This window comes from Poecile atricapillus, chromosome 16 (assembly GCF_030490865.1).
Source record: "Poecile atricapillus isolate bPoeAtr1 chromosome 16, bPoeAtr1.hap1, whole genome shotgun sequence".
Lineage (NCBI taxonomy): Eukaryota > Metazoa > Chordata > Aves > Passeriformes > Paridae > Poecile > Poecile atricapillus.
Genome location: NC_081264.1, coordinates 12020118 through 12140446, shown reverse-complemented (window position 1 = coordinate 12140446; position 120329 = coordinate 12020118). Strand labels below are relative to the sequence as shown.

Sequence of the window (120329 nt, the reverse complement as noted above, 5' to 3'; positions counted from 1 at the left end):
CTGACTGCAGCTCCTGCATGTCCTGACTGCAGCTCCAGCATGTCCTGACTGCAGCTCCAGCATGTCCTGACTGCAGCTCCTGCATGTCCTGACTGCAGCTCCTGCATGTCCTGACTGCAGCTCCTGCATGTCCTGGCTGCAGCTCCCGCACTCCTGAGCCCAGCCAAGGCAGATCTGCCCCTTCCCAGTGCCCAGCCCTGGGGAGCTCACGGTGCCTCTCCCGGCACAGCTGGGATGGGGACGCTGCTCCTGCTCTCGAAATGAAGGAAGAGGCTCCATTTCATCACCCCCTGAGCCCAAAGCTCGGCAGCCTCGCTGGTGTTTGCTCCACTCCAGCACTGAGGAGCACCCAGGGAAGCAGGAAACATCCCAAAGTCCCGATGTGGACACAGCCCCAGTGCCCTCATCCACATGAGGAGTGCGAGCTCAGCACACACACAACCCTCTGCCCTGCTGCGACCTCGCTCAATTAATCCCATTAATTAGCAGGGAGAAGATCCAGAGGAGCAGGCTGCAGAGGAGCTGTGGCTGTGAGCCAGGTGAGAGCAGAACCCCGGCTCATGCAGGTGCTGCAAACCCTCCCCAGCAGCAGCCTCGGCACAGAGGGAGAAGCAGGAACGTGGGGGAGGACTCGGGAAAAGAACTGGCGTGGGCACCACAAACTCTGCTCCCTGCAGCAGGGAGATGAAGGAGGAACAAAGCTGTTCCCAGATAATGAGGCGAGAGAAGGGAGAACAATGACACGGGAGCGCTCCCTGCTCAGAGCATTGCAGGAGTCACAGGGCTGGAGCAACCCCCCGAAGTCATTCCTGCCACAGAAACCATTATTTATTTGTCAGGTTTCAGCTGAACTCTTGTCCAAACCGTGCATCCATGACACTTCCTGCTCTTCCAGGAATGGAGGGAGGGAGCTGGCTTCCCAGAAGGGCAGAGAAATAGAAGACCAAAGCTTTATGAAAGATCAAATTTATTGGTCAGACAGAATGCCTTTTTGCCCTTTGCACTTTTTGTGTATCCATCACATGGAAAAAAAGGTAATTAAAAACCTAAAATGTGAAATTTTGGTGTATGGGTGATGGGAAACCTCCCCCCCAAGGCAAAGGAGGAAAAGCAGTGAAATGCAGCTCTGGGCAGGGCTCAGTGACCGCACAGGGCTGCAGTGCCAGCCCAGCCCCTCTCCTGCAGGTTTGGGCACATTCCTGCAGCTCTCCCCAGGACTTTACACTGATTCCATTCACCCAGGAAAAAAGATGTAGGTTAAAACTTAACCTCACTTTAAACAGAACTGACACAGCTTTGGTTTGCACCAGTAAGTTTACATGGGCAAATCACAATAAAATCATTTTAAATCAGTAAAAAGATCCATGCAGGACTGGAGCTCTTGCTCCCCAAACTGGTTTTACCTGTCAGAGCTTCAGGTAAAGCCTCACTCCTCCTTCCCACCTGAACAGCACCTCCTGCCCTTCACCTGGTGCTTCCCCACAGCTTTGGGGCTCAATACCCACTGTGGCCACGTCACCCCTTCTGTTCCATCATCAATTCCCAGCCTGGAAGCAAGAGCAGCACTGAAAACCCTGCAGGTGCTGTGGAAGGACATGATCCAGCCAAGAACACACCTGACAACCTGAGCCAGCCCTTTGATCCAGTCAACAGGGGTCAGCTCACCCTAAAAGGCTCAGGAACAGAATTCCACAAACAGATGTACAAGTACAATTAGAAAACATTTAATCCAGGATTTAAAATAATTAAAAAAATAATTTGATCTAAAATAATTGTGATGTGTGTGTGGCCTGCTGAGTTCCCAAGCATCCAGCCTGGCCTAGGGAACCTTCCCCTCCCTCTCTCCATCCCAATCCCTCTCCCAGCCACCATAACCTTTTGTGCATGGTCCTGCTGTCCTGTTCCCAGCCACATTCCAATGCACTCCAAGGAAAACAAGAAGGAGCAGCTCAATAACAGGACAGACATTTCAAACACGTGGCTCAGCACATGATTTTTCCAAGTCCTTGGTGATTTTTTTCCCTCTTGGGGTAGGGAAGAACTCCTCAGAGAGCTCCCAGCCTCCTGCCCCTTCAATCTCCCACTGAAGGGAGACTCCTTCCTGACCAAGATGGGACCTGCAGCATCTTTCCCACAAGCAGCAGGAATATTTTTATTTACCCTGCAGCTGTCCCTGTCCCTCCTCAGCCTCTCCACTCCAGCAGGCTGCACCTCTGGACACATCCAGAGCGCCACACTCCAGCGGGGTGCTCGGGGGGCAGCCCCGCCCTGTTTGGGTTCACATCCCCAGGGCTTTCTGCAGCTTTTGGCTGCTTGTCCCACATGGATTTTCCTTTGCCTGTGGCCCTGGCTGGCCCCAGAAGCCGAGGAGTGCCCTAGATGCTGTCGTAGGGCACTGCCAGGCCGATGTTGTAGTTGTAACCCGTCACCTCGTCGTAGGAGGAGCGGCAGATGGGGAGGACGCTGTCCACAGCCAGCTGGTCCACAGAGAACTCGTAGGAATAAATCACCCCTCGGTACCTGTGTGGAAAACAACCAGGACACACCACTTCACCCCAGTGGGAAAGCAAACAGAGGTAGAAATCACTACAAAAATCATCTGAACTGAAGAAAGCGATGCTGCAGGAGCTGGATAAAAACCCCCATCCCTTCTGCGGGAGGCTGAGCACTTTGAACAGGGAAAGCTCCCTCCTGCCTCCTCCCAGGGACCCAGCAAGCTGGGAAGGGCTGGTGAATCATTCCCTCCAGCCCTGCAGAGACGTGACTGTCATCTGCTGAAACGTCTCCAGGCTCTCCAGCACGGGGGAAGATAAATACATTGGTATTTGATAGTTCAATTAGCACTAACAGCCATTTGAGATGCAAATACCAAAACCTGCAGCTTAAATGCCAGTAGTTTTCCTTTAGGAGGAGACAGCATTACTAATATTTCTAGCATGGAGAGGGTTGCATTCCCTGCCTGGCTTCAGTGGACTTCATGTTCCCCTGCTGAGAAAAAAAAAAAAGCTTTTTTTTTTTGCACTCAAGCCAATTCATTGCTTGTTTTATAAACCTTACCCTTTTTTTTTTTTTTTTTTTTTTTTTTTGCTGCTATACCCTCTCTGTAAGTGCTCTGGGTGATGACTCAGGTGCTCAGGGTGCTATTTAAAAACGAAACAGATTGCTGAGGGCTGGTTTCTCACTTTCGGTGCAAGCTGGGGTCGTCCTCGCTGATGCTGGAGCCTCGGGGGTTCTTCTCCTCGGGGATGTTGGCAGTGATCAGGCTGTGGGAATTGAACCACACGTGGCGGACTGGATGTCTGCAAAACAACCCAGAGCACGGGGTGAGGGCCCACCTGCACTGGGCTCCCCAAAATCCGAAGGAATTTCGGGGAGGAAGGAATGGCTCTGGATCAAACACGGAGCGATGGAAATCAGCGCCCTCCCCGCGGCCAGAGGCTGCGAACCTGCACTTGTGGAGCACATCCCACATCTTCTATCCCCATCTAGCGGGCTCTTCCCAGAACACACGGGGAGCCCAGAAAACACTGCTGGAGAGCCGGGAGAGCTGCGAGGGATGGATGTGGGCTGGGCTGGGCCGGGCCGGGCTGGGCTGGGCTGGGCTGGGCTGACTGCCCTAAGGACTGCAGCACTCCCCTAACGAAGGGAAGGACACCCCACACACCCAGCTGGTTTAGAAATGCACACTAAGCTGAGAACCATGGAATGGGAAGGGACCCTCAGGGATCATTGATCCAGCCCCAGGCCCTGCCCAGACCCCCCAACAACCCCACCCTGGGCATCCCTGGCAGCGCTGTCCAAACGCTCCTGGAGCTCTGGCAGCCTCGGGGCCGTGCCCATTCCCTGGGGAGCCTGGGCAGTGCCAGCACCTCTGGGGGAAGAACCTTTCCCTGCTCTGCAGCCTGAGCCTGCCCTGGCCCAGCTCCAGCCCTTCCCTGGTCCTGTCCCTGTCCCAGAGCTGAGATCGGAGCTGTCCCTGGGGAGGAGCTGCAGCCCCTGAGGAGTCTCCCCTCAGTCCCCTCTGCTCCAGCTGAACATTCCAAGTGTCCTCAGCCCCTCCAGACCCTTCCCCATCCTCCTGCCCCTCCTTTGGATGCTCAAGTCAGGTGTTCATTCCTTTCCCTCTGGTGAACAGCTGATCCCAAACCCCAGGAAAAAGCAGTGTCTGTTCCAGCAGGAGTCACTTCCCTCCTCAGATGAGGATGGCTCATCCCCACAGCCCACACGTGTCTCCTGCCACCTCCCTCAGCTCCTGCTCCTGTTCTCCACAGATGGCACAGGGCCAAAGGCAGGGATAACAGCACACACCGTATCTAGGAAAGCCTTTTGATTGAAGTGATCCCTTCTGATTACTCTATAGATTAAACACTGTTCTCTACATGTTTAATCTAATGGTTTCACTTGGAGTGCATCCCCGAGCTCTGCCCTGCCCTGCCTGCCCTCCTCCTGCAGCAGCACTAATGAGCATGCCAAGGAGACAATCAATGGAATATTGTCCTTAATGCATCAGCCACATCACAACAGGCTTTATCATTCCCAGGGTCAACACAGAAAGTGATACCTGCTATTAATCAATGACAGCTCCAGCTTGAACTTCCCTGGCTGTAAATACCTCATCTAGCTCGTCTTTGGGGAAGATGCATTAAAAACAATAATAATAAAAAAAAAAGAAATCAGGATTTATCTGTTCATTTTATGGGTATCACTCAGACTTACAAGGGGCTAAATTCTCGAGTCTTTATCCAGACAAAGCCTGTGCTTTGATCAGGAAATCTTCATTTAGCTGTACAAAGGGTCAGCTCCAGGATGCCAATCTCTGTTTGTACTTTCAGTACTGTGCTCCTCGTGCTCAGTACAAACTGACATTTCAGTATTTAAATGGGTTTAAATGCTTTGATCCTCACCATGAAGGGAACATGTGGAAACTCAGGGATTGTGATGGATACACTGGATGGAGACAACCAGAACCAGTCACTCTCCACACAGCCAGTCCAGCACTTTGAACCCAAGAATCCACAAATAAAGAGGTTGGGAATGGGGCAGGGAGAAATCACTGAACTTCATGGAAAATCCAGGGGGAACAACTTTCCCTGCTCCCCAACATTGACTGAAACACTCAGCTAAGGAGCAAAAAGGCCATGACAGCTGAAGAAACACATGAGAAACCTGAGAAACACACAGAGCTGCAGCTGGGGAGGCACCCTGTCCCCAAAGCACAGAAACTCCCCAAAAACCCTCTCACTCCCACACCTCCTTGCAGCCCTGCCATCCCCCAGGGCCCAGGCTCCCCCAGGCTGAGTTACCTGGCGTGCATCTCCCAGAGTTTGGTGCCCATTCGCTGGTCCCAGACGCACAGCAGCCCCTCCTCCCCTCCGCTCACCACCTTCCACTCGTCCATCTGCACGGCCGACACTCCCAGCTGGTGCCCGTACACGGAGCACACGGCCTCGCCGCGCCGCAGGTCAAACACCCTCACCCTGGGGGAAAAACAGGGAGAAACAGCTCTGCCTGGGCCTCCTGACAGCCTGACCACTTTGGGGTTATGGAAACACATCTGGGACATGGCTGGAGAATCAGTGAGGCCCACCCGCCTCACCAGTGGATTTTCACTCTGATTTTTGCTAGCAAAGATCTTTTTCAGGCAGATTTCTCCCCCCATACAGCATCTGAGTCTTTACAGGTTCTAGGATCTAAACAGGGCTCTGGAGTCCAGCACAGGAGGGACCTGGAGCTGCTGGAGCCAGTCCAGAGGAGGCCATGGAGCTGCTCCAAGGGCTGGAGCCAGGCTGGGAGAGCTGGGGGTGCTCACCTGGAGAGGAGAAGCTCCAGGGACACCTCAGAGCCCCTTGCAGGGCCTAAAGGGGCTCCAGGAGAGCTGGAGAGGGACTGGGGACAAGGGATGGAGGGACAGGACACAGGGAATGGCTCCCACTGCCAGAGGGCAGGGATGGATGGGATATTGGGCAGGATTTGTTCCCTCGCAGGGTGGGGAGAGGCTGGGATGGAATTCCCAGAGCAGCTGGGGCTGCTCCTGGATCCCTGGAAATGTCCAAAGCCAGGCTGGATGGGGTTTGGAGCAGCCTGGGACAGTGGGAGGTGTCCCTGCCGTGGCAGGGGTGGAATGGGATGGGCTTTAAGGTCCCTCCCAAACCATTCCATGACTCTATGAGTCCATGATATAAAATACAACTGAAATTTGGAGAAACCTCCTCTCCCAAATCATCAGCAATGCCATGAGATATAAAACACCTGTTTTGGGCACGCTGTTAACACATCCCACCCCCTGGTACATGCCCACATCCACATGGACAAGGGGTGATATTACCAGAATCAAGGAAAGGATTATTATTGCAAAGATTTCAGAGGAGATTAAATGTGCAGCAATTCAAAAAGGACAAGGAATTATAGGTTTATACCCTTGACTTAATTACCATTATTCAAAGCAAGCACCCTGCAACCAGGATCTGCTTTGACTTCAAAAATGCAGTTTTTAGGTACATCTGATTCTTGGACATTACTGACCACCCAGACAAAGCATTTTGAAGAGAAATAAATTGAAGACTCAGCCAGAACCACAGAAAAAGACCTTAGGATTCCAAGCACTGCTACAAGGTCACAGTACCAGTTAGAGCTAATGGTGTTAAGTTTTAAACCCAGATCCTGTCACAAAGGAGTGTGGGGTTTGATCCTTATTTATCAAGATTAAGAGATAAAGCAAAGTACACAAATAAATAAAAAATGCAGCAAGTGAAAACAGAAGGAAAAGGGAAACACTGATCTCAGGTTTGAGAAGCCAGAGTTCCTCCCAGCTGATGGCTATCAGGAATGAACCCATCAGGTACACATTAATTCCTGAAAAAGCCAAAACACACTTGTTCCAACACATTAACTGTACTTCATTCCACACCCCTGCTATGATCCTAATGGTGCTGCAAGTCCTTCCCTTCTCCAGCAGAGACTGCATCATATGATTTCACAAATCACACATTTCAGGGACTGGGAGACAAGGCAGCAGGGCAGCCCAGAGCTCCAGCAGAGCAGCTCCCGTGTGACAAGGAGGCAAACACGCAGCCCATCCCACAGGACAAGCATTTCTGCTTCCCCCAGCCCCAGCAGAGGAGCTCTGGCTGCAGCCTGGGGCTGTGCCTGGGGAGAGGATGGGCTGCTTGGAAGGGCTCACTCCTGGAGCTCTCCCCATTGTCCAAGCAAAGCTGCTCCTGTTTGGAAAGCACAGCTGGAAGCTGAGAGTTGTGGTATCATCCCATGGGGAAGCACCCAGCTCTCAGGCAGGGGTCCCTGCTGGAACACCCCTGGCTGCTCAGATGTGCCTTCAGGAAAAAAAGGAGCAGCCTTTTGCCAATCCCCCGTGATGCTGCAACACAGACCTGGCCCAGCACGTCCTGCCTGGACAGCTGGGCTCAGTGGGAGCACTTGGGGCTCATCCCAGCTCCAGGGAGGCTCCAGGCTTGGACCCTCCTGTCAGACTGGGAGTGAGCTGCCTGGCCTTCAGGAGAGCACGGAGCACGTTTGGATCCACACCTTTCTGGGTCTGCCATATGTTTGCTTTCCCAACACTCCTCCCCACCAAGGAAAAGCAGGATCAGCACACGCTCCCTGCTAGGAGGCCTCTTGCCAGAGCAAAGCACAGCTCAGGAATCAAATCAATCAGCAGTGCTTCAGCAGGAATTTCAGATGGGAAGACAGATTTTACAGGTCCTACCAAAAACAATTCACCAGTGTTACTTTTCAAAATCATGGTTTTGAGTAAAAGAAGGGCAGATTCAAGTGGAACTGGGAAATTGATGTATTTAATTCAAGTAGTAACTGGCCAGCAGCAGCCTGAGCTCCCATGGCAAGGTCCCTGTTTAATAAACTCACTCCATAATATGGCCATGGGGATTCCAGTCTCGTTCCACCTGTGGATGCCCAGCACCTTCCTGCAGCATCACAGGAGGATCTGACCTCTGAGATACTCTGCTCCTGCCTCCTGGATGCCAAACTTATCTCCCCAGCTATTAATCCTTAACTCCTTGCTGCTCTGGTGGCATCCAACCCCTTGAACTCAGTCAGTGCTAAAGCTGAAAACCCCGAAAGCTTTCTGGAGGGGAAGGGCACAGACATCTACTCTGCCATAAAAGGGGAGGGAAATCAACTCCAGCTCCTCTCCCGTCATCGTGCAGGAGATCAAAACTGGAGGCAGCTTTACTGGGGTGCTTTGGAAAATCAATTATCTGCTTTCAGAGGAAAAAAACCTCCCAGGGATTCAATTCCACTTGTCAAACTTCAGCTATTTCCTTTATCCTCCTTGCTGAGAAAGTGTGAGGCTTGCTCGCACTCCCTATTTTCCAGGAAGGAAAAAAAAAATAGAAAAAAAAGCTGTTTGACAAAATAATCATTTTTGCAAGCTGCTGCACTGGCGGGACAGAGGTCTGGGATTTGGCAGAGGGAAGTGCCCGCCTTCCAATCTGATCCCAGCACCAGAGCAGAGCACCACCACCTGCAGCCTGGTGCCCAGTGTGGAAAGGAGGAGGGAAGGAAGCAGGAGCCATTAGAGACTGGCTCCTGGCCATCCCACATCTCCTTTGGTGCACTGGATCAGACCCCACAAACGACTCGCCAAATAAAGGAAATCTAAAAATTGGACTCAAAGGGTCTTTTTAAGCATTTTAATCCTTTCGCACTGCCTGTTCCCAGCGCGGCCATTCCTGGCAGCAGACGTTGAGCTGGGAAAATCCTACTCCCCAAGCCAAGGAGTTAAAGAGAAAGCTGCTAATCAGCTAAATAGAAGCTGGAATCTGTTCATATGAAAGTCTCTTTTTTCCTCTGTCACCTGAGGGACATCACAGTGTTCCGAAATACACTCTTGACATCATTTGGCAGCCGGGCCCATCTCATCCTCCATGATTCATCCCTTAGGTTATTTTTTTAATATCAGAAAGTGAGCTTTTAAATGCCAAACTCATTTTGCGGGTGGCGGTGGGGAAGTGGAAGATATTCCAAGTGGTCTCGCTGGGCTGTGCACCAACTGCGTCCACCAAATGGCTCCAAAAGCTCCTCTTCCCATGGAGCCTCCCAGACAAAGCACACTGACAGCCACATCCAACTATTACCTAATAGTTTGTTCCTCAACTTGATGGAAACACGAGAGGAGAAACCAGTTCCAGCAGGGCCAGATGTAGGACAGGAAGGTGGAGAAGGGAGGTTGGAGATGGGCTCTGGGGAGCACCTACCTTCTGTCCCTGTTGCCTGCCACCAGCATGCTGGGGGGGCTGCTGTGGAGGTTGACACATGAGAAGTCACCTATGGAGCTGCCCACCTTGGTCACACACTGGTTTGTTTCCAGGTTGTACAGGAGGATCTGGCAGAGAGAGAATAAAACATCACATCAATTCAGCAGGAGCACCACGACAAGGTTTTGCTGCAGCACGGAGCTGTGACCACCAGAGGTGTTCTGCAGGACTTGTTGCTTGGTGTGTAAAACAGAACCAAGAGACAGATTTACCCCATGAGGAAAGGCAATGACACCCTGAGAAATAAGGAATTCAGGTTTCCCAGTGGGGTCCAGCAAGAAGCAGGGATGCACCACCAGAATGGCTGGGTACAGCTCTCAGGCAAACCACAGGTGAAATCTTTAGGGGTACAGGAAAAGCAAAGAGTTTCCTCATCAATTTTTGACTTTTGAGAGAGCAGTGAAAGCAAACAGCAGCAGCCCTGAGGAGGATGGGACAGATGGCCAGTGAGAGGACGTGCAGCAGGAACTGCAGGGCAGAGCTGACCACAGCCCTGCTGAGAGCCTGGGTGCCCTCACACACACACACACAGAAATGTCACATCTGAAGTGGCAGCTCAGATGGGAAAGGCAGAAAAACAACTCTGATTTTAGGCAGCATCTGAGATGATTCAACCAGAGCCTGGATGAGAAGCACGAGTTGTTCCCCATCCGTTCCCACTCCTCTCCTCCATCAGTTTAATCACGTTTGCTGTCCTTCCTGTGGGGCCAGATCAGATCTGTCTATTTGGGCCTTTCAATTTAGGAGAACAAATATTTTTAGAAACAGAAAAATGCACTGGTCAAAGCCCAGTGGAGCTCAGTGCTGCACCTGGCCTTATATAACTTCATAAACATGATTAAATTTCATGGTGATGCTCGTTTAAATGAAAAGAAACCTTGTGACCATGAAAAGAGCTAATGGTATTTAAAACATCAGAAAAACCCCACAGCTTCCATGGCAACATCAGCACGGCCATGTCAATGTCACATCCATATTCTTTACTTCTAATTTGCTGATTACAGCCACGTGCAGCTCAGTAAATATTGCACTATCTGGATGTATTATTTCAACATTTGCCAGAACACTGATGCTGCCTGGCCTTTTATTTCCTATCTGTGCCATTTCAGAGATCTGAAAGGCGAATTAAGAGAGCAGGAAAAGATCATTTTGTGATGGAGGCCCCTGGGCAACCAAAGTGAAGCTTTAAAGATCTCGAGGAACAGGGCAAAGAGAGGCAGAGAATTTGCAGTTTTCCTCCACCTGCCATTCTCCCAGGTAATGACCAGGCAAATTCAGACATATTTCAGCTTCCTATTGGGATCAACACATCCACATCCAACTTCCTTAGGTGTTCCTAAGATTTATAATCTCCCAGGTAGTTCTTTGTGAAGCTGTCTCAAAAAACATGGCATTTTTCATCCTCAAGACCCAAAAAACCAAAGCAAGGATGACTTTCATTGGAAAACATAGGACATAAAAGTTAAATTTAAATAAAAATGAATTTGAACTTCCACCCCAAGGAAAAAGCTGCTACAAACTGCATGGAAATGTTAGTGTTTGAGGTAAAAACCAGTTTACAGCCTGTTCTCACTTCAGCCCAGTTCCCAACAGCTCAGTAACCAAACCCACAGATAATGATGTTCTGGCAAAGGCACCTCCAAGGGTTTTCAGTGCAAAGGAAATTAATATCTGTGCCTGGCAACCCAAACTTCTCCTTGGAAAGTTTGGAACAAAAGACAAAGTCAATAAACTGCTGAATTCAGCTTAAGAACAAGGACTGACGGGGTCAGGAGCGATGTATTCCAGCTCCCAGTTGAGCCTTTCCCAGCTGGATGTTAAAACTCCAGAGGGGAGAGGGCCAAAAGCTTCTTTCTTAAAAGTCCCCTGGGGCTGTTATTTGCAGTGAACATCCATAAACTATTAATTTATCTAAATGACCAGAGCTCCCATCTCTGCTATAAACATAGGATGCATATTTGAACATCCAGCATGGTCATGAAAGGCTGGAATGAAAAATTACTTCCATGCAGCACCGAAATATTCCCATGTAACATTTTCCATCTTAACATTTTCTCCTGCCTGCAGCCCTGTGGCAAAGCTCACAGGTAACAGCAGCTGGAAAAATGACTTATTTCTTCTCCCATAACTTGTAGGTGGCCACCAATTTAAAGTGTTTGCATCCCAGAATCTGCAAAAAAAGTAAAGGCTCGTACCCACAAAAATGGAAGAAAAGCTTTTTATCATCTTCTACCCCCTTCAAGTCCTCTTCTCCTCATGCCTGTCTCTATTCTTTTAAAGATTGTTTAGTTTAACCATCAATAACAAGACTGGTGGTTAAAATAAAATTTATTTTATCATGCACAAATGTCTTTCTAACCAATTAGCCCCATCACTGGAGTAGTCTCTTTGTGATTTTCAGTATCCAGGTTTTGCCCATCTCGAAATTCAACCCGTCTTGAGCAGTTTTATGACCTGCAAATGAATTTCAAACCCTTATCCTGACCAATTGATAAGTAAAAGAAGCTAAAAGCACTCAGAATACTTAAGTCTGAATAATAATTTCCTGGAGACAGGGATTTAAAAGCACACTGATGACAATTCTGAAGTTGCTGGAACACCTCTGATGAGCTCTGCTGTAATATCCCAAGGCAAGAAGGATTTTCCTTACAAAGGCCAGGGAGAGAGAATGGAAATACCTGGTCAATAGGGACTTGAAATAAGGGCCTGAGTGTTAAAGGGCAGATAAAGCAAAAGATCTCTGGGAGGTTTATAATCCTATAATGCACACTGCAAAGGGATTACCCTTTTAAAGGTATTTATAATCCTATAATGGACACCCAAGCCCAGTGACCTAATAGATACCGAACTGAGGGAAGTGAACCAAGAGCATTTGGGTGTGAAATGAAGAACCCTGGGATAACACTAACGAGCAGCCCTGGCCCCACTGGGACCTCAGGGAGGAAAAGCATTAAAGACCCCGTGCAGCCAGCACCGGGATCCAACGCCCCAAATAAAAAGTGTCACCTATTAACATTGGCCAAATGAAAAGTCCAAGTTGTTGGCCAAGAGCCAGGCAATCTCCCTGAATGCTTAATAATTCAACAAGCCAGGAATAGGCAGAGCACCTCCAGCATTCTGTTTAGTTAAAGACCACAGAGATTAGCAAACACATTATCCATCTCCGAGGCGATCCTTTCCCTGTTACAAGTCCCTTAACGACCTTTACCATCCCTCCCTCTCTCTCTCTCTCTTTTAATAAGGCTGAGCAAATGGGACTTCATTTCAGCCCACTGCCACAGACTGGGGGTATTAATTATTCAAGCTCATAGTCTCCCCTTTGTTAAGGCAGTGCATTAGACTAATTCCCCTCTTTACTGGGTGACTTGGGCACGGCTCAGGCTGTGGCTGCTCCTCCGGGAGGGATGCGCCGCGAACCTGCAAATTCATGAGCGCAGGCACGGGAAAAAAGGCAAAGTTACTGCTCTGCATGGAACTGCAGAGCGGTGGGGACAGGGAACTCTCTTTAAATGCTGTCCAAGAACTCGTGAAAGATGCCTGAAATTAATTCCCAAAGAATTAAAGGCTCTGGAGCCAGAAGAGCTGAGCTGTGAGCTTTGTTACATCTCGCAGCTAAGTGAGGTCAAGCGTGGTCGATGCACTCTGCTTGAGACACTTCCAAGAAAAACCAAGGAACTGAAGGAAATGCTGCTGATGGAACTCTTCCATGCGTGGCCAAAACCCCAGCAGGTGTTTTGGGATGCTGTGTTGTTGGAGATGTCTTTTTTGGACGGAACATTAAAACAACAAATCCCTGAGCACTTGTTATCAAAGAGCCTGTGGTACTTTCAACAAGAGCTGGGGTGTCCATCCCACTGTCCTGGATGGCAGCCAGCACACGCCTGCTCTGGGGAAGAGCTGCTCTCCCTCTTCCCTTCCCAGCCCATTCCTGCCTCCTGTCCCCAGGAGCAGCGTGGGGCACGTGGAGACAGAGCCTCAGAACTGGGTGAAACCCCTCTGTGTGTGGGGTTTGATGCAGATGCAGGAGGGAGGATGATAAATAACAGCAAAAATCACATTGTAAAACCACACTCAAACCCTACATCCTTCTCCTCACTGAACAACACACAGGATCCATTACAGAACTGCTTTTTCAGAAAGAACCGTCCAGGATTGAGGTTTCTGTCGTTTTAAGTAAAATAAAACCACCCTGAATTGCTCAGAGTGCCAAGGATCAAGCAGCAAGCCTGAGAACTGAATTTACATTTATTTTCAGATTATGTTTCTCCCCTTTGCTTCTGTCCAGCTCTCTGCCAATTGGAAAAAAACCTTGCCTGAATACACACAAATATTGCCAACGAAAAAGGGGGTTGTGAAATTCCAAGTCCACCGTAAATAAAAAGGGATCTGGTTTCAGCTCAGGTCAAACCCATCCAATCCAGAGGGTACCTACAAAAACAGGAAAATCCATTTGTAGGGAAACTCATCAAATTAAAGACAACATATGGTACACACTGCCACAAGTTTGGATTTTAGTACTAAAGTGATGTGGCAAACAAGAATATTTTTAAAGTTTACAAGCCCCAGGGGCACAGTTTCCCAGTGCAAATGTATTGGATTGCCTACTGTAAATATGGCACACAACACTGCAACAACAACAAAAACAATTTGACTGTTAACAAATGCAAGGTCAGCACGCTGATACTTATGCACACAGATAAAGTGTTCTGGCTCCATAAATTTCAAGATGAGCTAAGATTTAAAAGGAGCAGCTGAGGGAGACAGACAGACAATCAGAGAGGAAGAAAAAGAGTAAATCAAACACAAAACAGCCAGTTAAAATAAATAAATAAATAAAAAAGCAGTTAATATCCATGAATAATGGATGTTTGATTTAAAAGCAGTTTACTCCAATATGATGTAATTTTTGACAATCAGCCAGAGAGACTATTTTTCAAGTTCTTGCCAGATAGAAGTCATTGTGGGGAGCTGGGAAGACGAGTGCTCCTCTGAGCATGTGGAAAATTGACTTTCATGCCATCCTAAAGGTGACTTTTCCTGGCAGACGCATGCGCCGGGCGACGCCTGAAAACCCGAAACCAGCGGAGCCCGCGGAGCTCCCAGCAAATCCAGCAGGAAAAGCAGCTCCCTGCTCCTCCCCATCCAACACCTGCTGCACACACAGAGCTAAAGACAAGTGGAGTTTGCTTTTCCCTTTGAAGTTTCTCTGTGCCTGGAGTTGCAGAGTGGCTTCAGGCTGGTGGCAAGAAGGGGAGCCAAGCGTTGTGCTGGCGCTGCCAACGCACCTGCAGCCCTGGGCACTGCCAGCCCCCGGGGCTCTGCCAGCCTGGGATGGGCTGGGATGTGGGCAGATGTCTGCTAGGACCTGCAATGGGGTCACCAGGCTCCTTTGACTCGTGGCTGAAGCCTGAGAGCTGCAGGGCCCGTGGGGAGGATGCTGTGTTTACCCACCGAACCACCCACACACTCAACAAACCCCTCCAGCCCAGGTTTTCCCTAAGCTGAGGGAAACCTTCTCCCATTGAAAAGGAGGCAAGGTGAACCTTAAAATCTGAATTAAATCCCTTGGTTTCATCACCTGTAATATTCATGGGGTATTTTCCAAACATGAGGTACCCACATAAGTCACCGTGCCAATTTTGAGGCGCACACACTACAGCAGAAACAGGGGGGAAAAAGCAGAATATCCTTAATGTCAGCCAATAGAAAGGGATTGATTGATTGATTGATTATTTAGTCTTTTATTTATTTCAACTTGCAAAACTATTCCTGGTCATTTAGAGCATTTGAGCAATAAATCATGTAATATTTAGACAAAGGAAAGTTCTGGACTCTCTGCTGGTCTCTTTTTCTTGTAGTGGCCAACACAGTTCAGTTCCTCAGAGAGCTCTGCCTCTCTGATGTGGCACCGAAGAGTTTATAAAGAAAAAGGTACTTAAAACACCTTTCAACACCTCCAGAGATCTGCTAACACCCTGCAGTCCTGCAGCTCCTCAAAGAGAGACATTTGGACAAGTCCCCTCTGCTCTGTCACCAGCAAGCCCTGCCCTTCTACTGCTATGAAAACAAGAGTTCATAAAGATAAATTTGTTGAAAATTGGGCTCTTTACAAGGGCCATAGAGGCCAAGAGAAGTGGAAAACCTCACACCTTTTAAGCAAGAAAAACTAAGATTAAAAAAATGTAAGTCTTTAGAGCTCCGTGAGAACTGGAGACATTTGACCCCAGAAAATACAATGCAGCTTCTCAGTGAGAAGGATTTTAGTTAAAATAAGGTGTAAAAGCTCACATAAAGCACCCAAGACCTAAATATATCTTCCAAAAATGACTGTAAAATATGCAACTCAATTTAAAGGATTATTTACTGTTGTCCAGAGAAGCTGTGGCTGCCCCTGGATCCCTGGAAGTGTCCAAGGCCAGGCTGGATGGGGTTTGGAGCAGCCTGGGATGGTGGAAGGAGCCCCTGCCCATGGCAGGGGTGGCACTGGATGTGTTTTAAGGTCCCTTCCGACACAAACCACTCTGGGATTCTGTGATTTAAAATTTGTTTTCACTCACTATCAGTTCACAACAGCAATTAATTCCACTGGATACACCCACATTTCCAAGTAGCTGAAGAATTCCATGGAAACACGAAATCCAGGAGCAAACCCAGGCAGTGTTTCCATGGCTGCTGAGAGGAGCCAGGTAAGGTTGAACACCTTTTCTCAAGTACAAGCCAATCAGCAGCTCCAAAGAGCTGCAAAAGCAGCAGCATTAACGAGCAGCACCCAAGAGAGCTGATCTCAGCACATCCAGCCTTCTGCCTCTGAGCTGGAAGCTGTAAAATCATCCCTTCCCTCCTCTCTTCCCCATCCACCACTCCTGGAATCGGGTTCACGTTTGTGCACAAAGCAACCAAACCCACAACTGAACTGTGCCTGACAAGATCTGTAATAAAAATTCTCTCATGCATGCTGTATGAAGCTGCTTTGGTAGAAAAACCCCCAAATCCTCCTTTGTTCATTATTTCATATCCCCAAGAACTGCTGAATATGTTAAAAACTTTGAACAGATTTTGAAATACAGGAGAAAGCTGTGTTTTAGGATTTTCCCCCTCATCTCAGGAGAATAAACACTTCTAAATTTCATAGAAATAATCTGCAAAGCTCACCTGAGCTACAGCAGGAGACCAGACTTACCTGACAGCAGATTCAGGGAAGGTTTTAAAGGCACCAGCTACGAGAAAAGCTCCAGCCAGATCCAGATTGCATCAGAAACCAGATGAAGTCAAGCCTAACATTTATCCTGCTGCCTCCCTACGAGTTTTAGATCCTGACATGAAGAGGACCAAAGGCAATCTGTGGATTTTATCTCCCCCATGGTGTTCAAACCCAAAATTCCCACAGGTGAATGCCCAGCCTTGGTGGTGCTGCAGCAGCTCTGTGATCACGGGGCTCCCTGACACGGGGGATGTGTCACTGGCCTGACATCATCCCTCAGGGAATGTCCTCTGCATGCCCTGGGAATGAGGATTTCCCCCCTGGGTCATTATCTGGGCTATTTAATTAGCCCCAGACAAGACTAGATGTGAACACAGATCTCAGAATTTGGACTTTACGGGATTTCACGTTGAGTTAGCAGAGCTGAAACAACAAAATCTTTCCTAGCTTTACTTCAAAAAAAGAGTTCCAGGAGCACTAAAGCAAAAGAACTTTCAAGATACAGCTTCATATTTGGGTTGTCTGGTGCTACTGAAGTACAAGCTGAACTTCTCAGGGATGAACCATTTCTGTTCTCCCCTCCCTCCTGCACGGGTGTCTCTCATCTGACAGGAGCCAAGTCTAGGCCACGGATTTGATGTTTTCTTCCTCTCCAACATAAAAGTTCCCACAAAATTTATGCCTCAGATCTCAGCTCTGCTGTCAAACGTGGCTAAAATTAGAAAATTATTTTAAAAAAAAAGAAAGAGAGAGAGAGGGAGGAAAAAGATGGTTTCCCTAAGTGTTTTCATCAGGAAGCAGGTTACTAGGCAGGGATTGCGAGAAGGAAAATAATAACCCAGAGGAAAACAAAGAAAACCCCAAACTGGGGAGAAACACAGGCAGCAGCCAAGGGGGCTGGAATCCTCCAGGATTCCATTTCCAGGCTGGAGAGCTCTCCCAAAGACAGATTGTCACCGTGTGCCCAGCGTAATCAGCCGCTGCAAAGTCCCTTCACGTCTGCGCGAGGCCGGTAATTATCATAATAGACATTAGTAATTAATTTCCGGCGTGATGTCAGCTGGAGCAGCAGTGCCAAGGCAGTGTCCTTGTCACACCCCCCGGCTGTCTGGGCCCATCTCCCTGATTAGGATGCACCAGGCTTAACACAATCTGCCAGGGAGCTCAGGACTAAATTAGGAAAGATGTCCGGCTTTGCTGAGAGGCATTTGGGGCCTGGGGAGGTTTCTCTGTTCTTCATGAGGCACAAAAGTGATCACTGGGGTACTGCCCCCAAATGAGGCAATTTTACCCCCTGACCTGCCACCTCTGGAGGGAAAGGAGCTGGATTAGGACAGCAAAGGAATTCATAAAGACAGCACAGCTTGCAGCATCTCAGCCCTCGAGGTATTTATGGTGAATGGGGATTTTAAGGGGAATGAGATGCAGCTGGACATGTTTATTCCTTACAAACCAAGTTCCACATAAAGCTTTCCCATACCAGTCACCTGCCAAGGAAAATCCTGCATTTTTACACTACAGACCAAACCTCCTGGGTGCTCCACTCCTGTTCCCTTCTCTGGCTGCCTGAAGCACCCTCCTTCCCTCACTGCTGACAGCCTCAAGTGTAACACAAAAATGGGAGGAAATCAGGGAGTGGAAAAGGGAGGCAAGATACAGGAAAAGGACAGGAATTCTTCCCAAGGCATCTGGAAACACCAGAATCTCTTTACAGTTTGGCCAAATTCTCAAGAGCCCAGCACAAAAAGCCCCCCCTCCTAAGGGTGTTCATTTGCCTGACACTGCTCAGGATGCCTCACCAGAAAGGCTGAGGGATGCTTTGGGATTTGGGGCTGTTTACTGGGGTTTTTAGGTGGGTTTTTTGAGGTGAGTTCTCCCTGATGCCATTGATACAGCATAAACTGAGGAGCAGAGGTTGTAAAGTGAACTCAGCTGGCTGAACAATAATCCCTCCCTTCAGCCCACAGAAGAACACAATGCAGCATCAGATTATTGCATTGAATTGTCTTCTCTCTACTGCCAAAACTGGAGAGCAGGGAAGGAAGTCCTCAGCACAAACTCTTTTTTTTTCCCTTAATTACAAAGGTATGAAAACCTTCTCAGAAAATAATTACAATACCTGGTTGGGCTCATTCAATAACCAGCCAAAGCTTTTGATGCCAAAAGCTGCTTCGTGAGCAGCCACATCGAGGCAGGTGATGGGCTGACCATAGACAGAGTGGAGAATTTTGCCAGGATCTTCTGCTTTCAGGAGATAGACAATGTCCTCTGCAGCTGCCACTGCCACTGGGCTCCCCGTGACATCTGGAACCAGATTAAGGAAGTTGACCTAAAAAGAGCAGACTTTTTATTTTATTTTTTTATTTTAATTTATTCTAATACAGTCAAAAATTCTTTTGCATCACTAGTGCCACGTGCTGAACTGAACAAACTCGTGTGTGTCCTGAATCATCCCAGTTATGGACTAATTCCACACAAAGATGAAGTATCAAGCTTATTTCTGAACTGCAAGACTGATTTAGCTTTGGAGGGGGGATTAATCAGGGGTGGTTTAAATCACTTCACACCCTTTGACTGCACAGCTTCCTCCTACAGGAGAGAGGCTGCAAGACTCAATTATTCCTACACACTTCCTTCCCCTATCAAACAAATGCTGATACTCTGAGACAAAATAAAACTTCAGAGAATGACTTTTAATTACAACTCTCAAAACTTCAGTGACAGAAGGTGCAACCTAAAGAAGCTGCACGAGTAGTTACAGCTTCACAAGTGACACTATTAGGCTGCCTGCAATATCCTGCCTCAGAATTAATCAGATAGTGTGGATCTGGAATGAGACCTGGAGTTTCAGCTCCAATTCTACGCGAGAAAACTGATTTACAAAATGAGCCAACTTAGTTTACTGTTGACAAAAAAAAAAAAAATAAAAATTAAAGCCAGCCAAGCTCCTGCACCATATGGACTTGTGTTCATTTTCACTCCTAGTTTAAGCCAGCAGTTCACCCTTGCTCCTCAGGGATGGAAGACTCATCCCTTAACCAGCTCCAAAGTCAGAGCCTGGAGCTGGTAACGCCCTGATCTAGCTCAGGCTGTAAGACTTTCATAAGAACCATCTTAACCCTACCACAAATAACTAGTGGATCAGGAGCTCCTGGAACGAAGCAGAGCAGCCTGGAGACTCACCAATTTCTGGATTTCAAAGGTTGCTGGGGTTTGCCAGAATCCTTTGTCGTCGGGGCTCTCCACCCTGACCTGGAAGCCGGAGGCGGTGGCCAGCGCGGGGCCGGCCGGGGCCAGCGCCAAGGCCTGGATGCGCTGGTTGTGCTGGAAGTGATGGATGGGCTCCTGCCCCAGCAGCAGGCTCCACACACTCACACTGCCTGCACATGGAAAATGGCACTGGGGGTTAGCTCAGCGTCTACACAGCTTCCAGAGAGCTTCAACAGCTGCAAAGCAATCCTTTGGGACAAAGGAATAAACAGGGAAGAGACGAGGGCAGGACACCTGAACTGCAGGATGGCTCCTCTGACCACAGCACAGGCTCACAGGAAAGTTTATGTGCTCTGGCCTGAAGCTGGAGGAGGGGATGTATAGAGGGATATAGGAAGGGATTCCTCCCTGGGAGGGTGGGCAGGCACAGGGTGCACACAGCAGCTGTGGCTGCCCCTGGATCCCTGGAAGTGTCCAAGGCCAGGCTGGAGCAGCCTGGGACAGTGGAAGGTGTCCCTGCCATGGCACGGGTGGCACTGGATGAGCTTTAAGGTCCCTTCCAACCCAAACCCATCTGTGATTCTGTGATTCCAGCCTCTATTGCTCTCTACCTAATTCCTAATTTCTGACTTTCCAATAGGATTAGCAGCCACCTTCAGGAAGACCCTTTGACTTTTCTCACATTTCCATGTTTGGAGATCAGATATAAACAGACACCTGAAATTTTGTTCTGTTATAGAGAGGCTCTCAATTACCACAAAACCAGTGAGGAAAAAGCCACATTCCAATTTTAAGTCACTTTGCTGCATGATTCACAGAATCACAGAATATCCTGAGCTGGAAGGGACCCACAGGATCATCCAGTCCCACTCCTGCCCTACCCAGACCCCCAACAACCCCACCCTGTCCATCCCTGGCAGCGCTGTCCAAACGCTCCTGAAGCTCTGGCAGCCTCGGGGCCATGCCCATTCCCTGGGGAGCCTGGGCAGTGCCAGCACCTCTGGGGAGGAACCTTGCCCTGATCTGCACCTAAACCTCCCAAAACATCTCCATTCCCTGGGTCCTGTCCCTGGTCACCACAGAGAAAAGCTAAAGAATACAAATCCTAAGGAATAAAGGAGTGTAAGTCAAAAGAAAACATATTTGTAATTGCATTTTTGCCAGCCTGGCTCCCCAGTTCTCTATTTAAAAGCATCATAATCTGAGTAAGAGCAACCTGAGGCAATCAGGAGGGAACAGAAGGGAATTGGAGCCTTCTGGGCCACCTTTGCACTGAATTAAGGAGAAGCGATCTTCCAACGTGACAGGCAGGGCTGGAGAAGCCTCCCTTCCAGTGGAGCACGTTAATGATGAAATGATTAATGGCAGCTCTTCCTTCAGAAGGAGACATAAAAGCCCTGACAGACAGCTGTGGATGGGCACCACTGCCAGTTTGCAAACACTCCTCCCCAGTCCCAGAGGAGGTGAAGCAAGAGTGTGGTAATGAAACTGCACATAGTGAAATGGTAGCTAAATGAGTTTAAATTGATTTATGGTAGCTTTTGTAAAGATTATTTGGTATCTGGAAAGTGCTACCAATGTGAAATAATGCAGATAATCCTTAAGATCCCTGTCTAATGGCACTCCCACTGAATATTTATATTCCTCACCATGGGAATGAGCACCATAATGGGGACCATTTTTGTTTTATTAGGGATGAATATTTAAATTAATCTGCTATTTGCCTAAACAATTAGCCGCCTCTGTTTGTTTACACAAAGCCAAAACTGCAATTAGGCTTCCATCAAAAAGATAAGTCCCGACTAAAACTGTCCCGACGGAGTCGTAAGGGCTCAGAGCAGAACTTCCCAAAATTACTTCTTAGCATAATGGTAATTATGTTAATTGCTTGAAAGGTAAATAACTGCTGAACTGGGTTTGCAAAACAGACTGGTTGCACACAGCTTAAAAGCAGTTAACAAACCCAAGTGGGCAGCACAGGCTGCATCCCCTGCACGCCAGGGCTGAGCTCAGCCACCTCCTCCCCAAAGCAAAGGATGGGGAACTCTCATCTCCAGGAGAGATGTTTGAGCCAGTCCAAAAAAACCCCATCAGTGATAAAGTGATATCAGATAAAAGGAGTTAGAACTGGTCTGTGTCAGACCATGGGTTTGGCTGCCAGGCTCCTCCAAGCAGGAGGATTTTCAATTTTTATTCAGCAGAAAATTTATCCCAATTAAAGACCAGGTTCATGATGGGGAAAAGGGAGGGTGATTTGATTTCAGTGAAGCCTTTTGTTTACACATCTCTGTGATGAACATTCCACTGGGTTTAACCGTGTCTAAATGGATGAAAGTTCTGGAAAATAAAACAAAAATATTCTGACCACAGAAGGAGCAAACTGGGAAACCCAGAGCACAGGGTTCTGCCCTCTGATTTTGGCCAACAAGTCACTACTTATTATTATTATTATTATTATTATTATTATTATTATTATTATTATTATTATTATTATTATTATTATTATTATTATTACTGCATCTCAAACATAGCAAAATCTGTCCAAAATAAAGTATTTTAACCAGCCAAACACAGAGTGTGCAACATGTGATACATGATATGGGCAATACATTCCTGATAATCTAAAAAATAAAGTGACTTGTAAGGTCACAAATTCACATGTGATGAAGGAGCACAAAGAGTAACAAGGAGAGTTCAAAGAATATCCTGAGTTGGAAGGGACCCACAAGGATCAGGACAGAAGGAAAACAGAAAAAGCAAACACTCCACTGGATTTATAAATAGGTAAAGCTGCTATGAGGGTTAAAAGCGCTGCTCAGAATATTCTGCATTTCACTGCAGAAACAACAAAAGGTATTTATGGGTGTGCAAGTCCTTAAAGCAGTCAATCATGTTTGGGTAAGAGCAAAAAATCCCACACCATTCCAGTTCAGGTTATTAGTGTGGCACTGAAAAAAAAAACCAGGCTAAGATTTAGCAGTGCAGATGAGATCACTGCTCTCCACAGTCTGTCTTCCTGCCTCCAGCACTGCCCAGCACCTCATTCCCACAGCAATTCCTCTGCTGAGGTGAAGTTAAGGTTGCAGCCATACGTTATCTTTTCTGTTTTTTTTAATACTGAAATCTTATAAGTGTTAGAAGGTCATTAAATCAAAATTCTAAGCGGCGCTGTCAGGGAACGCTAAAATCTGCACTGTGATTGTGATTATTCCAACTGAACTCTAACAATAACTCCCCAAAATTATTTAGAATTAGAGCAAGCTGGAAAGCCATCGTGGCTCGAGAAAAGAAGTGCAAGAAGCTGCTGGTGTAATTCATGGTGTGATATTCGACATGACAATCACTGCACAGGCCTTGTTTATCCCTCTGCCCCAGATTTGACAAAAAATTCAACTTCCAACCCATGAATTTCTGAGCTGTGGCCTGATGAAAGGTGCATTTATTGCCATTCACTGCAGGCTGGAAATACTTGGATAAAGCATTGAGGCTGCTGTGCCTCAGTGATGATCCTGACTGAACTCCAGATTTTGGGAGCATCACCAGCTCTTGCTGTGTCAAAGGTGGGAGGCTGGAGGCTCCTGTCTCCATCAGCAGTGCTGGCAGCACAAAAGACATCCTGCAAAAGCAGCTGTTACATCTGTTTCCACACAGGTTTTTCTCTGCTATTACAGGCAATGCATTTGCTACAAAATTAAACAAACCCAAGTAACTCTTTCCCTTTAAAATCCCCTAATCCTCCGACAGGGCAAGGCAGCGCAAACAGAGCAAACAGTGTTAAATCTCATTTGTAAATATTATCCTGGCTGTGTCTGGCAGTGTCACACAGCCTGTCTGAGCCCCTCCTGAGCTGGGCACAGCACAGGGCACTGCCCACCTGAGCTGCCTGCTCAGGAAGGTTGGGATGGGAGGGCTGGATCTGGCTGTGGAAGATCCCAGCTCAGATCCTAAAGACCCATTGCATCAGCTCTTCCACGTTAAAATCAGCATTTCCTGTCAGCTGGTGGCTGCTGCCAGCTTTAGAAGAGATCTAAAGCAATTTACATGTGTATTATCTGAAAAAAAATAAATTTAAAACCCCAGAATTTTGTCTGTGCTGGAGCAGGGAATCCAAATGTGCTCATGGTTTACATGCTCGTTCACTTCAGCTTCTAAACACAACAGGGAAGGCCAGAAGGTGCTAAATTCACATCATCTCCATCATGTTTGTCCTGTTTCAGAGTTCTGGTCTTGCCACCTTGATTTAAACAAAATGAAACTCTTTTTACCTTTTGAAAACCCTTGGGCTTGATGATCCTTGTGGGTCCCTTCCAGCTCAGGTTATTCTGTGATTCTGTGGCTTCTCACAGGTGGCTTTTTTTTTTAACTCCGAAGTGGGGACATTAATTTCAGCTATATCCCATCTCTAGGAAGTACAAGCAGTATAACAAAAGCATGGGTGGAAGCAAGCACCAGTCTGGAGTATCAAACCTTGTTGCTGTGAATTTTGAGATTTTCCCTAAAACATTTCTAGTTGGAGGAGCCAATCTAACCTTAGCAGATACTTTAAGTTCATTAACCAATATTTTACATTTAATTTTCACTTCCAGCAGGTCCTGAGGGTACAAAGAGTGAGAGATCAGATCTCAGTGACAAGAGCCTTGCTCTCACACTACCATTTCCACACCAGTTCCCACCAAATGTTCCCAGATTTTACCTCCACCACCCTTCTTCCAGGGATTTCCACACACCACCATCCCTGGACAGTCCCTCAGAGAGGGCACAGACCCTGTTTCATTCCCAGTGTGGGGAATGGGATGACTGGGATGGGAAATCACACTCCACTCACCCAAACCAAGGGATCTGCACCCACAGCCACCAATGGCAATAAACATCCCAGCCCCTGCCCCTGCAGTTTTCTTCTAACATTTTTTCCTCCACTCCAGCCTGCCTGGAATGCTCCTGCTCTCCTGCAGCACACCCTGGCACCCAGGGAAACCCATCACTCTGCAAAGAGGGTACAGAAGGGGACAACACCCCCAGAAATGACAAAATTCCAAAAAGCAGCACTGCCAGAATTCCCCTCCTGGAGCCTGCAGCAGGCAGGAGCACCTCTGATCCCTGCAGCAAGCACCCTCCTGTGCTGCATGGAGCGGCTCTGCAGCTTGTGGAGGGTCTGCAGCTCCTCACAGGGGGTCTCAGGGGGTACAAGCAGGGCAGCAGGGCCGCGTTCCCCGCCGTGCCTGCACCAGGGTGGCCGTGGCATTTAATGCACAGCAGGAAAAAGTTCTGTTCTCCTGTTGCTGCACATTGTTTGCCAGTCAAACCATGCAACTCCAGAGCGCAGGGGGGAGAGGGATGGCTGAAGTAGACTGCTGTTTCCCAAAAGCTGTGGCTCCCAGCCAAAGGCAGGCAAGCATGGAGCAGATGGAGTCCTGGCAAGGCCTCTCCTGTCCCTGCATTAGCAGCATCTGCTCATTACCCAGAACCCTCGCCTGCTTTATCTAATGCTCCAGGAAAAGCATTTTGATTTGATTCATTTCAGTTCGGTAACGTGCAACACAATTAGTGGTAAAATCAAACTGGAGCACTGCCAGTGCTGACAATAGGAAACAAGGCAGAAGAAATATGAGGCCAGTGGGTTGGAATTCAAAAATCACAACTGTGGCTCGAGTTGCCAAGTCCCGTTGCCCCAGGTGTACATCCAGTGCCCCCACTGAGCGCTGGCACGGGCACAGGGAACTTCATTTGCTCCCCATCCATTTCTTCTCTCCCTCCTCTCCCTCTCCCTGCAGCCGTTTCTCCGAGGCCGTTGGGAATGTTCACCGGGAGCCACAGTCCCATTTCCCTTCGGGGCCACCGTGGAGTCACAACCCACGTGGGGCACCCAGGAGGACAAACCTCTGTCCTTGCTCTGCCTCCTGTGCCTGGGGAAGGGAGCTGGGGAGCAGAGCAGGGCAGGCTGTGCCTGTCAGCCCTTCCCTGGGATGGGGAGCCAAGGCCAGCGCTGCGGGAGCCCTGCGGGACCGGGAGCCAGGGATGGTATCGGGACGAGCCAGGGATTCGCCAGGGAAGTCTAGACTGCCTGACAGCACCACCTCCAACACGAGCAGATGGTTTCTCTGGGTTAGTCAAACTTACAAACAAAGAGGGAAGGGAGCTGGAAAAGTACAACAAAGAACAATCAAACACATTATCTTCAAAGCCGTCCGCTCCCTCCCCAAAATTTAAAATAACTCTCTCCACCAAACTGTAAATATGTGCTTTCGGCTTGCAGTTAGTAAACACTGCTAAAATGGGTCTTTTTATTTCCCTATTCCCATAGAAACTAATCTATTCTGACCAAGGCTTCTCAAATCAGAGTAACTGCCATATCACAGAGCCTATTAAAATTTCTATCCGAAAGAATAAAAGACGCCGAGCTTTATGCAAACTAGTTCAGTCACAGCACTGACAGCAAGGGATATGACAGGCAAAAAAACCCAGACAAATTATTAGATTAGTCAGTGGGAAACTAGAAAACAAACAAAAGACCCTCTGCTAGTCATTGTTTGGCACACTGGAAAAAAAGCCAGCACTTAAACCTGTGTTATAATTTCCTATGACTCGAGTAAATAATATTAATAACACCAGATTTGCTGTTGTCAGAAAATGTTGAAAATGTTGCCTATTAACAATTTTTACCCACAGAAAACCATCCTGGCATGATCCAAGCAAGAAAAACAGCTAAGGATGTTGAGAATCTTCAAACACGTAAAGCATTTAATTTACTTTCAAAATAAAAGTATGGATTAGGGATTTGGTTTGGATTATCCATCTTCTGTTTTGTTTTTACCTGCAGAAACACCAGGATCAAAGGCTGTATGTGTATGAAACTCTCTAAACTTACAAATATTCTTTATTTGTACCCAAGGAGACATTTTAAGTATCAAATTATACATTTTAAAGAAAGATGATAGGAGTTGAGTTCTGTTTGAGCCCCTCAGTTTAGGATCCCAGTTGGTCAGCACTATCCAAACCTGACTTTTTTAATTGCTATTCCCACATCCAGAAGATGCTGGTCTCTGGCTCTTGTTGTCCATTATAGAAACCCTCTAAGGATATTTAAAACAATGCACACAACCAGGATTTTATGAGGGTTTCACTAAATATAAGGTCAAAGCTCTCATTTCTTTAAATCCAAGTATATAATAACAACCCAGCACTGCAAACCAACACTTCAGTGCATCCACACACCACGCCAAGAGCGAGAGGGACGGGGATTAATCAGACATCCAAGTTTACCACCATCCCCATAACAAAGCTCCACAGCAGCCCAAGGGAGTTTTGGCCAGAGGAGAAGGCTGGTGGAAGAATATTTAATATTTTTATGGCAAAACAAGTTATTTGCTTAAGATAGCTTGGCTGGACTACAGCCTGGCACTCAAGCTTTGTGCAGCAGCTCCAGTAGGAATTAAAGCTCAGTTTTAATGGGTGCTATGTTCCAATGCCTCCTAATGCATTTAGGGTTATTGGCCAACTTTCTCACATAAAAGCAAGTGTGTGGATACACAGGATTACAGACACACAAAAAGCTGAGCACAGCTGCTTCATTTTTGTAAAGCCTTTTTTTTTTTTTTTTTTGGTCCTGTTGTTGTTGTTTTAATAGGGAGGAGAGTTGTGGTTGCTCACCGTCCTCGTAGGCTGCCACGGCCAGGGAGTTGTTTATCCTCACAAAGGAGACGTGTGGCGGGGCTCCAGCCCCTGCAGGAGCTGCCACTGCTGCCAGCACGGGGGCTGTGTAATCCCAGGTGCGTGTGTCCCACAGCCTCACCTCCCCAGAGCTGTACCTGCAAAGCAAAACCAGTGCTCACCCCACAGCACCTGCCAGGAGGTGCCTGCAGCACAGGGATGTTGGTGTCAGAGGCACTGAGAGCGTGCCCTCATCTCTCTGATGCTTAACTCTGACATCCAAGGAAGCACTGAATTTCATATAACACCGTGAAAACAACTGTTAAATAGAAAAACTTAGAGTGTGAGTATGTAAGTTAGAGAATTTTTTTAAGTCACTAGGTGAAAAAGTTAAAGGTTTAAACTAGTTTAGGAAACAAGATGAGATGGAGGATTTAAGGTGTTGTCTCTTGTTATAAATGCATATCATATTATTGGCTTTTTGCAAGTATTATAATGAATATGTATAAGGTTAGAAAATTTAGCTGTATTAATATAGTTTTCTTTATTTCTGTTATTGATGAAACTTAGAAATAGTGGTATAATACATATATGTTAAGCTATGGCATAGTATTAAAATAAAAACTACTTTTGTTTGTATAACCCAAAGACTGAAAAAGATAGCTGGAGACCCTTTTTTTCATTTGTAAACTATCTTATCCAGATGAGGACAGCAGTGACCAGAACTCTGGGGGAGGAATTTATTGCATTTCTGGTATCAGAGAATGTAAATCTCGATAGGTATAAGAAGATTGATCTATTGGGAAAGGGGCAAGAGAAAACTAAACAGAAGAACACCAAAGATCCTAAGAAGAGTGTCTGAATATGTGTGAGAATTTATGGATATGTAGTAGGGTTCTGTTTTTAAGGGACAATCCTTTGTTAGTAAGGGGTGCTCTCTTGGCTGAATGCAGAGACACCCGGCCATATCTGTATACTTTACTTTATTTTTAGCTCCTAATAGTCTTTTTATTAAACCTTTAAATTCTATAAGAGAAATATGTGAACCTCATTTTTCACATCTCTCCTTCTTCATCTTCATCTTCTACGGGTTTTTGGGTAGTAGTAAGTGATTGAATAGAGAATGCTGCAGTGCAGCTCACAGGTGTTGTTGTAATAATTTACTTGGCATTTGTTAATTGGGTAAATGAACATATGAAAGACCTTGAAGAAGTTCTTTGTTAGCCATTTTGCACCTTTCTATCTCAGTGCATGCAGCTCCTTGTACTCTGTACATGTGTAATACAGGTAAGAGAAGAATAAACAACCAAGTCCAAACAAGAGAAAACTGCTTCCCTCTCATCAATCTCAGTCCAAGGGGGAAAAGAACCCAGCCACAAGTGTCCCTTCAGGACACAAGGATGGGTTCAAACAGCTCCCAAACTGATCCTCCCCCAGTCCTCTGTGCACAAAACCATCAGCTTTGCCCATTTTAGTCCCATTTATTGAACGTGGCAGTAAAGTCTACCAAGGCAGGCAGGTAAATTGGAATTGGAGCTCCAAGGAGCAGCGTGGGGAGCAGGAGCAGGGCAGGGATTTTTCCCCTGCACCGATGAGGCTGCACCTCAAGTGCTGTGTCCAGCCCCAGCCCCTCGGTTTAGGAAGGACACAGAGGGCAACAAGGCTGGTGAGGGCCTTGGAACACCATTTCCTGTCAGGAACAACTGAGGGGGCTGGGGTTGTTTAGCCTGGAGAAAAGAAGGGTCAGGGGGGCCCTTATCACGCTCTACCACTCCCTGAGAGGAAGATGTAGCCAGGGAGAGTCGGTCTCTTCTCCCAGACAACAACTGACAGAATGAGAGGACACAGCCTCAAGCTGCACCAGGAGAAGTTTAGGTTAAACATCAGAAAAAAAATCTTCACTGCAAGAGTGACTGGGCACTGGAATTGTCTGCCCAGGGAGGTGGTGCAGTCACCATCCCTGGAAATGTTTTTAAAAGTCTGGATGTGGCACTCAGTGCCATGGTTTAGTTGATGAGGAGCTGTTGGGTCACAGGTTGGACTTGATGTACCCAAAGGTCTTTTCCAACCCAGTTCATTCTGTGACTCTGTGACCCACACAACAGAACACCACTATCACTGTTCACTTTGCAATTAACACACAAGGAGCACCAGGCTCAACAGGAAATCAAGAAAAAGCCTAAATTGCATCATGGCAGAACTTCCAACTGGTTCTTTTCAGTCTTCCAAGACTGGTGGCTGTGCTAAACCAGAGCAGTTATCTATGTCCATACACCCACCCAACCCACTGCTCTTTACAGGAAGAAATTTCTTTTTAAAGAAGAAATTTCTTGATGTCTCATCAACAGATCAATTTACCTACATCTCTGAAGACTAATTAGTTAATTCAACTAAGTGTTGTCTTTAGAATTAAGGCAGTGGTTCCTCTTCTGCAGCAGGCTCACTGAAATATCACAAAAACAGCAGTTCAACATCAGCTTGTCAATGAGGAAATAAAGAAACAGAACTAAACTATTCAGATGATATTGAATATGTTGAATGAAAGAAAGAAGGTTGTTACACAGCAAACAATGGATAAACTGCTCTGGGCCATCTATGCCCACACAAGAGACTATTAAAGGAAAAAAAAAAAAAAATCACAGAAAAAGCAAAGAAGCTTCTACAGCTGGTCAAAGACCACAGCTCAATAATTATTAAGGCCAGTTTTGACAAAGCTGTGATAATTAACATTGTCAGATGTCTTCCTCTGGCATAGCTGACACTTGGATTCTTTTGGAAAATCCAAGGTGCTCCCTGCTCTGTCACCTTTGTTGTTACATCCTGATTTTTGGGGGGAAAGTATTATGGAAGAGTGATTCTTACAAGCCTCAGAGGTCTGGTGGTTGGGAATCTGGCTGTGCTGTGCTTACCAGGAAAAAATACAGTTAATGACACGGAAAAAGAAGGAAAGGAAGGTTTAGGAGATGTGGGAGCTGCACTCAGGTTTCCCAGTTCTCTGGGCAGTGCCATGCCCAGGGCTCCTGGTACTGCCAGCAGATCACTCCCAACATCTCCTGGTGAAAAGGCTCCAATTTAGAGAAGGAATTAAAGTGCCCAGGGGGGTGGTGAAAGCTGTCAGGCAGAGAGAGATGCACATTAATTCCCTGCACTGATCAGGAAGAGAGGGAACCGTGCCCTGGTCACCTGCCTCCTCTGCTGTGCCCTACAGGGGAGCACCCAGGGAAATGAGAGAACAGGGTGGGACACTTCTCCCTTTCCCTCCCTCTGCAAACCAGGCCCAAACCTCCTCTGAATCCTGCTTTCATTCCCAATTTACAGCAGCACAATTTAAGAAGAACAGACCAAGAAAGAAACTTCCCCAAAGCAAAACGTTTCACGTCAGACTGGACACAGAGCGCGGATCAGATCACAACAAATCTCTTCAGTTTGCAAAACTGCAAAGGGCTCGTTTTGCTTCAAAATCTGGAGATAAACCACAACAGGACAGGTGATTGCACAGATCTGCTGCACAGAGACACACAATGTTTTGGAAGCATTTTAATTTTGAGCTGATTTTTGTTTTCTTATGTTAGGGTTGGTTGGGGTCGTGTTTTTGAGCTTCTCCTGACTGCCAAGAGCAGCAGATTCCTCCCAAGGGAAGCCAAAATTCTCTTGTCACTGAAAAGTGAGTTTCAGGGGAGACATAAAACACTGGTAGACTGGACAGAACTCAGTGACAGAATATTTGTTTTCATCTCTAAATAAACAAGGAAGAACAGCATCTCCTCCTAGCGTAACTCTCACATAGTCCAGGCTGGAGATGGAAAAAGAAAGACTGAGAGATGCAGAAAATGGCAGGAGAAGAGGAGAGAGCCAGGGCTGGGTAACTCTCAGGGCACACTGCATCTGGCTTCCCTACACAGCCTGGAACATAAGGGATCCACCAAAAATAACAATACAGCAACTGCAATCCTGGAATTAGAGATCCAACATCACAGGACCACAGTAAATCCTTAAATTAATTTTATCTCAGAATTAAATCAAGTCAAAATTTAGTTTGAACCGTTCTTTGTTGCTCTTATCCCTCCTGCCACGATTCTCAGCATTCCCATCCTTCCCAGTGCAGTCCCACACAGCAAAGCTGAAGGACTGGGAGAGATGTTCCACAAGACTGTGGTGGGAACATGAGTGAAGCTCCAGATCTGGGCAGGGAACCAGCCTGGGGAAGTGGGAGATATAAACCAGCCCCTCCACTGCCCATTTCCAGTGTGCACTGGGCCTGCACCAGCACTGAACTGGAAGAATTTCAAACACAGATGAATCCAATTCAGAAGGAAAAAAAAAAAATAATAAATTTAATGCTGTTGTAAAGAGCACCACACTTTCAATTTGTAACCACAACAAAAGGCTTTTAAACTATTAAAGCACTGCCTTGCTGTAAAAAAAATCAAAAGGCTGCTTTATTACAGATAATTGGCAAATCGGCCCTATCAATAGAGATGGCTGGAGAGAGGAACACACTGCACTATTTCTAGATAATTTCAATATTTCTATTCATTTCTCACCACAACTTTTACATCTTGCCCTGAAAATTTCATTTGGATCACTCAATGAAATAACCCCAGATGCAAGTCCTGCCTGAGAACAAGCCCAGCACTTCAAACCCACTCAGTTACTGATTTTTCTACCAAGATGGCACTGAAATGCCCACATAGATTTCTGCTGGAGTGAAAAAACACCCAAACCTACTCAGAACTCCCTTCCTGTTTAATAGGACAATGATCACATCCTATTTGCTCTGACACCAAGAGCATTCAGCTGCTGCTGTTTTCCCCTGATGGGTGCCATGAGCTGATTGTTGCAGTGGCAGGTAAATAAATACTCCAACACCTGACACCACTTGCACTGAGCAGACCCAACAACCCAACCCCAAACCATAAAATAACCCACATTAGAGACCACATCTGCTTCATTTCATTTAGAAAGGCTGTACAAAGTCTTGCCCTCCTGAGCACAACAAGAAGCCTGTTGTTCACAAGGCCGATTCCCCCCTCTCCTGATACCCCTTCCCTGATTCCTTCCATCCACACCACACTCTCTCTACTCACAAACACATTTTTCCTTCTCTGATGTTCAACAGAGCCTCTCTACCCAAATAACTCAGCTTCTTTGATGGACCCACATTCCACTTTGCCCTTGTTCTTTGGAATATTTCAGTATAGACACATGAGAGGCAGCAGCAGAAGAGACAAGCTGTATTTTTCTAAATATACATCTCAACAAGCCCATTCTGTAATTCCAGTCAGATATGGATCTGGCTGTAAAAATTAACCTGGAGATTCAGCTTAAGCTTTACAGAGATGCATCAAAACCTTGCTGAAATGAAGCAACAATAGGAGGAATGCAAATGGCATAGAAAAACTGGGAAAAATTAAATTAATGTGCAATAAAAATGCCTACTCACTAACCAAAAGCATTGTGACTACTTTTTACTGGCAGTAATGCCCTAATGAGATGAACATTTTGCTTGTGCCCTCTCAGATGAGTGAAAGCAGAAGGAGCTGGGGTTAAAAGCTGCTGCTGCTGCTGCCCCACGATGAATGTCTGGGAAGCAGGTGGTGGAGTGCAGAGCACATGTGGGAGGAAGCAGAGCTGGAGGCTGGGCACAGTTCTAATGAAGTGGTGCTGAAGAGGCAGACGATTTCATAAGGAGAAAAACATCAGGAAACTGGTCAAAACACAGAATCTCATCTGAAAAAGCTCCACTGTGCTGGATAGCAATAGCCAGAACAAATTTGGGGAAGAGGAGGAGGGGGAGGCTGATCTCTCTCCAGAGCCCCAGATGTCTTTATGGTTGCCTAATGACAATTATACTCAACCAATTAAGACACTGCTATCACAGTTGCATTGTTAGTAAGCCTTTGGCCCTGAGTGTTGATGGCTGTCTAATTAGTGTTTGTGCAAAGTACAACTGCAACTAATATATAAACTGACAAATACACAAAAGAAAAACTGTTAACAGGAATATTTTCCAAACAGTTGAGACTCTGCTCATTCAGTCCATGGCAGCAGCAAAGACAAACTGCTTTCCACCATGGCTGGGGTACTGCTGGCACTGCAGAATTTCACTTCAAACCACAGGGTCAACAAGAGCCTTGCTGGGTTTCTGTTCAGACAGGATGCTGGTGCCACTCACTTGTGGTGCTGCCTCAAGCACACCCCTCCAGGGCAAGGCTTGCCACACCAAATCAGGCTGGTCACCAAAGACTTCTGATAAAACACACCAGAAAACAGTTTACATTTTCCATTATTTTCTCTAAAGAGTCTGTAGCAAGGAAAAGGAAGGAGAAAGAACCCCCTTTGTTTCACAGTCAGGTCTGATTTCCAGAAGGCAAAGTCTGTTCCGTTTCCAGATACCTGCGGTGATCAACAAACCAAAAAAAAAGAAAAACCCCCAACAACTTTGTTTCAGGCAGTCAGTGACCATCTGTTAATACTCAAAAGATTATGAAGTCCTTACAATGTCAGTGCATTTTATTGAAGTCACTAGGAATTTTGCTGCAGTAACAGTCTCTGTTTAAATGGATGCCTGTTGATAAGCAAGTAAAATAATGAGTATTTTGCATTGTCTTGCTCCAACAAGCACCTCAGAGCTTTCATCCTTATTCCACCAAAAGAAACTCTCCAGTCCTTCATGTGTTTAATTAAGGTATCAGCCAGTGTCCCCCTCAGCAGGCTCAAGAATAAGGCCCAATTAAAGATGCAAACCCAAGCCCCAACGCCTTCAAGTTGGTTCAAATTGCTCCTGAGCTTCATCTTCTCTCCAAGGCTCACGTGAGACAGTGCTAACTCAATGTCCCATTTCAAAACACCTCTTCATCAGAACCACGCTGGGAGACACCTCAATCACAATTAAAAATCCTGCAATTAAAGGCATTCTAGCACCTTCTTTGTACTCCTCTGAAGTGAGGCATGAATGATGGACTGGGGTGAGGTGCCTCAAAGACTGGGAGAGGTCAAAGTTCCCAATTCTCCCTCCATTCTCATTCCTAGGTATTTGGATGATTTTGCCAACTCTAACCAACAGGTAGCTTGGCTGAGGGATTCCTTAAGGAAAGGATTCAGGAAAAACTAATGGTAGCAGGAAAGAGCTACTTCACATGGCAGAAAGGAATATAAATAGAACACAATGGCCAAAAATAAAACACAAATGGAACAGGGAAGAGAAGATTTTCTATTACATAGCAGAAAGCTACACCATAAAACACAAGGGAAAACAGATGGGGGTAAACCAAAACCAGAGTCTGAAACAATCCTAATGCTGGTAGAAGAATGTAGAGCAGAAAATTAATCTCCCTGATTTCATCCAAATGTTCTTTTGGGCTGCTTTATATATATGAGTCCAGCTATGAAAAATGTGACTAATGTGTCCCAAAATGGATCTGGAAGCACTTTTAGATTTAGCCATGTAGGAAATCCATTCTGAGCATCCTCATGATCAGTTCCCAAACTCTTCTGCTGGAAACCAGACTTCCCAATCTACCAACCCACGTCCATCTGTGGACCCCTCACAGAAATGGAGCTGCTGAGAGCTTCTACCTTCATTTTTAGGGCTTTATTTAGGAAATCATCCCTCGAGAAAGTGGGTTAAGCTGCTGGAGTGTGTAGCTCTGCAGCTTAGCACTGTTATCTGTAACAAAATTAACATTTCACCATCCTCACTGCTTCTGCCTCACCTTCTATATTAAGTGCATGCAAATGTCATAGCAAGGGAATAGAAACAAGCCAAAGGGTTGTACTGTAAGGAAAACATTTTAATGAACATTTATAAAAGCAGCAATTAGAAAAAGCCAAATTGTTTCTAGTAATTTGATTTTTAAGGCAAAAAAACCTCCCATCCTTTAGCTCAAGGTTCCAGTGCCTTGCATCAGCTCAGGCCCATTAATTAAAGCAGCTGCTCTATCAAGGAAACAAACTACTGTGGGTAGAGGAGAATAAAAAATCTCTTTTCCATAAGAATTCCGGAGGAATTATGATGCAATTTGGGAAGGCTCTGCTCTATCAGCCCTATTATGTCACAAAGGACAAACCACAGATAAACAGTGGCTCCAGTTGCAGACAGAGGGGAGAAAACACCACTGGAGGATGCTGGAAATTGATCTGTTTGCTCTCTGGAAGGAACACAAACTGCAACACGCTGCAAGCAGCAGAGAGGAGAGGCATCAGCTCAACTCCAGGCACTGATGGTGAGCAGCCCAAAGAGCAAAAATGAAATCTTCAAGAAGTTTAGTAGAAAGAAGGATGGGTTTGTCTGGCCTTGGTAGAAAACCAGGATTTATAAACTCAAAATGACTGCCTGTGCTTGAGAACACTGAAGGCATCACTGAGCACACCCCTGCAGCTGCAAAACCCACAGGTAAAGCAAGAGCTCCAGGGCCAGGCAGGCTGCAAAAGCAGCTTCCACAAAGACTCAGATCAGGCTTCTAGTCTTGGTTTCACCTGAAAGGCTTTTTTCAGGAGCTGACAGAAAAGCCAACTTGGCTGTCACTAACACAACCTTACCTAAGCCCCGTGGTCATCTGTCACCCGACCCCTCTGAACTCATGATGTCATTCTGGTGTTCAGCCTCCTCAGGGTGAAAAGAGGAGCCCTGACACTGCTCCTTAACAATGATGAGAATGAGTGAAGAGAGCACAAAAGGTTTGGGGAAGGTTGAAGAAAAAAGCAATTATTTTTACCTTCTGCTGTTTGACATCTTGGCTCAAAGTCACCGGGAGGGGCAGGAGAAACCTATGAAAGTTGTGCCATCATCCATGTGAAATTTAGGCAATTAAACAAGGCAGGGGTTTATCCAGGCTGTTGGAAGTGTTCAGTTTGTTAACTTTGATTCATTTTCATTACTAATTAATACTTTGGTTTCCTCAGGTCTGCACAGTGAATTAAGATGCAAGAGCTAATAATAAATACCTTGAGAATAACCCACAAGCCCTATAGCAAAAAAATCCAAATTAGATGAGAGCTGACATGAAGTTTTAAGAAGTGCAGGAAAGCTTTTCCAAGCCTTTCGGGCTAGTTTCACACATCATTATGAAACTAAAGAGAGTGGCAAACCCTAAAAAGTCATTTGCAGGTCACCTTTGAGCAGAGTGGAGTGGGAGGTGATGGAAGAGAACAAAGAAGCAGCTACTTGTGTGTAGATGTTGCTCAAAACGACTTAAACTGAAAGGCCCAAATTGTTTGTGAGTTCCCCCACAAGACTCAGCAGAATGAAGACAACTCTATAAAAGCATTTCAGCATTTAGGATGTCAGCATGAGAAACAAATGTCCAGATTCCCCTAATGAACCACACAGGATATTCAGGAAGTTCTTCCTTTGCTTCTCATTGCCTTTATCAAGCATCACTGGGGGAAACACCACCAGTGCTCCACCCTGAAAAGGGAGGAAATGTGAAACTGTTGGTTTATCAAAGCAATCAGCAGATGAATATCACCAGCCCTAACTCCTTAAATCTCAAGGAAAGCTGCCAGTACTTAGTGGGGAAGGAGGAAAACATCTGAAATTAAAATTTCAAGAGAACCCAGGGCTGATTTCCCAGTCTGTAAGGGGTGCAGGGACTCCTCAGAGCATCTGCTAAATCGGTTTGTGGCCAAGCTCTTCACTAACAGGCCACCACTCAGTCATGGAAAACTGAAGAAGGAAGGAAAAGATGATACTTTATAGTTCTGGGTCTTGGGAAGGGTGGTGTGACTCTGGGCCTCCTCTGTTTATTTTCAGAACCACCAGCAGCAGCAGCAGTGAAGCCACAGTGCTTTTCCAGCAAGCATTAAAAAATGAACACATCCAAGCCCACTTGGTGTGGTTTCAGGGGTGAGCCTGAGGTGAGGTGGGCACCACCAGCACAAGGCAAGTTCACCACAGGGCTCAAGAACAGCCACAGGTGAGTATTTCAGAGCCAGTCAGGCAGCAACAGCCCCACAACGTGCCATGGGCATGTCACACCACGGGATCCTCTGGAGTGACAAGGTCAAACAAGGACCAGATGCATGTTCTGAGATCACTCTGGCCAGGAGGACACAACTTCTGACCATGCTGCCAAAAAAAAAAAAACAAAGTAGCAAGAAAGTAGCAATTTTACTGTCTGAACATGCATTTGCTTAAATAAAAACCCAGATAAATCCAGATTTTAGTATGAGAAAGTGAAGCAATCCAGGCATTCTGCACAGTAAATGACAGCATTAGTGAGCCAGCCTCATCACCAGTAGGAATTTCTAAAAGCCAAGCAAGCAGCTACATAATTGCTTTAAGTAAGCTCTGACTTAGGGCTGAAACTCCATTTGAGTGGAGGATGAGGGGGAGAACATCATCCCTCTAGAGAAGATCCTTCGAGACGTGTAACTGTAGAAAGGCTGGCGAATACAACATTGATTGGGAGTGAGGTAACCACAAACACCACTGGCTCAAATGAAAAGGGATTCAGGGGCTGACCCAGAAAACAAGCCTCGTAACCACCGGGATGAAATTTTAATGACAAACACAAGAAGCTCTGCGTGCAGGCCAGATTGAATTATCTGATGTCAGGCAGCACAAAGGGGAGCTGCTCGCAGCCACCTTCAGCTCCCAGCTCAGGTTGCACTTAATCAATCCTTGATATTCTGCCATCTCCTGGCTTCAGCCTGGGCAGCAGCGTGGGGAAAGTGGAGAGTGCATGGAACAGGGGCACTTCTCTGTGTAGTGTACCTTTGCTTCCTTCACAGATTAATAAAGAGTTGCTCCTGAACCAAACTGTGCCTCTATAAATCACATCTGCAGCTGCTGGCTTAAGTCGCTCTGCCCACAACCTGTATAAATTCCCTTTCAGGAAGATTAAAAAGCTCTACAGCAACTAAACTAAAAATGATCCTTTGCAGCAGATGAAGCAGGACAGTGAGGGTGACAAGATCACACCTAGCACAGCACAGGTTCAAATCAATCAGTGATTCCAGGCTTGCTCTGAGATTCCCAAACACACCAACCCCAGCACTCCTGCTCTCTCCAACCAAAACTCCCCTCAGAACTTAATCTGGCTGCTGCCAAAAAGAGAATTAAAGATTCAGCAACAAAAGGATTGCCAAGGAGAATCTCCATCTTTAATGGATCAGGGAGAAACAGTGACAAAAGATGAGGAAAAGGCTGACGGAATTGTCCTCAGGGTACCCAGGCTGGAAAACAGGGACAGGGAGCAGAATGAAGCCCCCGTGATCCAAGGAGAAAAGGTTGGCATCCTGCTGCAGCACTTGGGACACACAATTCCATGGGGTGGGATGGGATCCACCCCAGGGTGCTGAGGGAGCAGGGCAGAGCTCACCCAGACACTTCCCAACCCTTCCCAGCAGGGAGGTCCTGGACCCTCCTTACCCAGAGACTGAAGCCAGCTATTGTGATTCCCATCTAAGAGCTGGGCTGGATGGAAGATCCAGGGAAATGCTGGGCTGGATGGAAGATCCAGGGAAATGCTGGGCTGGAAGGAAGATCCAGGGAAATGCTGGGCTGGATGGAAGATCCAGGGAAATGCTGGCCTGGATGGAAGATCCAGGGAAATGCTGGGCTGGAAGGAAGATCCAGGGAAATGCTGGGCTGGAAGGAAGATCCAGGGAAATGCTGGGCTGGATGGAAGATCCAGGGAAATGCTGGGCTGGATGGAAGATCCAGGGAAATGAAATGCTGGGCTGGAAGGAAGATCCAGGGAAATGCTGGGCTGGATGGAAGATCCAGGGAAATGAAATGCTGGGCTGGAAGGAAGATCCAGGGAAATGCTGGGCTGGATGGAAGATCCAGGGAAATGCTGGCCTGTCAGCCTGGCCTCAGTGCCAGGCAAAATTCTGGAACAGAACATCCCAAAGGCAAAGTGCTGTGTCCTACCCTGCCACCACCACCCCAGGGAACGCTGAAGGCCTGGGGAGGAGTGGCTGCACAAGGTGGACAAGGCTCTGGGGGTGCTGGTGACAGCAGCTGCTCACCAGCCCAGGTGTGCCCAGGTGTGCCAGAAGGCCAAGGGCACCTGGGCTGTCCCAGGGCAAAGCACCAGGCACTCCTGGGGCACCTCCAATCCTCTGTCCAGCTCTGCAGCTTGAGGGGCTGGAGCATCAGGAGTGGCTGAGGGAATTCTGATCAAAGAACCTGCTAAAAACTGAGCAGCCCTGAGCATCCAGTGCAGCAACCTGAGACAGAAGAAAGGTGATGTCCCACGGGATAGAAAAACCTTGGGAAATGCCTCACAGTTCTGGATGAGCAGCACCAGGCTTTGCAAACTCACACACCAGCTTAGCTCAGATGCACAGGTCCCTCTGTAATCACTGATTATTCCCCTGCAAAGCTGAGCACACAAGTGTTTGTGAAATGGGAGAGAGAATCATTAAATGTAACAGATAATTGATATTTATATTGAGAGGAGAATTGACTTTGTAAACCTCAGCTATTAAATTACTTCTTCTGTACTGAAAGAATGCAACAGTTTGCTATTGATCACCAGATTCATTACACTTTTATGACAAATTTGAAAGCACAATGCCATTAAGTACAATTTTATAACCTGGGAGAGACAGGGAAGGGTTATGGTTGGATTTAAAAAATAAAAACACAGCAAACAACAAAACCCCAACAAATTCCTTGATATCCTAAATACTTACCAAATGCACATAAAGTACTTCCCTGCACAATTTGCTGATGCCCTTGGAAGTTTTACTTAAAACTTGAAATCTCCCTTGTTTGATATTTACCATTTACCAAATTAAGAGACAAAGCAGAGTGAAGGACAAGCAGTAAGCAGCAAAGGACATAACATAATTTTTGTGTTCTAATACTCTATAAACTTTTCCTTTACTAACCAGATAAATTCAAACAGCTGAATTCTAATTTCCTCATGTTGTTTTATCAAATACATGCTGACAACTTCATAATGAGGTAATTTATTTTTCAGAGGAATGACTGGAAAGCCACTTAAGTGAACATCACTTTTTCTAAAGGATACACACATGTAGATTTCCCTCAGTGGTCTCTTACCTGCTCACCTATTTTCAAGAACCTGAAATATTTAATTGTACCACACCCCTGATGTAAATTCACCAAGAGAATCAGGAGATACTGGAGGAACTGGAGAACCAACATGAAAAGAGTGTGTGCAACTGTCAGAACCCAACTTCTGTAACACACCAAGCCAAAATATGGACTATTTGAGTTTAATATGCAGGATTCATAACCTTTGTTTATTAACACTTCAAAAATGTAGTTTAATCTGCATAACTCCTATCTACTGCATGTTTGGATATAAATACAATGGAGAAAATGAAGGAAAAGAAGAGCTGGAGGTTTTGGCAGCAGCATGGAGACAACTGGGCTTGCTGTCTGATAGTTTAGAGTCCTGCTCTCAGTTGTCCAAGAGCATTCAAAAGCACTTCCATGAAATTAAGAGTTTTCCAGGCATCTTTCTGATAACCAGTCTGTGAATTTTAAAGCACTTTAAAAGCAGTTTTCTCTAATCCCACACCATTAACATGCAGTGCCACCATAAAACATTGAACTCTGGTATGTCAAGGACAATGTCCCAGCTCCCCAGAATATCATCATTTTATTTAGTCATGTGATTACTAATTACTGAACCTGTGTAATCCAAACAGAACACTGAATCACTGTAACTTCTTCTAAAAATTTCTGAGGCTCTTAAAACTGTATTTAAGAGCATAAACCACGTGAATAGCTAACATTAAACCAAGGTCCAGAAAACTTCTCTATCAGGGAAAGAGAACTTTATCTATTCTGAGTGGGTAATTTTCCTCCCAGGTTGTCTTTTAAGAATGCAGAAAAGTAACAGTCCTTCTAAAGTTATTTTTGTGCCATGACAAGATATCCTTGTGATTAAGAGATTCTTATGGAAAAAAACATTGAAAAGGAGATTTTTTTTTTCAGTAGATGTGTAAAATGTTTAATGCATTCTGGGTGCTTCCACAGCAAAACAACAGATGGAGTTCATCAGAAAGCACCTGAGTTTTTACAGGAACTACTCGTACATTAGATAACTTTTGAATAGTTCCATAAAAATTTTCCATAAAAAATCTGCTGAGGTAAATTGTAGATAAACATCCTTATCAACCACTTAAGGACAGCCTGCCTCAGGAGCTGCAGGTGAATCCATTCTCATGCTTCAAACAGCTGTTGCTTTTGCATTTATTAAAAGAAGCACCTGAGATTTTTAAAGGTGAAGGTGGAGTGAGCCTTATACAGACTGGTAAAGATGGAGTGGGCATTACACAGCCTGGTAGAGGTGGAGTGAGTATTACACAGCCTGGTAAGGATGGAGCAAGCTTTACATGCTGCTGTGTTCACACTCTGGTGAAGATAAAATGAGCAGTACACACTAGAGAAGATGGAGGGGGCATTACACACCCTGTAAAAGGTGCAGTGGGCATTACACACCCTACAGAAGATGGAGTGGGCATTACACACCCTGTGAAAGATGGAGTGGGCATTACACACCCTATAAAGATGGAATGGACATTACACAACCTACAGAAGATGGAGTGGGCACTACACTCCCTGTGAAAGATGGATTGGTCACTACACACCCTATAAAGGTGCAGTGGTCACTACACACCCTATAAAGGTGCAGTGGGCACTACACACCCTATAAAGGTGCAGTGGACATTACACACCCAATAAAGGTGCAGTGGGCACTGCACTCTCTGTGAAAGGTGGGCTGGGCACTACAGACTGTGTTGCAGGGGCAGTGGGCACTGCCCAGCCCGGTGCTCACCCAGCCATGACCACCCCGTCGCAGCAGTGGACGTCGCACAGGACCCGGCCGGGCTCGTAGCGCAGCTGGCTCACGGCACCCACGCGGTTCTGCAGAGAGGACACAGGGGTTGGTGTTCCCATTCCTTCAGCCACCAAAATCTGCTGCTGGGAAACTCCCAGCTTTGCTACTGCTGCTGAGAGAAGACACATCCAGCCCAAAAACCTCCCAGCAGCTTTCAGCTGGAAAAGAGGAGCTGCAAAACACAACACCACCTCCCCTCTCCCCCTTGCTCAAAGCAGGTTCCCATTTTTCCCCAGCACCTGGATCCCTCTAAAGAAATTCCCTCTCACCTTCCAGTTGGTTTTCAGCATGTGCTCCCTGGCTCTGCAGTTTTTGAGGGCGAGCTTCCAGCAGGAATGGTCGGAGATGCTCCTGTCCAACAGGTATCCCTCCTCCTGGCACAGCCGGTACCACAACACTTCATCTTCTGCAAGGATTTTCCACGTCCTGCTGACCTGGAAATCAATGTTTATATATGGATCTCTCATAAATGAATAAGGAAAAATTAAATTTAATATGAAATACTAAGTAGTACCTGAAATCAAAACATAGAAATTAATACAGGCCTGTACTAAGATGAAAGTCTTACTTAAATATATTTGTTAACTCTTTATACACCTGAGTATAAACCCCAGGCCTTTAACAAAAGGCTTGTTTTCTGTGGGTTCTTCAGGAAATAACTGAATTTATACTCCACTAAAACTCCACATAACGTGGACACACTGTCAACCTGAAATATCAGTGACTGGAAAATTTTGACAGGAAAAGCAGCAAGAAAACAATTAAGAGAGAATTGTGAGCTTAGAGCAAAAATATGAATTTATTTTCATATTTGTAGCTAAGAAACCCTCTCAGATCACAGCACCATATCTCCGAAGTCCCACTGACAATGCCTGATTAGGGGTATGACATCAGTGATTTATAACCTATTGTATTACAGTATGCATAAATAGGAATGAATTATTAAGTTTTTCAAGCAGCCTCAAGTTGCTGCCCATTACAGAGAGAACAACTTCATCACAATCAATTGTGGGCTCAGAATTAAAGATTCAAGAGGTAAGAGCCAACTTAAGTAGCTTTTTTTTCCCCTCTGTAATTCTTAATTTAAAAAAACAGATGTAACCAATGAAAGCCACGACTGGTGAAAGCAGCAATCAATTGTGCTCTGTTTCTAAAAAGATTAAAAGAACTTTCTGAGACTGACATAATTTTCACTAAGTTACAATTAAGCATCTAATGTTCATTTCAGTCCCCAGATTATGCCAAGAATCCAAGCCTCCCATGGACACAAACTCTCCCAGGACCACCTCTTTATCTTTATTTGCCATTTTTTCCATAGTCACACACTCAAAAAATGTTTAATATGATGAAAGAAGGGGTGATCTGAGTAACCTGCAAGTGTTTTTAAGATTTGAGACCTACAGAGAAGAGCAGTGCTCAAACAGGAATATCCAAATGCAGCAAAATGAATGTTCTTAATCACCCAGAGAACTCAATAATCCCCTTCCATTCTCTGACAAAGGAAACAACCTGCACAGGGCAAGAACAATGCCCTGAAATGACAGAACCAGCACTGAGGCTTCTCCAGCAACACACATCACCCCAGAATCAAAGTGCTGAGTGCTCCTGTCCCTAGAGGGACACACTCAGCAACTTCAAAAGCACCAAAAAGAGGCAATCCCAAATCCAAACTATCAGGAATTTGCTCTCAATTTGATTTGAAAGTAGGATAAATATCTGTGTGATTGCTCCAAAAATACAAAAAAAAAAACCCAACCCCAAAGCAGCTTTGTGCTGACACACCAAAAGAGCAGCTGTGGTGCAGGAGTGCAGCTCCCCAGGCAGAACCTCTGCCCCCTCCCCAAACAGCAGCACATTTTCCTGACAGGGACAGGCTGAGCACACGCACAGGGAAGCACAGCCAAACCAGGCCAGCTTTTGCCTTGCTTTCCAAAAGAAAAATCAAAAATAAACACACACCTTTCAGTCTGCCAAAACAGACAATATTGCACAGACCTTTCAAGTTTCAAGGTCTTAAAAGCATTTTATAAAGACAGTAAAACAAAAGAAAAGTGGGGGGAGCTACATAAAATTTCAACTGCCTTTTCAACTTTCAGGGGGAATAAAGATCCTATCCTCTCCTGATTTTTTTTCAATCAAATTACAGCAAACCCTGCTGCTTTACAAGCCTGAATTTCCAAAGAGTCCCTAACCCAGCCTTTTCTTACAGCCCCAAACTCGCATGCCAATCCCTTGTAAAACCCCACTGAGCGAGGCTCAGCTGCACGAAATCACTAATAAAGAGTCTCAAGCATTTCACTTTACAGCACCACTGTGAGCTGCAGCATTAAAACCAGCCATTGGCTTCAAGTCAGCTTTATTAGATCTACTTGACTTGGAGTTTCAGGTGAGGCCCCAAAAGCCAGGGCATTATGGCTTTATTTACATGCACCCAAATGCTGGGTGCTGGAGAGGAGCTGAGATGTGCAAAGCTCTTGTTAAAACTGTTTCCAAACCTAAACTGCACAAAAACTCCTGCAAGGATCAATGACAACATCTTACAGACTTGTTTATAGATTTGGAGTCCTGAATTTAATTTTGTCTTCAGTGTTCCTATTATCTTTTTACAACTGTTCTCAGCAAAGAAAGTTTGGGTTCCCCTGAGCTCCACACAGGGACAGTTTTATATTTTATAGTTCAGCAAGTAATAATGTTCTGAAGGACTTCAAAGGCTTTTGCTGACATAGGCTTTGCTATTTGGTTTTGCCTCTGGGGGATATTTTTTCCCCTAAAAAACCCCACCTCTTCCATCAAATCCAAAATTTCTTCTAATCCCATCTAAATCAACTGGCTCAAATCCTAATGAAGGTTTATTCATCCCTCTGCATCTGATAATGGTTTTTATTTCACTAGGTTTATTTTCTTCCCCAGACACACAAAGGCAGAGTCAAGGCTCATTTGCTGAGACCAGGGGCCTCAATTAGAACTAGCTGGACTTTGAGCTCAGTACAAAAAATAGTGCCAAGTGTTTAATCCAAAGCCATTCTGATGGAAGCTGCTCATCTTTTCTGTTCACAGCCCTGAGCACAAAATGGTTTGGGCTGGAAGGGACCTGAAAGACCACCCAGTGCCACCCCTGCCATGGCAGGGACACTTTCCACTGTTCCAGGCTGCTCCAACCTGGCTGGAACACTTCCAGGGATCCAGGGACAGCTACAGCTGCTCTGGGAATTCCATCCCAGCCCCTGCCCACCCAGCCAGGGAGCAATTTCTTCCCAATATCCCATCCATCCCTGCCCTCTGGCAGTGGGAAATCATTCCCTGTGTCCTGTCCCTCCATCCCTTGTCCCCAGTCCCTCTCCAGCTCTCCTGGAGTCCCTTTAGGCCCTGGAAGGGGCTCCGAGGTGTCCCTGGAGCCTTCTCCTCTCCAGGTGTGCACCCCCAGCCCTCCCAGCCTGGCTCCAGAGCAGAGGGGCTCCAGCCCTTGGAGCAGCTCCTCCTCTGCTCTCACTCCAGCTGCTCCAGGTCCTTCTCATGTTGGGCACCTCCCAGCCAGGGGCAGCTCTGCAGGTGGGGTCTCACCTGAGTGGGGCAGAGGGAAAGAATCCCCCCTCCCTTCCTGCTGCCCCTGCTGGGGGCTCAGCCCAGGGCAGGGATATCCTTATCCATCCATTTCTCTGCTCTCTCTGGGAATCACAAGGAGGATGGATGATGGTTTTTGCCCATAAACAACCTTGATGCAAAACCATGCTCAAAAAACCACATTCAATTTTCTTTTTGTAAATGTATAAACACTAAAGCCTCAACAGCTTGACAATCCCAGCAGCCCTGGAGGCAAGCAGCTGAAATTCTTGATTTATGCACGACAATTCATCCCTAAATTCCTAGAAACAGTCTCCCTTGCCCTAGATACATACACAATTCCTGTGTTGGTAAACACTTCTAAACCTTCTCTAAGATGAAAACCTAACAGGTCAAGGGAATTTCCCACTGATCTGTTCAGAAACAAAACTGTCAGTGCTGCTGAATTCAAACACATCCCCTCATCACCAAGCTGAACAATAAAGGCCAGGTCCCCAGGCCATGGTAAAATTAATGTATCTACAGTATCAGCCCCTGATCACACAAGGACATTTCAGTTTGTCACATTTGTGGTGTCCCAAGGGATTGTTTCTCCTTTCCTTGAACATCCTGACCAGGGGGAAGGAGTGACTGCTACCAAACCTGCTCACAGTCACAGGAGAGCCACTCATGGTACAGATATTTCTGCCAGTGGTCAGAACACCATCAAAAAGCACTCAGAGGGCAAAATTCTGCATTACTCTGGCCTGCTCTGTGCTACATGAAGCCCTGGATAGTTTTTTCCTTGAATTCCAAATGTGGGATATCAACAGGGACCAGTCTGGAGGATGCTACTGAATGTTACCCCACTACTGCAGCTCCAGCAGAGCTCAGGCACTGAGGACAGTTATTTACAGGCTTTTGTGTTTCCAGAGCCACACAGACAGGTTGTGGTTTACAGTTCTAATTCCAAAAATCAAAGAAAAGCTGTGGGGGAGCGAAGGAAAGGGAAATATCAAGGTGAAATTGAAGTTCTCCAGACAGTCTGTGGTGTGATTAAATCTCAGAGAGGCTCTGCAGTCAGGCTCCTTTCCTGTTAGCTGGTTACCAATTTGGCATAAAGAACTAAGCAAACAGGTTTTCTCCAAAGGCACTCACATGGATCATGATGCCAATTCCACCAACTGGCCCAATTTCACTGAAATCCCAAGGCACCTTAATAAAAAAAATCCTTTCTGGGATAATACCATAAAGCAGCAGGGTTTTCCACGGAACAGAAGAGGGCTCCCCCCCTTCAAAAACAAAACCACCAAGAGAAAAATGAAAATGCTATTTATTTTTATGGCTCTGCTTTTTATTTGAACACTTAAAAAGAAGCCAGCTCTGCACTGGATATTCATCTGATTGGGAAAGCCCTGTAAAACACTGGGCACTTGCTCAGCTACCTGTCAGCTGCCACAAAGGAACAGTGACTTGGGAAGAGGAGAATAAGAAATGTGGAAAATTGTCTGTGTTAAAATACATCTTATGAGAACAGGTTCGAGCTGAAAATCAAAGTGAAGGGGAGAGAAATCCGGTGCAGCCCCACAGCAGCCAATCCTTGCACTATGCCATGAGGTAAACTGATCATGCCTAAGGAGGGGGGGAAAAGAGAGTCAAAGAATAACCTTAAACTAATCCACTTCAAAAATGCAACCCTGTTCCATGCCATGGGCTGTGGCCTTTACTGATGGCATATCTCTACCCCAAGGGACAGAAACCTGAGCATATCTGAAAGCTTCCCAGTCCTGGACAGCATCAAGAAATAATCCTAGAGAATTCTCCCCTCTGCAAGAGCAGCCCTGCAGGAGGAATTAATTTTCTTTAAACAGTCCCTGCTCCTAAAAGGCATTAGCAAGTCAAAGATTCAAGCAATAACCACTTGTAGCTATTTAACACTACAACAAGCTCATACTGAACATTAAAAGCCCAATTTCCTTTCAAAGCCTGGGCCATTTGCAGAATATTTGAGTTTAGTTTACCACCCTCAGCAGACTCTGTCTGTCACTTCTCAGTTTTCACACATTAACATTTTTCTCTTGCACTCAAACCATGCCCTAGACCGTTTGTAACACAAAGAATAGTTTTGGTTGGATTTTTGTGAAGTTGCAAGAGGTGCTTTGTATATAAGAGTTAATGAACACCAGCCTGGAACCCTGAATAGTGGCCATAGGAGAAGCTGGAATTATATCCACAATATTCTGCTTGATTTCACAGGGTAATCAGCACTTGCCAATTAAGTTTGAAGAATCATTCAGGGAGGAGGTTCATCATTCAGTGTGTGAAGAAAGGAAATAAAGAAGCCCAACAGTGTGGGCTGAACAACCCTAAGCAGAATGAGGTGAAAGTGAGGTGAGAGTTAGTAAAGTTCTGGAAGAGACAGGCAGTTTACAACTACACTTAAGTTATGGACCATGCCTGAGTACACCCTGCTGACAGCATCATCTGAAAGTATCAGAAAAAAAAAAAATATAAACCCCCTGCAGGGCTGGGGGGAGCAAATCAGGGTCATTTCAGAATTTAGCCTCACATGGAAATACTCCAGACAAAAAGATACTACTCCAAGGTCTGTGGTTCAATCTCAGGCTGGAAAGTGGGAGGGGCAGCTCTTGCTTAGCACTGCCAAGTGCCAAGTTCTAAACACTGCAATACACTCACCTGAATCAAAAATGCTTCTAAAAACATTCAAAATATCTTGATCAAAATATCTTTGCACTATTTCTTTTCAATTTTAAAGCTTTGCTGCTGCCCAAAGCACAGATGTTTCATTTATCTCTGCTCAAGTAAATCCAGCTCATGTACCATTACATTTTCAATACTCAGCTTTGGAACTGTCTCCTGTAAGTGAAAGCACAAAAAGCTGAGTTCCCTGGGCTACCACTCACTTCCCTTCATTGAGTTGCCTGTTTTTTCACTATTTCTGCCAGTTTTAAGTGGTATCAGAGCAGCAAACTGCCAGCAGCACCTACCTGAGCACACCTTCCCAGCTCAGCCTTGCCCAGGTACCGGAATATCTTCAGTGCCAGCTCATAAGGCAGCTGCACATCGAAAAAAGGAACCTCATTGATTTCATTCTGGAAAGGAAAAAGGAGAAGATCATTTGTGAGGCTGGTTTAACACACAGTTTGACAGCAGGAGAAGCTGCCATGGTATGGAGAAGGAACGGTGTGTCCTCAGTGCCATCACATGAAAACATCAGGAGTTCTTCTGCCTCTCCCCCCTTTCACGGCCCTTCAAAGGGCAGAGAAAGGCAAGACACAAGCTCTAGAAAAACAGTTTAGCTAAAGTGCCAAAAAGACCCAATAAATAAGCACTTTGAAGACATATGCCCATTATTAATTTCACTTGCAAAGTTTCAATCCCATATGATGGAAAAATGAACAAATATTTTAAATAAAACTTAATGGAGATATGATGATGGTTTCTTTCATTACTAACACAAAAATGTCTTTTTAATATGAAATGTTCCTCCTTTAAGTGATTAAGCATCTCAAACAAAAATTTGAAGCCAAATCCATCAATTTAAGCTAACAGCTAAATGCAGCACACAGATTTTCCCTAGATGTATTTTGTTTGGTTAATTACATAATTATTACATCTTCTTTCTGCAGTTATCACAACAAGGTTTATTTTCTCTCTTATCCTGAATGGATACCCAAAATTTTTATACTCTATAATAGAGACAGAGCTAAATCTGCTGATTCTGACCATTTCTATGTCACCAGTTTTGCTCTCCCATATTTTCTCTGGCTTCTGTCCCCTGCCAAGTGCTCCTGGTCATTGTCTATCAATCCTCAAGCAGAAAATCAGCTGCCCAGTTAAAACCCATCTCCACTGTTTGCCTTCAGAAGCTCGGGCATCCCAAAGCAGGATCATTTCCTGTCTCTTGGCACTTCCCTAACCCCGGCACCTTGGTTTCTTCATAGGTCTCTCCTACAACTACTCCTTCTCACTCAAATCTGGGCTATTTCCAGTACCAAAGAAGAATAAAAGGGATATCCTGGGTTTATTTAAAGCAGAGTTACTCAGGGAAATCACAATATAACGTGATGGTGTGGTTTTTAAAGCAAAAGACATTCTACACTAGGGAGTGTTTAGACAACACAAATACAGGCAGTGGAATCAATCAGGTCTTTTTAGCAACAAAACATCACTTTACACACATTGGAACCTCCCACTTGTTCTAAAGTTACTTACAGCAGGACCTGCAGCTAAGCTTGCTGCTCCCCTCCCTCCTCATCCACAATTTCCCTGCCCAAACAGCTCCTTCTCCCTGCCCTGTGCTGGGGCCGCTGGCTCCGCTCCCTGCTGCGCATCCGCAGGATCTGTTTTGCTTTCTTGTGCTGCAAATCCCATCCATCTCCAACAGGGACAGCAAAGGAAAACACAAAGGGAACCTCTCCACGGCCACATGCAGGCAGGCTCCGAGCTGGCCAGATGTGATCCCGCTCGGCTCCAGCAGCCACAGAACCGCTCTGGAGCCACAGGCTGCGCAAACAAATCAGAGGAGCCACTGGGCAAGGATTGTTAGCTCCAGGCTCAGGAGCTCAGGCACGGCACCACCATGGATGTGCTCCTTCCAAATTGGACTTGACTCGTGTCCAAGCAGCAGATCCTGGGCTGGCTGGATGCACAGAGGTCTCCCTGCAAGGACACAGCAGTGCTGACACAACGCTCAACACCAACGGTGCTCTCAAGGAAAGGAGGGGAAAAGAGCAAAAAACAGCTACACAGGCTTTTTATAAACTGAGCTGGAAGAGGATTTATACCCTGCTTCAAATAAAACCCTGAAGTGCCTTTTTTTCCTACTTTGGTGCTGCAAAGGGGTCCAAGTTTAAATGAGGAGTAGCTGCAGAAGAGACCTACAAAGAAACAAAGGAATGGGGGTTAGGAAAGTGCCAAGAGGCAGGGGATGATCCTGATTTGGGATCTGCCTGAGGTTCTCAAGGCACAGCACAAACTTGTACTGATTCCATGCTAATGCAATCCCAACATTAGGGGCAGACCCCACACCCCAAAAATTCCTACAGCTTGTCCTCAGCACAAGGAAGCGGGGATGTTAAGTCAGCACCAGTCTGTCTAAAAGTCTACTGGAATGAGTCCAAAACTCAAATATAACCAGCCCCTCTGAGACAGATTCGGGCTCCTGTGTGCTAATGGAGCACTAATTCTGTAAATGGATTAATTTGTGCCTTGCAGACAGAAATTTAATCTGTTCCTTTTAATTTTTTTAAGCAAAGAGTAATTAGTCATAGTGAGGTTAGTGAGAAACAAGAAAATGGGTTTCCCCCCAAGTTTTCCTATACTGTAAATAACATCTCTATGGCATTTAGAGGATTTACCAAAATAACCTTTATCTGGTTCAGAACTGTATTTAAGACTATTTCCAAATTAACTCCTTTATTTAAAGAATTAGAGCTTATTTTCTTACTACGCTGCTGTGTCACAAAGCAGGATATCCTTGATTACTGCACCCGCATCAAGCTGCCTGGGTAAACAACAAAAAACTTAAAGAGGAAAAAAAAAAAGTATTATTTCACAGAGTCACGGAATATTTCCAGTTGGAAAGGACCCTCGAGGATCATCAAGCCCAACTCCTAGCCCCGCACAGAACACCTCAACAATCCCACCCCGTGCCATTACACAGGACGAGCAGATTTTGAAGGGTTAGAACTTTGTAGAAGGGTGTATATTCAGAAGCTGAGGTTATAAATAAGCACACAGGAACAGAAGTTTTACGCCTGCTTTGCTGTCCGCCTCCCGGTGATTGCTCAGCCCCTCTCCGTGCTCCGGCACCCGGCCCCGCCGCGACCCCGCGCCCGCCCTCCCCTCCTGGGGCCCGGCCCGGCCCCGGCACAGCCCCACCACCGACCCCTACCAGGTCTCGGATCAGCTGCCCCAGGAGATCGTCCCCATCTCCGGCTCCGTCCCCCGCGGCCTCCCCGGCGGGCCGGGCGGGCTCCGGGCTGCGGCGGCCCGGGGCGCCACCGGCCAACAGCCCGCGGGCCAGCGCCAGGTACCCGGGCTCGGCCGGGGGCTCCCGCGGGGTCTCTCCCGGCCTCTCCCGGGACTCCTCCGGTGGCTCCTGAGGGGGCTCCTCCCGCCGCCGCCGCTTCGCGCCCCCGGCCCGCTCTTCCCGCCGGCGGGGCCGCTCCCGCTCCGCCGGCACCGCGGCCATGGCGGCGGGGCCGGCCCGGCGCGGCCCGGAAACCGCGCCCCGCGCCCGCGCGTTCCGCCGCCACAAGGTTCCGCCGCCGCCGTCGGGACCGGCGCCGGTGCCCGGGAATGAAGCCGGTGTTGGGGCCGGGGCCGGTGCTCGGGAATGAAGCCGGTGATGGGGCCGGGGCTGTCATTTTGTGGTCCCTACACGAGGGCGGCGATAGCGGCCTGAGAGCCCGGTTTGGCTCTGGAGAGCCGCGGGCGGCCGAGGGAGGCCGCGACAGCAGGGTCGGTCTGGGCTCTGGGCCGCGCTGGGAGCCCTCAGCCATGGCCGGGGACAGGGCAGGGTCCCGCTGTGCACCCAGAGCCCCGCTGGGAGCCCTCAGCCGTGGCCGGGGACAGGGCCGGGTCCCGCTGGGCAGCCAGAGCCCCTCTGGGAGCCCTCAGCCGTGGCCGGTCCCGCTGGAGCCCTCAGCCGTGGCCGGTCCCGCTGGAGCCCTCAGCCCCTCACAGCCAGGGCCGGTTCCGCTGGAGCCCTCAGCCCCTCACAGCCATGGCCGGTCCCGCTGGAGCCCTCAGCCGTGGCCGGCCCCGCTGGGAGCCCTCAGCCCCTCACAGCCAGGGCTGGTCCCGCGGGGAGAAGCCGCTCCGACGAGAGGGCTGTTGCGCAAGGAAGTGGCCGCTCTGAGTGACCGATGTACCTCTCTTAGGGCATTTTTGCCTTTCTCTTGGCCACGTCTGAAGCCGGGCGGGTGGGCAGGGGTGGCCCCATCACTGCTGTGCCCATCGCACCTGCTGGGAAGGAGTTTTGCTGCTTGAATCACACCCGCCTCCCGCAGCCACCACAGCCCGAGAGCTGCCATTTTCATGGTGTTTTGGGGAGGACACAAACTTGTCCCAGTTCCTCTCCAGTATCGACACACCTCGAAGCTCAAAGGCTGCGTTCGAGTGATGCTGAACCACGGCTGCAAAGCTTCTGCTGCTTCAGCCAATCCAGGGGAGCAGAGAGGCCACGAGTACTCAAGTCTTCAGTACAATTCCTGTGGAGCCCTCAAGGAACTCAAACAGGTAAGTGATGTGTTGGTGTAAGTCAAAGAGCTGCTCCTTCTAGAACAGACTATAAAACACAGCCCTTGCTCTCAGCAGCAGCTTGTGCAGTTACCCCCACCCTGGTGTCCACCCCTCCCTTCCTCACTGGCCACTTGCTGGTTTCTGTCCTCTACAGCTCATTGCTGCCTGTGCTGTTTATAAAACCCAACTTAATGAACATGGTGTCCAGGAAAAGCCCAAGCTACCCTGTTTAGGGAAGGATCTCCTGTATGTAGAAACCCTACCAAAGACAGGTGGGTGAAGGCTGGCCATGCCCTGGCCATGTGTGCTGGACCCCAAAACCCCCCTGCCCTCGGCTGAGCCCCCAGCAGGGGCAGCAGGAAGGGAGGGGGGATTCTGTCCCTCTGCCCTGCTCAGGTGAGACCCCACCTGCAGAGCTGCCCCTGGCTGGGAGGTGCCCAACATGAGAAGGACCTGGAGCAGCTGGAGTGAGAGCAGAGGAGGAGCTGCTCCAAGGGCTGGAGCCCCTCTGCTCTGGAGCCAGGCTGGGAGAGCTGGGGGTGCTCACCTGGAGAAGAGAAGGCTCCAGGGACACCTCAGAGCCCCTTCCAGGGCCTAAAGGGGCTCCAGGAGAGCTGGAGAGGGACTGGGGACAACTGGGGACTGTGACACCTCTGGCACAGGGTGCCCAGAGCAGCTGTGGCTGCCCCTGGATCCCTGGAAGTGTTCCAAGCCTGGTTGGAGGGGGCTGGAGCAGCCTGGGACAGTGGAAGGTGTCCCTGCCCATGGCAGGGGTGGAATGGGATGACATTTAAGGTCCTTTCCAGCCCAAACCAGTCTGTGATTTTGTGACTAGTTTTCCCTACAAAACAATCACTTGGAGGGACTTGGAGGAGGGGTCTCCCAGGGGTGCACGTGCTGGTGAGCCCTGCCAGTGATGGGATTGCAGACCAGCAGGATGTGGGGCTGTTCCAGGGAGGATGGATGGGCTGGGATGATTTGCCAGGAGGTTTGCAGCAGCTTCTTTACAAAGCAGGGGGGGAAACAGGCCAGTTTGGAGTGATCCTGCCCCACAGAGATCCCCCGTGTCCCTCCCAGGGCTGGTGTGTGCAGGGAGCCCTGCCCGGGGCTGCCAGCCCTGCTCCTGTGCCCTGGCAGCTGCGGAGGTCCCGCGGGCCCCGGGTCAGTGCCGGGGGCTGTGCGCTGCTGCCTCGGCCACCCGAAATGTGATCCGAATCCGTAATGCTGTGGGTGATGAAATCGGCTCCGGCTCTGTGTAATCCCCTCACTGCCCCCCTGCATCTCCTCGCTGTCCCCTCCTCCAGCCCACAGTCATCCGCAGCCTCGCACTGTCCCTCTATCCCCACGCTGTCCCCTCTGTCCCACAGTCCCCTCTATCCCCACATTGTCCCCACACTGTCCCCACTATCCCCACAGTTCCCACGCTGTCCCCTCCATCCCCCTGCTATCCCCTCTGTCCCACACTGTCCCACCTTCCCCACACTTCCCCTCTATCCCGACGCTGTCCCCTCTGTTCCACTGTCCTCTCTGTCCCCAAACTGTCCCTCCATCCCCACACTGACCCTTCTGTCCCATCTTCCCCCCCTGTCCCCTCTATCCCACATTGTCCCCTCCATTCCCACACTATCCCCCCGTTCCTGCACTGTCCCATCAAACTCCCACCCTGGATACCAGAATCTTCCCCCACACAAGCACTGTAACCTCCACTCCCTGTCCCACACCGTCATTCCAATGTCCCTGCATCCCGTGCTGACCCTCTATCCCAACACTGTCCATCCCTCCATCCATCCATCCATCCATCCATCCATCCATCCATCCATCCCCCCCCTTGCTGCCCCACTGAACTCCCACCCATCCCTGGATACCAGAATGTCCCACCCCACAAGCACAGTTCCCCCCAGCCCCCCCCATGTCCTTCTATCCCCGCACCATCACCCACATCCCTGTGCTGTCCCCTCCATCCCCATGCTGTCCCCCATCCCTCTGCCCCCACACCACCGCAGGACACCAGACCGTCCCACACCCAACCGCTGGCCCCCCTGTCCCCCACCCCCGCGCCGTCTCCTCGCTCCCCCCTCTCCGCCCGCGGCCGAGCACCGCCCCGCGGGGGATGATGTAACCCCCCGTCCCCCCCGTGTCCCGCCCGCGTCCCGCCCGCCGCACACTCGGCGGGCTCGGCGGCGAGCGGACGCAGCCATGTGCCCGTGCGCGCTGCGCGGCCCCCCCGCGCCCTGCAGCCCCTGCGGCCCCGGCCGCGCCGCCCGGCCCGAGGCCGCCGCCCGCCGGGTCGCCGCCCGCCTGCGCCGCCTGGGCGATGAGCTGGAGCAGCGGCGCAAGGCGCGGGGCCGCGGCCCCTCGGCCGCCCGCCGCCTGGCCGCCGTGGCGGGGCTGCTCTGTGCGCTCACGCCCGCGGCCGCGCTGGCCTGGCTGATCCGCAGGAGGAGCCTCTAGGGAGAGGGGCGCTGGACGGAGCGGGGAGCAGGCGGGACGCGCAACAGGTGGGCGCGGGACGGGGCGGCCGGCGGGGCTCGGGACGGGCGGCGGGAGCGGGGGCTCGGCTCGGTCCGGCCCGGCGGAGCGCGCTGTCCGCGGTACCCGCGCCTCGCCGGGCTGCGAGGGCTGATCGCGGCAGCGCACCGAGCCACGGGCTGTCCGTACGGGCATCCCTCTCCTTTCCCTGTCCTTCTTCCTCTCCTAATCCTTTCCCCGTCTCTTCTCCCCGGACCGCCGGTGCCGGGTCGCACCGACCTGTCGCTTTCACCTCTTCCCCCGTCTCTTCCATCCCCACTTTCTCTCTCTCCTCTCCCCCTTTCCCAGGACTTCTCAAACGCCCCCTTTCCCCTTCCCCAAACTTTTCACGGCTCCCACCCCCGTGGCTCCCCTCCGCCCGCGCCACCCGTGCTCTCGTGGGGCAATTTGAGCTCCGTGCCCGGCAGCGACACAGGGCAGCTCAGGGGGAGCCGAGCTGGTCCCGTGTTGTCCCTGGAGCTGGAGGATGCCCCGCACACCCGTGCCTGCCAAACCTCCAGCCTTCTTTTGCGTGGAGGAACTTTCCCCGTGTCCTGTCGTTCCCTGGTGGGCTTTAGACCCACGGGCACCCATCGCTAAGGTCACTGGGTGGAAAGTCCAGTGGGGCAGCCTGGGACGTTGGCTCTGTGTTTTGGACAATACCTTGCCCAGTGCCAGGGGTTCTCCCCCAGGGGACTGGCCAGGAAAAGCACCCAAGTCCAGTTACTGCTGTGTCTGTGCTCCAGAGCCACTGAACAAATGAGCAGCAGGGAGTCAGGACCTTCCTGATCCTCTAACCTTCGTTGTTGTCATCTGGTGACAGCTCCAGGCCTTGTGGGGACAGCTCTGCACCCTCAGCCCTGGGAGCATTCAGGGATACTGAGTATAAGTGGGGTCACCTCAGGGATTTTGGGTGCTCTGTAGTGTTCTTTGGGTTGTGGATTTGTCGCCACAGACCTAAGGAGCATGGGCTTCTCTTTTGGGTGCTCTAAATTGCATCATAAACACCTCCCAGCGTCTGTCTGTGCTCAGAGAACAATTTCAGCGCATGTCTAACTTTCAGCGTGCACTGGTATCCCACCAGCTTGGATAGGGGTAGTGTGGAGAGGAAGTCAGGTTATCAGAGAGTTTAAAATGAGGTTTTCCAGCAGGTCTGTGTGTTTGCACTGCATGTGCACACTGGGGGAGGGCATTGTTGTCATCCATCGGAGCCACAACTGCTGAGTCTGGCGGGAGGTTCTTCTGGTCACCTTTGGAAAGCTTTCTTTGAAACAAAAACACAGCAGAACTGTGGGGTTTTGATGAATCAAAACCTCAATTTCTATAAAAACAGGCACTGGCTGGTGCCTGCAGGGCTGTGCCCAGCAAAGCCCTCAGAGGTGGTGTCAGTGGTGTGGGACTGTGGTCAGGAGCAGAGCAAACACATCTCTCCCTCCCCGTCAGTTTGTGGCAAGTTTGGTTCCAGTGTTTGGAAGCAAAACCACCCGTCTGCCTTGCTGGCCTCTCTGAGCACAAACACGAGCTGAAATCCAAGGGGGAGCTGCATTGATCTCCCTTATCTAGTGTCTCAAATGTCCTTTTCTTTCTACCAAGCCAGGGAAATTCCTCCCTGCCCAGTCTGGGACTCCATCCCAAGCAGAGAAGGTGGCAGGTGAGCGGGGCTGGCAGAGGGAGCCTGTTAGCTGGCCCTGGTGATCCATGCACACACTCAGCCCAGACTTCCTGGCAGTCCCACGAGGCCAGAGCTGTTCAGAGTATTAATTTTAGTGAAGGTTTATTGGGCAGACACTATTCTTTTCCCCAGTCTCTTCTGCTGTTGATGCTCATTTCTGCCCACCAGTTGCTTACAAATGGCTTTGATGAGAGGCTGTGGAAAAGCCAAGTGTTATCCTGGGCTCCTCCGAGGCGAATTCCTTGGGCAGCACCGTCCTGCCCCCAGATGCTCCTGGACACAAATACACATGTAAGGCTGCAAAGGAGCTCCTGGTGTGTGATGGGAAGCGGTTTCAGGGATCGAGGTGTGAGATGTGGCGATGAACAGGCTGGTGACACTCTCCTGGCTGTCCCTGTGTGCAGCCTGTCCCACTCCTGCCACGCTTCTAATGCACAAGTGACCAAGCTGCAGATGAAAGTACAATGGAAGCCCAGAATAATTAACTGTGTCATCTACACCTCAGTTCCTCGGTTATTCTGGCCATTAATAATCTTTTCATCCTGAGCAGTAATTTGCTTCTGCCAGTGGAGGTTTCTGACAGTCTGCAGAGTCTCAGAGCCCCAGTGACAGTGCAGTGAGCTCTGTTAGCCATGAAGATGAGGTAAGACACTGTTTGATTACCTCAGCAGAGTATTTCTGAACAAAACAGGTATTTTTCTGCCATCCTCAGAGAACTCTGCAGTGACAATAACATTGTCCTGCAACAAGCTGGGAAGTCCAGCCTCTAACCACTTGTGATCTTGGGATTTCATGGAAAGGCTGGTAAGAGGAGAGTAACTTGTACAGTTAACGAGTGCCCTGCAGAGTCAGCCTTTGTCTCGTGATCTGGTGGTTGCAGAAGGAACAGAGAAAAGAGGAAAAGGCCAGTTTCAGCTTGGGCTGTTCCTCGAGTTCCCCTCCTGCTTTTTCAAGAGGCAGCAGTGTTGGCTGCTGTGAGCGTACGTACGGCTTCTGAGGCAGGAGGTTGGTGCTCGTTCCCTCAGCTCCGTGTGGCTTCACACAAGAGCACAGCTCAGGGAATAATCCCGTGCTCCAGGGAGCCCCTCCTGCTCTCACAGCCCTGGGTGATGCCAGGCAGAGCAGGATTAGGGCCACTGCGTGTGACCGCCTTGCATCTGCGGACCGTGCTTGGGATTTGGGGACGGATGCTTTGCAACTGGCAGTTTTGTGATATGTAATCTGACATCACCTTGAAACATCCAACCAGGGCATGAAGTATAGTTGTCAGGTGCCAGTTTGGCATACAATGTCACTTGTATTTCGCTCTGTTAGTTCAGGAGTGGCAGTGTATTAAAATCAAACCCTACTTGTCCCTGCCAGCTCCACCAGCCTGGTTCCGTGCCCACTGTGTTGCCAGGAATTCCCCCCACTGTTTGCTGCGAGGTTCATGCAGAGCCACTCTGTCCAAAGTCTCAGTGCAGTTAATTATCTGTATTAAAACTGGGTTGATAAGATTTCTGGAGGTGTCCCACTGAGCTGTGCAGGAGAGCAGAGCAAACGAAGGACCAGAGGCAGTGCAGATGCAGAGAGCTGGTTCTGCACCAGGACAAACATCCAGCCTCTCGTGCACCCCGTGTGTGTCCCTCACACACAAAGAGGCAGGCTCTGTTGTTTATCCTTCTGGATCAGGAAAAAGCCAGTCCTTCCCAGTGGCAAGCATCCTGCTCAAAAAAACCAAAGGTCCCCACCACCCTCACCCCAGTCTCACAGCTAAAACTGAATAAAGGAAACCTTCAGCATTAAGTCTCCCGATAAACATCAGAGTTTGCACAAACAAACAGCAGCCCAGAAATGGCTCATTCCACAGGTGGACCGAGGCCAAGCAGGACAGTCTTTGTGGCAGGCTTGGAACTCAAATGTATTTTTTTACTGTCTGCGTTCCCTGGTCTTCCTATGCAAAGATCTCCCGGACACGCCATTCTTCCCAGTTCGTCCCTAGTGCTCTTGAACCCCTCCTAATTGTTTTTTGGTCTTCCAAGCTGCCCTTCCATCTCCCGCGGAGATGCTAATGAAGTGTGAGTGCACACGGATGGGGCTGCTTGGGAATTTGTCAGGGCTCTTGCCCAGCCCTTGTTCCCTCATTAAGCTGCTGCTGAGCGAGGACCGAAGCGATTGTGCCTCGTTTAGTCCCTGCCTCCAGCGTGCCCTCAGCGATCCAAGCCCTTGGATATATTTTTCCCTTTCAATATATCAATAACTGTTATTTTGTTTATTAGCGGTGGGACGTGTGCCAAGCGAGTGGCCCGTGTAATCCATTTAAAAGGAGCGGTTCCATGCTGACACAGTAGCCGTGAGCAGAACTCCTTTTTCCGGCTGCTGCCGGAGCCTGCAGCTCAAACTCTGCTCTGGCTTCGTGCAGGTGCTGCCCAAAGGCGGCTTCTCCTCCCCTCCCTGAATAAAGATCAGTCAGAGAAGTGCTAAGAGACACTGGACCCCCTACCTGAGTCGTTTCATGCCCATCCCTCTCAGCATCCATGAGAAAAGCAGCTTAGATTTTTGGTAAAGCTGTGGGATAAGGCTGGAGAATTCCAGATTAGCGGGAAGTGGAGCTGCCTGTGTGTGTCAAAGCACCAGGATGTGGCGAGGTTGGCTGAGGTGGTTTTGCAACCAAAGCCATTTGTTGTCTCAGAACCTTATTGCTGCACTTGTGTAATGGTTGAGAGCAACTTTCTGAGCAAAATCTGTCTCTCCCTAAATGCCCAGGCACAGAGGGATACATCACCAAAGGGAATGTAAGATCCCATGAAAAAATTTCAAAAGAACTGAATTTTTTCTTACCGCTCCCATCCGTGTTTCCAACAGACACTGCAGTTTTCATATAGGCACTCAGACATAATTCTTTTTATTTTATAAGGAAATGAAAATGCTGATGGTTGTGGACAGTTTCCCCCAAAGTTTCAGCTTTTTAAGAATGGCACATAAAATAATCAATTTTTCAGCAGCTCTGCAGAAGGGATATGCTGGCTCTCTTTCCCACTTACTATCCACCCCAGTACAAATGGGATGTAGTTTGGCTTTCCACAGCCTTTTTCAGACCCAAAGTACCAAATTTCACTCTGTCTGCTGAGTGCCTATTGTGGGAAATTTGGAGTAACTCCACTGGAGTCAATTGGGTTGCCCTGGATTTACGGTGCTGTAAATGAGATCAGAATTGGCTCAAAGTATATTCCATTAATGAGTCAGATACTGGCAATGCAGCCAATATGCACCCAGAAATGGCTTTAACACAGCCTAGGATATTCAAAATTGGTTTATTGAGAGATGGGCTCAGGGCCAGGATTCTGGGGTTCTCTTTTATTCTTTCCATGAAATTCACCTTCCTGCAGAAGGCCAGCACGAGGCTGATGCAAAACTTAAGAGCCATTTAAGCCCTTAGAATGGGGCTTGTGAGATGCATAAACATTGTGCTGAGCTCTTTGCCTGCCCTGGAGCAGATTTATCGCTTAGAGTTCAAGATGTTCGAGGATTTATCAACTTTTACAGGTTTTTATAGATTTTCTATACATTAAGTGATGCAAAGAGACAGTTTGTAACATACAGTGACACCACGGATGATCTGTTGCCAGCCATGGGTGGCACAGCAGGACAAGAGTTCAGAGCTTGGCAGTTGCAAGTGCTGCTACAGGAGAAATAATAAATAAGGATTAAATGGTTTTGCTGTGGAGGAAATCCTTTAATCAACTCCTGAACTCTTTATTCCAGTGTAACTTGAGTAAATATCTCACCTCCTGGAGTGGAGGCAGCCACATCCTCCTGCTTTGTACAGTGCCACACTCACAGCCCTGACTGTGCCCTGCTCTGGGGAGTTCCTGTGTGGGGAGTGCAGGTGCCCAGATCCCCTCCTGGTGGTGTTTCCAGGTCTGGAGAATCCCATGGTGCTGTGTGATGTCCCTGGGCACACAGGGCTGCCCAGATCCCCTCCTGGTGGTGTTTCCAGGTCTGGAGAATGCCGTGGTGCTGTGTGATGTCCCTGGGCACACAGGGCTGCCCAGATCCCCTCCTGGTGGTGTTTCCAGGTCTGGAGAATGCCGTGGTGCTGTGTGATGTCCCTGGGCACACAGGGCTGCCCAGATCCCCTCCTGGTGGTGTTTCCAGGTCTGGGGAATCCTGTGGTGCTGTGGGATGTCCCTGGGCACACAGGGCTGCCCAGATCCCCTCCTGGTGGTGTTTCCAGGTCTGGAGAATGCCATGGTGCTGTGCCTGTCCCTGGGCACACAGGGCTGCCCAGATCCCCTCCTGGTGGTGTTTCCAGGTCTGGGGAATGCCCTGGTGCTGTGTGATGTCCCTGGGCACACAGGGCTGCCCAGATCCCCTCCTGGTGGTGTTTCCAGGTCTGGGGAATGCCGTGGTGCTGTGTGATGTCCCTGGGCACACAGGGCTGCAGGAAGGGGCTGTGTGTGCAGGCTGAGCAGGGTCATGTTCCGAGCCCTGGGCTATCCCTGGCTCCCCGTGCCCTGCTGCTGGTTTTGTGTAGCTGTGTTTGTCCCTTCCCACACAGCAAACACCTCTCCTGTTTACCTTCTGCCAAAAAAAGCCAAGCAGCTCTGCTGAACCACTTTGGGATGCTCCAGTACTTCCAGAGGGCAGGTGAGGTGTGGGAGGTGGAGCATGGAGGTGCAGCTGCCCTGGGATGGATGGGGCTGGCTGACAGCCTTGACCACAGCCAGATTGGAAATGTGCTTCACCTCTGGAGGGTTCACCCCAACCTTCCTCCCTCCAGCTATCCCCACTGTTACTTCAGATTTCTTGAAACTAGAAAGCAAGGCTGGGAATGAGGGAGGGAGAGGCAGGAATTGCCACATCCTGTGCCCAGCTGGCAGGAACTGGCATAAAGCAGACACGGTTCCTTCTGCCGAGGAACCAGAGGCATTCCAGGTGGCTGGAGCAGGGAGAGGTCACAGCCCCAAGGCTGGGCACAGCTCTCAGGCACAGGGTGGGGTTGCTGGGGTGTGCTGGAGTCAGGAGTTGGGCTGATGATCCCTGTGGGTCCCTTCCCACTCGGGATACTCTGTGATTCTGCTCAGAGTCCGGAATTCACCTCTTTCCCTGGATGTTCAGCACTTCCCAAGGCTGTCTCCTGCTACCTTCCCGCTGGCATGAGCAGAGCAGGACAGCAGGAAGGGAGGGGATTCTGGAGTAAGGCAGTTCAGGATCTGCCCCAAAGCTGTTGGCCAGCCCTAATTACACTGTGACTTCATAGCTGCTGCGCTTGCACCGTCAGCGGCTCCCCCCCTGCTCCCAGCCGGTGAAATCACCTCATCCCAGCGGAGATTTCTCCGTGTGGCTTTCTCTAGGATCTCTCCTTGTCACAGCCTGCCAACAGATATCCGTGGCATCTGCCCCAGCAAGGGCTGCTATCAACAAACTGGGAGATAAACGCTGGAAAATGGGAATTTCATCGCAGATGCCCCTTGGGCACCTCTCCTGCTAATTTGCACTTAGATGGGTGCCTTTCTCTGAGTGCTTTATTAATTAAGGCTCGCAGCCCACCTGTGAGGCAAAGAAGTTATTAGTGCCCTCATTTTCCAGCAGAAGTGAAAGCAGTGGTTTGCCCGAGGCCACAAATCTAATCAGTGGCAGAACCAGGAATGAGTGAGTTCTTCCAGTCTCCCGTGATACTCCCTGCACCCCACTGCCTACCTGGAACAAATTTAATGGCTTCCCTAAAAGTTCACATTCTTGTTAGGTGTTATGTTAAACAATGATGTAAATGAAGATGGAGCACCCAAAAGGAGCCTTGAAAGCAGGAGAGCTCCCAGGAATCTGCAGTACCCAGGGCCAAAGGCATTGTCTCCTGTCTGAGCCACAAACCATCCTCCCCATAAATTCCACACCACCTCTTCTTGTCCGTAAATTCAGTAGGAGGGTTCAAGCATAAATTTAAAAGAAGCTTTTATTGCACCAAATGCATCAACATAATTAACATCCAACCCCATTCTTTTGCTTTCTTAGGCTGGAGCAAACCCTGTGCCCTTGGAGAAAATTGTTTCCCCTTTTCCTCCAGGGAATCCAGAGCCTGAGCAGCAGCTGTGAGGAGTGGAGAGAAAGAAAGAAGTGGGAGATGCTGGAAGTGCTTTGGGCGACGTGAGAAGGAGGATTTGCCCGGAAGGAGCTGTTCAAGGGCCCAGCAGCAAACCAGAGACACAAAACCTGCTTATATATAGAAGAATGTAACCCCTGTGTATGCAGACGTGGACGCGTGCATGCCTTGTCGAGAGCGTAAGCGACATTCCCTGTAGATCGCTGCTGTGAGCAGCCCTGCTCCTGCAGGCCCAGCCTTGGCACTGCTGCTGGCCCTGCTGGACACCACCCAGTGCCCCATTTATGCAGCAGGATGAGGAGGAATCTCTACACCCACATTAGTAATCCTGAGAATTCCAATCGTGCTGCAGCGCGGGCACGGCCCAGGCGTGGCGGGGAGGCTCGGACAGCAGTTTGTGTGTGTAAATATTCATGCTCTGGCACCAGGGGAGAGCAGCTTTCCTATGACTTTAGTTTCTCTGGTGCTACATTTAATATTTGTCTGGGGCTAAACTGCCTCTCTGTGGTGCTACAGTTTCCCCAAGAGGATGTTCTGAAACGTGGGACAAGGAAAGATCTATTTTGGTTATTGATATTTATACACAAGATAGCAAAAAATAAGACTTGTTGAGAAGGTGCTATTTTTTTTCTTTCTTTTAATCTCTGCAGAAACTAAGACAAAACAAATAATCTACCCCAGAACTTTATAAAACTCCTTTTCTTTGGAGCAGTTCTTTTTCTTTTGACAGTGTGGAGCTTGGGAAGCAGCAGGCACTGAGGTGGAAAGGACACAGGGCCCTTTCCACTGCAGTGTGCACATGGAAGTCTGCTAGAGCAGCACTTCCTACAGCTCCAGAGCTGGGAATTCTCCTGCATGGTGATTTATTCAGTCCCAAATCCCATGAACCAGGGAAGAGAACTCTTCTCCAGACTGATCACTAGAGCAGGGGATAACAGGAGAACTTGGCCTTAGAAGTCAAAGGGCTTTTTTCAGTCTAGTACTGAGCACTTTTTTCCTTGCAGCCAAAACTACCTGTCAGATTTCGGGTACCTTCCACATACAGCAACCTGTGCACAGTTTTTTAGAAACATTTTTCCTACCTTCAGATATTTGCACCAGAAAACTGACCCTGCCATGGCAGGGAGGGCATTTTCAAAGGCATAAAGGAATGTTGGAACCCGATTTCTAAAGGAAATTTGGCTCCTTGTCTTTTAAAAATACTTCCCACCCCTTGCCCAGCCCAGGAAGAAGCCGAGTGGCTGCTGTGTCCAGTCAGACCCTGCATTTTCCACTGCTGCAGGAGAAATGTTTCTAAGCAATCTGAAAGCTAAATTCTCCCTTTATCAAATATTCACCGCAGCGTTTTGAGCCCTTGCACGCATTTTCCTGGCTGTTATTGATCCAAGTGCATTCCCAAACAGCAGCAAGGGCTCTGCTGGAAGAGCAGATTGTTCCTAGAGAAGAACCTTGCCCTGCCTTAGGTGATGTGCAGTGTTGGGAGGGGTGGTGTAGCTCCGTGTAGTTTGTCTGTCCATACCCTTTGGATGGTCCCAGAGCCACAGGGACCAGTGAAACATTTTCCTGCCATTTTTGGCCTGATGCTCAGTGATCCTCAGCATCCTGAACCCCTTCCCGGCTCAGTCTCCTACAGAAACAAGGACAAATTCTTCTAACAAAAGGAGGAGCCTCAGCTGATTCCAGCAGTGCTGCCAGTGCTGGGCAGAGCCTTAAAAATACCATTTTCTGGAAATCCCTGGAATGTGGGAGTGGGATTGTGCAGATGGAATCGCACAAGTCGCACTTGAACAGGAACCATGGATGTGACACTTGGCTGCAGGGGACACCCCTGCAGCTGGGTCCCATCCCTCAGAGCTCTCCCACAGGTTCCTCACCCCTACCAGCTCTGAATGTAATAAACTGCTCACCTGGAACAGGCATTATTCCATTTCCCTGTGCACACAGCTGGCACTGCCCTTGGCTCTCCTGCTGCCCTGGCTGTTGGGGGCTGCAGCCTTCAGGCTGCTCCCAGTGTTTCAATTCCCTTGGAACAGCACAGCCAAGGAAAAGGAAAGGAAATTCTGTCCTCCCCACCTCGGGAGAGCCCCCAAATCTGTGATCAGCCCCAGTGCAGGGACTGGCTGATCTCCCTCAGTCCCAGCCCTCTGTGGACAGGCTTGTCTGTAAAAATTCCCAAACCTCAGAGCTCCCAGGGGATTGCTGTCCCCGGGGGCTCCAAACAGTCAGCAAAAAATGTTGAAAGACTTGTCCTGCCCAGCATGGAACAACCACATCCATGGTGCTTCCCAAGTGGGAACAGGTCTGGTACCCCAAATCCTGCGTTGTTCCTGGTTTGCTTCACTTTTGTAGTTCCAAACTGGATGTTTCGCATGAGCCCAGGGTGAAGTTTTGGAGTTTTGTAGCCAGAATTCCCTGTACAGAACTGGAATTCCTTATTTGAGGGTGCAGATTTGTCAAAGCCTTACATTTTGTGGTGTAATTGCTATCCTTGAATGCCTCCATTTTTTGACAAGGAGTGTTTTTATCCTTTCTACAAGATCTGCTTTGCCCCTGGTTGGTGTTTGCATGGAAAGGGAAGGGTGCTGTGAACTCCCTGGAAATTCCCTGTCCCCTCCTGTGGGCAGGAAACCGGCACAGTTCCCCTCTGGCCCTTTTGTTTTCTCACAGCAGCTGAGCAATCCCTGGGTTGGGTCAGCTGGGGAGGCCAGGGAGGGCTCTCCAGATGGAGGAACAGAGCCCTCTCGGGTTTCAGCAGCGAGCAGAGCGCAGTTATGAGCTCATGGTCTGCGCAGAGCACGGCTGGGAGGGAGCTCTGCATGAATTTTTAAAGCGTTTCTCTGCCAAGACAGCTCCCAGCACAACCTGGAATTCCGTATTCCAAGGTAAAAGAGCAGCCTGGTGTGGGCTGCTGCACCTGCCACTGCTGGGTTACACCAGGGCAGGGCTTGGCCCGTGAGTTCCACATTCCTTCCTCTTCTCCTGCAGGTAAAAAAGCCTGGAATGGATCAGGCCTCGTGTCACACAGCTCAGTGTGCCCAGGCAAACCAGCAAATCACCCAAAGCAGGGAGCTGTCAGTGGGGAGGGGGAGAACCCCATCCCCTCCTGCTTCAGAGCAGGGAGGCAGCAATTCCTCTTTGAGCCAAGCCCGTTGCTAAAGCAATTCCCTTAAATCCCAAACACTTCTTGAATCAATTTCATCTGATTGGTGAGTTTGTTTTGTTTCTGTATCACAGTAAAAGTTAGAAAGGTCTCTTAAACCCTCAGCATGAGCAGAAGCGGTTCCTGCTGTTGAAATCCATGACAAACTGAACTGGTTAAACTGGTCAGTGTCTGTCCACAGCCTGGAATGAGGCATTCCCAGCTGGAAAACTGAGCTGCCCTGTGAAAAATGGCCCCAGTGAGGACAGAATAGCACATAATATTCAGTTTTCCTACACAACATCTGTCCCTGATCTCAGCAGGAGCCTGCTGTGTATAGAACAGGCTACCTGAGGCTCCACACCGGATCCTGGACACACACTGTCCATGTCCAGCCCTCCTGGCTGTATCCCAGCTCCCCAGCAGGTGCACAACTTTACTTGGAGACACTTTGCCCCCAGAAAATTTGATTTTCAATCCAGGCTTCAAACTCATCCTCATTCTTGTGTAACTTTGCTGTGTGTGAGCTGAACTTTCCATCTCATCACAACAGGTGAGGAGACTCCAGCCATGCCAATTCCAGATCCAGGGAATTGTAAACACCATGGGAATTGGGCTTCCCTAGGACCAGCCAGTCTGAGGAGAGGGGAGGGATCCTCACCTGCTGCTCCTGCCTTGGGTTTCTACACCACAAAATCCAGACAAAACTGTAATTTTTCCATTACAATATTTATTTGAGTACAGGAGCAAATTTTGATGTGACTTCAGTGTCCATTCTGGGGGAATTACTGAAGTGCTTGAATTTCCCAAAGTTTTTAATATTTACAGAAAGTGACTTTGGATCTTGATAAACATTAACTGAAAACATCTGAGGATTAAATGGCTGTTATAAGTTACACCATTATTAATTAGTCACACCTTTATTAGTTACTCCCTCAGTAGTCAGAGGTGGCACCAAGCAGAGCAAACCCAGCTGCAGTGGGATTTAATTCCCTGGGTTTTTCCAGCATCCCTTTTCCAGCCATTCACCAGAGTTTATCACAAAACCCTCCCGTCCTCCTGAGTCCTGAGGCCGCTGCGAATTCCCCAGTGTCTCCCAGGGGCATTGCCAAGGGAATGACAGGCAGGGAATGCCCAATTCCTGGCGTTTTTCTGGTTACCATTGGGATGGAACTCCAGCAGGGTCACTGTGCAGGTTTCCCCCTCACCAAAGCAAGGGCAGGGCCTGTGCTCCGAGTTCCTGGAGCTCCAGGAGGCTCCTGGTCCTGGCTGGATGGGGCTTCTCTCTTTTGTAAAAGGAATTTCATATGCTGAGACTCTTTGTACATATTTATAAGGAATTTATTAAAAAAAAAAAGAAAAATAACTGTTCAATGGCAAAAAAAGGCTCCGGATTTTATTTTCTCTCTCGGAGGAATTTCCTTCCACAGCCTTCCCTGTTTTCCCATGGAAATCAACAGGTTCCCAGCAGCTCTCATTGGAACTGAAGTTTCCCCTGGATGTTTTCTGGTCCAAGAGTCATATTCCACGAGAAGGGAGGACCATCCTCCCCAAAAAGACCCCAAAACTTTAAGAATGCAAACCCACACTTTCCCTTCGATTTCCTGTCTTACTGCCAAATAAAAACTGAATTTTGAAGCAGTGTATCCCACACTTTCTGTAGAGCTGGGCTCCTACTGAGCTTTTCCTACACTTCTCCAAACACATTTTCCAGGAGCATTTAAGGTAAAAAAATCAGAATGAGAAGTAGCTTTTCAAACAGTTTGAAAGCAGAAACACCAAGCCTCAGCTTCACTGGCACTGCAGTGACACTGAGGCTTTCCAGAAACTCCCTGCCCATGGAATCACTGATTTCCCCTTTTCCTGGTGAATATTCCAGGCTGTCCAATGTAACATTTTTTATGCCCAATGAAAACCTTGCTCCCTGCTGTTCTGAACTCTCCCATCCCAAAGATAGGGAAGCTATTCCCATTGCAGAGAGCAATTAGATTCCTTGCCTTAATTCTCCACTTCCACAGGGTCCATTAGACAAGAATTTGACATCACTTTGTTTTGGAAAGTAAAGCTTTTCCTCCTCTGCTTCCCTGGACCTCCCAGGCGAGGTTTGGACTCTCCCCAGCTCGGGCTCTGCTCTCACCATTCCTCCTCAGCCACACTGAGCTGTTATTTCCAAAGGAATGCAGAGCTTTAATCCTGTTCCCATCAGCTCCCGTTTGCTTCCATTCCTCCCCTGTGCAGTTTCCATCAGCACAGACACAGCTTCCCTCCCTCAGGAGCCTCTTCCCTGATGGCTCAGGTGGGGCTGTCACCTTGAGCCATTTCCATGGCAATGAGCTGGGAAGATGCTGCTGTTCCTGATGGAGCAGAGGTGCTTTGGGGACAGGGAAAGCTCCAGAACAAACAGCAGCTCCCTCTGAGGGCTTGTGCTGCTGGAGAACCTCAGCAGAGACCCTGGCCACAGGGATGGGGTTAATTCCTGATAATTCCTGTCAGGGATCTCCTGCTGAAGCTCAAGGCTCTGGTTTTCCCTGCCAGACAGGTCCTGGCTGAGGAGCACAGGACACTGAGTTTGTGAGATGCTCTTGGTCAGGTGCTGGATTTCCATCCAGACAAACCCAACTCAGCTTTAACCTCCCTCTGCTCTCCCCAGAGACTGGGAAATCAGAAAGTCTCTTCATGAAAATTACAGAGGAAAAACATTTCCAGGGAATGTTGGGAAACTCTCCATGGGAAAGGAGAGTGTCACTTCCAGCTTCCCTGGCAGGTCCTTCCCAAGCTCCCTGTGACTTTCTGAAGGTGACAACGTGTGCCATTTGTGGAATCAGTTGGAAAAGCTGCAGCTGGGAAATCACATTTCTCCAACTGCAGCTTTGGACACGAGGTTCTGAAGCTTGGGAAGAGTTCTCAGGGAGAGGAGCTGTGTCATCCTGTAAAGTCACAGATTCAGGGAATGCAGGGCCAGGTAACGTGAAGCTCCTCAAGCAGAGCACAGCTCTGTTCAGCACTCACTGCTCCCCTGCCCTGGATGCTCAGTGTTTGTCCACACTAAAGGACAGGAAAATAGGAAACATCCCAGACCCTCTGTAACCCTGGAAGCTCCAGAAACACCCTGGAGTTCACCATAACCACCCACACCTCCCCTGCCTTCCAGGGTCAAGTTTCTGGCCAGTCACAATTGTTCAGCTGGCTCAGAGCTGGAAGAAGGACAACAAAACAACAGACAACAAAACTGAGCAGAGATCCCGGGATTTTCCAGCTGCTCCTGTGCCCAGCCCTGCTGTCAGTACACCTGGAAGTGAGCAGAGGTGGTGCCGTCCTTCCAGCAGCGCAGGGTGTCCACGGTGACCGAGCGGCACAGGGGACACGTCTTCTCCCGGTCGAACCACAGGCACAGGCACTCCTCACAGAACACGTGCTGGGGACACGGGGACTGTCACCACCAGCAGGGAGGCAGCCGGTGCTGCTGGCACTCCCAGGGTGTGGGAAATAAACCCCGCCTTGCCAAAGCTCACGGTTCATCTGGGTTTAATAACAGCACTAGAAAGGAATTCCAAAGGCCTGCAGCACCTGGGCTGGCAGGGGAGCTGAGAGGGTTTTCTCTACCACATTTCCATCCTCAGTTCCCAAGTTATCAAAGAGCTCCAATAACCTCTTCCTTCCCCTGCTCCTTGGATTTGCTTTATTCTGCAGCCCCAGGTTCCCCTTTCCCACAAATTTCAGTTTTCACCCCCCCAGCTCCTCCTCGTGCTCCTGCACTGAGCTCCCCGGGTCTCTCCAGCACACACCATCCACTCCCCGACTGGGAGAGCAGGAAAAGGGCAAGGAGGGAGCACGAGGAGCTGGGAGAAGCTGAGAACTCCTCCACACACGTGGAGTCAGCAGAAATGTCACTCCTCAAAATCCCAGCTCTGCCAAGCAGATCCAAAAGCGGCTTCTCAGGGGCTTCCAGCTCAGAAACATCTGCACAGATGTTCACAGCGAGGCTAAGAGGCACCTTTGATACACAGGATGGCTTTAATTTGATAACCCTGCTATCAAAAGGGAGTGTTAAAGCTCCCCAGCCCCCTCAGGGAAGGGGCAGGTCAAACTCTGCTCACCCCAGACCCAGGATCTGCACTGCCCACTGCAGTCCCTGCCCCTCAAGGCTGTGTCCATCCCACAGCCACCGTCACCCCATCCCAATCCAGTGGTTATCCAGGGCAATAAATATCCACCAGGAGCTGGATCAAAGCACTTCAGAAGTTCCCAGGCTGGCTGTGCCTCTCCCCACTGAAGGAATGCAAACAGGGGAGTTTTGGGGTCTTACCTGGCACAGGAGGATCAGAGGTTCCCTGAACTCTGCCTGGCAAATGGCACAGATGTCTCCTGCCTCACTGCACTGCTGGCTCGTGGCACGGACTCCATAGGTCTGCCAGGGAGAGGGGGAAAAAAACCAACCCCATGTCAAAGGATTGGAAGGGTAAATGTGCACAAAAATTGCTTTTCAGCCCCAGATTCCCCACAGGGACAGCGGTGTCGGTGCTTGGGGAAGGGGGATCTGGGCACAGAGGGAGTCTGGAGCTCTGTGCTCCCTCTTTGCCTTTCCCCTCCAGCTGACTCCATCTTTTAGGGCCTCCACTTGTGCAGCAAGGATAATGGAATTTAATGAGCTCAACAGGGAGCTGAGAGGATTAATTCAGCATCATTTGCAAGGGTGTTTAGATGGAGGGAGGTATTATTATTATTATTATTATTAGCAAGTAGACAATAGAAGAAAGAATAACAGCAGCACCCACAGGCTGCCCACTTTCCCCTCAGATACATGGAAGGTAAATGTTGCTTCTCCCACTGTAACAGATTTAGGGGAAACAGAAACCTGCTGAGGAAAAATGACCAGCCCAAGCCCAGGGAATAAGCAAGACAAGCTCCAACAAACTTTGATGAGGTTCTTTTCCTCTGCAGTCTTTGATTTTACCCTTTCAAAATGTAAGTCACTGCAGCAGATCTCAATCACTGTGGAATGCAGTGCCTGGGATAATTCCTGGGCACTGCAGGGTCTCTTTCAATGCCACTGCACATCAGGCACCACAAAGTCCTTCCCACACTCTGCACTACAAAGTTTTGTCAGCTCCTTGCAGTTGGATTAATCCACATTACACAGAGCTTCCAATCAGACAGAACAGGAACAATCTCTCACCACAGCTGGGGCAGGGCAGGTGTCAGAAATGTCCTGACATGCCTGACAGGAGCCCCCAGCTTGTCAGCCATGGGATAGAAAACACTGTTTTACTCTGTGGTCCTGATGCATGGAGCAATTTTCATTTTTATCATTCAGCAGGAACAAAGTTCCACCTCTGAGACTGCTCCTCTACGTTTAACTCCTTACCTGGGGGGTGCAAAGGACCTTCAGTGCCTTCCTGACACTTCCCACACGGCCACAGATGTCAAAAGACTGCAAAAAACACATCCCATTTTAGATCATTTTCACAAAATCTCCGTGTGTGCGTGTGTGTGAGTCCAGAAACTCGGCAAACATTCTCCAAATGGATGCTCAGAGGGGAAAAAGTAACAATGGTGCCAAAAAAGATTTCATGGTGATCATGAAATATGTAATAAATGGGAATTGACAGTGGGGAAGGGTGGCCAGAAAAGCTCTGGGAGCAGCTGATTGCAAACTGGGGACTTTACAGGACACAGAGAGGGGCTGGCACCAGGCTGTGCTGGGGACAATTGTCCACCCCACGAAGGGAAGGGCTAAAATGAACCAGTAGGGAAGGGAAGAGGAAAGGGGAAATGAGAAAGAGGAAAAGGGAAAAAGAAAATAGCTTTAAAACCTAATCCAGTCCATCTTTATGTTCCCTATCTGCTGGCAGAGCACAGGGAAAGACACTGAACCAAACAAGATGTGAAAAGGTGACAGTGCAAGGCCAGCCCTGCAGCAGGTGGGCACAGCAGGAGATTTTGGCTGTCACCTGAGGGCCAGGGAGGCTGCAGAGCTGGAGCAGCACTGCACAGGCACAGAGAGCAGGGCTGGCTTTCTGCTGCTTCTGTGGTTTTGGTGAGTGTGATTGAGTGGGCTCACTGCAGGGAATGCCAATGAGCTCATCCTGCAATGGATGTGGAGGCAAATGAAGGCACCAATAATGCTTCCAGTCAGCACAGACAGGGCTCCCAGGCTCCTTCCAGTAATGCTTCCACTCAGCAGCCATCACCTGGGGCTGCCCACTGCCTCAGATTTCCAGCTCCTACCAGGGATGGGGATCAGCCCTTTTCCACAGTGCAATTCCCAGCTTTTCCTGGATGCTTTGCTCACAGCATGACTCCAGTGCCTTTGCTCAGGTGTCTCCTCTCTCCCAGCCCATATTCCTCGCTCTTTTCTTTCCCTCTGGAGCTCCCTGCACCCCCAAAAGCTGCAGATTTCAGAGAGCAAACACCCATTTCTCACCCATTTCTCGTTGTACCAGCCATCATTTCACAACTGGGAGTGCTTCTGCTCAGGACAGGGAAAAAATACAACCTGGATGCTCTGCTTGTGAACACCTGGGGCTGTTCCACCAAACCAGAGGCTCATGAGTGCAGCCAGAGGCACCAGCACAGCCCCCAGCAGCTCCATGCAACCTCCTGGAAGTGCTCCTGCCCTCAATGCAGGGGAAGGGGACACAGCCCCAGCCCAGCCCTGGAATTCTGCCAGGGGCACAGAAGCTCTCAGTGCCAAATTGGCTTCTGTGGTTTTTCTAATGTGGTTTGTGGCTTTGCTAATGTGGATTCCTTTGGGGATATTCTCAGTGTCTCAGGCAAGGAGCTGGAGCTGCAGCTCTGGGGGCTGTCAATGGGATGGGCACAGCCAGGGCTCCGTGCCCTGCCAGGGGAGAGGAGCTCTCCCTTTCCTTTAAAGTCTTGGTGTGCACAGGGCTAACCCTGACCTGGACACAAACTTCCAAAAACAAAGCTGCTTTTCCAATCTAGACCACCCCAACACTCCCTATAAACACTTCACAGGACAGCAACATCAAGTTAACCCCTAAGGAACTGTTCCCACCTGTGCCAGGCCCTGAGGAGCCTCAGCTGGGCTCTCCTCCCACAGCCCCTGCCCCTGGCACAGCAGCTCCAGTTAAGCTCAGCCCTGGAGGTCTCAGCTCTGAAGGTGCTGGTGTCCAGTTTGGCCAGGCCTTGCTCCAGATCCCCCTGCTCTGGACACCCCAGCACCTGGGGTGACTCCTCATCCTCATCCTCATCCTCATCCTCATCCTCATCCTCATCCTCATCCTCATCCTCATCCTCATGCTCACCCTGAGCCTGCCTCACTGCTGTGGCTCTGCCCTGCAGCTGCTGGACTCTGACCCTGCCTGGGGAGCCCTTTCCCTGCCAGCTGTGGTTTTGAGCTTGGCTCCCCTTGCCCCAAGGAGCAGAATTCCCCACCAGCATCTTCCCACTGCGAGGGCTTCTCCAGGTGTGAGAAAAGGCACGTGGAACTGCATCCCTTTTCCAGGGATGGGCCACTTTTGGAAGCAGGGAACAAGAAAGATCACTTGAAATCTGTTCTTGCACACCTGAGCTGCCAAGCCAGAGGGGCAGGGATGCTGCAGCAGGTCCAGGCTATGACACCTCTGGAAGGACCAACAATCCTCCCCCAGAGCACAGAGAGAGGAGCAGAGAGAGCTGGGGCTGGAGGGGTGTGCAGGGAGCTGCTCTGGCCTCGTGTGCTCCTGTCCTGGCACGCTTTGCTCTGCTCCTGCCTTGGCTCAGACCTGCTGTGACCACATCACTTCACTGGCCATCAGCTCCTCTGCCTAATTCACTCACAAGAACTGTAAAGCCCTCGACAGGAGGGGCTGCAGGACCCTATTCCTACACAGCTACACTGTAATTCAGCATTGCTCTGCTCCTCTGAGCTGTTTCCAGCCTGGATATATTCTCTATTCTTCATTTTCCAGTGTGCTCCTGCAGAGCCAGGCACAGACAGGGATCTGGGATGGAGCAAGCCTGGCCCTTCCCGGAGGGGTGAACACCTGATTTATCACAGTTTGCTCTACCTCTGGGCAGGGTTTAACACACACCATTAAAAATACAATTATTTCTAGACCTGGGACTCCTCTAAATCCCACCTACTCATTTACAATTGTACCAACTTTGTGCTCTTATTTTTGAGGAAACACGAATCACTCCTGTCCATCACTTTTACCAACCAGACCAGGAGTGACGATGGGACCTGTTTTATCCAGGCAGGATTTGGGTGCTGCACTCAGAGCTGTGAGTGGCAGAGGAAAGCTGGGAGCCAGCCCTGGCAGTGTGTGCAGCCTGCCTTTGTGTACATCTGGAGGTGTGGAGCCGCTCCCCCAGGACCGGCTCAGCTTCTCCTGCAGCCTCTGCAGAGAGGGATTAAGAGAGCAGCAATGACTTCATGAGTCTGATGCAACACCGGGAGCAGCCTCAGATCCTCCCCCAGCCCAGCAATGCCCACATGCTGGGGAGCAGAACCGCCTCTGGCAGCTGAAGCACTGCGGTGTCCTCGGCTGCTGCTGCTGCTGCTCCCAGCACAGGGCACCAGCAAAAGGTGAATTTGTCCTGGAGCTGTGCTGCTCCCCCTGCTCCTGCCACAGCTCCCTGGGGCTGTGCAGTGCTCACCTTGCAGAGGCTGTACATGATGATCAGGATCCCACCCAGGAAGTAGCTGCTGGAGGGATCATCCCCCATGATGTATTTGTACCACAGCTGGATGGGGACCAGGGAGCGGAACAGCTGGCTCAGCTCCTCAATAATCAGATAAAACTTCCCCTGCAAGACAACCAGGCAAGTGAGACCATGATTATTATCTGGAAGTCAAAAGAGGAACATTTAATTTGTGCAGGACTGGTGTTCACTGATCACTGCACTGGTAAATGGTGCAGGGACCACACTCATGAGATGCAGTTTTCTCCTGAACTCTGTGCCTAGAAAGGATAAACATCCCTCCATTCCTCCCCTCCAGGGCTCTGTCACTGACCCAGCTACGCCACATTTTGGGATTTTAAACTTTAGAGCAGGTTCTGGATAGGCAATAAATGGTGTAGCTGGACAATGCTGCAGAAAAGCAAAGGTTAATATAGGATTAATATGATGTAAATTGTAAATATCATTATTAGTGAGAAAAGGAAAGCAAGTTCGATCTCTTTGACCTCACACCCCTTCTGAAAGTACAGGGATTAAATGTAAAGTGACCCCAGTTTTCTTGACAACTTTTTAGGTAATCCCAAAGAATCAAATTATGTTTGCCAGCATCCTTCCCCTCAGGTGTGTGTTGGCTCTTGGGCAGTGCACAGATAAAAAGGCTGGTGCTGAAAATTAAACCCTCAGGGCATTTCAAACTCAAAGGGACCAAACCTTCCTGAAGGAATGAAAGAAGGAAGGGTGGGGAGGGGGAAGTGTGCTGGTTGAAATGCTTCTGTCTCAAAAGAGACTCCAAGAATGGGCAACATCCTTTGTCAACCTTCACCAAAGCCTGAATAAGTGTGTAATTTAGGGCCAGCCCCGGTTTGTTCTGTCCCACGCTGTTTTACAGGGACAGCTGGTGGCAAACCGAGCCCAGAACAATGCTTAATCTGCAATGACATTATCTGGACTGAAAGATTCGGGTTCATCCTGTCAAAATCCTTTTATTTGCTAAGCTCCTGGAGAAGGGGAAATTCCCCTGGAATTTTGCTGTGTTGTCCCAGTTAGCTCTGTCATCAGTGATGTCATCGCAGGCCAATCACTAATTGCTGAGGTGGGGATGGGGATTGAGTCCTGGCAGCCGGGCTGGCAGCAGCCAGCGCCCTTCCCCGGGGGCTGCGATGAGATCACTCGCGGGCCATCCTGCTGCTCCCGACAAATCCAACCCTTCCGAGAGCTCCGGCACGCTCATGATCTCATGTCCCCCGGGACGTGAGTGAGGTCACACCAGCGGCTGCTTTCCTGCCATCCCCATCCCCATCCCATCCCCATCCCATCCCTACCCCATCCCCATCCCCATCCCCATCCCATCCCCATCCCATCCCTACCCCATCCCCATCCCCATCCCCATCCCATCCCCATCCCATCCCTACCCCATCCCCATCCCCATCCCCATCCCATCCCCATCCCATCCCCATCCCCATCCCCATCCATCCCCATCCCCATCCCATCCCATCCCATCCCATCCCATCCCATCCCATCCCATCCCATCCCATCCCATCCCATCCCATCCCATCCCCATCCATCCCCATCCCCATCCCCATCCCATCCCCATCCCCATCCCCATCCCATCACACCCCCATCCCATCCCATCCCATCCCATCCCATCCCATCCCATCCCATCCCATCCCCATCCCCATCCCCATCCCCATCCCATCCCTCCCCTGCTCCATCCCAGGCTGGCATTGCAGAGGGAACAGCAGCAATCCTTTGTCCAGAGCGCCTGCAATTACTAAATTAGCACAGAGCTCTCTCTCCAGCCCGTGCTGCGATGCAATCATGGTTTATTTTGGGCGCTCCTGTGGCAGAAATGACAGCGCTGTCCCCGCACTCGGCTCTGATGAAAGCTCCCAGCAAGATCAAGGCAGCAAACTTTGCTTTCTGCAGCTCATCCCTCCCACCCAGCGTCCTTCATCCATCCCGCTGTCCCCTTGCATCAGACACAGCATCCCATGGAATTCTGCTGCACTCAAACACCCGAGGTGTGAGGAAAGGTGGGGCAGGGGGCACAGCCAGGCTCTGCAGGTGGCAGTGGCAGCAAGTGACAAACTTCACTCTCCAACCACAACTTCAGAATTCCCTTATCTAAGGTAAATCTTCTGTTTCCAGTGCTAACTGCAGGGTACCAGCATTTTTTAGCAGTTTGAAACTTGGTCACAGCCTCCCAAGAGTGAAGTTTTAAGGGACGCATCCCTTGGTGCAGCCCCTTAACAGCAGCACCCACCTGACCATTAAATGTTGGTAAGTCTGGAGTGGAGCATCATTTGAACAGAATTAGAAAGTTCTAAGTCATCACATATCTCAGTGCACCACACCAGCCCCTTTTTTAAACATGGGAAGGTACCAGAAAATCAGAAATAATTCCACAAAGGGCTGCTGTAGAAGTGAGGCCCTCCTTCTGAGCCAGAAGCTTGGAAAATGAGGATTGTTCCCTACAATTTCAGCAGCAAAATGGAGATTTCTGATAGCAGCAACGAAGCACACTCAACATTCCTGTGTGCCACTTCTCAGCTCTGTTATCTCTTGGCTATCTAGGTTATATTTTTCAAAGTCAAATCTTTGTCTCAGCCTGTATTTTGTCTGAAAAATTCAGCTAATATATATATATTTTTTTTTTCTTTAAGATTAGAACTGTGTGTTATATGAAGCACAAACATCATTATTTCTCCTGTGCATCTGACTTGGCACCACAGCTTGAAATAAGGCAAGACCTGTCTCTGTCAGGTGACTTTCCCTACACTGCAAAAATCTGTGCAAATGTGGGAATTTTCTCTGGAATGCACAGTCAGTAAGGGAACTGAACAGCTCTCTAAGATCAGCAGAATCTTTCTGGTGAGCCTGTGAGGCAGCCCCAGTGCAGGAGCAGCTGAAGTGCAGAGATTGAATAGGATATTACCTGGAATTATGGCTCCTAATGAGGGTAATGTGGGTAGAGAACAGGAGAAAGGCTCAGCCTGGCCAAGGAGTGAGGAGGGCAGTGCTGGCCCTGCTGCTCTGGGGGAGCTCAGGGGGAGCTGCTGCTGCTGCTATCAAACACTTCATTAGCACACGTGGGGCTCTGCTGGGATCTAATTTTAGCAGCTCTGCTGATGAGCCTCAGATACCACATGGTGAAATTTTGATTCCTTTTCCTCAGTTAAAAATGACTTGTGTACAATCCCCCCCGTTTTTCTGAACCTCCTTCACCACACAGAAAGACCATTTTTACACTTCAAGCACTTATTTTGAAAGAGGGGAATTCAGCATTCTCACACAATTGCACTTTCCCTTGGCTCTGTACTGCACTGCCTGGTTCTGCACACTGAACATGCAACTTCTTGGTATTTTGTTACATCCTCACTGCTCGATGGCAGATCTGCATCTGATCCTCTCCTGCCATTTCAGCTCTGCTCAGAGGAGCACATTCCTAGAATTTCTTCAGTCCCTTTACGACATCAGCACTACAGAAAACACTTTTAAACCCCCTTTATTTTCAAGCTGCTGGCTGGCCTCAGGGACAGCTTTTCTCTGCATTTTCTAAATGAGAACCTGAGACACACAAAGACAAAGGTCAAGGTAAGGTTGTTTTGGTGTCCAAGCCGAGGTGTTGGGATTAGACTTTTTATAAAGCACTTCATTTTACAGTTCACATTACCATTAAAAGCTGAACCACTGACTTCAGTTTGCAGCCCTACCTGACTTTTCTAGACTCACACAGGAATTACTTGGCAAAGGAAAGGACAGGATTTAATTCTCCAGTGTAGCACTCAAGTTGAACTTGCAGAATGTTCTTCCAGCAGCCTCTTTGTTTCCTGTGAACTTTCCACTTGCTGCAACAGCTTCTTTCAATCCCTCACCTTCATCCTCGGGGTGTGGTGATGGAGGGGAGAAATCTCACAGAAAAATAACATGGAACAGTATAATTAAAAATTGAATCCCAGCCTAGAGATGGCAAAGGGGGCAGGTTGCAGCAGCAGAGGCAATGCTGACTCCCCCAGGGCCTTGCTGTGCAGCCTCTTGTGCCATAAGGCTTTGCCCCAGTGCAGGTGTGCCTCCCCACAAGGAACAGAGAGGCACAGCAAGGAATCAGACTGGGGGATGCAAGAGAAGTTGCCATGAGGCAACTGCAAGGTGTGATTAGCACTCAAGAGGAGCTCCAAGTCTCACTTGTTCTGCTGCCAGCAGCATTAGGGCATATTCTGAACCAGGGAGATGCTTGGGAAAGCTTTGGAGACCTGCTGGCAATTTGGATCAGAGGAGAGCAGGCTCTGCTGAGATTCCAGGTCATGGTGCCAACAGATCAAGTGTTGGGTAAGAGCAGTAAAACACAGCAAATTCCCAGATTTACACAGTAAACAGCGTTGTGGCATGGAGGATGCTGGTGAAAATCCACGCAGGACTAATGAGGAGTCATGTCAAGGTGGGACTAGAGGGGTAAATGAGAATTTTAGTTAGTGCACAAGGCTTCTGAAAATCACACCTTTCACATCTTAAACTGGAAAGTTACACTGGGAAAGCACTGAAGGGCAATGATTTTTAAAAAGTTCAGTAGAAGTGACTTGCAAAGCAAGTTCAGGGATGGGGACAGAGGAGTCCTCACTCTCAGTACCTGCTCTTATGCTTCAGTTAGTTTTTTAATTTTGTAAATGATAAATCCTGCACTTCTGCCTCTGGGACAGCACATCAGGCCCAGCTGCAGAAGGGAAAAGCCTTTGCAGAACATCCTGGAGAGGATCCAAGCTCACACTGCTGTCCATGAAGAGTGACTCTGGTTGGGAGTGAGCTCCCCCAAAGAGGATCCAAGGTCAGAGAGGAGAGGGGAAGGAGAGGCTGGGCTGTCACCTGCCTGGGAACACTCTGCAGCCACACTGGGAGGGAAGAGCAGGAATAAATTCCATATTGCACAGACAAGGACCAGGAACATCTTTGCCTGGGTATTTTTTATTAAACATCACCTATGAGCCAGCTCCCAGTGAGTTTTTATTTCTTCTGTGTTTCAGAGGACTCAAATGCTCCAAGAGGCTTTTATTTTCCCCCTTAGGACAAAAAAAAGATGTATTTTCAGAAGGAATATGGGAATTGATGTGCCAGGTTCATGGCACAGCTGTACCCATCTATGGCAGGAAACATGATGTACACCTGAAGGTTTTTGGTCCAAGGTCTGAGTGCAGAATTTGCAATTGCTGCCACATCCAGGCTGAGTTTTCTCTGGCAGATTTGATGAGATGGTACTTTAAAAATAAAAAGCACTAATAAAACAATCCACTTGAAACAAGCACCAAGCAAGTCTTTTCAAAGCTTCAGTGAGGGGCCAATGCCAGTGTTCCCCTGCATTTTCACACTCCTGGAAGTGCAGTCCCCTGTAACCTGGCTCTGCATTGAGCAAGCAGAGAAAATTCTTACTTAGGGCCTTTCTTATGTATCAAAATGTCCGTGGTGTCTTTGTCCCCTATAGGAATACACAGATGTAAGAACTTGAATAACAGTTTCTTACAGTCCTATTTGGTTTGATTTTCTTTCTCCCTCCCCCCATGTTTCACTCACTTCTCCAGCTCAGATTGCTGACAACATGAGGAGGGGATGGGAGGCTTGCAGGCACCTGGGATTTCCTAAGTGAAATCTTTGGCAACTGTGTCTTTTTATTATTTATTTCCTGATTTTGAATTCCACCCCCCTCAAGCTGTCATTCCTTCGCAGTGAAAATGAAAAGCTGCCCTTGATGTGTGCACAACAATGGAAGCCTCTGCAGGCCACATGGCTCCTGCAGTTTAATTTACTTTAATTCATTTTATATTGAACAAATGATCTTATTTGCCTTTTTTAATGGAGAGCCTTCAGCCAAGCCCCCCCTTCCAAAGGAATGATGAGCTCAGCTGTTACTGAAACTTGTGCCCAGCTCGGTGTCCCTGTCACAGCCTGGGGGGAGGGAGGGACACCTCCAGCCACAGGCAGGATCCTTCTGGAAACCACAGAGCTGGGAGAGCAGGCTGACCCTGCCAGTTATTTCCTTTTCCTGCTTTTCCCTCCAATTCACAAACTCTTCTTTCCCTGCATTCCAGCCTGACTGGAGTCTCACAGCCTCTCTTGGTGCCTCTGTTTTCCAGGTTGGTTTGGAACCTGGGAAAGTCTGGGACTGTTTTGTCAATTTTTCAGTCTTTCCTCACTCTTTGGAGGAGTTGTTTGCAAAGATCTTAAGTTTCTGAGTTACTCAGGCTTGGAGAACTCTGGCTGGTTGTACCCTCATAATAAAGCAGCTCTCATCCTTCACACTTCAAGCACCCATATCATGGGTTTTGCCCACTGTGCAAAGACAAACTTTTTCTGCCCCTCAATTTCAGTTTGTTTTTTCCCAGTTAAAGCATAAACTGATGCTACAAATCACAGAAATTTACACCAAAATTTGCCCTTCCTGTGATGAGCCATACTAGGAAAACAAGACCCAGGTATTTTGGATGGGGGGAAGTGAGTGTTCTAACCCAGATTTTTCATGTGTTTACCTTCAAAATGAAAAGATGCACCCAACTGATCTAAGCAGAGTTTAGTGCTATTCACTGTTTTCATTGATGATCTTGATGGAACAGAGTAATGTACACCTGGCATTAAACAGGGAAAGGCTGTAAATACACTGGAAAGAAAGTTTATATCCCAAATTCACCTTGACAGACTGGAGAAATGGTCTGGAAAACAAGGAGGGAATGAAGACAGTCCAGAAGAGAATAATAAGATCTGGAATTAACAATCTCGGAGAAAAGACTCAAAAAATTGTTGGTGCTCAGTCTCTACAGACAAGGGAGATATGAAGACTGATAAATAAAAGCCACTCAGTATTCAGAGAAGACCAAAATCCCAAGGAGCAGCAGGAAAAGCCGGACAAGCTTTGCAAGTGCCTTTGAACTTCCAAAATGAGGCAAACCTGAAGAGCCAGCTCAGAGGCTGAGTGCAGGATGATCAAAGTTCCCCACATCCCATCCATGGGCAAGTTTCAGGATCTGCTGCTGACTGCCAGCAAAAGGAGACTGCAAGGGAGCTCAGGATGAAATCCCTCTGTGCTGAACTCCAGCCCTGAGAGTGCAGCAACCTCCACTGCAGGGTCTCTACCAGGGGAGCAAGAGGCTGCTGCTCTGAGTAGTTATACTGGCACAAAAACCTCTCACTGCATATAAATCCCCATCCTGGAAAAATCCAGCTCTACTGAGTTAAATTTATATTTCTCCAGCAGCCTGTTACCATTAAGTGACAACTAACCAGAAGTTCATGAACTCCAAGCTGGGCTTCAGGTGGAAATACTACTTGGAGGAAGAGAATAACTTTGTATCTGGCAAGTATTCAGATAAAAAACTTGCTAAAAATTTTGGTCAAACTTAATGTGCCTAGATTGCACTAGAAGTGTTCTGAGCAAAAGCTGCCATTTAAATCCCTCACCTGAGCAAATCAGGAGTCAGCTGGGTCAGCAGGCTCTGGGAAGGAGCTCAGCTACGTGATCACAATTATCATTTCCATGGTGTCCTGTGGTTCTCCTGGAGCCCTCCCATCCCAGTTTGATCTCACTTAATTTGTTCCACCAGATCTCATCCTTGGCTGGATTAAGGGCTGAGGAGTGGGGGAGAGAACCAAACCCAGATCTGGTGGTGGGTGACAGCAGCACCAGGGGACAGCGAGACCATCCACAACATCCTAAGACCAAAAAGGGGCTTTAAAAAAGTGAGACACATTGCTCTCCAGAAAAAGGTATTAAAAATGAAGCATCTGTGCTCTGAGTCATTACAGGCCCTTGACAGATGTGATCCTACCAGCCTCTCACTGGAGCTGCAAATAAAGACCCCTTCTCTTTCTTCTCTCCCGACAAGGATTAATGAGTACTTGGGATGGCTCTCAGACAAGCAAGCAAAGGCTGTGAACCTTTTCCAACACTGCCATTTATCTTGGGAAGACTATTCACATCACTTCTCCCTCCCTCCCCAGCCTGGATTATGCTCTGACCCAGCACATTAATCTCCCAAAATATAATAATAATAATAGAAGAAGGAAGGGGAAAAAAAAAAAAAAAAGAAAAAGCTGGACAGTTGCCAGAAATAAATTAATAACCATCTCAGATAGCCCTGCTGTGCAGGAACAAACTGCTCAACTCCCCTGCCACCCATGTCATTTCTAAGGAAAACTATTCCCAGTTTAGATAGCCCCTGAAGTGCCCTGCCTGAGACTTTCAGCAATTGATGCTGGTACCTTGCAGCCTTTCATCCCAACACTGCCAGGAAGTTTCTTTACCAAATGCAAATAATACACATTGCTATATCTGCCCCTGAAATGTGGACACTGCTGAGTGGAGGAAGAGGCAGCATGAGAGAGCTGTAAAAGTAAAAACATATCTAAAGGTGTTTTAAGAGAAATCCTTCACATATTTAAATGTTCATGAAGCCATATGTAAGCTTAGCCTGACTTTTAAAAGTTTCTCACTACATTCTCTAACTAAAATATTTCTTCTCCCATGGTTAGAACTGGTGCTGTCTTTTGTGGCATCAGTAGCTTCAGTTTAACCCAGTTACTTCTTTGACTCAAGTGGGAAGTCAAAGAGACAAATACTGCAATTTCTTCCCAGGAAATGAAGAGGTTCCTGCTTCAGAAATATGAATTTACAGAGATTACTCAGAAAACAAGACTTAAAGTCAGTGAGAAAAGCTGAGAAAATCTGGCTGTTAGCACTGCTTCCTCCCCAAGCAATGCTCACCTCACCTCTCTGGACTTTAATCACTGCTGCCAGCACCAAACTCTTGCTCAGGTCTGTGATGGCTCAAAAAACAACCCCCAGTCCCAGGGTGACTTTCTGCCAAAGGTTTATCAACAGATTTTAATGTTTTTATTCTTCCATCCATATTTGGCCCTGGCACAGGGTTCACAGAGAAGATGTGGCTGTCCCATCCCTGAAAGTGTCCCAGACCAGGCTGGACAGGGCTTGGAGCCCCCTGGGACAGTGGAAGGTGTCCCTGCCATGGCAGGGGTGGCACTGGGTGGGCTTTAAGGTCCCTTCACACCCAAACCATTCCATGATTCTCTGATTCCATGGTGCAAACGTGTGGTAAAGGTATCAGATTGTCAAAGACAAAGGTTTGTGCCTCAAGAAGGGTCTCCTACCTTTGACTTGACAGCGAGGATGATCTTGGGCAGGGCCACGATGAGGCATTTCAGGGCAATGGTGAGGTACTTCAGCACAAAGTCTGCAATGCCCACAATCCACATGAGGTCAAAGAAGTCCAGCCTGTCCAGGTTGGGTTTCAGGAATATAAGGCTGAAAGAGACACCAAAGCTCAAATACCACAGAGGAGAAGCTTGTTCAAGCTCCTTGTATTCACTGCTGGCTGGACAGAGCCCAGAAATGCCCCTGAACCTCAGGGAAGTTCTCAAGGGCAAGAGGAGGAAGACACACAAATGAGATCTGTGCTTCCTCTGGGCCTCCTGACTTGGCTCTTGCCCACTTCTACTGAGGCCAGCAGGTTTGTCCACTGTCACAAAACAGGACCCAAACACCTGTAAAGTCTGTTCTGGAGAACAGCAGTCTCCATAACCTGCCTTTCCCTGCAGCAGAGCCTCTGGTGTGCTGACAGTGCCCTCAGTGCACAGGGATGCTCCGTGGTGTCCCAGTGCCACAGCTCATCCTGGGAAATCCTGCTCACAACAGTTCTGATTTCTGGGGAAGGGGGACACCCCCACAGCCCCTGAGGCTGCTTTGCCACAGGGGCACAGCCCCTAAACCTATTGTGCACACCAAACAAAGTGGTGACACAGGAAACTCTGCACCAGCCACGGCAGAAAGGTGAGGACTTCACACGTGTCATGCTCTGAGAGTGGCCACTGCCTAAAGCACAAAAGCTGGGCTCTGTTAATACTCTTACCTGAACCAAAGATCCAAAAATTAATGCCCCTTACATAATGTCATTTACTGGGCTGAACATTTGCTGCTTAAAAAAGTGAGATCTGGGACAGCAGAATTTCATCCAGCAATGGGCAGGAGCTACTGGCCTGAGCAATAATGAGAACTAGACCCTACTCATGCTGAAAAAACAGGATTCACCTTCAGGATATTTACCTGCTAAAGATTCATGGTAGAAAGCAAAAACGTAACAGTAAAAAATAAAATAAAAATAAAATAAAAAAAAAATCAAAGTAAAAAGTAAAGTAACCAACCCAAAATGAAAAGCCTGAACATGAATTTAAAATACTCACAACACTGGCACAGCACAACAGGTAAAATTACACCCTAAAAACAGAAACAGAATCAGAGACTTTACTACTATTCATGCACTAGAAACAAGAAAAAAAAAATCAGGAAATGAAAAATAAGCCAGAAGGAAACAAAACTGAAGCAGACATTTCTAATTTGACAAGCCTGGCTTTTGAGTAGTCCCAGGTCCCCACACAGCAAGCAAGAGATACACCAGCCTGAGCATAACACCAGTGCAGCACCCACAGGAACAGGGCTTTTCTTGGAGCTGTGGCCCAGCCCGTCCACTGGTGATAAACCACATTCTAAACTGTCTGTAGGATGGCCCCAAATTGCTAAAATCCCTTTATTTTAGATGATCTAGCCTTTTTTTAAACTAGTGTCATTCATGCTTTTAACCTTGACCACCTTAGGACACAGTTACCCTGTGGTGCAAAGAGATTTCACTTTCACACCTTTCTGCCATTCCTGCTCCTTTCCACTCCCTCCCACAAGCTCCACCCAGACAATCCCATGGCTTGGCCCTCCCACTCAGACCCAAACATTCAAACCTTCTCAGCTCTCCCACTTTCCCTGGCCCCTGCCCATCATTATTCCTGGCTGCTTTATAGCAAGTGCTGAACCAAATCCATTAGCACAAAACTTTCTGTATTTGAGAACTAATTCAGTCAGGATTTTTAAGGCAAGGCTATCCTAATTACCTCAGATCCAAGTGCCTCCAAGCCCTGAGAACACTGCAGTAAAACTGCTATTTCATCTGTCCTACACTCCAACTGTGATAGACTGAAAACATCACAGGAGAGGAAAATCAGTGGGTCAGTTCCTCACCTGCCTCTGACCTCTGCACTTTACATTCATCTGCAGGGGTCAAAATGGGAATTCAGAGGTCATTTTTGAAATGGATCCACCTTGCTCTGACACCATCACACCCTGGCCCATTTATACACTGCTTGTGTCTGTTATTGACAGGAGTATAATCCACTGCTAAGGTGACAGACACACTCTTTTCCTGCTCTGGGAGATATTACAAAGATGTAACAAAGACAGCAGATCCTTTAGGCACACACACCTCCTCCCATTGTGTGGGGAAATGTGGGCTTCCCTTTTTTCCTCCCTGGCAAGTATCACCTGCTCCCATCCTGTACAATGTCGATTTTGCTCACCTGTTGTAAAGCTGCTGAGAGCTGAATGTGTAAAGCAAGTACAGGGTGTTTCCAGTGAGAAAGGCCAGGATCCACAACACAACCAGCACTGATCTCTTCTCCTGAGCAAGGAAAAGAAGCAGAGTTACTTCAGCTCAAAATCTCAATACTTGAGCCTTCAACTGCTGAAAAATCCAGCCCAGGGGATGCAAATACGTAACCAAGTATTCAGTAATTAGTTCATTTATACAGGACTAAGAAGTAGTCTGCAAGGTAAAGACACATAAACACAAGCAAAAATGCCTCTCAATCAGGTCACCTTGTCAATGGAAATTAATTTAAACAAGCTCATGAAAATTACAGCCTTACTTGCAGAATGCATCTTCAAAGTTGGGATCTTTCTTGGGACACCCAAAATCTCCTGATATTTAAGATGAAGTATGATAAGCAGATTAAAAAAAGTCCATTCCACGTATTGTCCTAAATTCTGAGCTGTCACCTGGTTGGAGTGACAATTCATCAAAGGGGTATTTTATAAATAGGTCCAAAGTTACACAGTGGAAGGCTCAGCTAAATCAAATACACCTCACCACTACATGGTGAGGGTGTTATCCTAAAGCATGGAGGTTCTGGAACATCCATTTTTGATTGAAGAAATAATTAAAGGTGAAAAGAAGCGGAAATTTTGCATTTCAACATATATGGAATGTTACAGACAAGCTGGATGGCAGAAGGTGCTGTCCTGGGTCTTGGCCCTTGACAACTTTGGGGAGTAAATTTTATTCCTGAGAGGAGAGCACCCACCATTTTTCTTGTGAGCTGATTTATTAAGAAAGGAGGTCTCTGTAGCTGTTCAACAGCCAGGACTGTTGGGCTGAGATTTAAAGCAGGCAGATGAAGGGGCACACTGCTGGAAGGCCAGAGGTGCAGAGTGCAAGGCAACAGCAATCTGTTACTGGGTTGTGCCATTTATCTGTTCATTCAGTGCTGGATCTCACTGATTCCACTGCTGCTGGTAGATACAAGCATGCACTTGTGCCACCCATGCCATTTAAACAAAAAAGCAGCTCTATCCTTGTGCTGTTAGTGCTGTTGAACTGTCCTCTTGACACAGAAGATCAGAAGACCTGAGAAGATCTGCTGGGTTCTTTATATTCTAAGCACATTATGCATAGAGCATTATAAAGCTACTAGCAAGCAATACATCTACGAGATCTTTCAGCTGAACATCTCAAAACATTATCTAAATGCTAATAAGCTAAATCTCATCATTAACAAGTCAAACAGGCTTCAGCATCTCTGCTGCACGTGATGGGGAACCAAGATGTAGAGAAGTGCTGGAACAGGCACTGCCAGGCAGAGGGAGATTATGACATCCCAGATCTGTCCTCTATTTGTTTTACTATGCCACACTTTCACAAAAACCAGGATAGTGACTTTGGGAGAGCATCAGTGGGGAGAGGCAGGAAGAGGAAGACAGATCTGTACACATATAAATGCATTCAGCCCTACACTGCAATCGAAGGTTCAACAGAGATACTATTTTGTGCATGGAAAATGATGTTTGCTGGGAACAGAAGAAGGCAAAATGCTGGACTCACCTTCAGAGCCACCTGCTCTCGGAGCGTGGAGTTGGCGTAGGCAAAGGTGCTGGCCATGCCAATGCACACAGCAATTCCTGCAGGGAAAGGCTCTGTCAGAGAGTAACTGCTGATGCTGTTGGACTTGATTTCACAACCACCACCCTACCAGCAGGACAAGAGTCTCATCCCTCTGAACCCTTCTGTGCTGCACAGAAATCTTTGCCATCACCAATATAAGTCTCCCCATCTCTCCTAGAGAGAGCTCTGAGGGAGAAGCCTCGGTAACATCCCCAGCCTCACAGGAACGCCAAGGAGGAATCAGGGAAGGGAACAGGACTGGTCAGGACAGGATGGATGTGACCCACATGGAAACAGCTTGCTCTGAGATGTGACCCACATGGAAACAGCTTGCTCTGAAAGTAGGGTGAATTTATCACACACATTATCCCATGCATTTGAGAATGTTCCCTTCATGCTACACTCCATCTGGACACTGTCACATGGATAAATGTATCAGACACCAGAGCCTGATAAAGTCTCCCAACCACTCCCTAACCACAGTTCACAAAGCTTTGACAAATGCTCACCGAGCTTGTGCTGGAAACAAACTTTAGCCAGGAGGATCAAGATGAAGGGAAGTCCCTTCTGCAGCCAACCGACCACAGCTTTCAGCTCAGAGAGGGCCGGGGCCGGGGTCCCGGCCGGCTCCTCGGTGCCCTCCTCGGCGTGGCCGTGCCGGTCGCCCCCCGCCATGTGCAGCAGCGAGGAGCCGCGGTGGTGGCCGTGGTGGAAGTGATGGGCCGGGGTGCGATGGTGGAACGGGGCCCCCTCAGCCCGGCCGGGCCCCTCGTCCCTCGGGGCTGGCATCTGGATAAACACCTCCCCTCCTCCGGCCGCCGAGCCCAGCACCAGCCCTGAGGGGAAGGGCGCGGCGGCCATGGAGGCCGAGGGGATGCCGGCCAGCCCCGAGAAGAGCTGCTGAGGGGAGGAGGCCTCGGCCTTGAGGCTCTCGAACACTCCGCTTTCATCCACGCTGGCCTCCGAGCTGACAGCCTGGCTCCGGTTCCTGCAGCGGGCACAGGGTGCAGCGCTCAGTGAAAAGGGTGTGGGCAGCTCGCTGGTGTTTCAGTCCAGAGCTCCTCACACCAAGGCCTCCAGGTGCTTTTCCCTCTATTTTCTGTCGGGAAGTCACAGTGCAGAACTAGAGACCGGTAACTAAACAATATCAGAGAACCTCTCCAGACCTGACCAGAAGGCATCAGTTCCTTCACCAAGGAATGAAGCTCCCAAACACTCTGTTTGCTTTGGGAAAAAACTGAGAAATAATACGTCCAATATCAAATCCAGTGTCTTCTATAATGATTTGAGCATTTAAAGAAAAACATACAAAACCTCACCTGACACAGCACCACCAAGTCGAGTCATATTATAAACACACAAATTAACCAAGCTAACTCAAAGCAATGACCAACCCCCAAAATCCTCTGTCTTTACTTTGGGACAATCACTACCTGCCCACTGGTGAACTGAACCAGAAGAGTCAGAATCACCAGGGGAAGAGAAGCCTTGAGAGCTGCTTGCTCTGACCAGACACAAAAATGAAGGATGGGTCCAGATAAATTATTTTATTTTGGTATTTTTGGTGAATTGGGCATGGATGTACCCAAATTACTGGGCACTGGACAGAACCAATTCTGGCACTGATTCTTCCCTGAGCATGCTGGAATACAGCCAGATGCCAAAAAGAAAGTCTAAATACCTTTATCCTAACAGCAAAAGACAAGAGGGTTTTTTTTTTCTTTACTACCAGTCAATACAGGGAAAGTTTAGGTAGGAGGGAAGAATGCAGGTAACAAATAGAATGATCAGCAGGCAGTAAATGCCTGACAGACAGCAAACACTGCTCTAACCTGCAAAAGGAGGGTGAACAATAAACAAACCTCAGCAAGAGGCAAAGCCCACAAATAAGGCGTGCTGCAGAGCTTTGGTCTCTCCTGATTCGAATCCTGGGAGATCTCTGACTTTAGGAATAGAGCTTACAAGTTGAGACAGCACACCCAGGGCCCTCAACCCTCTCTCCCCCAGGGGTCCCAAAGCCTCCCCAGGGCACAGAGCTCTGCCTTTCACCTCCCTCTGGAGACACCTTCAAAGCTCTCTGGCCAAACCTTCTCACTAAGCAAACTCCTAATAAGGCTTTTTATAGCTGCACCCCATTCCCACTGTATCTCCACAGGCTCCTGCAAGGAATCAAGTCAACAAGCACACCTCTTTCTGGTCCAAAATATTCATCAGCCAGGTCCTTAAACTCACACCTAACATTACAATTCAGAGATGTATACACAGCTTAGGACTGGGAATGTAACAAACAGCCTGGCAGAAACCCAGTGCTACAAATAAAGACACAACTATCCTTTGGAATAATATTACCAGCATGCACGAGTGTGCTTTCAGCAGGAAGGAATCAATCTGTGACATATTTATAAACAAACAAGGTTTGTTTGTTGAAATTGTGAGGCTGCTGAAGTTAACAGAAGTAAAGACCAGTGGCAACAGCACTTCCTCCTACAGTTAGAGAAACTTCAGCCTCTGTTCCTGACTATGTATTCACCCTGCTAAAAATCAGAAGCATCATGCAGGAAAAAACTTTCTTTCCCCCTGAAAATAAAAATGGTTACATGCTAGCAATGGCCATGACATAAGGCTTCAACTCTAATTGGAAAATTGCTATAGAAAATGAAATATTTACTAATGATCTTTCACTTATAATATCAGCTCAAACAGAGCAATGAAATTTGTTAGTTCCATCTTTGTCTTGGAGTAATTAGATTAGTTTCTTCTTTAGGAATAAAAATAAAAAAGGTCATACTCTAACTCTGGGAAAGCACCAGGGAATATTTAGTACCAGGACAACAGTGGCAAGGCTCCCTTGCTGATGTTATAATTACAGAAACAAATTAGAGATATTCTACTTATAAATACTCACATACATGGAGATAGATACAGACTCTGGGAAGATGTAAAGGGTCACCCAAACTTTTTATAAAACACTAAATCAGAGAAGTTGGGAACTTCAGACCATCAGATTTTCTAAACAGCCAAATAAGAGAAGTGTAAATGGTTCCTGTTCCCAAGGTCAATCCTTGCACCCTGACAGTGCTCAGGGTCCGCACAGCACTGGGCCATGAATCCAATCCCTCCTCCAGAGCTCCATACATCCTGCCCATGCTCAGCTGGCTGCCAGCTGTGCCATCCTGGATCCTCCTGAAACACTGTGCTTGGCAGCAAATCAGTAACCGACAGGAAGGAGAAAAGTAAATTTGTCTCAGGAATCCCCAGACTCAGCAGAAAGCCTGCCCACACCACACACACAGGAATTTGATGTCTCTATCAATTTTGAGCTTTTACCTTCTGAAACACCCCCTTAAATCAGAACACCCCTCTTGGGAGAGGAACACAGAGGAAGGAGGAAGGGGAAGGATTTACCTTTCAGGAGGCACGGTGTCAGTGTTGCTGCTGTGCCGCCTCTGCATTTTCCTCAAAACCCTAAAACACAACACGCTCAACATGAACCCTGCGGCTCAGCAAATCCCAGTGTGGCTACTGGCACAGGCCCTGGGGACAGAGGGCTCTGGGACCCGCTCAGATGGGGACATGGCTGGCAGGAATCATTTGCTTCTGTGACAGAGCATCTCCAGCTCCCATTTGTTTCTTGGTACACTCGAAGAGACAACTTTGAGTGGCAAATGGGGGCACAAAGGTGTCCAGGCTGGGCAGGAATCAGTCAGGTCCCACTCTGCAGGCAGTGGCAGTCACCAGGAGGGATGGCATGTCCTGGCAAGGAACATGGGCACATCTAACAGGGGCTCTCAATGGGACTCAGCAGCCTCTTGGGAAATGAGATCCCATCTTCCTCTTCTGCAGGAACTTTCTTGGCAAAGCAAAACTGAGAGGGAGGAAGAAAAAGAAAATGTGTAAACATTTTTAATGAAGAAAACCACAATTCACTCATGACAATATTCTTTCAAACCAGTAACTCATTAATTTTAATCTACAGAAGTGCCATTTGCAAAGTCTGGACAATAGCCCCAGAGTACAATAGCTACTTAATAAAATGTAAAGACTAAGATCTAAATATTCTTGAATATAAAAAGTTACAACATTATTCATAAAAAGTTACAACATTACCCATAACATGTGATAATATGTACATAAATGTGTAGCCCATGTGTAAAGGCACAATGGCTCTGGGAAGGTTTGCAGCTGTCTCAAAGCACAGTACCTGAACAGCAGCTTCATCCAGAGGTGAAAGGTGCCACACAGGGAGAGATGGAAGCCCAAGAGCGTGCAGACATTCACAGATGGAGCGCTTCAGACAGTCCAAGCCAGTCCAGACTCCAAACTCATCGCAGGTCCTTCGAGCCGCTGTCTGCCAGCACCAGTGCTCACACGCCCACCTGGAGGAAGCACATGCACAGAAGGGTTTTAGCTCCCCCTCTCCCTGGGAAAGGCAGAGAGGTGCAGGAAGCCTGGTGCTTCAAGAGCCCATGTGCATGACCCAAAATGCTGCTTCTCTCTGGGACTGCCCTGCTCCCCACACGGGCACTCCCTGGGAGCGCTCCCAGAGCTGAGCTCTGCCCTCTCTGTGCCCCTGCACACACGTGTGTGTCTGTAATCAACAGAGACATAGATGTGTTTATATGTGCTGCACATGTACCACAGGATATATCACACACATATATCACAACATGTCTTTTGTATACACATCTGTACCTACACATATGTATGTGTACATGTATATACACATACTTACATATACATTGATGTGTAGGCATAGATCTGTGGATGTACACCTAAATATATTATTAGCACTATTATTATTAGATTATTATTAATTATTATTATTAAATATATTATTAGACTATTAGCACAGTCCTAGACATATACACATATATATAGATACATATACATATTATATATATGTATAGATATACATAGATGTACATATATCTACATACATACATATATATCATATTTCTACAGACATATCTATTAATATGGTTCTACACATATATATACATATATACACATATATATGTAATATATGTAGACATACATAGATATATAGATATATACATACACATATATAGATATACATACACACATACATATAAATACTATTCTATACATACACACATATACATATATATGTGTAAGTGTACATACATGTATATACAGACATATCTATTAATACAGTTCTATACATATATATACATATATACATATATACATCTATATATATACACACATGTATATACCTAATATACATATACAGACATAGAGAGATATATATACATACACACATATATATAAATACAATTCTATACATACACATATATACATATATATGTATAGGTATACAGACATGTATATACATCTATACACAGACATATACACCTATATGCATATATATACATATAAATACAATTTTATGCATACATATATATGTATAGGTAGACATACAGCTATATACACAATACATAGATATGCATACATATATACATACATATATATACACATACATACACACACATATATATACATACATATAAATACATACATACATATATAGATATATACATATATAGATAGATATAGATATAGATATAGATATAGATATAGATATAAAGGAATACAATTCTATACACACACACAGAGACACAAAGCAGGCCTTTTTTTGCGGTTAGGTGAGGAAAGGAGATTCCCGCTGGAATCCGTGGCGCAGTGCCCCGGCCCAGCCCGGCCCAGCCCGACCCCCGTACCCAGTGCCTCGGCCCCCGCTGTCGGTGCCGGTGCCGGTGTCGGTGCCGGTGTCGGTGTCGGTGTCGGTGCCGCCCCGCGCACGCCCGATCGCGGCTTCCGCCGCCGCCGCCCCGCGGGCGGAAGCGCTGAGGCGGCGCCGGGGCCGCGCTGAGGCCGCGCCGGGGCCGCGCTGAGGCCGCGGCGGAGCCGCCCGGAGCTCGGCGCTGCTCGCTGCGGAGCCGCCGGTGATGCCGGCCCCGGGCCCGCGCCGCCCCTCGCCCGGCCATGGTGCCCTGCGGGGCCCTGCTCTGGCGGCGGCTGCTCAGGAAGCGATGGGTGCTCGGCGTGGTGTTCGCCCTCTCGCTCGTTTACTTCATCAGCAGCACCTTCAAGCAGGTGAGTGCCCTCAAACATCCCTCGGGGACTGCTGTCCTTCGGGGGCTGCCACCGAACTGCTGGGTAATGCTGCCCTAAGAATGATGTAAATATTTCATAGACGCTGGAGTTTAAAATAGGAATGCCTGATTCCGTGTTTGAACCACAAGTGGGAAAAGAAAGTCTCCAGTGGGTTTGGTAGTTGTTGGTGTGTCTCTTGGGAGTGGTGATTCCACTGGTAAAGGGCTCATGAAAGAGAAATACGTTCAGTTGTGGTTATTTAATATAATATTAATATAATATTAATATAATATATACTATTGTGGTTGTAGGGACTGAGTTCAGCTGTGTTACCTCATCCATGCTGAACTTGAATACTCTCACTTTACTGCACTGTGTATCTTCCAGTTGTGTATAGTATGAAGTAAGATACCACAAATAGTGAATTGTTTGTATAATTGGTGCTGGAGTTTCCTGTGCTGTGGAGTTTACAAGTACTGGGCATCTTTAATCCTGGGAAAGGCACGTGGATTGAAGTAGCAGAAGGAACCTGTGTGTTTGGTTGCATTCCTGTTTTTCCTTGCAGGAAGAGAGGATGGTGAGAGATCGGAATCTCCTCCAAGTGCAGGAGCATGAACAGCCCATCATGTGGAAGGTGAAGTTCAGCTCGGGGAACAGCAGTCAGCTGAGCAACCAGTGCAGGAACTCTGTGCAGGGGAAGCTCCTCATTACAGATGAACTGGGTACAGTTGATATTGAATTTATTCTGCATGTGGCTGTGCTGAGCGCTGCTTTGCCTGTCTGACTTCTGAGGGCACTTTCATGGAACTGCTGCTCTTTATTAAGGCATTTTCACATGGCTCTTGGCCTGTTCTCCTCTGGCTGGCTGAATTTCGCTGTAGCTGCAGATGCTGCTGGTTTGTTTCTGTGCACCCCAGACTCGGGCCCAGGGCTGTATGAGTGTGACTGTGGCCACCTTAAAGAATTCCAGTTACCTTTGCCAGAACCCCAACGCTGAGTCCTGCTCAATTTGCAGAGCTCTTTGTGTCTCCCTGCAGTGTATTCCCACTGTCAGGGGCATTAGGGAGAGCAATTGAGGAAACCTTGGCTTTGTATGGAAGCAGCTCAGGGCAGGTGTAATTAGTGCTCAGAACAGTTAACAATCTTGTCTGACTCTTGTAAACCCAAGGTGATTAACCACTTGTTCTAAGTGGTAGAAGTTAAAGACCCTTTCCTGCCCTGCACTGTGCTTGTTGCTTAGACCCTGAATCTTTCTTGGCCACAAATCAAGGCTGTAAAAAACCCACCACATCTTTTGTGATTTGCATCAATGTTAAATTTGGCACTGCCTGACTTAGGCTTAGTGCCAGTTCTTAAGATCTCTAAAAATTACAGATCTCTCACATTCTGACACTGTTGTAGTGCTGCTTCCATAAGGATATACATGATATTTCTATGCTGTTAAGAATTCCATTCAGCAATTAATATTACACTAGCCTGCATGGCTAAATCTAAGTCTCTTCATACTGAACTGTAAGAGAATTATCCAGACACAGACCTGTTGAAAAAACGTGTGGCATGTTTTTTTTCCAATATAATCAATGTCAATCCCATTCCCCCTTTCACAACAAGGAACTATTCCCCAAAAAAGTCAGAACTGAAATAATCTGCATTTAAATACTCATAATGTATATACAGCACATACTAGAGTAGGATATAATAGTTGTGCAGGTAACACCAGGCTCTCCATTTCAAAGAATGGCTACACAGGACTGAGGGGGATCATAATCTACTAAATGATAACAACAATGAAACAAACCTGCTCTTAAGGAATGTGATTCTTCCTGCAGATTTTGGTAGAACATACAAAAGGGTGTGCCTTGCCAGTTGTTACTCCTGTTGCTGTTTTCCAGGGTACATCTGTGAGAGGAAGGACCTGCTGGTGAACGGCTGCTGCAATGTGAACGTGCCCAGCACGAAGCTGTACAGCTGTGACAGCTGCCTGCCCAACGGCTGCTGCAGCATCTACGAGTACTGTGTGTCCTGCTGCCTGCAGCCCAGCAAGGTGATGGCCTTTCTCCTGCTTTCCAGGTGTTCTCAGCTGCTGGGGTTCCTCTGTGGCTAAAAGAGCTGCTTTTTGAAGAGCTTTTCCCTTCGAGGGACTGTTCCTTTTCTTGGAAGGATGAGGAAAGCTTCTAAAGAGCAAATGGCAAGCTGTAAATAGAGCTTGAACAACATTCATCCTTCCCACCTTTGGGAGCCTTGCAAAGTGTTTCAGCTTCAAGGGGATTGCATTTGCTGAAGGGAAATGATTGCAGAAGAGTTATTCCAGCCAGTGTTAGTTTTGTAATTGGCACTTCCCTGTATCCCGTGAGCTTCTCTTAGATTCTTGTCCTGCTGGGGTCCTGAGGCATTTAGCCTTTCAGTGCTTGCTAGAAATCCTAAGTGGACTTGCTTACTATTCCTCTGACACCTGAGCTTTGTAGGTTAGGGTGGGCTTTGGTTACTCCTTGCTGAAGCAGAGTGTTTCCCTTCCCTTTGCTCTTCAGCAACATCTCCTGGAGCGGTTCTTGAACCGGGCAGCGATTGCTTTCCAAAACCTCTTCATGGCAGTGGAAGATCACTTTGAGCTGTGTCTGGCCAAATGTAGGACTTCATCACAGGTGAGGCACAAGCACATGTCCAGGGCCCAAAAAAGTGCCCTTGGAAAATGGGGCTCAGTCCTGTGTTTGTATTTTCAGGAAAGCTGAAGCAGTGGCTGAGAGCCAGTCTGAAGGCAAAGCACATACTTAGAGCAGGACAAGTTGCACATTCTCCTTAGAAATGAGGGACTTAGCTAAAAAGAGACTGAGTTCAACCACCAGTGAAGATCTCAGATGAGTTCTGGGGAAGATCTCATTAGGATGGAAGCAGTGAGAGCTGTTCCCAGTAGCCTCAGAATGCTGTTTATTTTATGGTTCACTTGGAGACTGACCATGTGCTGACAATCATCTGCATAGTAAAAACTATGTTGTAATTTCTTTGCTTGTTACAGACAGAGAACTTCTGTTACCCATGGGATTTTATTAGAAGTTTTGGTTTAAGCAAGCAGTGGCCCTTTTAGAAAGTGCTGTTAGCCGTGTCCTGCAGCTTCACTATTTCATGGAGCAATATGAGGGTGGACTGCAAACAAAGGATAGAGTTCCAGAAGTGTCCAAAGTTACTGGAGTTACGGATTTTTTAACCCATAAAATCTGAACTCTACCCTTTATCAAGAAAAATGCACATATTTCAGGTAGCAACTTTATTGCATTCTGCTTCCTTAGAACATTTGATGATATTGCCTGAACATACCTAATTTACTTTTTTTTTAATGAAATCTGTTCCCACCTGCTTGGCTGCTCTCTTGAAAAGGAGGTTCTGGTTCAACACTGCAGTGCTGTAATACATCAACTGGCTCTTGTGTGTTGGCAATGCAGCATTCTTTCACTCCAAAGACACCGATGTGTAGAAGAATTTGGGATTTATTTTGTTTCCCTGTGCATAAACGCTGTGGGTTTTGCCCCTCAGTGAAGGGATGCCTTGTTTCAGTGTGTGTATTTTGCTAAAGCTTCTCCTCCTTTCCTGGCAGAGTGTGCAGCACGAGAACACCTACAGAGACCCAATTGCCAAATACTGCTACGGCGAGTACCCCCCTGAGCTCCTGCCTGTTTGAGAGCTGCAGATCTGAGCAACAGCAGGAAGGAACTGGAGACTTGAATCCAAAAGAACAGGACAGCAGCTGCTGCTTCACCTAAGCCTCAGTGTGAAAAGCTCCTCTTGTACGTGGGGGCAAAGCCAGAGCTGAACAGAGGAAGTAAGGAACTTAAGTTCTTCGGGACTGAATCTTGCTTTCTTCAATTTATTCTGCACCTGCTTTGGAGTGCTGGTACCGTGCTACTGTGCCAATGCATTCTTTGAACAGTTCCTCTCAATTTCAGGAATTGTGGAGTCATTCTAGGCTGTAGAACATCGTGGGAAAAATATCTAATGTGGCTTTGCAGCTGTAAATGGAGGTTCAGTTGTGTCTCTGCAGTCCAGAGACTTGCCAGAGTGACAGTAGTAACGGGAGGACTTTTCCTTCCAGAGAGCAAAGCATGCCTGCTGTGCTTCTCTGTCTGGAACCCTTCTTGACATTCATGGTGTACACTACATCCCTAATTATGAATTATTTATTCGTTTTATATGGGTCACTGGCTGAAAGTATGGATGCTTTGCATAGCTAGGTGTGGATGCCTTTCAGCCCCTGCTTTGCTGTGTCAGCTAGAAGGGATATTTTAGATCCTGACTGAAATTGGTAGGTTTTTCTTTCCTCCTTAGTCCAAAGGAATTGTATTGGCATTTGTCACTATAGTACTGATGTTCCTCTTAGTGAGCTTAAACCATTCAGAACTCCAATGGAGTTGTTCTTCTGCCAAAGTCCCACAGCACAAGAGAAGAGCAGGCATCTGCCTAGGATGGGATGTTTACTGTCTCTAAACGCTTTCCTTGTTACTCTGCAGCAGTTTCCTCAAAGAGGAGCCCAGTTTTAGGAGCAGCTCCCTGCTGTCCACTTGCTGACAAGGAGCAGGGAAGATTTGTTTGCTTGAACTTGTTCAGGCCTTGGTATTTGAAATGTTTTTCACTCCTGGTTGTGCAGGAGGCAAAAGGGTGGAGTTGGCCTCTCCACACCTCCTTTCCCAGGTCTGCTGTGCCTTTCCACACTGCTCACTGCAGGATGGCTCTGTCAGCCTTCCAACTCCTCGGCACTTCCAGCAGATCCTGAAATGTTCTACATCTGCATCAGCAGCTTCCTTTTAGCCCTTGGGAGTCCCCAAATTCAAGCTGATCTTCACCTTTGATAAACATAATGAACAGGACTCGGTTATGTGAAGACAAGAATTCCTTATCCCATGCTTGCTTTACACGATCCAGTGCCCAGCTCCTGCCACTGTACCTCAGCCGATGGGGAAAGGAAGAGGGCATCGTGCGGCCGGGAGTTTAGGATAAAAGGAGGCTGCGTCCTCCGAAATCTCGAGAGAGACCCCACGGGGGTATGGCGTACTGGACTCTCTCCTTTTATTCGAATAAAGTTGCAGAACTCCTCTATTTCCTTTGTGGACACTGGCTTTTAATAGCGTGGCTTTTCGCACACACTGAATACAGGAGCGGGGCCCGGCCCGGACCCCGCGCGGCCCCGACGCGCACTGAGGTAACCCGGAAGTGACGCGCGTGGTTTTGTCATCGCCTGAGCCAATGGTAGCGCCGGGTGCCGCTCACGTGACATCGGGCGCCCGCCTTTGGGTCCTGCCGCCCGCCGCCGCCGCGCGCGCCGAGCTGAGCATGCGCAGTGCGGCCAGCGCGGCCTTTCCCCGAATTGTGTGGGAATTTTGTGGGAAAATCCTTCATCCTTCTGTGTGAAAATGTCCCCACAGCATCCCCACAGCATCCCCACAGCATCCCCACAGCATCCCCACAGCATCCCCACAGCATCCCCACAGCATCCCCACAACGTCCCCACAGCATCCCCACAGCATCCCCACAACGTCCCCACAGCATCCCCACAACGTCCCCACAGCATCCCCACAGCATCCCCACAGCATCCCCATAGCATCCCCACAACGTCCCCACAGCATCCCCACAACGTCCCCACAGCGTCCCGACAGCATCCCCACAACGTCCCCACAGCATCCCCACAGCATCCCCACAACATCCCCACAGCATCCCCACAACATCCCCACAGCATCCCCACAGTGTCCCCACAACGTCCCCACAGCGTCCCCACAGCGTCCCCACAGCATCCCCACAGCGTCCCGACAGCATCCCCACAACGTCCCCACAGCATCCCCACAGCATCTCCACAGCATCCCCACAGCGTCCCCACAGCGTCCCCACAACGTCCCCACAGCATCCCCACAGCGTCCCCACGTCTGCCCGCGGGGGGACGCGTGTCCCTGTCCCCTCAGGAGCTGTGCGGGCGGAGCGGGCAGGGGCGCAGGGGCTGCTCCAGGGGTGGCTGAGGGCTCGGCCCGGCCCAGAGACCCCTCCTGGCCAGAGACACACGACACGAGCCCGGGGATGAGGAGTGACCTTTATTGTCTTTATTACCAGGTGAGCCAAACTCTGCGGAAGCCCCAGCCAGGTCCAGCCTCGTGCTGGAAGAGCCCAGGGAAGCCAGGCCACAGCCGAGCCCTCCATCTTCCTGTGTGGGGCTGTCTAATGCCCCATGGACATTGGGGACACTGGGGACACTGGGGACAAAGAGGAGGTTCCTGCACTTCCCAGCACGAGGCAGCGCTGCCGGGCCTGCTCAAGCGTGCAAAGATGGATTTTTCCCACCCCTGCCAGGGCTGCTGCTCTCCCTGCTGAGAGCACGTCAGGGTCGCCGAGGAAAGCGCGGAAAGCTTTAGTTCCCGTCTCTAGAGCCATTTGAAGGCAGGGGACAGGGAGCAGTAGTAGGTGCCGTTGTCGTCCTGGCAGGCGGAGGCGATGGAGAGGATGCAGGCGTTGCTGGCGAGGTCTTTGGTGGCCGAGAAGCGGTCGGGAGTCTTGGCAGGCTTGTGCTTGTCTCGCTCGGAGTTGTAATAGAGCAGATACCTGAGGGAGTGGCCCGGGCGCTGCTGGTACCAGGAGATGCCGAACTGGCTGATGTTGTACTGGGGGCTCAGGGTGCAGGAGAGCTGAGCCGTCTGCCCGGGCAGCACGAACACGGAGTGCGGCTGTGTCAGCACGGGCTGAGCCCTGGAAGCTGCACGCACCAAGGGTGCAGTCAGTGATGGGCTGAGCCGTGTCCCCCATCATCCTCACCCCAAAGTGTCCCTCAGCTCCCTCGAGGCAATGCCATTATCCAAGCGCCAGCCTGCTCATCGCATCACACATCCCCGGAGCAAAACACCCTGCTCACACCAGCCTCCCCTTGGCCAGCCCAGCCTGCCCACCACCCTGCAGTGCCCCCAGGCAGCGCTGGCTCGGCCACAGCAGCCTTACCCGTGCCCAGCATCCCCAGCAGGAGCAGGACGGTGAAGCCCGGGGCCATGGCAGGAGGCAAAGGAAGGGAGGCTGTTTCAGAGAGGGTCCGGGGTGCTGCACAAGGCAGGCTGCTGTGCCACGGCACCGGCGGGACCTATGTAAATGACACAGGGGGCTCAGGGACTCAGCTCCCCGGGGCTGCTCGCTCTGCTGCAGCTGGGCTTCAGGGAGGGCGGGGAGAGCCACCCACCTTCACCCCAGCCCATTTCCTTCAGCTGCACCAACACACCCGCAGCCCACCCCACCACCCCATGGCCTGGGCACTGGGGTGGCATCGCTGACCATCTCTCTTCACTGGTGGGAGGAGCAGAGAGGTTTCCCTGGGGGCTCACACTCAGGCCCTCTGCTGCCAGGCCTGCAGGAAGCCAGGAGCCCGAGCCACACCACACCAAGTGTGTGCTGTCCCCCCGGGAGAGGCAGCGGGCTGGGGGCCACCAGGGAGAACGGGAGATGGGAGGCAGCCGCCCCATCACAGAAACAACATAAGGAAAGTTGCTGCTCCCTTCATGCAGCTCCATCACGGTGGCAGGAATGACTTGGCAGGGTCTCAGCTGCCTCTCCACCAGGGCCACCTCAGGAGCAGCAGCCATGGTGGGTGGCTGCTGAGGCCATCAGGCAGGAGGTGTGTCCCCAGGGGGCTGGGGCAGAGGTGGCTGCAGCACAGCTGCTGCCTGGAGCGGAAGGACAGCAGACCGTTACAGCCAACAGCCACCAGCTCAGCGGGCGTGAAGCCCCTCCTGTCTGTGACACCTGTCACGGGGCCCAGGGACACTGTGTCACACGGCCACCAGCCCAGGCTGTCCTCAGCACTGAGGGCACCAGGCACATCTCATGTGCCAGGGCTGCTGCTGGCCGCCTCCTGCCCTCCACAGGCAGGCCCAGCCCATCAGTGCCACCTTGTCACCGTGCGGGGACAGCCACTCCCTCCCCTCTGCAGCAGCCACAGAGGCCCCAAGCCGAAGGCATTTGCCCCTGCAGGTATCAGCACTTTGTGTTTCCTGCAACCAGGCCCCTGAGCTCTGGCAGGTAGGAGCACACTGCAGGTACAGCTCCAGCTGTTGCCCACCAGCTCTCCCCAGATTCTGCAGAGTGGTGGCAAGATGAACACGAGTCTCCCTGCACATGTCCTGGGGGAGGAGTGTCACACACACATCTTGTCCCAGGCTCTGAGCAGGTCAAGCCCATGGATTAGACTGTCTGTGAAATGAAACCTGGCGAGATGGAGGGAAATCACCTCCTCATGCAGAGAGGCATTCCAGAGAAAGGGAATTTGTCCTCAGAGCAGAGAGCACTGGATAATGCAGCACATCAGTGTTGTTACTGGTTCCCACCATTCCAGCCCTCCCCATCAGCTGAGCAGCACAGGGACATGATTTTATCAATGTTTCCTACAGGAAAAGGGGACGATGCTCCAGGGCCCTGCCTGCAGGAGCACTTGCACAGAAACATTTGGGCACCAAATGGAAGATGCAGCTGGCACATGAGCGTGTACACCATGGGGCTGCAAAGCCCCACTGCTCCAGAGTAGGACCAGCAGGGTCCTCAGGGAGGTTTTCCAGTGGCATCCAGTCATGTCACAGGAGGCCAGGCTGCCCTTGCAGCAATGCTGGACTCAGGAGCAGGGTGAGCAGATGTGGCACCACCACAGCCCAGAGCAGCTGCAGGACAAATGGAGGTGGGGGCAGGAAACACCAAGAGACTACAAAAAGTCCGAAATTCAGAGCATCTGGGAGCACACAGAGCAGGCTTCCCAACAGGCTGTTGTTTGGCTCAGCTTTTGCTCTACATCCCCCCGCAGGAGGCTGGAGAACCTGCAGGGGCCGTTCACTGTTGCTGGGCGATCTGGCTACTGAAACCACAACAGCGTCAGAGGGAAATGAGCCCTCTGTGTCCCGGGCTCTCCAGCAGCTCCCAGCGCTGCCTGCAGGACAGGACCCGGCCCCACAGCCCTGCAGGGGCACAGCAGCACCACGTTCGCCACAGTGAGATTCGGAGGTAGGCGGGGAAAGAGGGACACAGCACCTGGTGCACAGCAATGCCCAGGGCTTAGGGACAGGCAGGAGAGCTCTGCCAGGGTGCAGCAGCATCCTGCACCTCACCTGCTTTTAAAAAAGGGAGATCTATTACCCCTGCACTCCAAATCATGGAGGAAAACCACTCCAGCAGAGCTGAGTTAATCACAGGAGGTGAGGATGAGCTCCCAGCCTGGCAGCCCTGGGAAATCACCGGAGGGAGCCCTGCTTATCTAGACACAACCAGAAGAGCCATGGGGCACAAGTGCCAGCTGCCAGCAGAGCTCCTCTGTCCTGGGCTGTGTGGGAAGGGTTCCCTGACTCAAATCCCAGCCCTCAGTTTCAGAGAGCAGGTATTTGTGGGAAGGAATGAGCAGCCCCTATGCTGACCTCACCCAGCTGGCTGAAAGCCTTGGCCAGTCCCCAGACACTCGTGGCTGAAGCCATCAGATGCACAGGGTTCTAAGCCTTTGCTCCCTGTGCTATTTGAATTGGATCCCCAGCTCTGACTACTGACGTGTGTCAGCCCTGGGGGATTTCTCAATTATGACAAACTCGGTCAGAGTTCATGGCCAAAATATCCTCAGGTGACTCAGCCTCTATCTCCAGCTCTTTCACCTTGTGACTGGGACCAGCTTGTAGAAGGGGACTGGCAAGGTCCAGGGCTCACTGCTTTTTCCTACTCATGCTTGATGAGACAAAGTTGAAGGACAGAGACACTTCATCAATCAAAACCATTTTTCCCCAAATCAAAGCTCTCATCTTCTCCCCTTGACCTGGGGCTCTCTCAGCACCTGTAGCTGTAATGCAGCTGCTCAAAGCCCTGCTGATGCCACACAGGGATCCTGTCTTTGCTGGCCTGGCCACAGTGGGCACCTCTCAGCCACCTGCTGTGCCTCCTGCCATGCCCACGTGGTCCCTGGGTTTGGGGTGACCACAGTCCAATCTCAGGTCTCATTCATTGCAGCCAACTGCCAAGAGATGGTGAACCTGCTCTGCTGTGTCCAGACCCTCACAGGCCACCTCAAGTGGAAGTGTCAGTGCAGGTCTGAAGGTACGAGTGCTCTGGGCTGTGGTCACAAAGGGACTGCCACTCACTCAGAGGAACAGCAGGGGTAACAAATGGGTCATGTGGGAGTTACAGGACATCCCAAAACACAGGAAAAGGGACAGCAAACCTCCCACACCCCCCACATCTCAACATTCTGTTCAAATGTAACTTACCAAGGAAAACACCTCTAAACCAAACAGGCTCATGTTGGCCACACAGGGGCACCCTGAGCTTCCTTCACCACATTTCTCCCTCCAGACTGCATCGATCTGGTGGACGAAAAGGGCACCCTGATGAACCTGAGCAAAGTGGAGGATCCTGCGTCTGAATATGCCAGTAAATACCTGCAGGGAAGGCAGCGCTACATCCTCATCAGAGTTGTCCGTAAGTTCCTTGTCCAGACAGCACAGCTGAGCCTCAGGAAGCCACAGGAAGGGTCTGCTCTGGGGGGAGGTTTGGGAGGGCTCTGTTCAGCAATCACTTGGACACAGCACAGAAGCTCTGAGGAGGCAGAAGCCAGCTTGGATGAAGATCTAGAAGATCCAGCCAGGATAAAGATCTAGAGCTGAGCCTTTGTTTGCCCAAGGGCTGCTCCCGGGGAGAAGGCAGAACCTTTTTCCTGGGCAGAACCACATGGCCCAGTTACAAGCCTTCAGTTTACAGCCAAGAGAGAGACTAATCCATTTCTCCCATTCTGCTGGCAGGAGAAGAGAACTCTGAAGCCACCTGCTATGAATCCTTGCTAGAGGACCTGGGGAAACACTACCCTGACCTACCAGGTAAGAGCCAGGCACCTCCACAGAAGAGTCAGGGGTGCAGGCACGACTCCTGCTCCCACCTCAGTCCTTGTACAGCACAGTGGGACTCTCCTCTGATGCCCCTGTGCTCCTTCAGGGCTCTCATGGCACCAAGGGAGGGGACAAGCTGGGCTGATGTGCAGGATCCCCTCCTAGTTAAGAGTGACACCCCACACCAGGCACAGGCCTACCCAGCTTGTCCCCCTGGCAAAGGGGAACATCTCCTTGGAACAAGGGAGGGAAGGACATCAGGAGAAACTGGGAAACCCTCAGGTGTCTCTCCCAGGCTGTAGTCTCACAGGTTGGTAGTGCCTTGGTCAGCATGTGATGGGCAGCTGACAAACACAACTCTGGAAGGGCTTGGTCACTCCACAGATCGGCTGCAGCAGCTCTCAGGAAAGACCCAGAGGACAGATCAGAGGAAGAAGGGCTCCTTGCAGAAGGCTCAGCCCCACACCAGCACCCAAGCCAGGAACAGGACCACCTTACAGAGCAAGAAGAACTTGGAACTCAAGAACACCCCTAAATGAGGAACTGGTCACACAGGCAGCACAGCCTCCACCAGGGCCCAAACACCTGCCCAGGTATTTATTCCTAGCACAGCAAGAGTCCCCTGCTGCTGAGCCCCTCTTCCTGGGATCCCCTGCCCCTCCCAGAGCTTCACACTACCACACCCCAAGCTGCACCCTGACAAACCAGGCACAGGTACCATCCTCCTGCTTCAAGGGGCCCATGTTCCCATGGCACTCCCCAGGGACAAGAACCTGCACCTCCTTTCCACCCACCTGCACTTGTATCACTGGATGGGTCTGCTTCCCACTGCAGCACTCCAGAGTGGCCCTGCAGGGACTGTGCACAGCCATCGCCAGGAAAAGCTGCTCCAGAGACAGCCAGGCCCCTCAGGGGCAGCAGCAGCACTTTGCCAAGCTGGGTCAAAGGCAGAGCACACCTGCTGCTTCTCCACCCAGAGCAACACAGCACCAGTCTAACAGACTTATTTCTTAAAGGGAGTTAAACAACTTTGGAGTGGCTCCTCCCTGCTCACACAGAACAGCTCAGCACATGGAACACAAGCTTTTAATCTCTGGCATTTACTTTTCCTCTTGGCTGTCACTAAGAACACAAAACACCCCTAATAAGGCCAGGCACAGCTCAGGACATCTCTACCAAGAACTTAAATCTGTGACATTCAGAAGGAGATCAGCCTCCAGTATCTGCCACCAGCATTTACCATCTAGACCTGGATTTCCTCAGAGATCCCAGCAAGGGGCTGAGAACTTGTTCTTTATTCAACAGTCCCAGATCAAAAGGTTAAGATTCATTCTGCCATGAAAAATGCATCAGTTAAGCATCTGAAGGTGTCCTGGTTTCACTGCTGTGCCACTAAACTCCAGCTGAAACCTCAGAGTTCCCTCTTCTGCCAACATGAGGAACAGGGTGTCCTGATGGAGGGCAGTCCATGGGCAGCAATCACGAGGCTGTGTAAGAGGAAAGCAGCTCTCAACTCCACCTGATGCCAGTGACCTTGAGAGCATTGCATAACCTACTAAAGCTTTAAAGTCAGATCAGCCAACTGTATCCAAGTCCCACAGCCAGACAGGTGACACTCTCTTAGCTCTGAGGTCAGGACAGGTATTCAAGGAAGAAGATATCTATAGAAAAGTAACTTGTCATTGAAAATACTGTGGGACACTTGTTGGCTTAGCTCTCTGCAGCCTCTCCTGTGCCTGGAGGGCAGCCAATGTCTGCATCTCCTTCTGCCAAGTCATGCAGGCACAGTCCTTGCTAGGCTGCACCCCCTGCTCACAGGAAATACACCCTTGCCTTGTCCTTTGGCTGACAATGTTAATGTTTTGGTAGCTTAATTTTAGCTCGAGAATTAAATAAAGAACATGCACAAGTGATAGGTCCAAATAAATTCTTTTATTTCTCTGTAATAAATACAGCACTATCTGAATACTAAAGACCCTTCGGTCCAATCATTCCTTTCCTTCCCTACTAGCTCAGAAGTGAATTACCACTAGAATACTCCTGCCTGGTCAGTCTGCTTCCTCCAGCTCATTCTCTGTCTGTCCTTCCACCCCTTTGGATAGCAGGGCTCTACACCATGATCCTCTTCCCTACGAGGGGTTGAATTCTTCACAGGAGAGAAGAAACACCTACAGGGAAGAAACAGAAGTTCAGCATTAGGTATCTGTTCCAACAGCTGGAGTTAAAAGCTCTCTCACCCAGGGTAACTAGACCATGACCTAACTACTGACAACAGCTTGTACCAAATGCAGCAGGAATTAGAGAATCAGCCAGGAGGAGCAGCAGGTTTCCAGTGGCAGCAAGAGTGGACCCTCTAACAGGCACCTACAGCCTCCCAACCTTCACAGAGACATGGCCAAAATCATTTCTCCTCCCCTTTCCACTTCAGGACACGGAAAGGACACAACTGCTTTCTACCTAAAGCCCTAAAGGACACTATATCCCCAAAAGATCACTCCTGCAACCTCCAAACCCACTGAGGTGTCCTGCTGGCAGCAGTTCCCTGCTGCAGGGACAGGGCACACTCACCATTGCTGTACTTGCACTGCTTCAGAGCCTCGTTGAAGCCCTCGCACAAAGTCAGGTCTCTCTGGTTGGTAGCGCATTCCAGGAACTGCTTCATCTCATAGTGGCAGGGTCCGTACGGCGACTGCTGCATCACGGGCCGGGGCTCCTGCGGCCACGGGCTCCGTCAGGGCGGCCCGGGGGCAGCGGCGCCTCCTCCAGCGCGCTCCCGTCCCCCTGAGCGGGGGGCGGCTGCCCGTCCGTCCGTCCTTCCCTCCCTGCCCCGCTCCCCTCTCCCGCCGCCCCACGGCCGCAGCCCCGCCAAGGGCGGCCCAAGGGCACAGCCCGGCTCCGCTCGCACCTGGGCGGGCGCCGCCGCCTTGGCCGGTTCGGAGGAGCCGCCGCTGAAGACGCCGGTAATGGCGCTGCCCACGACGTGTCCCACGGCGGAACCCACGGCCACGCCGGCCGCCGTGCTCGCCATCTGCGCCATCAGCCCGGGCTGCGCCGGCTGCGCCGCGGGCGCCGGGGCCGCTGGGGCCGGGCTGCGGAGAGAAGGGAGTCAGGGGGGGCGGCTCAGGGCGGCGTGCCCCGGTGCCCGCGGAGCCGAGCCCCGGTACCTGGCGTGCGCGGGCGGCGCCGCGGGCCGGGACACGCTCCTGCTGCCGCGCGCCATGGCTCTGAGGGGCGGCCCCGCCGCGCGCCGCCTTTAACCGGCACGCGCCGCCACGTGACACAGCGCGCGCGCGCAAACGCCAGGCCCCGCCCCCTGGGGGCGGTGCGAGTCCCGCGGTGCGCATGCGCACAGAGAGCAGGTGGGGGACCCGCCACCGGCCGCCTGCCCCCGGCAGAGGGCGCGAGAGGCCCGTGAGGGCCCCGGAGCGGGAATCGAGCACGGGACGGGACAGCGGGACACCGAGACACCGAGAGTCACAGACACCGGGACACCGAGAGTCACAGACACCGGGACACCGAGAGTCACAGACACCGAGACACCGAGACACCGAGACACCGAGAGTCACAGACACCGGGACACCGAGAGTCACAGACACCGGGACACCGGGACACTGGGACACCGAGAGTCACAGACACCGGGACACCGGGACACTGGGACACCGAGAGTCACAGACACCGGGACACCGGGACACCGAGACACCGAGAGTCACAGACACCGGGACACCGGGACACCGAGAGTCACAGACACCGGGACACTGGGACACCGAGAGTCACAGACACCGGGACACCGGGACACCGAGACACCGAGAGTCACAGACACCGGGACACCGGGACACCGAGACACCGAGAGTCACAGACACCGGGGCACCGAGAGTCACAGACACCGAGACACCGAGAGTCACAGACACCGGGACACCGGGACACCGAGAGTCACAGACACCGGGACACCGAGAGTCACAGACACCGAGACACCGAGACACCGAGAGTCACAGACACCGAGACACCGGGACACCGAGAGTCACAGACACCGGGACACCGAGACACCGGGACACCGAGACACCGAGACACCGGGACACCGGGACACCGAGACACCGAGAGTCACAGACACCGGGACACGGAGACACCGAGACACCGGGACACCGAGAGTCACAGACACCGAGACACCGGGACACCGAGAGTCACAGACACCGGGACACTGGGACACTGGGACACCGAGACACCGAGAGTCACAGACACCGAGACACCGGGACACCGAGACACCGAGAGTCACAGACACCAGGACACTGGGACACCGGGACACCGAGACACCAAGAGTCACAGACACCGGGACACCGAGAGTCACAGACACCGGGACACCGAGACACCGAGAGTCACAGACACCGGGACACCGAGACACCGAGAGTCACAGACACCGGGACACCGAGACACCGAGAGTCACAGACACCGGGACACCGAGACACCGGGAGTCACAGATCCCGGGACACCGAGGCTCACAGTGAGCGGGGGCAGGCGTTCCCCCTGCACTGCCGAGGCCACAGTAACCCGTGTCCCCGGTAGCTGCCCAGGGCTCCTGAGCTCCCCAGCGGTGACTGCAGCGCTGCCCCGGCTGGCCCGTGCCGCGGCCGGACAGCTCTTTGGGTGAAGAAGTTTTTCCTAAAGCCCAATCCAGCATTCCCTGGCACAGCTCGAGGCCGTTTCCTTTCGTGCTGGCCCTTGGCGGCCGCGGGAGCAGAGCGGTCCCGCTGTGGAGCGCAGGGCACGGCGGCTCCGGGGACAGAGCGGCTGAGGGGGCCGAGCTGGGAAGGGCCGGCTGTGGGACAGGCCCGGAGAGCGGGAAGGGACCGCGGCCTCTATGGCATGGCAGGCGGGGGGAGGAGAGAGAGGTGGATAATGAGGGGCTGGCAGAGGGAACAGGAGCACTCCGCAGCTGGGGCAGGGAGACGAGGCTGCCAGGGAGGAGGGAGCAGAGGAATGATGTGGTCTAAGCCATTGACCAGCACAACAATTTTTGCAGCAGCCCTCTGGATACAAACCAGGAGATCAAGGAACGCTCTGGAAGGTGTGGACGTTGTTGGGCAGTAGGAATCCATGAAAAGATGATGATGAACCCTCAAATCATGAAGAGACAGGCTGGACGACGCCAGTTTTACCTCCAAACCAATTTCCTGACAATCATCTCTTCCCTGGCAGCCCTGCTCGTCTCCAGGGCTTCTGTGGGTCCATGTCTCCTCAGCGTCTCCCTGGAATTGGCTTTGTTGCCACCTCCATCTGGACGTTCCTTATGCCCAATGAAGAGGAATTTCCAAAACTGAGAAGGGTCCTGAAGATGTCCAGGAAAAAAAAAAAAATAAAAATCCCAGCTATGTGATGTCTCTAGGGCTGCGTTTGTACATTCAGCACGTTATGAAAAGCAGCTCTTTGGGCTGGTTCATTGACTGGCAGGAATTAGAGAGCTAAGTCACTGCAGGGCTGGCAATTAGCTGCTGCACGAGTGTTTTTGTAGAGTCAAATTTCCAGCGAGGGGAAGAGAAAAGCGTTTGTAAAGCAAGCCACCCCTCGGTGCAGGAGCCGGGCAGGGGGAGCTGCAGCTCCTGCACTCCTGAGCAAAGAGAAGAATTGTTCCTCAAACAAACACCGGTGAGGGGCAACACTCCCAAATCCTTCCTCCCGCAGTGCTGGGGAGTTCTCTTGCCCCGGGAGCTGTGCAGTGCTGCTTTCAGCTGGAGCAGCAGCATTTTCCATCCAGCCTTTCCCTGCCTGTCTTTTCCCACTGACTGGTGGAGCAGCTGGAAGAGCAGAGGAATGTCACTGGAAAGCCCCTGCCCCAGCAGCACCTGCACTTCTTCCTTTCCCAGGTGTGTGTCCTGGAGAAGTGTGGCTCCCTTCCTCGAAGGAAAGAAGTGTGGCCCTGTCCAATGAGCCATGAGAGAAAGCAGAGGTCTTAGAGACAGGAGAGAGAAATGGCAGGAGGTGACACGAGGGTGACCTCGGGGAGCTGTGAGGAAACTCAGCTCTGCCAGCTCGAGCCTGGGGCTGCCACACCACGGGCTCCTCTCCCTGCCTGGCCGTAGGAAGAGGCTCAGCATGTGCTGGAGGGAGGAGAGGACGGACTTGCAGGGGGCACAGGGAATGCCAGAGCTCCAGCCGTAAGAAATCAAGATTCATTAGTTCCACCAGGCGCAGAACAACTTGCTGAAGGAGCCTGGGCTTCAAGCTGAGCGCATCCCTCAGCAGCGTCTGGGGACCCTTTCATTTGGTTAATTAGACACAAAGTTTTTCTGTGCAGTGGGAGGCCGAGTATGTGCTGAGGAGCATTTACTAATGAGATAATTTATTGTGGCTGTCTGGGAAGCTGAGTGTACACAGCTCCTCCCGTGCACACACCGCCCACCCCAAACCCTCCGCTCCCAGCTGGAGAGGCCTCGGCTCCGGAGGTGGAATTACGGTGTCAGGTCTCCCTGGGAGAGCCCTGCCCAGGAGCCATCCTCCCACGGGGGGCTTCTGCAGGAGGGCCTCACCTACATCTGAATATCCTTGCAACAATTTTCACTCTTTGACTGGCCAAACTTCCTAATTCCGCTATTTTTCACACTGAATTTGATCTGTGATTCAATGAAGTAACTTCATTTTGCCTCTCTCTTTTCCCCTGCTCCAGGTCTCTCCTTACACAGTTCAAGTGTTGGGGCTTGCCTACACTTGAAGGTTGACTCTGGCTTTAGGGACAAATAAATCTGAAAGACAAGAACGAATTCTTGAATATCTCTGGGAGGATTTACTCAAAATCAGTAATTTCTGAATAACTTGGTGCCCTGGCTGGCCAGTTCATCCTCCAGGTAAGGGCTGATTTCAGTCCCCAAGATCACGCAGAGCACTCAGGTCAGAAGGAAATATGCAAGAACTACCTTTATATCCCATAAAGTTTTTAGGAAGCAGAGTTGCAGCCACCTAAATAATAATAATAATAATAATAATAATAATAATAATAATAATAATAATAATAGAAGAAGCAGGCAAGTTGCTACCACTTAACAGAATTCAAAGGCAGGTCTGTGTTTTTTCAACTGCTTTCTCTCCTTTGCTCTAACAGGAACTTACAACCTCCCCCTCCAGAGTCTGCCTCGCTGAAATCCTCACGTTGTCACAGCTGAAATGTGGCTACAAAGAGCTGCAGGAATTCCCCAAGGTTGTTTCACAGGTAAGGAATGCAACACCGGCCTCCCGGCGCCTCCTGCCTGTCTGCCCGTGCCGCGGGCACAGCGCTGGCCGCGCCTGTGGCTGCACTGGCAGGGCTGTGCTGGGGGGACAGTGACACCCCCGGCTGCTGCAGGAGCCACCCCTGGCTGCGGGCACGTCCTGCCCGCTCCCCCCGGGCTCGGTGCACACCGGGCGTGCAGCCGGAGCCTCGGCAGCTGCAGGTTTGTGCTCGGAGAGCCCTAATTAGTGCGTGCAGGGGCAGATCTGGGCAGTGCTCTGGGTGTACCTGAAGTTATTTAGGTGAGCAGCAAATTGCACAGGATGATTGCTCGGGGATCTGGGCAAACTATTCAAAGCAGAAGAAAGCGTCTGATGGATTCGCCAATATTTTTGTTTGTGGACAATCCCCCAAAAAGAAGCAAACCCTCCAGTTCTTACCAATGTGTTTGCTGCTCAAAATTACTCCATGAATCCTTTGTGACTGAGTGCATGCAGTCAGTGGTTTCTCATGTCCTCCTTTTATTTTGTTGTTTGAGCTCTAGCTAGTCCTAATTTACTTGTGCCAGGTGGCTGATTTCAGTCCCCAAGTTCACACAGAGCACTCAAGTCAGAAGGAAATATTCAAGAACTACCTTTTTATCCCATACACCTTTTTAGGAAGCAGAGTTGCAGCCAACTAAATAAAAAAATAATAAAAGAAAACAAAATAATAATAATAATAATAATAATAATAATAATAGTAGTAGTAGTAGTAGTAGTAGTAGTAGTAGAAGCAGGCAAATTTCTACCACTAAACAGAATTCACAGATTTTTCATGATCAAGTGGCACATTTGCCCCAGGCCTGTCTCACCACTGCTCCCCAAGGGATAAAATAGCAGTTTTATGGCAGGTGATGTCCCATGGTGGCACACAGCCCTGTCTCACTCTGGGTGCCACTGGAGCACACTCCCCACACAGACATCTTCCTGTATCTGCATCCCTGCTGCTCTTCAGCCAAAATACAGTGCCTGGAACAAAAGGAGTGTGCTGCAGGAGTCGGAGAGGAGCAATGGGAGGAAGAGAAGCCCCCAGTGTGTGACTGGAGGAGCTGCAGATGGCCAGACGTGACTGCGAGGGAAGGGAGGCAGCGCTCAGAGCAACGTTTCAGCTTTCAAGTCCCGTGCTCCAGGATCTACATGCCATTTCTTGGATGTGGTTTGCCCCGAGGGCAATCTCAACAGCTGTGAAGTTTCAACAGATGAACAATGTAGTTTTCAATAAATTTCACCAAGCAAAGGAAAGGATTTTAACTCGTTCATGCTAACCCACTTTTGGTCTGAAGGCTCTCCTGGACCCCAATCCATGCAAGCCATGAGTGTTTCCTGTTTGAGCCCCAGGCACACCTGAGCTACACTCAGAGGTTTTTCCCCCTCAGAAGAGGCTTCTCTCAGCCATGCCCGTGGGTTCTGGGAGGTGCAGGAACACCCCTGCCTTTACCTGTGCCACTTGAACCCGCTCTGGTGGAGGAAGGTGCCAAATGTGGATGCCCTCAGCTCCTGGTGGGGAAAAGAGAGGAGGTAGAAAGACAATCTTTCAAATCTCCTTGTGGCTACTGCATCTTGGAAGTTCCATTTCCTTTGTAGTCACACATCCAGAAGTGGGGCTTTGCTCTTGGAGTCATGTTCTCATCCCAGCTGAAGGCTGATGCCATTAATTGGAACTGAAAGAGGGGCTTTTGTGTCCCTGAATTCTGCAGTCAGAGAAGTCAAGAAATTCCCTCTTCCAAAACTCATCTGGTGTATCCTCAGATCCTGAGGACAATTACTGTGAATTGTACACAGGACAGGACAGCAAACCTGAGTCCAGAGGTAAAAGGCCAGCTACAAAGCCAGCACTGGGGTTTTTGGTTCATGTCTGGGGGTTCTGGGCAATGAGGCTGTGACCTTTGCTGCCTCCCCTGTGGCTGGGATCTGTCAGGTGGTTTCAGGAGTCCGAAGCAGCGAGCTCACACCTCTTGCAGGAGATAACAGTGCTGAGTGAGCCCTGGAGGGATCTCACACCTGTACAGGCTCCCTGCTTCACCTGTCCGTGTTTTACCTTTGCTGTCCAGGCCGATGGGCTCAGGACTGAGCATTTCCTCCTCACCCAAACATCTGCCCAGAGGCCATTCCCTCCTGCTCCCACACAGCCGCTCCCTGGCCAGTCTGCTTCCCCTTCCCTCTGCAGACAGACAGACAGACAGACAGACAGACAGCAAACACCCCCAGGAGCTGCCCCGGTGGTTCCCCACACAGCTCTGGGGGGCACTGATGGAGTTTCACTGTAAGGAAACAACCCAAGCCCAGCTACAGACTCGAGGGTGGGTCTGTGTGTGAGGCAGAGATGCCCTTGACCTTTAGGAGGCTCTTAGCACCAAGCCATGAACAGCGACTGCTTTCAACCAGAGCTTTACAGTGACTGCCTCCCCACCTCTGCCCCTTCCCGAGCCAGGACACAGCTCATAAAGCACCCAGAGACATCTTGTGAGATGCTGCAGCCTCCACACAACAGTGCACAGACACATTTGGGGTCTTTTGTCCCGGCTCTTCAAAATGTTTCATGAGTTTTAGTCATCACGTTGCTCTTCCTGTCCTACTGAGGCTCCCCAACCATCAGCTTCCAACAGAAGTTTTTCAGACAGAAACTAAATATCTTTTCCTTCCTGTAAAAGAAGCCAGCAGTATCTCCTTTTCACGTGGAAAGTCAATAACCCTTGCAAATGCACAGGGCAGCCTGGTGGTGCACTCTGATTTCTCATGATTTCTGCTGAAATGCTTTCAGTTGGCATCTCCACCAGAGTGCTGAGCTCTCCATCCATGGGCTCCTCCTTGGGAAGATTGCAAAGATCCTCCTGTGCAGGAGCAGAAAAATCAGTGGTCTGAGCAAACCCCTCGGCTCTCTGGAGAGGCTGGACACTGTGGATGCTGTGCTGGATTCATTCCCAGCCTTGTGCAAGCTCTCATGGTGTCTTTTAGATGGTTCCTCAGAGTCTGCTGTGTGGTCTCTGGGTGCTCCCCTGGATCTGAGGATTCCACAGGGAGTTTGGGACAATTCAGAGTTCAGCAACTGCAGCCTGAAAGTGTAAAAACACTTTGGGAACTGATCTCTGACATTGTCCAACCAATTTATCCCAGTGACATTTGCTAGTGGCAATGCAGTGCGTGTCACAGAGCATCCAGGAGTTTGGAATGGCAGGACTTGGCATCACTGCTGTGCAAAGTTACTGCTGGGAGAGGCACTTTGCATCCCAGAGGGAGCCAGGAGTGTGCTCACACCAATAAAATCCACATTTCCGTGGTCTCTCTTCATGGATATCTCCTCTGGCCCCAAACCCTCTTGCTCTCCTGTCTTTTTTCCCCCTGGCTCACATCCTTGCTGCCTTTACACGGCTTTATTCAGTCAGAGCCCGGTGTGTGGCTGGTCCTGCTCAGCCAGCAGCGAGCAGCCCGTGTGTGCAGCAGCCACCCCATCCTGCCCAGGTGAGGGGAGCCCCCTCTCCTTCCTCCCTCCTTGCCCAGCCGGCTGCACATCCCGGGGACACAGGTGAGCCCCAGCAGGGCACGATGCCAGAGCAATGTGCAGGGGCAGGAAGGTCCCAGCAGCAGCGAGAGGAGCTGGGGGAGTGGGACCCGCTCCAGGGAAGGGAGCTCAGCAGCGTTTGCTGAGGAGGGGGGAGAGAGGGAGCTGAGGGGCTTGGCTGCTCTGAGCAGAAACGTGCGTGAAGAAAAGCCTCGACCCACACCCTGAATTCCACAGCTCGGCTCCAGGGACGGGGAGAGGGAGAGAGGACAGGACGGGACATTTCCAGCAGCCCTGCGACTTGTTCATAAAAGCCTCATCTCACCAGCCCTGCCTGCCTCCTCCCCCATCTCCTCCACAGCTCACGCTGGGTTTTATTAACGCAGTTCCCCTCGGGCTAGAGGGAATCACATCCCAGGAGACATTCCAGTCCCAGATCAGTTCGGAGGGGATCACAGGGAGCCAAGGGCGGGGGGCGTTTCGCCAGGACGTTTCATTCCCGGAGAGCTGGCAGGTTGGGAGCGCTGCGAGGCGGCACCGGCAGCTCCTCCTCATGGGACACCGAGCAGTCCAACCCCTGCATCCCAGCCGCTCCTGCTCTGTCCAGGCTCTGGCTCCGGGCTCCTGCCCCGGGCTCAGGTGAGAACATCGCCCTGGGCACAGCGGCTGGAGCCGGGGGCAGCGCCCGGCAGGGCTCAGCCCCAGCAGCGCTCGCCAGGGATGGGAGCTGGCTCCCCGGCGTCTGGCTCCTCAGGTGAATTGTGGTGTGCCCTGAGCCTACGCCAGGAAAATGCCAGCAGATGAAACTGCATCTCGGGCCAAGAGACACGAAGATGGATGTGTTTTCCTCGCCCGGCTTATCTCGCAGGCAGCGCTTCTGCCCGGCTCTGTTTGTGTGCGCTCGGCTCCTGGCACGGGGGCAGAGATGATGAGACAACAACACCGCGACCGAGCTCCCCGAGCTGCAGCCCTGCCCTGCCCTGCCCGGCCCGGCCCGGCCCTCACCACGGCAGGGAGCCGCTCCCCGGGACCGAACCCCAGCGCTCAGACCCGGCCTGGGTCCAGGGATGAGTCCAAAGATGGGTCCAGGGATGAGTCCAGGGACCGAGTCATGGGATGAGTCTAGGGCTGGGTGTCAGGGTTGGGTCTCAGGGTTGGGTCTCAGGGCTGGGTGTCAGGGCTGGGTCTCAGGGTTGGGTCTCAGGGCTGGGTCCAGGGTTGGGTCCCAGGGCTGCTGCAGCTGCACTGGGGCTGCAGCAGGAGAAGGGGCAGGAGGAGCTGCAGGACCTGCAGCTGTTTGGATTCTCAGACACCGTGCGAGCTGCAGTGTGAGCTGCACTGGGGACAGGCTGTGGCTGCCTCAGTGCTCCCCCAGGGACCCCTTGTGAGGCTGGAGCCCTGAGGAGTGCAGTGCACCTCTGCAGGGTGAGGAGCAGGACATTCCTGCCAGCATGTCCCTCGTTCCTAGCTCAGAGGGCAGCAGTGGCTGCCCAGCTGCCCTGCAGGCACTCCTGGCCCTGCCAGGGGCTCTGCCCCACAGCTCTGCCCCACATGTGCCCCTGGTTTCATAAGGGCACCGCATCAAGCAGATCCCAAACTCCTCTGACTTTGTGCTGCTGGGTTCAACCCACAGTTAAGGTCAAAGAAAGGGGAGTTTAAAGGGCAAAAGAAAATAGATGTAAAATAAGTAATAGGGAATCAAACAAGTCTTTCTGGAAATTCATAGTGAGACTGAGCTAGTTAAGCTGAAGTCTGGAAAACTTTGTTTTTTTCAAGGTTCACTGTTTGGACCCAGGACAGCCTGTACAATTCCAGCATTTCCATTTTAAAGATTTTAAAAACCCCAGAAGAGATTTGAAGCAAAGCACTTTACTGACCAACATACATTTTTATGTATTGCTTTATTTTGTATATTACTTTACCTTTCCACTTGTGAGTCCAGGCCCAAAGGCTGAGTTTCCACTCCACAACCATTTCTTTCCCACTGCCCATGCCTTGGGCTGCCAGCAGAGGAGAAATGGGTAATTAAAAGAGCACTCCTGATACACAATTGTGTTTACATGGGCAGTTCACTGCACATGACCCCCAGCCTTGTTTGCACCCACCACCACCTGTGGCTGCCCAGGAGAAAAACAAGGTACCAGGGCCAAAGAACAGGAGGACCCCAAAAGCAAGAGGTGAGAACAGAGATTTGTCTGATGGGGACATGTCCTCATTTGTCACCTACTGAGCAGTGATGCTGGAGACATCAATTCATGAGGGTATCTCCTACAGAGAGAGGAGGAAAGACATCAGAGAAATCAAAGGGGTTTCTCTCTCCTGGGGATTTGGCTCCTGGACCGTCTTCCAGCTGCTCAGGGAAATGCCCAGGGGGCATAAAGCTCCAAGCCAGGTCCCCAGGCACACGGAATACAGCTGTGAAAGTCACACCAGGGAGGTGGCAGGAAACAAAGGACTTTGGACAGACAGGCTTAATCCATTTAAATTCAGTTTCTCTCTCACTTCCCTCCCCTTTCCCCTTTGCTCTCATCAGACAGCTCTTCCCCCACCTCACCTCAGTCCCAAGTGCCTTACAGCAGTTTCACATCCAAGTGGCTCATGGGCTGAGAGAGTTATTCCACCTCTTTGCTGTTCACAAAGCATCAAACCTGCTGTTCTCTTCCTCTTGCACAGCCTCTTTCCCCCTCACACCTGCTGGGCTGGAGAGAGAGGCTGCTGGTTCCTGTGGAGACTCACCTTACCATGCTGCTTTGCCTGCCCAGGTGTTCACAAGGCTCTCCTTGTTGGGAGGCCTTAGGGGAGTGGGAGAAGAGCTTGTGGTCAGAAGGACTTGAAAACTCATGTCAGCTCTGCCACTTGCTAGGGTTGGAAGGCCTGGAACACGTGCTGAGCAAGAAGAGCTCTGTGTGGGGATGCTAAATCAGCAACATCAGTGACCATCAGGACCTGTCAGCCATGAAAACTTCCCCTGAGCTCCTGCAGCCATCCTGAGAAGCCCAAGTTTGGCTCCAGCCTGGCAGGAGGTGCAGGAAAGCAAGCAGACAGTGAGATGTGGGACTGAGAGATGTGGGACTGAGAGATGTGGGACTGAGAGATGTCAGACTGAGAGATGTCAGACTGAGAGATGTGGGACTGAGAGATGTGGGACTGAGAGATGTTGGACTGAGAGATGTGGGACTGAGAGATGTGGGACTGAGAGATGTGGGACTGAGAGATGTGGGACTGAGAGATGTGGGACTGAGAGATGTGGGACTGAGAGATGTGGGACTGAGAGATGTGGGACTGTTGGTGCTCTGGGGCTGGGGTGGGAGCTCTGTGCTCATCTGGCAGTGGCCATCAGGCTGCAGACAGACAGACAGACAGACAGACAGACAGACAGAGAGCTCCCAGCTCAGGAACACAAGCAAAAAGGATTTCTGCAGGCTGCACACAGGGCCCTCTGCAGAAGATGAGCATGGGAGCCCCCAGATCACCCAACGGGCCGTGCTCCTGCTGCCAAACATCGACTTGCTTGGCTGGGAAATATCTGTAATCCCAAACACACCATGCACTTTCTTTTGTGCTAAGTGCCTTGGCAGGAGCCAGCAGTTCTCACACATTTCCATCTCTGCAAGGACCACGTTTCCCAGAACAGCCCCTTTAAAAGTCTCCCTTCATTAAGAAGAGCCAAAACTGCCTGTTGCTGCCTTACAGGCTGCTCCCATGCCTCTCCCTGCTTCCCCAGGGCTCCACTGCCAGGCTGGAAAGCACTGAGCTCCCAGAGACACCAGCATTAAAAGAAAAGACACTAAAGAAAAGAGAGACAAAGGCAGGAAAGCTTTTTTCACTGGGACCCAGCTGTCTGGCTCAGAGAAAGGCAAGAACCGAGGGTCTGCTCTGCATTCCTGGGGCACAGCCAGAATAACAGCAGAAGGGTAAATTCCACAGTGCACAGCCCTTTCCCTACTCCCCTATCCCCCCTTACAAATAAGGCCTCGGGGATGTGCTGAGCATGGTGCTCTGGTGCAGGGACATCTTGCTAACAGCCTGCAAGTTAAACACTGCAGCACCTTCCAAAGCCAAGAGCAGGCTCTTTCTTCTCACATCTGCTCACCGTACCCAGCATTTACATCGTCAGTATGGTTCCCATAAAACTAAACATGAACAACTGATCACAGACAAATAAAGCAGTAATAGAGTCTGGGATGTCAGGAAGCCTTACCCACTCCCAGCACACCAGCCCAAGCAGCTGGAGATCAAAGTTTTCTTATTTGCAATACATTTCTTGAAACAATTTTCAGCTAAACTCGGTCTGCTGAGAGGATGCTGACACAATCCAGGGCTTCTCCCATAGAAACAGGAACCGAGACACCAGGTCTGTGCACCGCTGCCTCCATCTCCAGGTGGCCGAGCAGATGGAGAAGCCTTTGGCATCTCCAGAATGGGGAGTTGCTCCCTTCTTTCCCCTCCCTCAGCATCCCTGCTAGGGAAAGCCTTCTTGTAAAGTGCGAGGTTTGAGTGAAAAAGTGAGCAAAGCAGGGCCCTGCACGGGCCAAGCAGGGGTGCAGAGACATTTAAACAGAGCTGTGAGCTA

General features: G+C 49.5%; 6 protein-coding genes and 2 long non-coding RNA genes across 13 annotated transcripts; 3 read left to right on the top strand and 5 right to left on the bottom strand.

Annotated features, from left to right (window-relative positions):
- Nucleotides 1–950: 950 nt before the first annotated feature.
- On the bottom strand, nt 951–52065 carry FBXW8 (F-box and WD repeat domain containing 8). The gene is made up of 11 exons (XM_058851303.1): nt 51634–52065; nt 48725–48829; nt 42446–42610; nt 42114–42202; nt 27349–27506; nt 19675–19871; nt 18611–18820; nt 9231–9358; nt 5304–5477; nt 3183–3299; nt 951–2520 (listed from the first exon to the last, which is right to left on the bottom strand). Exons 1-11 carry the CDS (start codon nt 51931–51933, stop codon nt 2376–2378), a joined length of 1788 nt encoding a protein of 595 aa, XP_058707286.1. The 5' UTR covers nt 51934–52065; the 3' UTR covers nt 951–2375.
- LOC131585308 (uncharacterized) lies at nt 39766–42107 on the bottom strand. Its single transcript, XR_009278922.1, has 2 exons — nt 41867–42107; nt 39766–41807 (listed from the first exon to the last, which is right to left on the bottom strand). It is a non-coding gene; the product is annotated as an uncharacterized LOC131585308 (long non-coding RNA).
- A 15046-nt stretch (nt 52066–67111) lies between the features above and the next one.
- RNFT2 (ring finger protein, transmembrane 2) lies at nt 67112–93921 on the bottom strand. 2 transcript variants are annotated; one of them, XM_058851894.1, is made up of 11 exons: nt 93679–93886; nt 92253–92427; nt 91457–91916; nt 88561–89039; nt 87992–88068; nt 86412–86512; nt 84162–84315; nt 74991–75140; nt 71752–71817; nt 70693–70794; nt 67112–69801 (listed from the first exon to the last, which is right to left on the bottom strand). In XM_058851894.1, exons 3-11 carry the CDS (start codon nt 91537–91539, stop codon nt 69667–69669), a joined length of 1347 nt encoding a protein of 448 aa, XP_058707877.1. In that variant the 5' UTR covers nt 91540–91916; nt 92253–92427; nt 93679–93886; the 3' UTR covers nt 67112–69666. The 2 variants fall into 2 exon arrangements, with proteins under 2 accessions (XP_058707877.1, XP_058707876.1); XM_058851893.1 differs by lacking the exon at nt 74991–75140 and having other exon boundaries at nt 69660–70380; nt 93679–93921.
- Nucleotides 93922–93953: 32 nt separating this feature from the next.
- On the top strand, nt 93954–99253 carry SPRING1 (SREBF pathway regulator in golgi 1). Its single transcript, XM_058851912.1, has 5 exons — nt 93954–94168; nt 94734–94890; nt 96061–96212; nt 96697–96810; nt 97758–99253. The coding sequence occupies exons 1-5, from the start codon at nt 94058–94060 to the stop codon at nt 97839–97841; spliced, it is 618 nt and encodes a 205-aa protein (XP_058707895.1). The 5' UTR covers nt 93954–94057; the 3' UTR covers nt 97842–99253.
- Nucleotides 99254–100216: 963 nt separating this feature from the next.
- VPREB3 (V-set pre-B cell surrogate light chain 3) lies at nt 100217–106782 on the bottom strand. 3 transcript variants are annotated; one of them, XM_058851908.1, is made up of 4 exons: nt 105819–105926; nt 104410–104535; nt 101132–101267; nt 100217–100892 (listed from the first exon to the last, which is right to left on the bottom strand). In XM_058851908.1, the coding sequence occupies exons 1-4, from the start codon at nt 105894–105896 to the stop codon at nt 100564–100566; spliced, it is 669 nt and encodes a 222-aa protein (XP_058707891.1). In that variant the 5' UTR covers nt 105897–105926; the 3' UTR covers nt 100217–100563. The 3 variants fall into 3 exon arrangements, with proteins under 3 accessions (XP_058707891.1, XP_058707892.1, XP_058707893.1); XM_058851909.1 differs by lacking the exon at nt 104410–104535 and adding an exon at nt 104581–104679 and having other exon boundaries at nt 105819–105896; XM_058851910.1 differs by lacking the exon at nt 104410–104535 and having other exon boundaries at nt 105819–106782.
- Nucleotides 101364–106935, top strand: C16H22orf15 (chromosome 16 C22orf15 homolog). Of its 3 annotated transcripts, XR_009278994.1 has the most exons (5): nt 101364–104239; nt 104495–104620; nt 104941–105015; nt 105391–105617; nt 105788–106935. XR_009278994.1 is itself a non-coding variant. In XM_058851914.1 (4 exons), exons 1-4 carry the CDS (start codon nt 104167–104169, stop codon nt 105561–105563), a joined length of 429 nt encoding a protein of 142 aa, XP_058707897.1. In that variant the 5' UTR covers nt 101364–104166; the 3' UTR covers nt 105564–106935. The 3 variants fall into 3 exon arrangements, 2 of the variants coding, with proteins under 2 accessions (XP_058707897.1, XP_058707896.1); XM_058851914.1 differs by having other exon boundaries at nt 105409–106935; XM_058851913.1 differs by having other exon boundaries at nt 105391–106935.
- A 2-nt stretch (nt 106936–106937) lies between these two features.
- CHCHD10 (coiled-coil-helix-coiled-coil-helix domain containing 10) lies at nt 106938–108303 on the bottom strand. The gene is made up of 4 exons (XM_058851915.1): nt 108189–108303; nt 107930–108113; nt 107593–107737; nt 106938–107192 (listed from the first exon to the last, which is right to left on the bottom strand). Exons 1-4 carry the CDS (start codon nt 108242–108244, stop codon nt 107173–107175), a joined length of 405 nt encoding a protein of 134 aa, XP_058707898.1. The 5' UTR covers nt 108245–108303; the 3' UTR covers nt 106938–107172.
- A 1019-nt stretch (nt 108304–109322) lies between these two features.
- LOC131585611 (uncharacterized) lies at nt 109323–115525 on the top strand. Its single transcript, XR_009278995.1, has 4 exons — nt 109323–110879; nt 111680–111857; nt 112112–112219; nt 113213–115525. It is a non-coding gene; the product is annotated as an uncharacterized LOC131585611 (long non-coding RNA).
- Nucleotides 115526–120329: the final 4804 nt, after the last annotated feature.

Excerpts from the sequence above, each read along its gene's own strand:
- FBXW8 (XM_058851303.1), bottom strand. The coding sequence starts at position 51,933 with ATGGCCGCGGTGCCGGCGGAGCGGGAGCGGCCCCGCCGGCGGGAAGAG. Across the intron at positions 42,203-42,445 it reads TGCTGAAAACCAACTGGAAG|AACCGCGTGGGTGCCGTGAG; the intron begins GTGAGAGGGAAT and ends TCCTCTCTGCAG. Across the intron at positions 3,300-5,303 it reads CTCTGGGAGATGCACGCCAG|ACATCCAGTCCGCCACGTGT; the intron begins GTAACTCAGCCT and ends GTTGTTTTGCAG.
- RNFT2 (XM_058851893.1), bottom strand. The coding sequence starts at position 91,539 with ATGTTGAGCGTGTTGTGTTTTAGGGTTTTGAGGAAAATGCAGAGGCGG. Across the intron at positions 86,513-87,991 it reads GAGAGCAGGTGGCTCTGAAG|GAGAAGAGATCAGTGCTGGT; the intron begins GTGAGTCCAGCA and ends TTCCTTGCTCAG. Across the intron at positions 70,381-70,692 it reads CTCTGATCCTCCTGTGCCAG|GTGCCTCTTAGCCTCGCTGT; the intron begins GTAAGACCCCAA and ends TGTGTATCAAAG.
- SPRING1 (XM_058851912.1), top strand. The coding sequence starts at position 94,058 with ATGGTGCCCTGCGGGGCCCTGCTCTGGCGGCGGCTGCTCAGGAAGCGA. Across the intron at positions 96,213-96,696 it reads GCTGCCTGCAGCCCAGCAAG|CAACATCTCCTGGAGCGGTT; the intron begins GTGATGGCCTTT and ends TTTGCTCTTCAG. Across the intron at positions 96,811-97,757 it reads AATGTAGGACTTCATCACAG|AGTGTGCAGCACGAGAACAC; the intron begins GTGAGGCACAAG and ends CTTTCCTGGCAG.
- C16H22orf15 (XM_058851913.1), top strand. The coding sequence starts at position 104,167 with ATGGTGAACCTGCTCTGCTGTGTCCAGACCCTCACAGGCCACCTCAAG. Across the intron at positions 104,240-104,494 it reads GTGTCAGTGCAGGTCTGAAG|ACTGCATCGATCTGGTGGAC; the intron begins GTACGAGTGCTC and ends TTCTCCCTCCAG. Across the intron at positions 104,621-104,940 it reads CATCCTCATCAGAGTTGTCC|GAGAAGAGAACTCTGAAGCC; the intron begins GTAAGTTCCTTG and ends TTCTGCTGGCAG.
- VPREB3 (XM_058851908.1), bottom strand. The coding sequence starts at position 105,896 with ATGGCTGTGCACAGTCCCTGCAGGGCCACTCTGGAGTGCTGCAGTGGG. Across the intron at positions 101,268-104,409 it reads GTTTAGAGGTGTTTTCCTTG|GTCCCGCCGGTGCCGTGGCA; the intron begins GTAAGTTACATT and ends TCATTTACATAG. Across the intron at positions 100,893-101,131 it reads GCTGGGGATGCTGGGCACGG|CTTCCAGGGCTCAGCCCGTG; the intron begins GTAAGGCTGCTG and ends TGGTGCGTGCAG.
- CHCHD10 (XM_058851915.1), bottom strand. The coding sequence starts at position 108,244 with ATGGCGCGCGGCAGCAGGAGCGTGTCCCGGCCCGCGGCGCCGCCCGCG. Across the intron at positions 108,114-108,188 it reads GCGCCGCCCGCGCACGCCAG|CCCGGCCCCAGCGGCCCCGG; the intron begins GTACCGGGGCTC and ends TTCTCTCCGCAG. Across the intron at positions 107,738-107,929 it reads AGGCGGCGGCGCCCGCCCAG|GAGCCCCGGCCCGTGATGCA; the intron begins GTGCGAGCGGAG and ends CCGTGGCCGCAG.